Raw genomic sequence first — 144179 nt, forward strand, 5'->3', positions numbered from 1 at the left:
AACAATTTAAAAGAACTTCAGCCGGTCATAAGGGATAGGTATAGAAAGAGCTTGGGTGTTTTGGATCGTGTCACTCCCAGGTGACAGATCCATTGGGGCATCTCTCAGTCTTCCATAGACTGCCCGCTGCGAAGGGATCCTGTATCCTAGCAGCTGAAATCTAAGATGTAATAAGCTCTTCCTATAAACTCTGGGGCATCTGTCAGCCTGTTGACTGCCCTCCGCAACGGGACCCCGGTCCTAGTGGTAAAGTCACAGACGTTAAACCTTTTCCCAGTAACACACACATACACACACATTGCCCTGACCATCGGCTGACACAGTCGCTTCCCATTTTGCAACAGATTGTTCCCCCCTAAATGGAGTACTTTGCATTTGTCCTTACTGAATTTCATCCATGTAGCCCCTTCTCTGTGGTCCGTTCCAGGAGTACCCAGTTAGGTCTCAGGAGTCAACAGTGTGCCCTTGTAGCCAAGAAGGCTAATGGCATATTAGGTTGCATTAAGAGGAGCATTGCCAGCAGATCCAGAGATGTCATTATTCTCCTTTATTCGGCTCTGGTGAGGCCACATCTGGAGTATTGTGTCCAGTGCTGAGCCCCTCACTACAAAAAGGATGTGGACGCATTGGAGAGGGTCCAGCGGAGGGCAACCAAAATGATTAGGGGGCTGGAGCTTATGACTTATGAGGAAAGGCTGAGGGAGTTGGGTCTGTTTAGTCTACAGAAGCGAAGAGTGAGGGGGGATTTGATAGCAGCCTTCAACTTCCTGAAGGGAGCTTCCAAAGAGGATGGAGAAAGGCTGTTCTCAGAAGTGACAGATGGCAGAACAAAGAGCAATGGTCTCAAGTTGTGGTGAGAGAGGTTCAGGTTGGATATTAGGAAAAACTATTTCACTAGGAGGGTGGCGAAGCACTGGAATGGGTTACCTAAGGAAGTAGTGGAGTCTCCATCCCTAGAAGTGTTTAAGTCTTGGCTTGAAAAATCCCTGGCCAAGTTGATTTAGTTGGGATTGGTCCTGCCTAGAGCAGGGGGCTGGACTTGATGACCTTCTGAGGTCTCTTCCAGCTCTATGGTTCTATGATTCTATTAGTCTAGTTCTGACCTGTCTCAAGATTAATGAACATAATATTAAACAAGACTTAACACACAGCGTTGACAAGTTTAGTAGTGTGCTTTAATCTACTCCCATGTCAAACTAGGATACAGCAAAGTTCACCAGTGAACTGGGTCTGTGTGGATATCTATGCATGTCATGACAGGTTAATGCAAGTTACATTCACACCCCAACCTGCTGCAAGCTAAATGTTTGCATAGGCAAGACCTTGCATTTTTCCGTAATAAACCCAACAATTTTCCATTGTAGGTAAAGCCTGTTTGCCTTACCTTATTTCCACCCAAATAACGTAAATTTGCCCTCCATAGCTTAGGATCATAAAAACTGAGACCAGTTTTCCTGAGATTACTGTGATGCATAACTAGCTTTTCAAGAAACCTGGATTTACTTTCAGGCTTTTGCTCTGTGAGATAATCTATTATCAATAGATGGCTTATCATTTTGTCTGTCTATATGGAACACAGAAGTCATTCTTTGGCACAGATTGTATAGGAAGGGAATGAATATATGTTGGCCTGTGACCAGCACAAAAGTTATCACATATCCGCTGGTTTATTCTCCTTGTAAGAAAACAGTAATAGTGTCCTTCAAGAGTGCCAGCCAATATTTTCTCTTATACTTCTGTGTGCCGATTAAATAAAGCCAATAAGATTTTTTTTAAGTGTACAAAGAGAAAATGGAAGAAGCTGGATCTTCAAAGACATCACTTTTCCCTATGGACCTGGGATGTAGACTGTTTCCTTCTTTCACTATAACAAGGAAAAAAAAGAATGTCAGGTATTCTGCTGTAGCCAGACAAGAACCCCATCTTGTCGTCCGCCCCCACCCCCAGAGAGCAAGAGAAAGGCAGTCAGCCTTTGATGCCCTGGGAACGCAGGTGTGGTGCCTGTCCCTGACTCTAACATAAACAGAAACCAGACAGTAAATGGGCTAGCTGATGACTGGGAGGCCTCCCGTCGCTCTGATGGCTAGTATCAGTAATTGACACGCCTGCACTGTCTCAGGAGAGGAATCTTCGCCCATAACATACCAGAGGTGCCCATTGTCTGCATTTTCCCAGGTGTGAATTATGCTTTGCACCCTTTGTGGGAAACTTGGTGTTCAAAGCCATTTTTCCTAATTGGCCACTTGAGACCAGGAAGAAGCCTACGTGACCCAAGGGGTATAAAGAGGAGTTTAGTTGCCCACCCCATTTGAGCTCCAATCACCTACACCTGCTGGCAGGTATTGATTGTCTCCTGAGGTCCGTGGGACGCCCAACCTCGCCCTACTTCTTCCCGAGGGATTGAGAGAAAGACGCTGGCCACGCCAAGTCTGGAACGCAGGGGTGAGAATTGTACCTGCAATGTGTTTTTTTATGTGTACACTTTAATTGTCACTCTGTTATAAGTTTAGTTACTTTATTATAGTTTCTTAAGGCAAACTGCTTCATTTCTATTGTAAACTTCCTTTGGTAAGGTGATTTAGCTATAAACTTTGGGAATAAGTGGGGTGCCCTCATTCACTTATAAATAATCAATTATATATATATATATATATATATACACACACACACACACACACACACACACACACTGAACCAAGTTTCTTTATTTTATTTCTCTTTCTTTCTCCTATAAATAAGCCAGTGCATGTCAAGCTTCTGACTTGAACCCGTGCTGCTGTACCCGAACCGAACACAAACAAAAGAACTTCAGCCGGTCAAAAAGGGACAGGTATAGGAAGAGCTTGGGCGTTTGGATTTGTGTCACTCCCAGGTGACAGATCCATTGGGGCATCTCTCAGTCTTTCCCTAAGGCTGCCTGCTGCGAAGGTATCTTGGATTCTAGCAGCTAAAATCTGAGGTGTTATAAGCTCTCCCTGTAAACTTATTGGGGCGCCGTCAACCTCCTCCAGGTTGCCCACTGCAAGGGACCCCAGTCTCAGCAGTTAAAGTCTCAGGTGTATAACACACACACCACTCACTGCACTGACCGTCGGCTGACATCTGCATATAGAGTTCTACTTTAGCCCTGTCTCTGGCTCACCTCCTGGACATGACATCAGCCAATTTTTAAGCTGAAGTCTGTTTCATACTGACATTTCTCTTGAAAACTGAGGCCCAGATCTTGACTGCTGATTATTGACATAGCTCCCTTGTCTTCAATGACATTATGCTAATTCACAGCAGCAGAGAGTGTCAGACTCTCACAAAATGTTCCATCTGCTTGTTTGAGTGAGTCCTCCCTCTCCTCCCCCGCACCTGCCATCTTTATCAAGAGGGTGGGAGGAGCAAATTTATTACTTTTCTAGAAGAAAAGCCTCCTTTCTGCTATATTCCACGCATCTTCTCGTCTCTTTTTCTTTCTCTTTTCAACAGAAGTTGGTCCAAAAAAGATCTCATCTATCTCATTCCAATTTTAAAGCATATCATTTGAATTGCCTGAAGTCAGCAAAGCTGCCCTTCGTCCCCTCCCCACAACTGTTATATTACCTTTCAACAGTTCATAGAGGTGCATATTTTATAATGGAAATTGGTGATGAAAAAATAAAGAAAGAAAGAAAGAAAGAAAGCTAAAACTCATTTCCAAGCTATTACATTCTGAAATTTAATTTCTGGTAAAAACAACCAACATTCAACAATAATTATTCTTATTGTTGCAAATGTGTCTAAACAGCACTGTAATTGGGCTTTGATTTTTATTAGTATACATCAGTCACGCCATCATAAATGTCATTCTAGAGATACAAAACACCCCCCAAAAAGTATCCCTTTATAATGAACAAAATGTAAAGATTTGCCAAGTAAGAAAAAATGTTTATTGGGAACTTAGAGTTTGATTTAAAGATCTCTACTTGGTATATTTTGATAAGTGGTGAAAACAATTTGTGTTTTAAAGGTTATAAAGCTTTATTTTTTTTCAATCTGAATTTCTACTCACATTATTGCCTGACTCTCCCAATAATATCCTGAAACTTTACAATTTTAAATTTCCCCCTTTACCTTTCCCCTCCCCGGCTTTTGGCAGGCCTGGTCCTGATCCTAATCCAGTTCTAAGAGCCTGGTGTCCTGTGCTGTTTGTCTGCATGTAAACAAATTACTGGTTTCCTATTAGCTAGAAAGGCTTAGGATTTATCTAAAAGTAATATAGCACTATCACTGCTGCCTAGCACTTGTGATCCTATAGCATTTTAGGTGACTAAAAAAGGTTTTCCTCGCTCCACCTACCCCTGGTATTTGTTCTATAGATTAGATCTCAAGCATCACACCTTTTCTCCATTTATAATAAAGGGTCTTCATCTCTTTTTGTGTACTCAAGCTGAGAGTGATCCTTCAGTGTACAGAAATATAAATTTAGGAACAAATTCTGACCTCAGATATGTCCCTAAGTCTATTATTATTAAATGCACCGTATGCATCTGAGGGCAGAATTCCCCTTGCCAGGCTTCCCCCAAATAGTTACATGTGCAAACAGAAGCAGCAATAATTATATTTAATACAACTAAAAATAAAGTGAATCTCATTTGTCATTGATTGTAAGACTCATTGTAAATCATAACATTTTATGAAATGCTATAGGATCAACCAATTTTAACAAGGATAATTAGTGTGGAACGTATTGTTAAATAAATACAGAATGGACCTCCTTGATCCTGCACCCTTGGAACGTGACCCATCCTGGACAAGGGAGTTTGCTGGACCAGAGGAACCAAGGGGGGAGGAGGGGAAGAGGAGCAGGCAGCCTCATTCCTGGCCTCCTCAACCCACACACCGGGCTCCGCTGTCCCACCCATTCCAACAGTCCCGCCAGCTTTGCTGCCCTGTCATCTGTGGGCTCTGTTACTTCACAGGCTCAAGTGGCCCTGTCAGCTTTGCCACCCTGCATTTGCTAGCTGTGCTGGCTTGCGAGCTCTGGCAGTCCCAGAAGTCCTGCTAGCTCCATGGCCCTGTGAGCTCTGGCAGCCTGCCAGATTTCTGGCCTCATGGGCTCAGGTAGCCACAATGGCTCTGCAGGCTTCTCTGCTCCACCGTCTGTGGGCCCTGCCGCCCCACTAGCCCTGCCAGTCAGTTCAAAGCACTTATTCATTATCATTTATGTAGAATTGGTAATCTTGTCTAATGGATAAAATAATTGACAAGGATTTACGAGTATTGAGTTCTATTACCAGCACAGCCAATAGCCTGCTAGGTGATCTTTAGCAAGTCACTTTACCTTCATGAGATTCAGTTTCCCCTTTCTCTCGGATAAAGGTTCTTACTTTTGTGTAGTGTTTTGAAATCTACTGATGGAAAAAACATTTTATAAGAGCTAGGTATTATTAGTGCCATAATTTTGCATAGCCCTTTCTAGACAGAAAACATTTCATGAAATTTTGTCCTCATTGAGCTATGATTTTAACTCAGTCCCTCTTCCAAACACTTTACAATACAAGGCCTTGAATCTCCCCTTATGAACATATGCAAATACATGTTTAAGTGATGTTCTGAACTGAGGCCAAAACAAGCATGGGAGAAAGGGAATGATGTCAACATTATGATGAAAAATAATGTGCCCATTTTGATTAGTTATGTACACTTCTTGGTGTACACGTTTTACGTGTAATTGGAAAAGCTAATTTCTGTGAACTTCTTTCAAAGTTTCTTAAAAAATAAATGTCACAAATTCAAATTACAAAAATACTTTAAGTTTATTTTCATATGTAACAACAAACAGGTCACTTACACAGATGCTCTCTACTTGTTTGCCAAATATATAGAGACCATACTTTTACCTTAATCATGAATTGCCTAGGGCAAATGTTTTGAGCACAGATACTGCAGAATTTCAAAAGGTGAAATGGTAGCAACAAGATCATTACATTAGAAATAACCTATAGTCCCCTGGGGAACAAGTTCTCTCCTGGATGTCATTTGTAATATCATCTCAAGGCAATAAACAGTGAAATATTCATGTCATGTTTTAAATGAAAATTCAATCTGATTCATGAATAGAACCATGCAAATAAGTTATCATTATATTATGTGAAATCTCATATCCATATTGATGTTATCTAGATAAAAGCATTCATCTTACCTTTTTTTTTTTAAGGTGGTCTGTTCATGAGTGACAGTAAAAGACTGTTTATAGTGAGTAAAAAAAATCATTTTTGTGGCAAAATTCTTTATGAATCTGAAAGCTGCAAACATTTATGCATGGAAATATTGACATTTTACCCAGGTTAAATTTGTAAAAATCTATTATTTGCTGGAAACATGGCTTCTTAAAGGATTGAGGTTAGTTTGGATGAGCATTTGAATGTTAGTACGTGTGAGAGATGCCAGAACGATAGCAGGATACATTGAAATCTTGTATCCATGATCAATTCATGGAAAAATGAGGCTATTAAGAATGGTGTCAGTTATTATGGTGGTTTTTGTAATGTGATCACGTACTGTCAGTAACAATAGTGAATCCACCAACTCATTCAACAACATACAGACATAAGAATGGCTGTACTGGGTCAAAGATCCATATAGTCCAGTGTTTCTCAAAACGGCGAAACAGAGCCCATAGGAGCCATGAGGTTCTGTGCCTGTGGTGCCAGTAAGTAAACAAACCGGCACGGCCAGTTAAAAGGTTTCTCAAAATGGTTTCATGGACCACTTTGAAAAACATAGATCTAGCACAGGATTTTGACTTCCGACAGTGTCAAACATCAGATGCCTCAGAGGGAATAAACAGAACAGGTAATCAACAAGTCATCCCCTTTCACCAATTCCCAGCTTCAGACAAACAGAGGCTAGGGAGACCATCCTTGTCCATCATGGCTAATAGCCTTTGATGGACCTATTTTCCATGAATTTATCTGACTCTTTTTGAACCCTGTTATATTTTTGGCCTTGAATCCTATTACAGTCTGTGTAAATCCCATTCCTCATCCCTGTAATTCCACGGAAGTCAATGGTACACTTGTATTGGCAAGTCAACGGGATTTGGTGGATATGGTAATGATTTTAGATCTATAATGTCAAACCAGTGACAGACCAGCAAAAGGTTCTTATCTATTACCAATCTCCTGGATATCCTATTTCTGCTTTCGCTAATATCGCCTATTAGCTCCAAAATAAAACAAACACACAGATCTCAGATATGGGTTTGTAGTGGGCATTCTCCTAACTAGTCTTCAGGCATGGAGCCTTGGTAGCCACAGTTTGCCATTCATAGCCAATGGGAGCTGTGGGAAGTGGTGGCCCAGGCCCGTGCCACTTCCTGCAGCTCCCATTGGCCAGAAATGATGAACCATGGTGGGAGCTGCGGGGCTCCGTGACTACAGATGCTCAAGTAAATAAACTATTTAGTGGCCCACCAAGTGTCTAAAACTGACAAACTGCATGTGGCTCGCGTGCCAGTTTTCCCACCATAGGCTTAGATATTTATACATTCAGGCTATGTCTACACTGTAGGCTTTTGCTGGCAGAGAGTATGCTAATGAAGCACTCATTAGTATTTGTGGTGCTGTTATTTGCATATTCTCTGCTGATGCTTTTTGTGCAAGAGGTTTTTGCACAAGAACAAGCAGTGCAGACGGGCCTGTCTTGCACAAAAAAAACCCGTTTTGCGCAAGATCCTTATGCCTCAAAAAAGGAGGTATAAGGATCTTGCACAAAATGGACCCATCTACTCTGCTTGGTTTTGCGCAAAAACCATCAGAGAATATGCAAATGACAGCGCCACACATGCTAAAGAGCTCTTCATTAACATACTCTCTGCCAGCAAAAGCCTGCTGTGTAGACATAGCCTAACAGTTTTAGCCTAGAATTTTACCATTCACTTAATTGGGAGACCCTCTTGGTATGGCTATGCTGCAGCTGGGAGAAAACCTCCAAGCCCAGCTAAACTAATACATACCAACTCTGCTTCAGCTAGCGTGCCAAAAAACCCAGCATGGATACTGTAGTAAGCTTGTCAGCTTCGGCTAGCCACCTGAGCTAGCAAACAGACGGTCAGCCATCACCATATTGCTATTTTTAGCACACTAGCTTGAGCTAAGGTAAGTGTCTTTTCCTAACTGGTCTAGGAGGCACACTCCCAGCAACTGCACAGACATACCCTTTGACAAGTACTTACTGTGGTCATGTACTCATGTAACTTAGCTCACAAATCATTTAAAATTTAACAGCTCATCTATTTTAAATTAAAGGTAGCTGGAGCGTTGCCATGCCATCAGATTTCAGGCCTCCCACAGCTTATTTTACTTATAACTAGCTGTTAATTAAAAGATAATTTTCAAAGTATTGATTTCTTCAACTTAAAACAATAGATTGATGTACCCTATTATTTTTCCATCTTCTCATCTGTCCCTGGGCACAACAGAATGATTAAAAGATAGAGCCGCCATCAAAGCTTGGAAGTCTAATTTTGGAACATTTGCTCAAACAGTGGGCCAACTTCTGCTTTCACTTACGCCAATGCAACGTGACTATGTTTCAGCAGAGTTACAGAGAGGCAACAGAAGAGTCTGAGAGCCAAATGAATGTACATTGGAATTGTAGGGAGACTTATGGGTGCTGGAACTTTTCTCCCTCTTTTTGTCCAAATTTAGACAAAAATGTGTGCGTAGACAACTTTCATTTTTTTTATTAAAAACTTATTTATGTGATGAAAACAGACATTTTTGCATGAACATTTCCATTGTATTGAAGAGCTATTTTCAGTTAAACCAAAACTGTCTCCACCTGCCCCCCACCCCAACCAGCTCTAATTATATGTGTATCAGTTTCTAAAATGCTACCAAAAATCAATAAAGGTATGTAGGTGACATAGTAGCAATTTATAGATTTGATTACACTTTTGTCCCTGCAGTCTTTTCATTCACAGACCGCTCCATTTGAAGTTAATGGGTATTTATTTTATGGCAGCCAGCAGAATTGGTGAACCCACTAGACTATGGATACCTGATACATGAAAAAGTAAGTTTGAACAGGATCAGTATGAAGTTCTGGGACACTACTTTTTTTTAGTAATATTTTAATTTTATACAGACTAAAAAAATATAAAAATTCAAATCTGCTGTCCTGGGATTTCTGGATTCTTGCTTTAAAGTGTACTTTAGAAATTAAAACCTTGCATTTCTAAAGAGCCTCATTTGCTCTGATTTGCCTTCTTTTGTGAGCTTAACCCAGTCCCATAAGCTACTTTAGTCCTCTGTGGGTTTATTTGACATATGCTCTTTTCTTCCCAGCAAGTAGAAGTGTTCTGTATCATAGGGTTCTTTGTTAGCATTTTTGAAGGAAAAGCACCATGTGCTTAGTTTTTCTTAGAATATATAACAATATAGTGTTATTTTAAGTACCCATAATGCATACAATTAGAATTTTGAAACTCTATGACTATGACTTTCAATTACCTTCTCTGCATTCATGCTTTTTCCCCCTTTTTCTTTTTCTTTATTCTTTTAGTTTTGTGCTTTCGATAAAACTCTTTCAAAAAAATCTGGGAACAAAGAATATAATTCTCCCCAGTCTTACACCTAGTGGAGTCAATTACATCTGTACAAAAGTTTATAAAATATAACCAAACCTGAACAGTAGCACATTCTATTTGCTTTAACTCCAGAAGTGCAAGACAGTGTATAATTAGGCCCTAAATCTTGTACATGCCAGAACAGACGGTAGTATTGACATGTATTATCTTCCAAAAGGCATAAGATACCCATGTAGGCTGAAAGCCACAGAGACATCCTACAGGTCCGAGATTTCCTTTTCACCTCAGCCCCACAAAAAGAGCTGGTTTAAAATAGATTTGCAGCCTTTCATTTAGTACAATGAGGAATTTAGAGATTCTTTCTTACTTCCCCCAACACATAGCCAATCCAAAGTCTTATTTTGAGCAGTCCTAAAACAGATGCCAGGAGAAAGCCTTTCTTGTTGTTCTAATTCAAGATCATTAATCCTGGGAACAGTAAGCAAATGCTCGTACTATATCTGTCAGCTAAAAGCTATAGTGTTGGCAATAATGCAACACATTTACATATGACTGATAACAGTAGTGAGAGAAACTGAATTCAGAGAATGATCATCAAAATCCAAAATTTCACTGACATGTTAGTGTACATTAACACACTTTAATATTTCTCTTAACATGACATTCTACCTAGCCAGAGGTAAAATCTGGGAAAGAAGGGAAAAAGCAGATGCTACTCCCTATAATAATCAAAGGAAAGTGACAGCCAAGTTACAGTTAGTGAGACTGCAACATATCAACAGCTTTATCATGCTAGAGGCACATTTTGACATAATAATGAATGGCTGAGAAAAAGCCACTTTTATCTAGGTCAGAAGAAGAGATCACAAAATGGTGCAAAGGGTGCAGAAAATATGTATGTGGAGGGGGGAACAGGAAGAAAAAAAGGGAGTACATATGCAAGATGTGAGTATTAAATATCAGTAAGAGGATTGCAATCTGCGGAGAGAAACCCATTACATCCTGACATTGCCTAATGTTTGTCACCCAAATACATGGTAATTACTCCACTGTCATATTTCAATATAATAGCACAAATCTCTGATTCCAGCTCCTACAAACAAATCTAAACACATTTCATGACAACTTCATTAGTAATAATAGTTAAAAAAAACAGATGGCAAAGAAAACAGATGTCTCTGACATCATCTATGGCTTGATTTACACATCTGCAGACATTTACAGTGTGTATGCATTTCAAAAGAATGTTGAGTAAGATAAATTAGACATTCAATATTCTCTCTTTTTGTAACGAACGTTGCGAAAAGGAGGGAAAAAAAAGAAATATGGCTCAAGGGGAAAAAACCCAAGAGCAGCAACAGGAAGATATTACCAAAAGCAAATACCCACCATTTAAAAGGTGTTTATTTCCAAATCAATGTGGCATTTCAGTGCAGATTTAAAGAAAGAAGGGTCATATTATAAAATAATGAGATTGTCATCCTGGAGAAAATGAGAGAAACCTCTTTGAAGTGGCCCAACACAAAGAGCAAACTTGTCCTGCCAAAAGCTGTTGCTGGCAGATCTAGTATACAGAAAAAGCTAATCCTCCTCAATGAAACACAGGTCTGGAATTTATTTGGGCTCATCTAATCTATACAATCCCACCTGAACCAGATATTAAGATATTGCTACTGATGATGACATCAAAATGCTTGCACTCACAGGAACTCCTACACCTTTGCCACTTGCATTTGTGAGAGTTACAGACAACGGTCAGCCAAACAGAGTAGAGACTCCACAATATGTTGCAATAAACAAAGAAGAATGGAGGAGTCTTATTAAGGAAGAGGAAGTTCATTCAGCTTCTCTTAGACAAGAGGAGCTGCATAGAGCAGCAGCATCAGTAGTGAGGGCATTAGCAGCTTTAAAAATTGAGGGACATACTAGTATGGTGGAACAGTATCAGAATTTCATGGAATCCTTTAGAACTCTACCAGCTAATAGTTAATTGATAGATTTATGGAGCTTTGTGGATTTCTTGTGATGTTTCCCCTTCCCTCCCCACTCCCAAAGTTAATTTAGTACTCACAGGAGATGCCAGATTGATAGATCTGAGACCGAAATCTTCTCTTTATCCACAGAATAGTTAGAGCATGAACTCATCCTCATAAAACCCAACCAAGGTGCCTCAGTTTTGATGTGGATGAACCATACCACATAACGTCCTTGAGTTTCTGTGCCTAGTCAGTCCTTGGTCTGTCTGCTGTGATTGCTAATAAGGAGTCAGGTTTACGAATACATCACTCAGGTTATAAATAACAGATTTAACACTCCCCCTCCCAGTTTAACTGAGTTTATGGCTACTTTTCCCATTAGAGTAGCAAGTGGCTAGAATATATCTGCCAAACTGATCCCGAGCATGCTAATCACTGCCATTATGAACTAGGCTGACACCACCAATTTTTTTTATATAGGCCAGCAAACAGCTATCAGATGGTAACAACTCTGGGTACCTGGTTGGAACTCAAACTGTTAAACTCGAAGTGCGAGACTCCATAGTTTATACCAATCCCTCGATCTAAACAGTCCCCAGCTGGTAGACTTGTAAAGGTTCACACAGCTGTATTTGAAAGGCAGCAAAAGTAGTTTTTGTCTTTAAAAATCCTGATAGAACAAATACCTATTTTTAAATAAATCTCTCTCTGCATGTAAGACTATACATACATTTTACAAGAATAAACAAACTTCTTGAATTCTTATTCACAGAGGAGTTAGGGATCATAGTGCAAACTATTGCTGACCTGCAGCATTTAAACTGTAAACTTTGGGTATCCTAAGTGGCCCATCACAGTACAGCAGATGTCCTCAATCAGTCTAATATCTTCAACAGGCATGTCTTGTTCCCAGGCTTGAATACTAATGGGTGATATTTCACCCTCATAAGGAAGATAGAAAAGATTGGTGGAGGTGGCAAACAATATTTGGTTTAAGCTAGCAGGAGACAGAGGAATACCAAGAAAAGCATAAATTCTTTCCGCTGTCTTCTGGGGAGAGCTCACGATATCTTCAAACTTGACCAGCTGATAATTTGTCTGCAGTAGATACCCATTTACTCGCAGTGCTGCTGCTGTGTTTGCTAGCCACAAATGGGACAGCACAGAAACTGCATTTGACCTGGAATCCATGAGTTCTTCCCTTAGTGCTTCATATTCAAAGGCATAGCCTGAATTTAAACTGCATTTTTCTTTCCCGTCTTCCACTTTAAACATCATTGCTAAGTGCTGTGGAACGTTTTTCAAGGAGTAAAGGCTTGGCTTACTCTTATGCAACATTGAGTAGATCCATGCCCTAGGGTCCCTTACTACATACAATGCCCTCATTGAAGGCCCTATGATTTCTTGAAAAAAGGGAAGCTTTAATGTCCAGCTCCCACTACTTAAACTAAGCACAGGACGTGCATTTGGATAATAGGCAAGGTGTCTCCTCAGTTCCCTAACATATTCAGCATCTTTGTCTAATTTTCCTCTTGCTCTGCTTCTTTGTTCGGACAAAGATTCTCTCTTTCTGGCTCTTCTTTTTTTGTCCTTATTTACAATAGAATGCTGAGCAACTTTGCTTCTGCTGCCTTCATGTAAATGAATATTTTGTAAATGAAGTTTTGTGTCTTGGACTAGAGACTGGAGCCAGCCTTGAAGTACATGGAAATGGCCACTCTGGACATCAGACGCCTTCCATTCACACGCATCTACAAATGAGTCTATTTCAAATTCAGTTTCAGGGACATCAAGGTAAGTTGTAGGGATCCTGATGTATATGAAATCACTGCTGTTAAAAAAAAGCTGCTTTAAAATTTCTGCTCCAGAACTGGGAAGTGAGGTAATCACAACATCTGGCAAAACAACAGGGTTTCCTTCTGACTGTTTAGCTTTATTGCCTGCATCAGGGTCTACGTTTATGATGTCACTGTTCCATTTTGCACAGATAGGCTGAGTGCAAGTGCTCCAAACATCCATCAATTCAATAAACCACAGTGTGATAACCAATATTAGTATCCAGCGCAACAATTTGCTGAAGGAAATGTAAAACCGCCACTGAAAAGCCAGTATTACCAAACTAATGCTCAAAACTAATCCTACTATTATATTCACTTTAAATCCAAATGGGAAAACGATACTATTATTTGTTGTCTGTCTTTGTACAGTTTCAGTGCCTAGACCAAATTTGATAACTTTGTTTTGGTCAGCTACCTTTGCAAAGCCACCAAATCCCAAATAATTGAACCTTGTCCTCAGACTGTGATATTCAGTCACAACAGACACAATATTTTCAGTGTTGTTGACATTTAGAAAAATCTGAAATCCGTATTTGGAATCATCTATGAACCTGCAGTTAGAAACATTAACATATGGTCCATGGAACACATACGCAATTCTTGTTACAGTGGTTTTCATAGGAAAGGTAACGTTTATGAACTGAGTCCACCGCTTTTTGAACTCTGCTGCTTGCTCTGCCTCTTGTATCCTGGCAACAGGACTACTCCCGTGATGATCAAACCAAAACATCTTATAGTGAGCATCCCACACATCCATCATGGCTCCGTTATATTTGTTCATAAACATATAGGGTATATATTTAAAATCAATGTCAAGGTTATGAAAGAAGGCACTGACAGAGCTGAGGGGAGAGTCTTTCTCCTTCTCAATATGGTCTACTACTAGCAGTGTCTGAGCATTTAGGAGTAGCAAAGTACGATACACACTTTTTAATTTCATTGCAGAAGAATAGGCAGAAGCTGCCTCACCGCTTACAAACATCATCTCCCCATATTGAGATGCTGTTATTATCTCCCCAGCTGAGTCTCCAACCTCATCACCAGTCCACTTAAGCCACTGTGCGCACTCCCCAAGCTGTCCCTCCCAAGGCTGATTACACTGACTTGTAGGAGATGGAGCAAACACCAGTACGTTATTCAAGTGGCTGAACTTGGGTCCATATAGGGCCTCAGATACAAACACCTGTCCATTGGGAGCAAAAGTAAAGGAGTTCTGATCTGGATGTTCATGCCCTGGATTGAAACTCCTCCACCCATCAATCCAGGAATATGGCTGAAAGTGAACAATGTCATAGACTGCACGCCCGCCAAGCTTTCCAGATTTAAAAGACAGAAAGGTATTGGTCTGAGTATTCGGCAACCCAGCCCCATAAGTAACAACCCCCCAGTTAGGAAACACATGCATCTGAGCAGTGCCATAGTCCAGGGGAGGCTGAGGAGTTAGTTCTGCAGCATACCATATGTACTCCGTGTGAAGCGTGCTCCACCTTTGTGCAGTGGATGGTACCATTGGGCCATCTTTGGGCCTGTGCTTTCTAATCTGTTGTGCCAACCAGTTGCCAGCTCCATTCTTCAGGACAAACTTATCCAGGAAAACCAGCTGGCTTTCAGGGCCATAAAACCAGTTATAATTAGAATCTGCTATGCCCACAGTCCTCTGATAGCCGGGTAAAAGTGTGGCATAATAAAACCAAAAGTGCATTTTCAACCAATTGTTTTCTAGGTTATTAATACCAAAATGGCGCTGGGCCAGAAAAACATATTGGGTTACTGACTTAGCTGTGTAACTGCCATATGCGACTCCTTCATCCAAAGAGCCATCTACAATGTGGTTGAGGAGAAACATGGTTTTTTCCATCATATCGACGACAGCATGCTTCCAGACATTTGTCTGAGATTCTTTGTCCACACCAGTAACCAGGGCCCCCGTGAGCAGTGCTAGCATATTGGTGGCTTGGTGGTTATGGAGAAGTTGCTTTCCCCATGAGCGGACTTTTGAATATTCATACATTTCCTCACTCACAGCCCATATCTTCTTTAGATATTTTTGTCTTCTGATATTATCCAGTGAACTATATAAGAAGTCAAAAGCAGTGGCAAAACCTGTTAAGGAGTGGCCAAGTGGCACTTCATCTCCTGGAGCATTCTCAACCAGCCAGTCTTTGTAGCCACTCATTCTGTCCATGTACTCTAGAACAAAATCAAAGGCAGCTTTATCTTCCGGGCACAGCAAACAATAAAAAGCTAAGGGAGGCAGATTGTTACCATAAATCTCATTCCACTTTGCAGCAAAATCAGCATGCTTGGGTGGAGGTAGGTAGTATGATGGGTTGGACAGCATAACTGTCACTGCACCTCTGATAGCTCTGAAGAGATGTAAATGGCTTGTACGAGACTTCTGCCTCAGTGTTTGGACATCTTCAGCATCAAAATATAAGCTTGGATGAAGAACGACTTTTTTCAGCTTCTGATCAGCACTGAAATCTTGTAATTTCTGTTTCTCATATTGAGCCACATTTTCTGCAAAAGTCACCCAGTCAGAATAATTGCTTACAGATTCTTCAAAAGTGGAGAGCGCAAACATTGCTAATACTAGGAGTGTAAACATAAGAGCCATGATCCATTAGACAGTTCCTTCCCTTCAAGCATACATCTTTACCAAACAGCGTTGTTCAGATGTCAAATGTTGATCCAGTTAGTGTAACGGTGTACACATAAGGCATTTTTGCTTAACAAGAAAAGAAAAAAAATAGACTTACTTGTTAGCTTATTTGCAATCTGAGGTACAGGACTAAAAACAAAATCTAGGATTTCTGAAAAGTTGAACCACAGGTCTTTGTCTGTCCATACTTTGCACAGTTACAATGGTAAAGCGTAGCACGTAAAACTAAGGCAAGGGAGCGTCTCTTTGTTTTCTATGTGAAATGCAGGCTGACTATCCAAGTCAAGGGACTAGAAAACTTAATATCTTTTGAGCTGAAAAGCATTGGAAAAAGACCTCAAAATTTGTATTTAAAGTAAGTGAATTAACACATTTGATTAAAAAAAAATCTCTTCCCCCAACAGTCTGACAAAATGCCATTCCCAGTATAGGAAAAAATTGCACTGATGATGAAATCATATTATTTACTCAGAACAACATTTTGTTGTTGCTGAATTAGGAATCTCAGTCCTTACTACAATAGATTCAGATTTGAATTTATTCTCCTAGACTTTTTGTTCTCTCTGTTTACATTTTTTTCTTCGGCTTAGGCTTGAGAGAGTGAGAGTGGTGGAGAGAAACAACACAATTTCTCCATTGGCCTCTCTGAAGAAAAATATAGTATTTCTAATTCCTGGTCATGTCTATTTGTGGAAAATTTGTTTGAATGAATACTTGTAAAATACACAATATGCTGTCATGTTATCTTCTACTACCATCATTTCATCTTTAACTAGTGAAACCCAGCCTCTGCCTCAATGGTTTAGATAATTCTGCTCTTCCCTTCATGAATGAAAGGGGCACAAAGCTAATATTTTTCCACCAAAAGATTGGGTTTTTTTTTCAGTATTCTGTTGGCTTTGCATGTTGATCATTTCTGTGGAAACACAAGCAAAAAAAATCTCCAATGCTGTATAGATCTCAAAATATATTCTACAAACTTTTAAAATGCATTACAAAGAATTTCCAGGCTTCCATCAAAAGTAAATTCTATGGCTATAAAAATCAGTTAAAGAACCACCTTGTCAACGTTTGCTCATAATCAAAATAGAATTAACTCATTACCCGAGCTTCTAGTTTGTTTTATGTTTACTTTTTTCCAAGTTGCCTGAAATTGTAAGGTCTCAGAAATTATTTTATCTTATCACAGTTCACTTAAACTAATGCAACTGTAATACTCAGAAGTAAAGAATAGGCTTCCCTTCTAAACAACAGTATTTGTATACGGTATTCTCCTAATCATTTTTCAAATGAGTTCTCGTGTGGTACTTTAGAGACTAACAAAAATGCATAGGATCATGAGCTTTTGTGGGTAAAACCTGCTTTATCAGATGACTGGAGTTCATTTCCACTCCAACTTATATGATGAAGTGGGTTTTAGCCACAAAAGCTCATGATCCTATATAGTTTTGTTAGTCTCTAAATTGCCACAGGACTTCTCCTTGTTTTCAAACTATCCCTCTGAGATATTTTTAAAACATTAAAATAAGATATTAAAATGTGTCCAAATTTCTCAATCCTTCCTTACAAAACCTAAATCATGCAAGCAAATATAATGGATGCCCTGCTTATTAGGATAAAGCTTATCTTTCCTAGGGCTCTTCTCCTTAAAGAAACATTTATTAAAAGTTTGGTATTACTCCATGTGTATCCTTACCTGTGATCACCCAGTGTATATTTGACCGAAGCCATCAGAGGGCGCTATGAACCAATCAGTGCACAGGAGAATTTCTTCCTTTGCTTATGCTGGGATTGGAAAACTTAACAAGTTTCGGTTGCAAACTGTACATATGTTAAACTAATCAGCGCTAGTCTCATTTGGCCTCTCCTGCTACTTCCGTAACAAAACCCTCCCCAGCTCTCCCCTTTTGGGACTTATGAATGTTTTAATTGTAAAGCAATCAGCTTACCTTACTCTCTCGTGCGTGTCCCGAGTCATGCGGACAGAGCACCAAAGCTTGCGGCAGAAGAACTGAGAAAAGTGTGGAAAAGAAAACAGCTGGCTGCAGCGCAGCTCGCTCGCTCTCCGGCTCCCTTGGCGCGTCTCCTTTCGATCTCCACTTGAGACAGGATCAGTTGGACTTTCGCTATTTGTCACAAGGCTGTGCCCCGTAATACAGTCAAGCGGCACTTTGTTTTTAATTATCTCCACAAGTGCAGGCAGCTCTCTCTGTCTCGCTCTCTCTCCAGCACTGTTCAAGCTGCTTCCCAGAAGGACCAAGCGAGGAGGGGCTGGGGGAAGCCAAAACGACACACACACAAAACCGCCGGGGGGAGGAAAGATCCGGGCGGGAGAACACCCAACAGAGTTGGCCAAACAGCCGGCAGGCTGCTACTTGCCTGGGGCTGCGTTCAGAGCGGAGCCGCCTCTTCTGTCTCCAGCGCCGATCGCCCGGCCGCGCAGCTGGGGCTGGGAGGCGAGAGGCAGCTACGGAGAGAGAGGGGTGGGGAGGAGGGAGCGCAGCGGTGGCAGCATTGCTGAAGCGGGCGGGGCTAAGCCGGCAACCAGCCCGTCCTGTCCTTGCGGTGCTTCTCCAACTCCGCCAGCGGCCCTAAGGAGCATGTGCGAGGGGTGCGTGGAGCGCTCCTGCCTGGCCCTGAGAGCCCCAGGCCAGGCGCTGCTCGGGGCGTGGGAGAGGCGAGATGGGGATGCAGGAGCGCAAGACGGAGATGAGTGGGTGGAGGGGCAGATGACGATGGTGAGTGGCTGGTGGACAGGAGCCAGGGGCCTGGAGGAGGGAGGAATGGGTGACACTAAGGGATCCAGGCGGCCCATAAATAGCTGTTACTTGCAGCTTGAAAGGAGCCTCTCTGCGACTTGCAGCCTCCTGGCTACCTGCAATAAGACCAGAGGTTTTCCGTCTCGCTATCTAACTCCTTCGATCAATGACAGTACTCTGCAGTGAAGCTAGGATTTAACTCCCGCCTAGAGACGCCCTGGTGCCAGACCGGCAGAGGGGACTGGGGTGAATGGAGCCCAAGAGTGAAAGTAAGGGGGTGCTCTCTGGTGCTCAGCTCCAGCAAGATCTGGTTGAGAGGTGGCAAAAAGCAAGCAGGGAGCTATTTAAGGAGCTAGCAAGGACCCAGGTTGCCATAGGACAGTACCTGTAAGACATTTTAAGTTACTTTCACTGCTGATGGAGCCTTAGGTAGCCCCACTGACTTAGGCTATGTCTATACTTGTGGCTTCTTGGGCGAGTAATATGCAAATGAGGCTAAGGGTGGAATATCACCGAGCCTCATTTGCATACCCAATGAGCCACCATTTTTTTCAGAAGAGGCTCTTGCTCAAGAAGGAGCATCGATGCTGCCCCTTCTTGCGCAAGAAAAACCCTCTTGCACAATGCCGTTCTTCCTGTCAAGTAATAGGTGTAACGGCATTGCACAAGAGGATTTTTCTTGTGCAAGAAGGGGCAGTGTAGATGCTCCTTTTTGCAGCAAGAGCCTCTTCTGAAAAAATGGTGGCTCATTAGGTATGCAAATGAGGTTTGGTGATATTCCACACAGCCTCATTTGCATATTACTCGAGCAAGAAGCCGGGAGTGTACACATAGCCTTAGAGACCCGCCTAATAATTCTAACTGATAACATATGAAGGCTCTGATCAGAGCCAGTAGTAGCCCACTTGTCTTAATCATTATGAGAAGCACCTATGTACAATATTTAAGGAGTTTTGTGCCTAGGTCTGTGGTTCTGATCCAGGGGTGTGCATATCTCTAGGGGTACACGGAGGTCTCCCAGCAGGTTCATCAATTCATCTAGCTATTTGCCTAGTTTTACAACAGGCTACGTAAAAAAGCATTAGCAAAGTGAGTATAAACTAAAATGTCATGCAAATAATTACTTGTTTATATTAGTCTATATTCTACACTCTGAAATGTATCTACACTATAGTCCCTTTTTAAAATAATTATATGGTAAAAATTAGAAAGAAAGCAATTTTTCAGTAATTGTGTGCTGAGAGAGTTTTTATGTCCAATTTTCCATTTTTCCAGAAAAATTCTGCACTGTAGACACACCTTTGGAGGTACACACAAGGCTTCCTCATGCTACCCCCAGTAATTTTCAGATCACAGTCTCAAACTGCATTGAAAGTCCATAAGAGCTGCTTGCAAGTTCCAAAATAAAAGCAGAGTGAATAGTAAACAACAAAGAAAACTGCATTGTTTTACATTATCCTCAGAGTCAACGCTCTAAGGAGAAGATTGGGGAACATTCCATGTCTTTAAACCAGTGTGCCTTGTTTGCACCTCAGGAAGGCAAGTTCCCACCAATTCAGGTTATTGTTATTATTTGTATTAGTTTAGTACAGAGGCCAGGACCTTATTGTTTTAGATTCTGCACAAACACAGTACAACAGAGTGGTCCTTGCCCCAAAGAGTCTGCAAAGTATAAGACAAGAGATAAGAAGAGTAGGGTACAGGCAGAAGAGTACAAGGAAATGATAGAACAAATTTACCTCTTTATATTTATCAGTGAACATGCAAAAAAGCTAAGAGTCATCAGCAAATATTCAGGAATATTGTCACCTTGTGCTCCAAAAATCACTGATTTCCCTCCCTAACTCTGCCCCCCAGGAATGAAAGAGGAATCTCTCTCTCAGAAATAAAAGAACTTATGTTTTCCAGCTAGTCAACAGAGGGCAATGTAATTACAAAATGACACATTTCAGCATGCCATTTCAATGCAGGACAGAAATAAACATAAACTAGCATGTTACATACAGCCTGTATACAGTCTGCCTGTTCACCACCATACTCTATTGTTTTATAAATAATCTTATTTTCTTATTGGTTATATATGCGCTTGTGTTTTAATTCTTAACTTAAAATAGGTAATATTTTCATAGTATCTTATCTTTTATACCAGTGTTGCACATTATGTATCAACATTGATAAGCACAGTCAGTTAACTTTTAATTTGATACCCTCATTTTAGTATCGTTAACTATGCTTTCCACAAAAAAAAATGCTTTTTCACAGCCAAAAAGATCTAGAAATTTTGTCAACTTAAAAAATACATACAAGGTTATATGCTGCAGAAACTAAGGGATACAGAAAAGTACCAGCACACCACTAAGTACTGGACTAGTCCAACCCCTCTTGTTTCTATGATGTAATGGAATGGCTTCTGATCAGCTTGAGCTCTAGGGTCTTGTTCTTGAGTGTCTTACTGTCATGGGCTAAGAAGGAAGGTCCTCTAGTGGGAATGGCAACTAGTGAAAATGTAAGAAACAAAGTCTAGGAATAAATTATCAGTTTTCAGAATGGCGAAAGGTAACTAGTCGTGTCCCCAAGGGGCCTATGCTGCGACCAGAACTATTCAACATATTCTTAAATGATCTGGAAAAAGGGTAAACAGAGAGGTGCAATATTTGCAGATGACACAAATCTCCTCAAGATAGTTAAGTTCAAAGCAAACTGTGAAGAGCTTCAAAAGGGCAAGAAAATAGCAGATGAAATTCAATGTTCATAAATGCAAAGTAATGCATATTGATGAAATCATAATCCCAACGATACAAATAATATGATGGGACAGAAATTAGCTGTTACCTCTCAAGAGAGAGATCTTGGAGTCATTGTTGATAGTTCCCTAAAAAAAACCACGGGCAGCTGCTTTTGCCGAAAAACTTGCCAGCTGTTTACACTGGCCGCTTGAATTTCCGCAAGACCACTGATGATCTCATGTAAGAAATCAGTGCTTCTTGTGGAAATACTATGCTGTTCCCGTTCGGGCAGAAGTCCTTTTGCGCAAAAGCTTTTGCGCAAAAGGGCCAGTGTAGACAGCTCAGATTTGTTTTGCGCAAAAAAGCCCCAATAGCGAAAATGGTGATCGGGGCTTTTTTGCACAAAAGTGCATCTAGATTGGCCACAGATGCTTTTGCACAAAAGCGCTTTTGTGCAAAAGCATCCGTGCCAATCTAGATGCTCTTTTCCGCGAATACTTTTAACGGAAAAGCTTTTCCGTTAAAAGCATTTGCGGAAAATCATGTCAGTCTAGACGTAGCCTCAAAGTGCAGCAGCAGTCAAAGAAGCAAACAGCATTTTGATTAGGGAGGTTAAATTTAGATTAATCAGCTAATTGCATAGTCAACGGAATTTCCAACAAATACACAATTAGTTGGTAAGGGAGGTGCTCACTGTCCTGCTGTGCCACTCCCTTTGAAATGTTCTCTCTGTCTCTCTCCCTTTGAAATGTACAGGAGCCGCTTGCAGCTCCTGTATATTTCAAATGGAGAGAAACAGTGGGTTCCCTCTGCCTCTCTCCCTTTGAAATGCACAAGGGGTAGCTCCTGTATATTTCAAAAGAAGAGAGGTAGCGGCAACCCATGCCAGCTGGGACCAAAGCAGTCCCCACTGGCATGGGTTCCCCTCTGTGCCTCTTCCTGTGCGGCTCTTGCACATTTCAAAAGGAGAGGAGCAGCAGTGGGACCAGTGCGAGGGGACTGCTCATGCCATTTCTCTGTTTTCCTCTGTCTCCCCTATTCCCTGTGGAGATGTAGAGGGACTGTCTTTTAAGCTGACTCTCCCCAGCACCGGCTCGTGCTCCCCTACCCTTGCTGCCTCTCTCTGATAGAGGCAGCAAACAGGGGCGGGGAGAAGTGACTAGTCAAATTCCTACTTGACTACCTGATAAGCAAATGCTTATCGGGTAGCCAACTAGTTACTCACATCCCTAGTTGGGAATCATGCAGAAAGGGATAGAAAATAAGACAAACAATATCTTATTATCTCTGTATAAATCCATAGCACAAGAATTAGGGGTCACCAAATGAAATTAATATGTAGCAGGTTTTTAAAAAGGAAACACTTCTTCACACAATGCCAATCTGTGGAACAACTTTCCAGAGGCTGTTGTGAAGGCCAAGACTAAAATGGGATTCAAAAGAGAGTTAGATACATTCATGGAGGGTAGGTCCACCACTGGCTATTAGCCAGGATGGACATGAATGATGTCCCTAGACTCTGTTTGCTAGATGCTAGGAGTGGGCAACAGGGGTGGATCACTTGATGAATGCCTATTCCGTTCAGAAGACAGAATACGGGACTCATAGACCATTGGTCTGACCGAGTATGTGTTCTTATATTCTTACATGCTGAAGTGGAAAGTGTCTGCTCTGCAATTCATTCATGGTCTCTCATACATTAGAGGTAATGGATATTTCTGTGTGCCCAGCCTGAGCCTATTAATGTCTGAAAGAGACATTCTGACTCCCAGTAAAGTACTGTGGTCCATTGGGCAGTAACAGAATTATAATCAGGTCCCACAAAATGTTTGCACATAAGGTCTCACATAAGGTTTGGTTAAGTTAGAACACTAACGTGCATATTTATAATTGCATAGATTAATAAAAAGCTCTCCCTTTGATTTTAAGTGCTTAACAGGAAATTAAGAGGAGTGAGATTTTTTTGAAATGTTACTAATCACTATATTCATACACTGTATCTCAGAGGGTGAGTATTTTAATCAAATTGAGCACATGAGTCACCACCTTGTCCCAGGCATAGCCTAATTCCTCCTTCACTTTTCTATTACCCCTTGGTATTTTAGTCAATGCAGTTTTATGCATGAATATTTCTCAAGCATTACATTTTAAAACAAAGGGCACTTAATTGCATAACCATCTAATCTTGAGTAGAATAGATGAATAGATAATGTTACTTGGCCTGCATTCTGGAGAGAACATGAAATGAAGTACACTATTTTAAGGCTTCTGATTTCTGGTTTTAACCAATGTACACAGATAAAAGTGCCGGTTTTTTTGGGGGGTGGGGAGAAGGAGAAAGTATCCACTCAAAACTGAAATTGGTTACTTATAGCGAAGGGATTGTCTACATAAATCAGTAATGTGAACTATGATGGGGTGATCTCCAAAGAGCTCTAATGTGTTGTACATTGTTTGGTCTGTGTAGACGGGGGTGGGGAACCTTTTTTGGGTTGGGGGGACACTGACCCGTAGAAAAATCAGTCAGGGGCCACATACAAGAGAAAAGCAGAGGTACTGGAGCACCAGCACAGGCTGCCCAATGCTGGGGGGCACCCTGAGCCTCAGGGGCCAGAATCAGGCAAGCCAGGGTCTTAGGTTCCCCCCCTCCTCGGTGTAGACCCTACCAGCACATGGTAAAGGTTCCCCACAGCACTTTAATATTGTGCAATTTGGATCAACATTAAAACACACTGGGAACTTTAGAAAGACATTGTTCCTTAGCTATAATGAGCAATGTATTGAATATGCATTACTAATTACAGTATATATATCGAAAGAGAGCCCCCCAAAATCCCAATGTGGACATCAACCTAAAACTCAAAAAATGCACTTTTCATGCCATGATCTGGAGTCAGCCAATTCTCTAGGGTACACTGTCTTGACATGGCTTTAAAAGACAAGCAATCTGGTTATGGGTTGGATTGTGTCTTCCTCTCAGAAACATCTACACAATGGGCACAGATAGGCTGAAAGTTATGTAACCTCGATATTTTAGAATGTACTATTGGAGGAACATAAGTAGGGTCAGGCTTTGGCTCCATAGGAAGCAGGCATGAACCCTAGTCCTCCAATCCAGCAGATGTCTTCAGTGCTACAGGGAAATCCCACAGAATGTAGAGCTTTCTTGCAAGCTTGATCTTGTAAATTGAAGTCAAAACCCATTGGAATATTCCCCATATCCACTATTCCCATATAAGCATAGCTGTACCCACCTTCTTCCCTATTATACCTCTGCTCTCATTCAACAGGATTTTCAAGTCAGAGAAGTGCAGCTTCCATTAGTTAATGACAATTGGGCCAGTGTGATTTTATACAGGGGAGTCCCTGTCTGCATTAGAATGATGCTGTAAGGAATGTCTTTGCACCAGCTTCACACGCGTACCATCCCCTTCTAACAACCAGCTAAGCGCCTTGATATCCAAAAAGAGAAATCTTGCAGAAGTATGAGCACACTGGGGGCTGAGGAGGGGAGTGAACTTGCAGTAGGACAGAAGTTGAGGGGATCAATGGCCCAAATTCCCCTCCCTGTTACATACAGTTGGTTCAAGGGGATTTGTGGCCTGCTGATTACATACACATTGAACTATGCAACATGAGGTGTGTTCAGAAGCGTGATTTCTTAAAAGACATTGTTGACTGGCTAAACATGGTCATCAAGAGCTCATTTTTTCTTTTTAAACATAGCATATCTTGAAGTTGTTACAAAGCTGCACTACTGGAGGATCTATCTAGCTATCTAATTGAGGATTTTGCACTGGAAACTATTGTCCCAGTAGTGAAGACTGAATTCCTCAAGCACCTCATTCCACATGCCTAGTGCCACATGACACTTCATTGGCTACACTCCAAATCAGTATCCCCACCACTTTTGAGATGTTTGGATCCCATATGAGAAGAGCTGCTTTATGTCCCTGATTACCAGGACTAGCCAAACAGACAAGCAAGGTTCTTGAACTTTCTCACCAGGTACACTCATGTAAGCTGGTCAGGTTTCAAATTAGGTGTAGATATAACAATCTAAGTATATGTCTGAAGGTTAGTCCAGCTTTCACTGAAATAAATGGAAACATTATTGTTCTTGAGAGTCTAATCAGGCTCTTTGACAGCTCATGAATAAAGTTGAGTGAAGAATTTCCAGAAAGTGGTGACCACTTGGTGAAATATATATTTAAGAGGAAGAACTTTAAAAACTATCTGTTCTGAAACATCATAATAAATGAAGAATTGGCATCAGGTTACTTTCACATTAATAGTTTCCCATTTATATTAATGGGGGCAGGGAGGGTCAAATATATTGGTTGTGAATCAAATTTCAGAGGAGTCAGATTAAAGAATTCACCAAACTAGTCCTTAAACAATCTTAATAATGGTGAAGCCACTCTGTTGCTCTTAGTTGGGTCAGTAAAAGTACAGGTCATTTTCAGAATCAATAATTGTTAACAATCTTCCTTTCTGAGACCTATTTAAAGAAGAAGGCTGGAACTGTCAATGAATTGTGTTGTACTGTGGCATTTTAAATATTCCTCATGACTTGGTACAGGCTAAAAAGTGAGCTGCTTTATGGCTGCTAGCAGGAAATAGTTTGTAAAACACAATGTATCTCCTGAGAAAATGAGATTTGACTGAAACAGAAGATTGCCCTTGCCATCATTTTAGTGTTTTAACATAAGAAATAATGGGTGACCATTATAGATAGTGCACAGCACTGATACCAAAATCAACCACTGAAAAATCTTCAGTGTGCTAATGGTGTTATCCTGCACTAGTAAAGGCCAAATGCTAACATGTGGAAGTGAAGAGGAGGCTAAGAATCAGCTGGCAACAATGTTTTTGCCATTGTCAAAGACAGATTTAAAAATATGTTCATAAATTATGAAAAAGTATTGACTTCATATATGCTACATGCTTAGTACATGGGTATGGAAGACAAACAAAGCAATCAGACATTTTCTGATTTCTATAGGGGCAATAGAAGAACAACGTATAAAAGAAAGAAAAGAATTACCCTATTAACCATGATATGGCTTTTTTTTTGGTCAATTAATTATCAGTATTGCTGATAAATTCCAGCTCTCTCTAGTGTTTAACAAAAAAAAAGAAAGAAAGAAAAATATGCAGAATATAGAACATTGATGTCAGAGATAGATTTTTTTCTAGTGACAAGTACCAAGGAAAAGTATGGCCCAAGGAAAAGAAGGAAAAGTGTAATTACTGTGGAATATGTAGAACAGAGCAGAAAATCTGATGCCTTGTTTTAATTCTTTTTACTACCAAAGACCAACTAAATAACTCCAACGATTTTATTAATACTAGATTAATTTAATTGAACTTAACTGAAATACAAACAAACTAGAGAAGAAGAATTTTAATTCTTTCATTTCACAAAGATTTCACCCAAAGACACCCATAGGACAATTTGGGGATGGACTAGCTAAACTTGTAAGAAGTCCATTAATACCTGGAAGAAACTGCTCTGCTTTTCAGACAATGGAAGGGAAGATAACAAATCTCCTCTGTCCCAGTTTGAAATTCCTACCTGCATTGTTATTGGCTGACCACCCGATACCTCAACTAATGCTGAAGACATTAATTAACTCCTTAGTCCCCAGGTGCTGGTCAGCTCTCCTGGTTATGACAACTGCTCTTTAGTCTTGTGGGCTCATTGTGGCTGGCTGCCAGGAGTTTTGGTGGCCTTGGGTCAACATCAAGGGTGTGTCTAAACTACACCCCTCTGTCGACAGAGGGATGTAGATTAGGCACATCGCTATTGAAAATGAAGCGGGGATTTAAATATCCCGTGCTTCTATTCATTTTTAGTAGAAATGGCCACTGCTTTTTTTCCGATGAGGCACTTTGCTGGCAAAAAGTGGCAGTGTAGATGGGGATCGGTTGACAAGGAAAGCCTTTTCCGACTGATCCCGTATGCCTCATGCAACGAGGTTTACAGGATCAGTCGGAAAAGGCTTTCCTTGTCGACCGATCCCTGTCTAAACTGCTGCTTTTTGCTGGCAAAGTGCCACCTCGGCAAAAAGCGGTGGCCATTTCTATTCAAATGAAACACGGGATATTTAAATCCCTGCTTCATTTGCAATAGCGATGTGCCTAATCTACATCCCTTTGTCGGCAGAGGGATGTAGTTTAGACACACCCCAAGAGTTTAATCTACACTGCCCTTGTAGTGACACATTTCTCTGGGTTCATCCTACAAACTGAATTACTTGTGATTATGTTTCACAGATCCCCCAAAACATCCCCATGCTAGAGGGAAGAAACCATGCATCACCAGTACTCTCTAGGGAAAACTGGTGGTACATTTTAAAATTAATGATTCCTTTATGATTTCAAGGTTCTCTTTGCCAGGAAGACAACTAGAAACTTACTGTTGTCCCTGCCCAAAATGTAAATAGTGGCTAGCTGTGACATGCTAATCTGTTGAAAATCAAGGGGGGGGGGAGGGTTTACATGGCTTATAAGCCACAAAAGTAATCTCCAGTCATCTCTGCATTACGCTGAAGTTTATGTTTTTGAGGTTCCTCAAACTGTGGTATGCAAAACTCATATCTGTGTCTATAAATTTTATTATTGAAGTTCTAACAATCTGATGTCTATCTGCCAATGTGTGTTGGTATACAGACAAAATACAGCTCTTTTGAAAACATGGCCTTCAATGAATCATTGTATTGATTAGTCTCTACTTGATTTAGATGCATGATTTTGTCAAGAGACTTCAGGTCAACTCCAAGCATTAAAATAACCAGTTTATGAACAAATCAGAATTTGGATACAGTCAAGCTGTTCAGTAGAAAACAGACTGGAGCCGGTGACAATCCTATTTTTTAACAAATAGTCTGCCTTTTCTGTTTGATTTAAAAAGACTAAGAGTTTATAAGGTTTTCTGGAATGTTTAGAACTGCAGATTGCTTTTAATATCTATTCGGGAATCTTCTCTGTTTGTACTCTGTCCTGCAGAAGGGTACTAGCAACTTCTGTCTCCTTTGCCTTTCAAATACTGCCAGAGAATTCTTACCATCTGTTTGTTTTGTTTACAGTGATTAATATTTAAAAATGAAGGACTTGCGCTCTTAAAAACATGTCTTGCAATGGGCGACTGAAGGTGATTGATCTATTTAGGTTACTACAGAACATACCTAGTGTTGCTTGGGTTCTTCAGGGCAGTGGGCTGATGATGTGTGTGTGTGCAGGAGTTAGGGTTTGGGGATGTCTGAGAGGGCAGGACAGGCGTCTGGGGGCATGTGAAAGTGAGGTTTGGGGATGAGGAGGGACCGGGAGGGTGGTCCCGTCCAGCAGGGATTTCTCTCTCCTCAGTCCCCCTGGGCTGGCAGGGGCCTTTTCTTTTCCCTCATCCCCTCTAGGACAGCAGGGACCTTTTCTTTACCCTCCCCCCCCCCGTGCCTGTGCCCCCCCTCCACCCCCAATTTCTTCCCAATCAGCAGGGACCTCTTCTTTCCCTCCTGCTTTCTCCCCCCTCTCCCTCTGGCACTGCAGCCAAAGGCCAAGGTGGGGGAAGGGTTTGGGGCAGGAGGGCTACTTACCCAGTCTGGTGGCAGGCAAGATAGCAAGTTCCAGCCCCAACTTTCCACTGTTTTGGTGGAGAAGCTGCCCCGAGTGGTCACTCTGCCATATCATGTTCCTCTGAATAGCAGTCCTCTCCCTTTCCATGTTCTGGAAACAGTCCCATTCCCGCACTTCCTGTTTTCTGGAACAACCAAATCCTGACCTTGCTTTATGTAAGAGTAAGAGGAAACTGCATACCAAATTTGGTGGCCCTACTTCTTACCATTTAGGAGGGGCTCTTAAACAAACTGGCCTACAGATGCACTCTAAAATATATATAGGTGAAAGAGAAAGTTAGGAGGCAACTTGATCAGTGTGTAAGTATCTACAAAGAGAACATAACTGATTTTAGCTTGGTCTTTAAGCAAGAAAGGAAAGGTATAACAGGACCAAGATGAAGCTAAAACAATTCAAACTTGATATAAGGTGTAATTTTTTAATAATAAGAGCAATTAACTACTGTATCGGAAGATTGTATCACAAACATCTCTCAACAGAGTGCTTTTTAATTGAATGTCTTCCTAAAATATATGCTCTAGTTCTTCTATAAATTATTGTCCTAAATGAAGGAAATAATGGGAGAAATTCAAGGACCTTAAGATCTAATTTTTTATTAAAGTAGCAATCCTTTTATGGCATTCATTTGTTTTGAAACCTGGGAAAATGCAATAGCTGTTTATAAAGGTATGTAAACCGGGTTTTTTGTTTTGTTTTGTTCATGGTAATTGATACTGTAATCCTTGATACTAATATAACTGCATCAATTATTAATCATTCCTTTAAGGCAGTAATCCCGATTCCTACCTGTGCTATCCTATGACAAGGCCACCTGTAACAGTCCATGCTGCAGCAGTTCAGTGATTATGCCAGCAATACATGAATGAAACAAAAGGCTTTGTTTTCTTTTTGAAGGCTTTTAAAGTTAGTCATATGGTCACAGGATAAATACTATAGTGGAATAGCTTCAGCTGCTGTAAACATTATATTTCTAGTCATAGAGATGAAATGTTACAGTCATTCAAATGTGTGCTCTAACCAACAGAATTCAAAGACAACAGAAGTAGGAGGGATAATATGCATGCCCAGTATGGGATGGTATTATTCTATTGGTGAGAAATGCCTAGGATTAGCAGATGTCATCATGAGTGCTTCAAATAATTCTTAGAGTTTGCCTATTTTCAAACAATCATTTATAGGCCTCACTAAGCAACAGGCATGTACTATCAGTTTGAAATACCCATAATTTTACTCATTTTCAACAATAAAAACAATTTCTCCATAGGTATGTGTGACACTGCAAACTATATTCTTCCTAGTAATGTTATTATGATATGGTTATGGCATAATTACTCTGCATTATGTATAAGATGGGGCACTTAAATTGTCATTGGAAAAGTTATAACTTGCTGAATATGGCCCTTTTATTTGTATTCATGTTCATTTTGATATGAGAAGTTATGCATATTGACCAAGTATTTGTATTCAAATGTAATTACAGCAGGGCAACACCCAGTAGGCAAGATGCTGACAATCTAGATAGATAACTGAGAAGGGCCTACTCAAGGTAATGGACCATTAGGAAAAAACAATAGGACTTAGTAGGACTTTATTCCTCATCTGTAAGTAATGGCTCAGCAATGTATGCAAGGGCATGTGACCAGGCCACATGACTCAGGACTCCATTTTGGAATGTCAGTTGTTTCCTAACAAACTGGTCTAGGAACCAAGTTTAAAACAAAGGGTTCATGCCATATACTAAATCTGCATAAGGCAGGGAGTGACATCCTCTATTGTTCCTCACTCCTTCCACAACTGAACACCTCAGAGAAGGTCCTAAAGAAAAGGACTTGGAGTGCAGGCGGGGATTCCAAGTTGCACACAAATGCAGCTTTCTCCTTAAAAATCTGAAAGCTTGCTTTTATCATCATCAATCAGTGTGTGAGACTGCACATTTAAGTCCAATGTATCTACAGTAGTAAGTTATGGCTAGTTTGCTTCTGTGTTTATTTGCTAGGTAATCTGCTTTAATTTGTTTGCTCTCCCTTATAATGGCTTAACACCTATCTTTTACCATTAATATGCCTATTTTATGTTTTAATCAAAACCAATAAGTCTGAAATGAAATTTTGCTCAAGGGGTAAAGGCTGTAATATTTCCTCTCCACATTGAGGGGGAGTCAAACTGGATAATAAATTCAAACTGTTCAAGATTTTGACCAGGGCAAGACTGTATAGCTCTGAGGACCTAGACTAGGAAGCCCGTGATTATTTTAGCTATAGTTACCGTTGGTTCAGGTAACTGCAGGCAGGTGTGCCCCAGCTGTGTGACTGCTGGTGGAAGTGCAGGCCAGGGAGCAGATCTGCCGCTTGTCACAGCAGCACAGTGTAAGAGGGAGCTGAGACTGGTGGGTCAGAGGTCTCAGTGATACCCCAGCTTTAGGTGGCACTCTAGGGCAAACCTGCCACATATGGACCCCCTCAGAGTTACACTTACAATAAAAATGATGGTCACACACCAGTAATAAAATAATAATCAATAATCAATTAACTCAGCCAGCCAATATGGCAACAACATCACCTCTTTGTAGCCCTTCAGGAACTCATCGTCAGTTTTCTCTCAGAGCATTGTGGGGCTTTTGCAACATAAGAGGAAGAGCACCACCACCAAGCTATTTCAGATCAGTGCTTACTGCAGTTGTATCAAATATTTCATTGCTACTACAGGAAATTATGTGGTCAGAATTTTTTCAACAAAACAATTTTCCATCAGTGAACACACATTTGAGAGGATCAAACACACCATACATATGTGCCTTTCAGATTCCCATGACTTCCAGCTTCCTTACTCTGCAGCAGTCCACCTCACAGGATTCCAGAGGAACCGGGCTCTCAGGCACTGGCATCAGCCTGGCCTAAGCAGTTTGCCATAGAGCCAAGCTCCAGGTTTCCAGTTTCAGCAATTGGCCCAGTAGACACACACACAGCTCCTCAGCAGCCTGGAGAACAAGGAAATGAGACAGGATGCTCACTCAGTGCTAAATAGAAGCTGTTTTAAATTATTTTAAAAATAAAAATGAAATTGAAAAAAATACAAGCAGAATATAACATTTTAAAAAACATTTGTTTTTAATTAAAAGATCAAATTTGAAACGTTTCATGTTGAAAGCACAAACCATTTCCAAATTTTGGTGGTTTTTTTTTTAAAGAATACTGTCCAAGAAATTTGACATTTATAATTTTTGATGTAAATCAAAACTTATTGATATTATTTCAGAATTTCCCATGGAATAGGAATTTTGAATTTCACTCAGCTGTAATGATTCACAACAACTTGGGGAAGAAGCCAGTGCCCAAAATGATGCTTTCAGATGCAGCAGTCCACAAAGAATGTAGGGACTCCTGAAGAAAAGATAAAACCCAGGAGCTGCTGTTGGGCAGCAAGAACACAATGCTTGTTATATTTTTTAACCTTGGATATACTATGGAATTGCTTATATGCACAACTTAGCCTATATTCCTATTTATAGATCTGGATCTTTTGAGCCTGATCCAGTATCAATTGAAGTAATTAGGAATCTTTCCATTAACTTTAGAGGACAATGGATCACATCCTTTTTTAGTGAAACAACAACACACATGTAATTAAAATTAATAGACATATAATTAAAGTAATTTCACTAATACTACCATAATTTTATACAAATACTATATACACTTTAAAAATATCTGCATATTAGATGTGAAAATTTTACACTCTCCTAAACCAGCTCATATACTTGGTTATTCAGCTATTTATAGTAAAGTAAAGGTTGAACCCATGTAGTCTGACACTCCCTGGTCCGGCAACATCCAACATCCATAATGTTAGTTAGCTGAATGTCCGATTATCATGGATGTGACACAGTTTTCTGTGGTACCATAAAGTTTGTTTACAGTTGCCAGTTCTGGCTCTCAGGCTACGTCTACACTGGCATGATTTTGCGCAAGAACTCTTTTGCGGAAGAGTTCTTGTGCAAAAACTCTTCCAGAAGAGAGTGTCTACACTGGCATATGCCTTTGCGCAAGAGATGTGCTTTTGCACAAGAGCATCCATGGCAGCGTAGACGCTCTCTTGCACAAGAAAGCTCTGATGGCCATCTTAACCATAGGGCATTCGTGTGCAATAAGTTCATGTGGCCTGTCTACACTGGCCTCTTGCGCAAGAACAGTTGCGCAAGATGGCTTATTCCTGAGTGGGAGCATCATAGTTCTTGCGCAAGAAGCACTGATTTCATACATTAGAACGTCAGTGTTCTTGCGCAAGAGCTCCCCGCCAGTGTAGCCAGGTAGCAAGTTTTGGCACAAAATCAATTGCTTTTGCACAACATCGCACCAATGTAGACACAGCCTCAGTGTCCTGCACTGTTATGTAGCTTTAATTATTCTTAAGTGTCTTCTAAGAGCCCAGCAAGCAGTGGAAATATTGGCTATGACACTAAGTGAAAGCATGTTTTTTATGCTTTAGCTCATGGGTGGGAAACCTAAAGCCCAGGGGCCAGATGCAGCCTCTGGCTTGCCTGGATCCAGCCCCGGAGGCTTGGGCTCCCCCCAGCATTGGCGAGCCCAAACTGGTGAGGGGTGGGTTTATTGGTTTCTCACTTGTTTGGAGTCCCCAACTGATTTTTCTGTGGGTCAGTAGCCCCTGACCTTAAAAAGGTTCCCCATTCCTGCTTTAGCTACTTATTTCCTTGTGCTATAATACTTCACTACATTCACTGTCAAAAACAGTAACAGAGAACATTGGGGAATATTCAGTACTGAATATCTTTCCATAAGAGGTTCCAGTCCTCAGAAATTCTCACATGTCCTCTTTCTTTTATCCCTCCCCTTCCTCCCCAAAATGTGCCCTGTTGCTCTGGGGTCAGACACAGCACTGGTTTTAAAATGCAACTACCTCTCTTAGGGTCTTTTATTCTACATTTTTAAATATCATAGAAGCATAGGACTGGAAGGGACCTCGAGAGGTCATCAAGTCCAGTCCCCTGCCCTCATGGCAGGACCAAATACTGCCTAAACCATCCCTGATAGATATTTATCTAACCTACTCTTAAATATCTCCAGAGGTAGGGATTCCACAACCTCCCTGTGCAATTTATTCCAGTGTTTAACTACCCTGACAGTTAGGAACTTTTTCCTAATGTCCAACCTAAATCTCCCCTGCTGCAGTTTAAGCCCATTGCTTCTTGTTCTATCCTCAGAGGCCAAGATGAACAAGTTTTCTCCCTCCTCCTTATGACATCCTTTTAGATACCTGAAAATTGCTATCATGTCTCCCCTCAATCTTCTCTTTTCTAAAATAAACAAACCCAATTCTTTCAGCCTTCCTTCATAGGTCATGTTCTCTAGACCTTTAATCATTCTTGTAGCTCTTCTCTGGACCCTCTCCAATATCTCCACATTTTTCTTGAAATGTGGTGCCCAGAACTGGACACTATACTCCAATTAAGGCCTAACCAGCGCAGAGTAGAGCGGAAGAATGACTTCTCATGTTTTGCTCACAACACACCTGTTAATGCATCCTAGAATCATGTTTGCTTTGTTTACAACAGCATCACACTGCTGACTCATATTCAGCTCGTGGTCCACTATAACCCCTAGATCCCTTTCTGTCGTACTCCTTCCCAGACAGTCGCTTCCCATTCTGTATGTGTGAAACTGATTGTTCCTTCCTACGTTGAGCTCTTTGCATTTGTCTTTATTAAACTTCATCCTGTTTACCTCAGACCATTTCTCCAATTTGTCCAGATCATTTTGAATTATGACCCTATCCTCCAGAGCAGTTTTAAAATATTGTGTTTTAAAACTTTTTAAGACACCTCAAATATTTTAAATATAGAGGGGGGGATAAAAAAATTAAATAAATGAATAAATAAATAAACAACACCGTGGAACAAACAATTGTAGAAATGCAGTTAACGAAATATTGGAACACTCTAGGATCAGAAAATATAAAACACTGCAAAGAGGATTTGTGTATTTTTATTTTTGCAGATAGCTTTCAGTCTGATTCTCTACCCCCACCCCTTTAATATTATGCACTTGAGTAGAAATTTCCCAATCTATTTCAAAGATGCCAAGCTCTTTGTTCAACCTTTCTTTAAAAGACATTTGATTAGAGATACAGTGAACAGTTCTCCATAATACTAAACCCTTGGGAGAAAGCACCTCAGTGAATATACCAATTAAGTGCTGCACTCAAACAAAAACAAACATAAGAACAAACAATGGCATTAACAAGCAAAAAGGAAAAAAAAGTAGCAGAGAGTTAACTAAAATGCTGCATTTTAAAATATTATGCATTTAGATTCAAAGCCCATGGAAAGTGTGTGGTGTTTGCAATTTTTTTTGTTTGATTTGGATTTTTGAGAGTAGGTAAGGAAAGCCAGGGATCTAGCTTAGGTAAGTGATAAACATACAAGGCTAGTGGGTTGATGTGGAAAAAACCTGAGTTAAGATAACTCAAAGCTAAGATTGTTTGATGTTATGTCGTCTCCTTGCAGAAAATTGAGTTAAGTAAAATTCAAATGTCTGAAAACCAGGAAATACAAAGTTAAGGCTTCCCATGCAAGCTTTACTCTTCCCTCTTTTACTAATGTCCCAGTGTGGCCTGTGTACAAAAACATCTTTACTCTGCCAACTGCAAAGTTACTGAAATGTACATGCTCTTTATATTTCTTTACCTCTTTCAGAATTCATTCACAGGTTGCCATCTACTAATACAATTAAAGAACAAAAACATAAAAAAATGCTTTCCCTATCCAGTCTGTCCACCAGGGCTGGAGGATCTGGAAAGAGTTGATATGCTGGGCACCACATGGCTGAATGTCAAGTATTTCTTAATAAAAATATTTGTGGAAATAAGAGAAGGAACCCTCATGACTGTAAATCTAATGGTATAGCTGTCTGTTTCTTATCACAGCTTCTTTCATGGTGAGCTTGTGGGGTTCACTATCCACTCATGCAGAATGCCTGACCTTGATGAAAAGGAGAAAGTAGAGGGTTGGGAGGACATATTTTGTGAGGTCCTGAAATCTCTCCATGCATCAGACTATAACCAAAGGGTTTTGAGGGCTAATATGACAAGCAGCATGGAAAACGTCCAAGGAAGAGGTCTGGGAGGTGGTCCCAGCAAGACAAGGGGTATAAAATGCATAATGGATCTTCACAGGCAGCAAATCCAAATTCTGCAGACTCTGGTGTACCTAGAGGTAACTTCATCCTTTGCTATCCTTGAAGTCCCTTTGCAATCCACAGAGAACTCCACAGTCACTGCTCTGAACACAACATGCCATATCCTGGCATTGCTGCTCCATGCTTGGGGACATCAAGGAAATTCATTGCTTCATATATTTTTAAGAACCATAAATGGTATGTGTGTAGCCACAACTGATGTGTTTACACAAATAGACCTAGATGTTTACTTCATTTTTATATTTTCACTCCTTTAACTATGTTAATGTTATATGTGGAGGATTTTTTGCATATTGATTTTCTGCAGGTTCTCCCCTCCACCCACACACACACTCAAGAGCATTCTGTCTGTGGAGACTCAAGTTGTCTTTATTATTTCACAATAAATAAGGCACAAAGTATAGTGTCACAGTGTACCCAAGAAAACAAAGAGTACTTACAATGCATACCAAGCAGCATACAAATCATGACTTCAGGATAACTCCAAGCCATATGCAGAAATGTACCCTTACCAAGCCTCCTTCAAGCACATAGCTCCACACTGGGTTCTTCTAATAGCCCTGTGTCTGGCTGTTCAATATCAGTAGACAGCCATTCCTCCTCCTCTCTGGCAGCAGCTTTTAACTCCTCTTCCTGACAGACATTTATGCAAGAAACAACAAGCAGCTACAACCCTTGGGACGTTTTTTTTTTTCCCTCCTAAGATCCCAGCTAGTGAGTAAACACTGTCTGCATCCCTTCAATTGACCCAAAGCGCATTTGACTGTCATTCTGGACCTGGTGAGTTGCCTGTTGAATCTTTCCTTGGTAATGTTGCAGTGACCAGTATAAAGCTTCATGAGCCAGGAATAGATTGGATTCACCAGAATCATTGCTGGCATTTCAACATCACCAGTGATGACCTCATAGTCAATGTAGTCATCAGGCATCCTATTTACCTACCTAATCTCCTTCCCTGTCCCCCCCAAAAATGCCTATAAAGCATTCCTTCATGCCATAAGAATAGGACATAGATCCAGGTCTGATTAGCAGCCAGGTATCAGTGATGAAAACCTTAACTGCTTTTCAGCTTCATGGCATCAGTCACACAGAACTTTCACTGTTGCAAAGGCTATTAAGCTCTTACCCCTGTTCCTCTCTTTCCTGCTATCCCCCTTCTTTGGCTCCTGCTGCTGGTACCGTCTGCTTTTATCCTTCCCAGTCCTACCTTCATGATTCCTGCCCCTTCTACCTCTCTCCAGTCCTGTTCCAACTCATACCTCCTGGATCCTGCTCCTAGCCCCACATTCTGAATTATACAAAGTAGATGCAACATTTTTTAAATTCTTGTCTGCCATTGTCCCACCACTAGTTAGGTTATCGCTAAGCCTAAACAGTACACTGGACTTCATTTATCGCTTGTTTGTAAAACACCCTGGACACATGGTGATATACAAATTACAATAATAGAAACAATAATAAATAAAAAGTGACTGGCATTACCCTCAATCAGGATCCAACCAGGACCTTGTTGGTGGCAGGTGAACCTGCCACCAGTTCTACAGTGATCTGGCTGAAACATGCCAAGCCTTTTCCAATTTCTAGCACCATTTCCCCACAAAGTTTCCCTGGGGGGAACCCTTACCTAACAGAAAAGGGTTAACCCCTGGTGTACTAGTGTCGTGCTGATATTCTGCTATACCAAGGTTTTATCCTCACACACCTGTCAGGGATAATCCAGATCATGCTTGGCCCTGCTGTGAGGGTAGGGGACTGGACTTGATGACCTCTCAAGGTCCCTTCCAGTTCTATGATTCTATAAGTAAATAAATCTCTGCCAAAATAGCACTTTTAAGTATTTCCTCTCACCCACCCCCAATCTCCTTCAAAAAGAGGCCTAAAATGATAAAAGAGAAAGGAAGGAAAAGGAGTATGAATTGAACTCCTAGTCATGCTCAGTATACTCCAAAGCTTTTCCCCCTAGCATATTTGGGAATTATCTTGTAGTTTTGTACTTGATATGAATAGAATGAGCTAGGGCACAGAATTTATGCCCAGCGAGGTAAAGTCATTAATATTTTATGAAAAGGAGGCTCTTAGTTAATATTAATATGATATGGTGTAGATTATTCTATATTTAAGTGAAATATCACATCAATTTTTGAAGGTATGTGTTTACATATTGACAGGTAGATAGATGTTCTAACTGTAGACCCATTATTCAGTTTAAAACTTTAGACCGTTAAGTTATTTGGGGAGGTGGGAAGGGTAGATTAAGAATACTGATTTCATAACAGATGTACTAGCTCACCAGACTGATTAAATAAAAAGTCGAACCTGTTCACCTCTAAGTTGATGGGTTAAATCAAGCCTCAGGAAGAAATTTTCCAAAACCCGTTAAGGGATTTAGCCACATACCTCATTAAAACTTGTATGGCTGAATCCTTTAGTCACCTTTAAAAATCTCTGACTAACCTTGTACTTTCAATAAAGTTAACCATACATGATCATCTGATATGTTAAATATGTTAGCAACACTGACTACAAATACATATTTAACTTGGCTTGATTTAACATAACTCCCCGTAGTGAAGATGTCTGTTGACCTGTTACCCCCATGTAGATGATAAGGTAGATTGTTATGCAAGATTAACTATATATTCTAAAGCATGCTACAGTGGTTTTGAAAGTGGTAATCTATGCAGTTAAAGCTGTAATGATGCTAATGGGGGAAATAAAAATAAAGCATTTTTAAATAAGTGTTGCAATAAGTATGGGACTTAACCGCCTAGCATATAGCCTGCTGAATTAACAGAAAGTCTAAGGTGCCTGGCCCAGGTTTAACAATAGGCATCTAGCGTAAAAGAAATAAACCACAAAAGGAGAAGTTTAAATTTGAAATAATGGATTTGTAGGGAATTTTTGGCATAACTGGAAACATAATTGCATTTGCATAGTGAAGCCATTGTACAGTGTAGCAATTGGAACCTTTAATTATGGTGCCCTGGAATGACAAATATGGACAGGGGACAGAAACTTAAAGGGTATAAAAGATGGTCATATCAACTCCTAGTTGGGACATCAGAGACCACCATATGGCAGAAATCTGAGTACAAACAAGCCTTCTCCATGCTGCTCTCTAATTACCCTCTTTTCCATCTTTGCTGTTACCAGTCTCCACGAGGTTGTAAATATGCAAAGGGTTGGAAATACGTTAACATTGGGGCAGGTAACATATAAATAAATAGACAGGTGTTTTCGTATATAAATCTGTTTTTCCATAAATAGACTTGGATTTGGATTTTAAGTAAAGCTGTCAAGTTCTTATTGTTGATTCATCAGTGTAACTGTAATAATGTTACATATCTGCTGACTAAAGAATCTATTATCAGTGACTGGTGCAATTTTCACCCTCAATTTATCTAAATGTACAAGCTGAACCTCTCTAGTTCGGTACTCTCTGGTCTGGCAATTTCTGTGGTCCAGCATGATTTTAGGTACCCAGATGTCCACTTTTCATGAATGTGGCCAAGTTTCCTACAGTGCCACAAAGTTTGTTTATAGCCACTACTCCTGGCTCTCAGTGTTCTGTGTGGTTATTTTGCTCTAATTTATCCCTAAATGTCTTCTAAGAGTCCAGTAAGCAGTGGAAGTGTTGATAATGCTTCTAGACAATATTGACCTCCTGTGGTTTGGCACGTATCAGGTCCTGAGGATGCTGGACTAGAGAGGTTCAACCTTTACAAGTCCTTATGTAATCACCACCAAGGTGGATTTGAACCTAGGACCTAAAAGCCAGCTGGATCCTAGCCCATGCTGTAGAGGTCTCTTGATCTTAACTGTTGCAGTGGTCCAGGTGCCACTTGCATTACTCAGGAACCACACTAGGTGTGTGGGTTACACTTAGAATGCAAAAGTTGTTACCATCTGTTAGATAGATAATTAATTTACCTGTTTAATCTAAGTCAAGGTTCTAACAAACTTTTTTTCATGATCACCACATCCATTATCTTGCAGATATCTGACCATTCATGGTACATGAATGTTAAGGCCAGCAGTGACAATTAGCTCATTGAGTCTGGCCTAAAATACAGATTTATTCCCATCCCATTCACAAACACATAATTCAGTAGCATCACAGCAGCTACTTCCATGGGAAAATATTACAAAATATTTTAACATATTGATGATGAATTTTAATACAAATTAGCATCAAGAAACAAGGAGGTTAGATAGCTTTACATGAATGGCCAGCTCTTGACCACCTTTAAGTGTTAAGTAGACTACTATGCATATCGAAGTCTGGCAAACATCTGATTATGTTAATTGCATGTCCCATATCACTCCAGCATTTGAGTGCTATCCTGTATTCACACATAGCACAGCATTTTGTCTATTGCACCTTTATTCAATGAGTATTTCTATGATAATTCAATTGTATTCATGGCACTGCCCTTCATGTACAATCAACAGCTCTCAAATATTTGAAATGTGCAAATACATGAAATGCTTTCCATGGTTTATTATATTGTTTTGTTTAATCTAAATGAAACAAACAAAGCTGCATCTCTCTGACATTACATTCCTAAAGCTTGCTGCAAAGGTTGATAATACATACAAGTGAATGCAGTTTAGCATTTGCACATCATATGAGCACATTAATTAAGCAATAATGATCAAGACCCATGGCATTTCTTAGGGATTAATGACCAGCTGGGAGAGTTGATGGCCTAAGGCTTTTCCAAGTGCCATTTACCCCAGCTGGTTATTAATTCACTAGGAAATCTTCCTGAGCCAAGGTCATTCATAGCCCACTTGAACAAAAATAAATAATAATAATAAATCCCACCTTGTTATGCTTTTTCAGGAGCACAACATGATCTGTAAACAATACTGTTGGTGTGACAGACAATATTTTAAGAGTTAGAAAAGTGCTTATGCAAGAATTACATCTGTTATTAAATAGTTCCTCATGTTTGCCTTTCACATCCTACATTAGCAAAATTCCAGCTGCAGAAGTCTTAAAGCTGGTAATGATTTGTGAGCCAGGAAGTTTAACTTTTCTACAGGGACTGTTTTGCTTTGTATTTCATTTGTGGGAGAGAATAGTTAGTTTTAGTCTATAGTTCCATGTGGTTTCGGTCCCAGCTACCTTTGACACATTCTCCCTTTTCCTGTATTTTTGGGAACCTGCCTGGTCAGGAGATCTTTTGACGTTCATATTACTGGTTATATTCAATAATCAAATGGTAATTTTTACGAGAAACTAAAGTTTAGATTCATTTTCCAAATCAGGAAATTGATCAGCTAGTGGATATTCTCAGCCAAGGGGCTGAGACATAAAAGTAAAAAAGACTGAATTATTCCTTTCACCTACCAAAGTGATCACTTGAGGTCAATACTAAGGCACTCTGGTAAAGCACTGTAGTAAAGTTACCTTGTTTTATACCTACTTATATGTCTTTTAGAGATAAATAGGGTTAATTTTCTTTTTGTGCTTCCATAGCTTCCTTAAAATCTACAGCTAAAAAGAAAGAACAAGAGCATATTAAGATTTTGTAAAAGCTTCCACTAAGATAGAATTGTTCTGGCTTCCAAAAGTTACTTCTAATAAGCAAGTCAAGGCTCTTTGAAGTCAGAAGCTAAATTAAAGTAGCAATAGCATTGAGGCTTAAGGGTTTCACAGATTTGCTGATTCTCTCTTCACTTCTGTTTTCTATGTGAGTTTACCACCTCATGATTCAAAGTCTCTTTGGAGGAAAGGTCACATTTCTATATATTCCTGTTATACACTGATAAGCTGAGAGAAGCCGTCGAGATCTAAACAAATAATCTTTTAGGTGCAAACAGATCATTACAGTTTCCTTCCTGCATTTTGTCAGTGCTCAGTACATATTCTAGAGGAATTTTTAAAACCAGAATTTCAGAAAAAGCCTACAGATGTATTTCCTACTTAGCACTATAAACACAGATCTGTTTCTCCACTCTTTGTCTTCTTCTGGACCAGTTCTTAGGGTACTTTAAACTATCTCCAGAATGTTTCCCTCCTTCCTCCCTCAGGCTAAAGTGAAAAATACATCAAAATTTAATTTTAATTTATTTTTGTGGTTATAACAATGTGCTGAAGGAAACCAGCACTGGGTGAAATTCCAAACATTCAAGTTGTGATTAAGTGCAGTCAAAAATCTGAAAGCTAGTATGCGTCTTTTGAGCTTTTCAGAATTTTTAGAAGGGCTTCCTAAGAACTCCCATCATCACTCAGTTCTTGTCCTTAAGTAAATACCTCATCCCCGTGAACTGATACTGTCTTTTTGTGAATGTGGTCTAATTCTATGCCAGCTGTCCTTTTGACCCAGAAGACAAATTTCTCACTTCAGTAATTTCAAGGTCTGATGAGGTGGGACAGTTGCACTCAGTCCTCCCTGTTAGCGCTTTGAAGGCCCATCCACAGATCATCTGTGTAGGTGATGGGACAAAGGCCTCACTTTTTCCTTTCATGAGATGAAAGGCACTTCCTTTTGCTCTCTAGGAATATGTCTAAACTGCATGCTATTTTCAAAATAAGCTATTCTGGAATAGTTATTGTGAAATAGCTTATTTCAAATAGCACATCTAACACTGTGGGTAAGCCTAAAAATTAGTCCGAGGCAGGTTTCCCTATTGCAGACATGCTATCTCGATGTAGAGCTCCAGGAGGCACTGGGGAGAAAAAAAACTTAGAATGGCCTGGTGAAGGTTATTTCAAAATAGGAGAAGTGGAGTGTCTATACATACCTTATGTCAAAATAGCTATTTCAGAATAGGCATTAGTAGAATGGGGTTTACAGATTTCAGAATAAGTCATCCGTTATTTTGAAATTATTTCAAAATAATAGAATGGCTGTGTAGATGCTTGTACTGTTATTCCAATGATTTAGATATTGTCATAGGGTATGTCTACACTACCCCCCTAGTTCGAACTAGCGGGGGTAATGTAGTCATCCATAGTTGCAAATGAAGCCCGGGATTTGAATTTCCCGGGCTTCATTTGCATGAAGCCGGCCGGCGCCATTTTTAAATGCCGGTTAGTTCGAACCCCATGCCGCGCGGCTACACGCGGCACGGAGTAGCTAGTTCGGATTAGGCTTCTAATCCGAACTAGCTGTACTCCTCGTGGAAGCCTAATCCGAACTAGCTACTCCATGCCGCGTGTAGCCGTGCGGCACGGGGTTCGAACTAGCCGGCATTTAAAAATGGCGCCGGCCAGCTTCATGCAAATGAAGCCCGGGAAATTCAAATCCCGGGCTTCATTTGCAACTGCGGATGACCACATTACCCCTGCTAGTTCGAACTAGCGGGGTAGTGTAGACATACCCATAGAGAGTACGTTTGCAGATTATACCAAACTAGGAGGGGTTGCAACGGCTTTGGGAGATAGGGTAATAATTCAAATAGGATGAAGTTTAATAAGGACAAATGCAAAGTATTCCACTTAGGAAGGAACAATAAATTTCATACATACAGAATGGAAAGCGACTGTCTAGGAAGGAGTAATGCAGAAAGAGATGTACGGGTCATAGTGGACCACAAGCTAAATATGAGTCAACAGTGTGACGCTGTTGCAAAAAAAACAAACATGATTTTGGGATGCATTAACAGGAGTGTTGTGAGCAAGACACGAGAAATCATTCTTCCGCTCTACTCTGCGCTGACCAGGTCTCAACTGGAGTAGTGTGTCCAGCTCTGAGCACCATATTTCAAGAAAGTTGTGGAGAAATTGGAGAAGGTCCAGAGAAAAGCAACATGAATGATTAAAGGTCTAGAGAATATGACCTATGAAGGAAGACTGAAAGAACTGGGATTGTTTAGTTTGGAAAAGAGAAGATTGAGGAGGGACATGATAGTGGTTTTCAGGTATCTAAAAGGGCGTCAAAAGGAGGAGAGAAAAAAATTGTTCACCTTGGCCTCTGAGGATAGGACAAGAAGCAATGGGCTTAAACAGCAGCAACGGAGGTTTAGGTTAGACATCAGGAAAAACTTCCTAACTGTCAGGGTAGTTAAACACTGGAATAAGTTGCCTTGGAAGGTTGTGGAATCTCCAACTCTGGAGATATTTAGCAACAGGTTAGATTGACATCTATCAGGAATAGTCTAGACCAGGGGTGGCCAATCCATTTAACAAAGAGAGCCATAACAGCAGTGGAAAAAATGCTAAGAGCCACACCAGGATTGTCAATAAAAAAAAAAAAGGAGGCTGCCCTTTTACCAAACAAGCTTAGGCTTTTTGGCCATATCAGGCTTCCATCAACAGCCACCATCTTGGGCACCATTTTGAATAGCCACCTCAGTGAGCATAGGGGAGCCAGGGGCAGGAGCCATTTGGTGGGGTGCAGAAGTGGCTTCACCAGCTGCATTTTTGGGGAAGAAGAGTCATGGGTTGGCCACCCCTGGTCTAGATGGTACTGTGTCCTGCTCTGAGGGCAGGGGACTAGACTTGATGACCTCTTAAGGTCCCTTCCAGTTCTAGTGTTCTATGATTCAATTATTCAAAATAACACTAGTTATCTCGAAATAATGGTGCAGTGAAGATGCACCCTAGATCTCTTTATAGGGAGCCAGCTAGATCCCATTCCCACATCCAGCCTTCATAGGAAGTGACATACATCAACAGTATAAACTAGGGGCAAGATTGCCAGCTTATGTACACTTATTCGCACTCGCTCAATGTGAGCTAGCACAAGTGTCAATAGTAATGTTGTTGTGGTAGCAGGGGCAGCAGCATAGCGGAGCTGTTCTGAATACAGACCTTCACGCATCCCAGGGATAAGCACTCAGCACATCTAAGTCTTGCTGCTGCTGCTGCTCATGCTGCCACCGCTACCACAACAACATTACTATTGATACTTGTGCTAGCTCACATTGCTACAGTGTATAATCATGCTACCTCTCATCGAGCTTGCATGAGTACGAGTGTGTGAGATGGGTATCTCTACCCTAGCTTGTAGTATAGATGTAGCCCTTGTTTTCATGTCCCTTCTCCCTCACTCAGGATATTCTGAAGTAAGCTAAAAATACCATCATATATATTTTCTTCCCATCCCCCATTACCATATCAGGTCTTATTTAAGGATTTGAACTCATTCTTCCTTACAAGTACTCCATCGACTCCCTCTTGCTTAAAGTCCCTCATTAAACCTCACTTTCCCCCCAAATCTTCAGCTGCTCAATCTCCCTTAAAAATATAAAAAAGCAAAATGCACTGCTGAAAAAATCTCTCATAAAAATATTAGACACAAATTATGTACCTAAGAGAACATACACTTAATTTCCCTATGACAACTTTTTGCATCTCTTCCAGCCTTCATCTACTGAGGATATTTATAAATTAGGTAAAAACATAATTTAATTTGAAAAGGTAAACCATCAAAAGTCATGATACTCTAGAGTCTAGATTGCCAGTACAATTTTATTTGTGCCTCTTTATGCATCCACTTTGGGCACAAAGATGCAGGGGACTGTAGAAAAATAATATATAAGATGACTGTATCCTAGTGCATATGTATCAAGAAGGTGGAATTAAGTTCTTAGTTGCAACCTTAAATCTGATATTTTCTAATTTTTTGACTTTACAACCTAAATCCTGATCTTTTAACGTGGAGTTTAAAAAGTAATTTCCTATATTTTGTATTGCGGTTCCAAACTAGAACAATCATAAATCATGAGTAGGTTTTGAATTCCATTATAAATCATTGGTAGGTTTTGAATCTTGAACTTTCAACACAGATCTTTGCCATATAAACAATAGGACTAACCACATTAACTGCCATCAGAATAAGGCTGCGAGCCATCTGCGGGGTCCAGGAAAGCCCAGTCTGGCCCTCCGACACAGGAATTTCCAGATGTCTGCATTGTAGTGAGTATTAATGATATTCTAATTGCAGTGTGATCCTGGCCTTAGAACATGTACGTGCAGGCACTTTTCAATTTGCATTTCGTGAAATTTTGGGAAGCGAGAAGGGATGTGGCAGTTTCTCTCTCAGCAAAACCTGAACAGAATTTCATGGGACAAAGAAAAATCCCTTTGCTAACCCAAAGGGTTTCTTCCTACTGCATCTCAAGAGCTTATTGTAAACAAGAGCTGTATCTAGCTTCTCAGAAAAAAAAAGTTTTTAAAATAATCTTTTAAATAGGGAAGTGTTAGACAACCTTCATACAGAGGGTACTGTTCGTTCCCCCTAATGTTTAAATAGTAAGCACATTGAAGCAAATACATTGTTTTCATGTTTGCCTTGTGCTGTTGCCACTATATATAATTATATTAATCTATTAGCCCAGTACTGGGCAAGATATGATCTGTGGGTTGGATCTGGCCTGCAAGAGCCTCAACTGGCTCCCTGCATGCCCTGCCCCCGCTCAGCACTCAGCAAAGTCGGCTGCAGTACCACGTTTGTGTTTCTGAATGTTGAGAGCCTGGAGGAAGGGGAGAGGGGTTTTCAGCCAATAGTAGCTGCCTGTTTGCCCCTCCCACTTCATCCTCCATCTTACAATATTCAATTTAGAGCAGTAAAAATAGCTCCTGCAGCTCCCCTGAGCAGTAAAGGGGTGAGGAAGGCAGGAACCCTGGCTAAGGAACCTGCTGGCTGCTGGCTAGGAGCCACCCAGGTAAGGTCTCTCAGCCAGAGCCCGTCTCTGGCACCCAAGCCTCTCCCTCCCCCAAACCTCTGCCCCTTGCCCCATGTAACCTAAATCTTCTGTACCCCTGTCCCAGCCCCCATACACCTTCTTAGAGACTGCATCCCCTCCTACACCCTTCTTCAGGTCACAACCCTCTCTCAGACCTTGCACTCCATTCTGCTGTCCCTGGCATAACCCAAATTCCTGCACCCCCTCCTGCTCTTCTGCCCCACTCCCAGCCCTGCATTCCCTCCTCCTTCTCCCCTTCCCCCAGGCCAGAATCCTCTCCTGCATCCAGCCCCCTCCCAGACCCTGCATCCCAATCCCCTGTCCCAGGTCACAATCCAAACTCATGCATCCATATCTCAGGTTATACTTCCCTCCCAGACCCTGTACCCTCTCCTTACCCCAAATCACAATCCCTTCCTTCACTCAAACTCCCTCCCAGATCCCACACTCCAATCCCTTACCCCAAGCTCCCTTTTGCACTCAGCCACCTTCCCAAACCCCCACATATCCTCCATTAATATAATGGAAGAATGCAGCCCTTGATCATTTATCACATTCTTGGAGTGGCCCTCTATCAAAAGTTATTTCCTACCCCTCGATCAGCCTATAATTGTAAAATGGTATATTTTATTAAAATGAAAGCTAGTTCCAGTTAAAATAGATGTTATTGCTACTATGAGACAACTCACTGGGGCTGGGTTTTTGATGCATAAGAATAAGGGCTCCAAAGCGATACTTTAACAGCCAAAATGACTGACAAAAAATGAGGTCAAAAGTATTATGTTTATCTTAGTCTACAGTTTACTGTCAGTGAATATTCATAAACATTGCAACCAGGGTCAGAGCCCCTCATTAGGAAGCTGAGAAAAACATACTTCATCTCTATGAAGCTTATGGTTGCTGGCTTGGAAAAGTAGTTGAGAATCAGAATATTTCTTGCATAAGCTCTTGAGAGTAATTAGGCGAAAGTCCATATATGACAGCATTACTTAGCTATGCATAAAAGAAGAAACAGAAAATGATTTGACATATATAAATAAAATGAGGAGCACATGTCAAAAGAGACAGACATAATGTCTCTCCTATGTTTAGCTAATGTTTTAATATTGGGAGGGGGGGAATATAGACTCCAAATATATTAGAAACCACAGTTGTAGCAACATACTATTAAACAAAGGGGGAGGGTGGATGAGATAATGAAATCTACATACACACACATGCATGTGGCTGTAGGTAGCAGTAACAGAACACAAATCACCTGACTGCCAACACTTGGGAATCTGAGCTTGCAATTTAACTTCACAATTCCATACTCCACAGTAGTCTGTTTAAAAGAATAAACACGCTTGTACCAGATGTGCACAATAGCTGATTTTTCCTAATTGTTGAGAGGCTGGGGGAAAAGATTTGTGGCAGCTTCCTCACTCTAATCACTTAAAATCATAGAGTGCAGAGATGCTATATTAAATATACAGACTCCAGACAAAGCCATGTGTTTTTTCTGGTAAACGGCCAAATCGCTGACATTCGTAGTGCACTAATGAAAGATCTGTACCATGTTGAACATATGCTTCTCAACAGGCAACATAGTACTATTTAGAATACAGAGATGCTGTGCTGTATACACAAAACTGGGACTTTTTTTTCTTTTTCCCCAGAACAGAATTGCCATCAACTTCAATAGAATCTGTGGATGTCCTACACTTTTTAAAATCAGGCCATTTATATAGGCATCTTTATATAGATTTAGGAGCCTAATGGCATCCATACTGAAATATAGCTTGTGTCTGTCCTCACATGTGTTTTAAGCAATGAAACATCACAAGCTAGGCACTTATTTATAAATTTTTGTTTAATTTCCAATTTTTGTTGTAGCTGCAGAAATACATTTAAATACAATACATAGCCCTGCCTATTATATAGACCAACTAAACTTAGCCTAGTTATTTTCTCAAGTTTTAGTTTTCTCTTTCACCCTATCTTTTCTAGTTAAGCGTGGTGGCATAGTATAAGGATATTGAAGTTATTACCATAGTTCCTGGCAACACAGTCAGAACTACCACCATCATGGAACTCCCATAGAATCTTTTCTTTCCACACAACAACTTCAGTTTCCGTATATGTGTGTCACTGCTGAAGGATCCTGTCTTCCACATATCTGCACGCAGGAGAAACATTAGGGAAAGATGTGATCAACCACACAAAGCCCATATAAGGGCAAAAGAGTCATTTGTGGGAATTGACCATGGGATCTTTAAATCTAAATCATAAACCTTTATATATAGGCCATGAGAAAGGGGGCATACTTGAGCTCTACTTGAGAAGAGACTGATTAATACGTGTACTCATTGGTGAACAAACTGTTACAAAAAGGATGGGGAAGGTTAGCCAAGGCCACTTAATATTCTGTCTTAGGTAAAACTTCAGTGTACTGCCCTGCCTTCTCCACTACAAACACACACACTGCCCTTGAGTGTACTAGCTTGCAACACCGCTTGCTCAGATTTGGCCTAGTCATCCCCAGAAATCTAGCATCTAGAAATCTGGTGGCTGTCTAGTTTACCTATAGCTAGAATGGCTTCTAAGGGCATATCTACACAAGGAAATCATTTCAAAATAAGTAAAATCGAAATAACTCCCAAAATAACAAAATTGAAACAGTGTGTCCATGCTACAATGCAGCATTGAAATAGCTCAGAATTATTTCGAAATAGCGTGTCCACACTGATTGGACCCTGCCTCAGATTTAAAGCTTCCGAAAGCACTTTGGGGAGGGCAGCTCTTTAATTTTCATGTAGACCTGGTTGAGGGTCTGTGTGTGTCCCTTCTCAGCCAGGTTGGCAGCCATCTGGCTGTAGACATTTGCATTGTACCTTCTGGTACGAAGACCCTGGAGACTGGTCTTTTCACCCCAGACATTGATGAGATCCAGGATCTCTGCACCAGTCCAAGCCAATGTTCTTCTGCATCCCTGGCCAGGGGGCAGCCAAGGGTACTGCAGGAGTGCTGGCAGCTGTGAGGGGCTCAGAAGGAGCACTGGGGTTGGCCATGACTCCTGGTATTTTGTGGTGTAGCACGGGGCTGGCAGTGTGTGCCATATGCCTTTTTCCTTCAGCCGGTTGCTTTAAAGGCTCCGCAGAAGAAGGGGAGCAGTGGAGATATCAGATGTGGCCAAAGTGGCCACAGGAGGCCAATTATTTTGAAATAGAAGCAGCTGAGCATCCACACTCATACTATTTTGAAATAATTTTCAAATAAGCTTTATTCCTCATGGAAAGCAGGAGTTATTATTCTGAAATAACAGGCTTGGTAGTATGGATTCCCCTTTCGAAATAAGATCAGGGCTATGGGGTTAAAGAGAAAGCATAGCCATTATCCTCTCCCCTCCATCTAGACCCAGACAACATACCATGATAAAAGTTTGTACCATTCTAATGAAGGACACACACAGAATACACTCCATATGCAGCAAAAAACCACGAGAAATCATAGTTTCTGGAGAACCCTTTCTCTTGGTTCTCCTCCAGGGGTGGTGCACTTCTACACTGACTCCTTTGTAAGGCTCCATGGAATTTGCACAACCATGCTGTAAAGTATTAAAACAGCATATATTACACTATGTAGCGCACACTGTAAAAAAAGGAACTGCAGTGTCAAATGGCTAAAAGTTGTACTTCAGCCAATGACCACTCTACAGAAGTTTCAATGTGGGGAATGGCTTGAGCAATAGAGCACAATCTGCTTCCCATATGCTAGGTACATACTATGTGTGTAATTATACAGGTTATCACCCAATTTTTACCAGTGGATCCTCCTACATGAATCCTTGGGACCATTGACTGGCACCCAGTGGGCATGACATTGTACGAAGGTCTGACTATGGCCTATGTGTATTTTAAAAGAAAGGAAACATTTAAAGTAAATGAGCATTTTCATCACATTGATAACATCGTCAAAGTGTTCATTCTATTCTTATTGAAACCCATAATACACTCCTTTGTTAACAGAAACAAAGAAAATAAGCAAATTAAAATATTTCAGTCAAGACTGATTTTTTCTCTCTCTAATCTTTGTAGGAAAGCATGCGACAATGACAACTTTCCTCTTCCAATTTAACTATTTAAACTAATTTTCCAAGTAGGTCTGAGTGAAGCAAAAGAGTTGGGCTGTGTCTAGACTGGCCAGTTTTTCTGGAAAATCAGCCGCTTTTCCGGAAAAACTTGCCAGCTGTCTATACTGGCTGCTTGAATTTCCGCAAAAGCACTGACTTCCTACTGTAAGAAATCAGTGCTTCTTGTGGAAATACTATTCTGCTTCCATTCAGGCAAAAGTCCCTTTTGTGCAAAGCTTTTGCGCAAAAGGGCCAGTGTAAACAGCTCAGATTTGTTTTCCGCAAAAAAGCCCCAATCGCGAAAATGGCGATCGGGGCTTTTTTGCGGAAAAGCGCATCTAGATTGGCACAGAAGCTTTTCCGCAAAAAGTTCTTTTGCGGAAAAACGTCCGTGCCAATCTAGACGCTCTGTTCCAAAAATGCTTTTACCGGAAAACTTTTCCATTAAAAGCATTTCCAGAAAATCATGCCAATCTAGACGCAGCCTTGGTGTATTTAGAAAAAATATCATTGTATCATACCAAATATGTATAATTGCTGTATTACATATAAGCAGAAGAATTCTCTAAAAATGAATTACAACATATGTTCAGGAGAAGCTTCTGATTAAAGTCACCTTGTGCTTGTATGCTTTAAAAAATAATTTGAACTACATTATTGCAAATGAATGTTTGATAGCTCTGGCCATAATTCTTCTAAATAAGGGAGTTTACAACAGAAAAGTGAAAGCACAGAAAATAGACATTCAAATATCACCAGACTGGTGTCCTGATCTTATAGATACTTATGTGCCTAAGTAACATTTCCCCCATTGGCCAAAGAGATAAACTTTCATTTTATTGGAGGTGGGGGAGGCCGTATGATGTAAATAGAGCACTAGACTGCAGCTGAGGAGATATGAGTTTGATTCCCAGCTCTGCCTCTGGCATGGTGGGAGACCTTGGCCAAGTCCCCTCCCCTCTCTATAACTCAGCTTTGTAATCTGTAAACTGGGGACAACAGTAGTTGTAAAGTGCTTTACAGTCTATTGATGAAAAATCATTATAACAGCTAGATACTATTCTTAAGCATTGGAGACGGTTAGGGTGTGTACTCCCCACTGTGCCTCAGTTACCCACCGATTGCCTTCATCTAGCCCATCTCAGGGCAAGCTGCAGTCTGTACAGGCTGCTCATCACCAGCACTGGGTGTATCTCTGCTGCCCCACTTACATGGGCTGCATTGCTACCACCCTCCAAGCCTTGCCTCAGGCCCTACAGCCAAGGAGCACCTTAGCCAGCACTCCGCTAGCCCTTCCTGGCCACCCCATTACTGTTCTCCCTCCTGGGAGCCTCCTGCTTCCTCCGCTGCCAGCTCTTCACTGCTCTCCACCCTTCCCTCCCCTCCCCCAACCCAACTGTTCTTCTTTATATAGCCCCCAGCTGGGCTCTCATTAGCCCTAATGGCCTCAGCTGAGTCTTTACTTTCAGCCCCTGCTCTGAGCCTGAGTTTTGACCTTAAAGGGCCAGTGCAGGGCGGGTGCCCTGTCACAGAGACCTTCAATCCTACATTCTCCCCTCCCAGGGATAACCTTAAGCATCTATGTAGTCTACTGAGTTCATAAGTGTTTATAGACAGGCTTAAATATGTGGCCAGATTTTGAGAAGGGTTCAATATTCAGCAGCAATCACCAAGAACAATGGGAGCTAAAAATCTCCTGAAAATCTATCCATTTCAGTTAGGTGCCTAAATAGGAGCTGAACTCTTCTAAAAGTATCACCTTGGGTGGTTAAGACTTTGTATGATGAGGACCCAAACACCATGCCAGTCCATTCCTTTCTTTTGAGGCACACTGTGCTGTAGTTTATTTCCTCCTGGTAGTTCTGTTTTCATATTTGTTCAGTCCTTGGCCTTCCTGATAAGAAACTTACCAACACTACACACAAACCAGCTAATGTCGCAGTCTTTTTGTTATTCAGATACCGCCTGAATAAGAACTAGACTGAGACTGTCAAATAGAAAAATGAAATCTATTTTGTTCTTGCAATCAACAGCTGACCATATTTAGTTTCAAATGAAATGTAGGAGGACAGTGCATGCTGTGACAGGTGAGAGTGAATGTACCAAATGCATATGTAAACATTAATTCCAAAAGGTAATGTTCATGCAGTACACAAGTCAAAAGAGAATAGGCAGAGGCTCTTCCAGTCTCCTCTACTGTGTCTCTCACATCACAGCTATAGCCATCTGGTATTTGAGTATATTTTCTAAAAATTCACTAAATCTGTTTGGTTAAATTTTTATTTCTCTTCATGTTGGGGGAATTCCACTATATGCAGTTTTGGAAATCTGTTCTAGGCCTATTTATTTACTTGAAAGGGTGAAAGAAAAGATAGAAAAACCAGAGACTGAATAGGAAGAGAAAAATCAAGTATATTGGTTTGGCTGATTCCAAACTAAAGTTTTAAAAAAAGCATTCCATGGAGTACCCATTGCTGCTGTTAGAATGTTCCGCATACGCTTCAATTTTCATGTTCTTTTTTGAAAAAATATTCATCTGTTTTGTGATTTTTTTAAAAAACAACAACAGGAATTCCAGGTGCCTTAGGCTATCTACATTCAATATTTAAAAACCAGTTTGCAAAATACTGCCAACTGGCATTTGTTCAGAGCCTGTTAACGATGTCTATTGGCATTTGGATGGCATATTACAACAGCAAAACTCTTTGTGAATCATCTTTTGTGTTAAACTGGTTGCCTGACCATTATTGAAGAGGACAGTCTATCAGAGATTAGCACTGTTCAGTAAGTAAACTATTCCGCTTCACATTCTTTCCTGAAACATAAATCATACGTCAAAAGGAATCTTTTTTGTCACTGCTTTGGCTTTTGATCCTTCCTAGTCAAAGACTAATATGAAAGTACATTTCAAATGGCTGTATTAGTAAGATTAAAAAAAAAACAAATACACAATGAAATAAGAAATACAGGTTTGAAAAAAATACCCCTTTTTCCATATAGAACACAGTTGAAAAGAACCAGCTGATCCTCAAAGCTTGCCAGATGGGTCCCACCAATTATGTTTAAATTATGAGACAGAGATTCTCTAGAGAGTGATGCTACAGTAGAAATCCTTGCTACTTTTCCCTTCTCCTATTTTCCTCAGAGCAACAAGCTATTCCTGAACCAAGTCTGAAATAACTCCTTGGATGGGTGAATATATCACAACATAACACATCCATTCGCTGAATGTCTGAAGTTGGTCTGTTGACTCTAAACAGACTTTTTAAAATGTTAAGTGTGACTCATGCTTCAGTGCTAAAAAATGAGCAAGATAGCTGATCAATTTCAAGATAATTTTTTGATTCATTCTCTCTTCCTCTTCCACCTCCTCCTCCCACGCCACAACTCACAAAAGCTTCATTAGACCCTTACCAAACCACTGTAGGATGAAAGAAGATAGTCGTCTTTAGCTATGGTTGTAGAACGAGTCTTGCTTGGAGAAGTCTAATTAAATTTTATTCAGTCATTTGTGTCTGCTGGAAAGATCTCCCTTACCAATAGAAAGTGAAAATGAAATCCAGATGAAGTAAAAAAAAATAATTGGCTAAGATTAATGAAATGTTAAACATAGCTGAGAAAGTTATAATAGATTAGTATAATGGAAAATCTTAGTGTGTCAGCACTAATCTAACCTTTCTTTGGAAATATGTGAACAGTGTAATATTAAGAGGCTTCTCATCCTTTGTAACTTTTTATTCTTACAATATATGACTATAATTGAAAGAAAATAGAAATACTAAAAAGCTATGCTGATCTCAGGGTGATCTGCCTGCTAGAACTCTCTTGTACTAGGAGGAAAGAGAGGCAAGAACAAAGAAAAAAGCCTGCTTCCATCTAAAATTCAAGTTGAATGTTTGGAAATTGAGAAGAATTCCTTTTCAGCTGCAATGGTTAATTTCCAGTGGAATGGCAGAGAGTTTGGTGTGGAGAAGTGTGGGGGTGGAAGGAGAGAATTCAGGTGAGGGTGTACATAAGTAGTGATCTAGGACACTGAAAAAAAATTGGTATTAATTCCAGAGACTTGGCCATAGTCCACGCATTCCAGAATCCAGACTGCTGCTCTCTTTCCTCCCATACATAAGCCTTGGGATCTGGTTCTCAAACAGCTCCAGTTGTGGTTGAATAAGCTAGAATCAGCAGTAATTTGATTTCAGGGAAACCTCACAAGGAATAAAATACATCTCCTCTGTTATAAAGTGGAAATTATTAAACAAAATGGTATTTTCAATACAATGAGTTTGAACAAAGCAATGGGCTCAAACCCAAGACATAAAGCAGAGTTCCCTTAAAGCCAAAGGTCTGAATGGTAGGAATGCAAACCCATTTTACTAGGTAGTGTGTGTCTGTCTTTTCACACTGTGTCTTATTACTATCCCTCCCTTAAAAAACACATCAACATTTTTGTGGTTTGTTGAAGAGGAAATACCAATGGGAAAATATCTTAGTTACCACAAGAAGGAATGCTAGCAACTCTGGAAACACCATAACAATTTATTTCCTTTGCAATATATCCAGTGCAAAGGAAAGTACAGAAAAAATGTCTCTAACACTGAGTTTAATTATAAAAGGGTAATTGCTTTAATCCAACTGAAACTGAACATTGTCCATTTCTTCTGTGGTAAGAAATAGTCAAATCAGGCTCTGCTTGAAGCCTGCCCCAACAAATAAAGCAAAATCCTGTAAGAAAAGACCTCTGCTAAATGCTACAAAACTCAGTGCATATTTTTCACTACAAAAAATGATCTACAATCTACAACTGCAACCTACAAAGAATTCAGAAGCCCCCACTAGCGAATGCTTCCTCTAATGAGCGATGAGCTTTTTAAGAGGAAAAGGGTCTCTTACCTTCTACTAGCAATAAGAAGCTGACATTTCCAGCATCTTTCAAGCTTGGACTTAGTACAAACTTAATATGAGGGCCCATATCTGATGTTAAGCACTAAGAAACACTAGATTACACTAGTGGGTGAGGACCCTGATCCTGTGACGACCAAAATCAAATATGCCATGACCGGTAACGGTGCAATATGAAAGACTGTGTGAATCTCATGTAATTTATCATATTTTTCATGTGTGGTTTTTGGATGCAACTCCCTGAAAAATAATGGCCACAGATCCAAACTGATTCTTCTACTTCCCTCCAACAAGGAAACAATTTAGCCCATAATATTCTGACTATAGGTTAAGAGCAGTGAGGAGAAAACAGCTGGGAAAAGAAAAGGCAGGTAGAAATAAGTAAAAATGTGACAGAAAAAAAGGAGACTAAGGAAAGCTAGTAATACGGGAGAAAAGAAATAAATATTTACACTTTGTTTCAAAGTACCTCACATCCAGGGAACCTTGAAAAATGTTTTCTTGTACTGGGGTTTTATGGTGCATTGACTTGCTGCTAAGTACACCTTTCATTTAGTGCCTGGGACAGCTGCCCTCTTTCTCTGGAAATGTTTTGTTTCCCATGAGAAGCCCAAAGTCAAGTCTTGATCTGCTATTGCTTAGCCTAAGCTTTGATTATATAAGAAGAGATTTCACTTTCCCCTATACTATTATCAGCCTATCAATTCATATTTCGTATATTTTAAAAGTATAAAAATATCTCCTTATAATTGTTGACTGCTGCAGTCAAAAGTTAATGGTCACTTGTTTCAGTGCCATAATGTATTTTTAACAGAGTGAACTGTGCCAGGAATGGAACTATTTTCTTTTATCAATATTCAACTCTAGGACTGGCAGTCAAAAATACTAAATGTCTTTTATCATCTATGACTCATGAGCATGAGGCACAGCGGGGGGGGAGGGGGGGGGGGGAAGAGCACTACAGGCTCCACAGCTCCACAGACAGTTTTAGGTTATGTGTGCACATAACTGAATAGTGTTCACAGAGCGGAGGTTGCCATCATTTTCTCATTTAGGACCACACGTGGCTCTAGCATGGCAACAGTAGAGATCAGTTCTAATGCTAGCTCTTTTTCTCGGCATTTTAAAAAGGCTAGCTTTTAAGAATGCTAGACAAAGGACTGCAGGAAACACTGCTCTTGCACAAACTGAAAGTTTGATATTTTGTTGGACTAGGAACAATATACAGAAGGGTCATGTCTGTGAACAGCTAAAACACTAGGACCGCAGTCCCCATGATAAGCACTGTATTGCCATGCATGCAGAATGGAGGAAAACAAACTAAAAGGCTGTTTAAAGTTGATTCTTACTTCAAAATGAGAATTAATTAAAGGGGGAAGGAGCGAAACTACTCAGGTGAAAAATAACAACAACGAAAATGTACATGATGTCCCAGGAAGCCCATTTACCTGGATTGTGTGGATTAAGGGACAAACTTCAGTGTAATGAGCAGAAATGCTTTAATTAAGGCTGACATTACATTTTTTTCTTCCATATCCCTATTTTAGCTTTCTCATAATTTAAAATTTAAAAACTATATGATTTTGAAGTCTGGATGTGTATACTTGCCCTTCATTCACTAACTTTTAAAACAGAGTTTAACTAACATCGATCAGGCTGCTTGTGATTTGTCTAAACAAATCAAGCATAAATCCACCTCTACGCCATTGTATAATGAGAAGGAAAATGTGGATTTAAAATGAAATTGTTGTACTATTTTTCTCCCTACAGCTTTTTTAATATGGAAAATTCCTTCAGTACTAAATTTCCTGTGTGTGTGCGTGTGTGTGTGCGCGTTCATGTTTATTCTTTTCTTTTTTTAATCTTCAGAAATGACTGGCCAAATGTTGCAATGATGACAGAGTGAGGGGAATAGTTTTCACTGCCTCATCTATTACAGGAATCTTATCATTGAGGGAAGAGGTTTTGAAGCACATACAATTTTGTTTGTCAAAACAGAAGCACAACACACAACTAATTTCTATAAACAAAGGCTTGATATCGAGCACAGGAAGGCTACCAAATGAATTGTCACTCAAACTCAAAGCCTGGGTGGCTCTAATAAAAAGGCTTACAAATATTTTTAGCAGATACAATAAGAGTGCATGGAATAGTGCAACTTTTTAATTAATGAACTGTGAATGAATAAAAGCTCACCAGAAAAGCTTTTCATTTGCCAAGAAGGGGGAGGGAAGTGAACTGGATTTAGAGTTTTTATTGTTTCGATCAATGACCCAATACATTTGAAAAATAATGTTACCCAATTTTTGAGGGAACTAACATGATTTCCTGACTGGCTCTAATTATTATTCCATTTTATAGATGAGGAATTGACACACAAAATTAAGTGACTTCTCCATATTCTTACACAGGGAAGCTACAAGAGCATTGAATCCATATTGGCTAATGCCCAGTGTAGAACACTAATCTGAAGACCATCATGCCTGTCGATTTCATTTTAACATTGTGTGAATTGCCTGATACAATGAACTATTTAAATATCTCATCCTGAGTTACATTATTTTTAATTAGAATTAAGATTGGCTGGCCATTTTTAATTATAAAAGTTGATAATTATAGATTCTTTTGTGACTAGTTCTAAGAGTCAAATTCCCCTTAAAAATGAAATTTTGCAATAGTCCGTAATTGGTGTTTTTCACATAAGAATAGATTTATACAACCCTCAAGCAAAAGTAAAATCACCTACCACCATTGACCCTTTAAATCATCTGTGGGCATTAGTGTTGGGATTGTATTCTCAATAAATGTTGTGCTTAAACGAAGCACACAAGATCTTTTATAGGGGAAAAGGCAGTACGCCACATTTATTGAGAATACAACAGTTGCATATGCTTTTCAATCACTCACACACAAACACCATACACACATACAGTCCCACCAGACGATGTTATAGTTACTAGTCCAGAGTCTGTATCAATCTAGTGGCCAGTTATATCAATCACTGAGGGAAAGCAGGGACTTTCGGTCACGATCCGATTCTCATATGGAATTGGTGGCAAGATGAACCCAAAGTTCCTAAGCAAAGCACCGTGCTTTTATAATCCGTTTCTCTGTTGAAGTCTATGGATTCTGCTGTGTAAGTCTGTGTCTGGTGTGTTATCTTGTTGATGTCAATCATTCCCAAAACATCTCCAAAGCTCATCCTGTAATCAATCATCTTTTAGGGGTGCTTGCTTCACTTTAAAACCGTCAATCTGCCAATCCGATCACTCTTTGACCATGTGTTCACACTGGTGGTTACTGATGGTTTCTCTGATGCTGATCAGTCTGTTTTCACCCATGCTTTGTCCCTCCTTCCTCTGGACATCTGGTTCGCACCTTTATCTCGACACATACATACCACTTTCACACACAAACAATCTTTTACAAGGACTTTCAAAGAAAAGCATAATACAAGAGTATCCCACATGGGCAAAGCAAAAAGGCCTTGTAAATCAAACAATTAAGGTTTCAACCTTCAACATTTCTCTAGTCTTGTTAACAGACACAATACCAAAACTGTATTTCTTCACTTACTAAACTCACTAAATTTTAAAACAAAGGAATATATCTATATCTTACTAACGGGGTTAATTTAATAAAATATTAAATGATAATATGTTACCTTACATTGCTACATTATTAATCCAAAAATAAAAATAAAAACTTTAGCTCTCACACAGTGTGGCTCTTCTACCAGGCAGCAGCTTGCACTATGATCTGTCTTTGTTTGGGACTTGAGGTGCTCCCTCTTTGTGACTGGGTCTTCCACTCAAGTCACAGTTTAGTCCTCTGCTTCAGAGGTATCAAAATCCTATTGCACAAGCTGTCCATATGCCATGTCGAAGACCAGTCCAGTGTCATTTCCCCAATGACTGATAAGGGAACCTGGCCCTGCCCACTACTCAGGATTCCAGCCCAGGACTGGAAGCCAGAGTCTATTCAATTTTGGACCCTATTTTTGTTTCCCTGGGCTACTTCCTACCTCACTTATCTAACACCTGCCCCAACTCTTGGCCAAACTTAATTGACCCCAGATGCAATTTCACCCCTCTTGATTTCTCACCTGACTCTACCCAGGGAAAGAGTCCAGCACTACTAGAACTTCTCCTCATCCCTAGCCACCTCCATTTTGCTCTAGTGCAGAGGCCCCCAAATGGTGAGGTGTGCTTCCCAGAATATTGGGGGGTACATCAGGCCTGCATTAACCCCTATGGAGTGCTGTCCACCTCTGCACCAACCCCAGCTCTGCTCTGGCCTAGGGTTGTCAACTTTCTGCATGCATGGAAATCAACACCTTAGCCCTGATCTTTCCCTGAGGTCCCACCTTCTGCCCCACCCTCACAGAGGACCCACGTTCACTCCCTCAGTGGATCACTCCACCATACCCTCACTAATTTGGACAGGGTATAGGACAGGGATTCAGGCCAAGGCAAGGGATCAGGATTCAAACTGGGATGCAGACTCTGAGGGGGGGGTGGCTTGGAGGAAGGGTTTGGAGTGTAAAAGGGAGCTGTGGATTGGGGGGAAGACTCAGGGCTGGGATATGGGCTTACTTTAGGAAGCTCCCAGTCAGCAGTGCAGGACTAAGGCAGGCTCCTTGACTGTTCTGTCTCTGCACCATGCCCTGGAAGTGGCCAGCTGGTCCATCGCCTAGAATGAGGGGGACAAGGGAGTTCTGTGCACTGAATTTACTAGCAGGCACTGCCTCCATATCTTCCATTGGCCACAGTTCCTGGCCAATGGGAGATCAGAACTAGCGCTCAGAGTAGGAGCAATGTGTAGATTCCCTGACCCCATTGCCTGGAACCTGCTAGCTGTTTCTGGGCTACTGCACAGATTCAGTACAAGTAGGAACTAGCCAACTTTAGCCCCTCAGCACTGCTAAGCAAACTTTTAACTGCCCAGGGTGCTTTTTCAACCAAGTGTTCCAGTCATAACCCTAGTCTAGTTCTGCCTCCAGCTATGGTCCTGGCTTCTGGCCCCACATCTGGCTCCACTCCCAGCCTCAGTGCAGCTCCACACTTGGCCAGAGGACTGGATACCAGCCACCACCGTGGCCCAGCTGTGAGTTGGGTCCCAGCTCTATCCTTCCCTCAGCTTTGGCCCCCGCCTTGGACCTCTTGTTCTGTCAACTGTTCACCCCAACCATCATAGCCCTGGCCCCAGCCCTGGCTCCATGGTTTCTGTGGTTCAAACAGGGGCCATGGTTATAAGGGGTGTTTCAAAAGCTCCTCCCTGAAGCCTCCTCCTTTGTTGTTGTTTTTTTTTGGTACAGCAGGACATAATTGACACCAGTCTATAATTAAAGCCCTACCCAAATACAAAATGTGTATCTGCATCTGCAAAAATGATCTGTGGATATCCATATCCACATCTGTGGATGTGGATAGCCATGTAGATAAAGCAGGTATCTGCAAATATGCAGTGTTCCAGATACAAAATGTGTATCTGCATCTGTATCTGCAAAGATGAACTGCTGATATTAGCATTCATATTACAAAGGTGGATTCCCATAGATATAAAGCAGATCTCTGTGGATTTTCAGTATTCTAACTGTAATAACCTTCTTCATTCTATTTTCAATATATATATATATATAACACTTCATTTTAGTATCCTTAAGGAAACACAGGAAGGCTTCTTTTGCACTATTGCCCAGAGCACCAGGGAACATGATCAACAAGTTTTTCTTTTTTTTGGGGGGGGGGGGTGTCTACAAACATTATACCACCCATCTTTATTTACTTATAATTTACAGCACTATGTCCTGCTAACACTATAAAAATAGGCTATGTTGATTTTTGTATCATGAATATGGAGAATAGTATTATTTCTGAGCATACACCATACAACAATAGAATGTATTCCTATACATATGAGAATAATTGGAAATGAGAGGGCTGACAAGACAGCAGGGCATGCTCTAAATTTGAAGAGGTAGATATTAATCTTTACTTAAGTAGATAAGAATGTAAAAGTGTGGTCACAAAGGAGCTTGCAAAGGAATGGCAAATTTATGGATGCACAAATTAAAAGGACAATGGTTGAATGACTGTGGATTTGGGGGGCTTTAGCTGGAATTTCCTTCTTCATTCCATTTTAAACTTCTTGTATATGGTTTCCATATTCATGGAAGACGAGGATGGGACAGGCTGCTCAGATGTGCCTATCTTTAAGATGCAATATAGTACAGGATTTGCTTTTTTTTTTTTTTTTTTTTTTTTGCTCTGGTTACTTCTGGCCTGACATGATATCTGGTTGACCGATCAGTCCATAACTCTGGTGTCCATATCGTTGAGGTTCTACTGTAATGTAAACCTAGTCAGGGAAGAATAGAAAAGGTTTGTACTTGTGAAACAGGCAGATGCTCCCGTTTGGAAGGTTTGCTGTCCTAATTATATATTATTTGGTCCCAAAGTGCCCACAAGTCTGGTTTCAAGGTACTTTGGAACCCCTTCCTTACATTGAACAAACAATCCATCTATAACATTTTTTGTGAATTTATGTTTAGCCCAAATTACCTAAATTATTGTTCCTCCCATAATTTAACTATTTCAAACTATTTTAATTAAATGCTGTCATTGTCTAAACTGCCCTCGTTTCTGTTCTGAGGAATACAAGTTCTAATCTGTACCTTGAATTCTTTCACAATGTGAAAAGTATTAGATTTTAGGATTAATTGTCAATTTGTTACCAGGTGATGCTGTAACATATTCTCTTAAATTATTTTTAATGTGAAAACAAATGTTTAGTCTTGAAAAGACGTTCTGTGTTGGTCGTTTAGTTTATTAAAACTTAGTGTTCTTTTGAGAGGCAGCTGTATGAGCTGAAAGTTTCCCTCTTTCTGCTCTGATCTCTGAGGCTATGTCTAGACTGTAGGCTTCTTTTGGAAGAACCTTTTCTCAGAAGAGATCGTCCAAAAAAGTCTTCTGAAAGACAGTGTCCACACACAAAAGTGTAACGAAAACGTGATCTGCTTTTTCAAAAGATAGCGTCCGCACTGAATGGACTCTATCTCACATTTAAGCTGTGATTACTATGGATGGAGTGGCCACCAGGGCACCTATGCTTTTTCCTCTTCTTTCGAAAGAACTCCCTCTTCCCCGTCCACTCATGCCTTTTCTGAAAGAGCTCTTTTGGGAAAAGGCTTCTTCCTCATAGAAAGAGGATTACCAATGCTGGAAAAAACCCTCTGTTCTTTTGATTTACTTTTGGAAGACTATGATTGCAATGTGGATGTAACTAAGCTTTTGTTGGAAAAAAGGCCGTTTTCCAACAAAACTGTAGTATAGACATACCCTGATACAAGTCAACTCTTGAGGCAGAGTTGTTCTCTGGGAAATGTGTGTTACAGCTAGGCTGATATTCCTGAAGGGCAAAGTCTACTCTGTTTATCTAGCGTTAACTCTGAAACATAGTGATGGTAAATTGGGTCAACATGTTCCATGATGTTTATTTCACATTTTGTTTTCCATTATTATTGGATGGAATGGTGATTATGAATGCAGAAGTTTGCATAATTTTAAAATAAGTGCACTGTAATAGGTGGTGGAGCCCTTATGTGCTGTTCATTGTTGTGTGTGGTGGGTTTTTTTTGCCTCTCAGTTTCCTTAGTCTACTTACCAGCAGTGTTTCCCAACCTTTCTCACAAAAAGTAAGGTAGAAAAGTCTCTCTCAGGAACTGAGAAGATGGGGAAGGGAAAATATTTTTGCCCTGCACTTTTGATCTGCCACCTGTAAGTCTTATTCCTGTGACTATGGAGGAAGAGCTCACCAATATCTCTCCTTATTGACTTTCACTATTCTGCTAATGACTTCTCAGTTCAGAAAAAAAAGCTAAGTGAGAGTCAGGAGAGAAGAAAACAAACAAAGAATAGCCAAGGAATCAGCTTGATAGGGGTGCCAGGGCTTAGAGCAAGTAAAGGTGATAAAACAGAATTATTTGTTGCAATCTTTTCCCTAAACCCAAGCATGCTCTTTCTTGATGTTGTTCCCTTTTGCCCCAGGGCTTACTGGGCCACTGTTTCTATTTTTTTTTTTTTGAGGTCTTTGTTTGTTCAAGTAGGTTGGAGAATAATCCTTTTTATGGAATAATTTTTATTTATTTATTTAGCTTTACTTTGGCTTGCAATGACCATGCTGTTTTAGGGGAGATGTTAGGCCACTGTATGAACTATCTGAAAACATTGTGCTGGTGGCATTTAATGCACTTTGATATATTTTATGCTCTGTATATGTGAAAGATATTCTTTTATCTCTTACTTGAAATGGATTTTTCATTTTTATGATTGCTTTTGTTGCTTCTCCAGTATTCTGTGACGTGTATAGAAGTGCTCTAGTTAGGACAGGCTAAGACTTTGTTGATGTCTGTCATGTGCTGGCTTATTCTTATGGTTTCTTAAATTCCTTATAGGTTTCACAAAATAATTCAGTTGAATAGTCCCCAAAGGAAGTAAAATATGCTTACAAGTTTTGTTGTCTTTTAACTAACGTCCTAACTTAACAGTTATTTAAAATATGTATTTTTCCAATGATACATTGTGATCCAGATACAAGACGACTTTGTTATAAGCAGGAAAAGAGCAAGTTTTTTATAAAGCAATGTTTTCCCAGTACTGAAAAAAAGTCACAAAATCAATGCAGTGTTTTCATTTGAAAGCTTTTTGAGCAGGCAGGGGTAAGTTCATAAACAGCCATGATGTTTATACTCAGCTTTGACAGCTTGAATTTGTGAAGCTTGGAAACATTTAGAAACCGTTCATGTTGTGTGTGTTATTCTCCTTTGTTCTGTCTTGTTACAGCAAATACAAAAGAGTACATAAAAATACATTATTGAGCTGGCTAAAACGGAGAACAGGAAAGGTATTTCTGATATATTTTAAGATTATGAGGTAAGCAGGTATTTACTGTGGGTGCGCTTAGACTGGCAAGTTAATGCACAAAAGTGGCCGCTTTTGCGCAAAAACTTGCTAGCTGTCTACACTGGTCACTTGAATTTCCACAAGAATGCTGACAATCTAATGTATGATTGTCAGTGTTCTTGCGCAAATACACTGACGCTCCCGCTTGGGAAAAAGCCCTCTTGTGCAAATGGTTTTGTACAAGAGGGCCAGTGTAGACAGGTAAAAACTGTTTTGCGCAAAAAAGCCCGATGGCGAAAATGGCCACCGGAGCTTTCTTGCACAAAACCGCGTCTAGATTAGCATGGATGCTTTTGCGCAAAAGCACTTTTTCCACAAAAGCATCCATGCCAATCTAGACACTCTTTTCCGCAAATGCTTTTAATGGAAAAACTTTTCCGTTAAAAGCATTTGAGGAAAATCATGCCAGTCTAGACGCAGCCTATGTGTTTTCAGCCTACAGTTTTAATATCTGGGGGCAAGGTTGTTGTTTATTATTTGGGCTTGGTTTTTTTGTTGATTTTTTCCTTTGGTGTTTCCTTAGACATGTCATTAACATTTATTTATTTATTTTCCACCAGTTTGCTAAACAACACTTATCCCTTATGAACATGCACATGCTTTATACCACAGAAATTTGAGATTTCATTCATGTTGACCTATAGAATTGGAGAAGGTGCAGAGAAGAGCAACAAGAATGATTAAAGCTCTAGAGAACATGACCTATGAAGGAAGAATTGGGATTATTTAGTTTAGAAAAGAGAAGAATGAGAGGGGACATGATTGCAGTTTTCAGGTATCTAAAATGGTGTCACAATGAGGAGGGAGAAAAATTGTTCTCCTTGGGCTCTAAGGATAGGACAGGAAATAATGGGCTTAAACTGCAGCAAGGGAGGATTAAGTTGGACATTAGGAAAAACTTTCTAACTGTCAAGGTGGTTAAACACTGGAATAAATTGCCTAGGGAGGTTATGGAATCTCCACCTCTGGAGATATTTAAGAGCAGGTTAGATCAACATCTATCAGAGATGTTCTAAACACTATTGGGTCTTGTCGTGAGGGCAGGGGACTGGACTCGATGACATCTTGTGGTCCCTTCCGGTTCTAGTGTTCTATGATTCTATAAGAACCCTTATTACACCACCATCCTCATCCAAATGATCAGTCTGCTTCTTTTAACACTGACATAAGAGCCTGAGGCAAAGTTTGCAAAAGTAGATGGGACCTTGCAATTTGTTCTGAAGTTCAACAGATTAAAATGCTGTAAAATCACAGGGAAAGATCACAGGGAAGTGAAGCACATTCCAAAACTGAAGACCTTTCCTTGAAAGCTTCCTTCAGATAACCAAGAATCATGAATTTGAGTGCCTAGCCCAATCTTTATCACTAGGATATCTCACTGACACAGAGATAGGTAACTTGGCTACTTAGAAAATATTATAGTTGCTATGTTATTGTTACTTAGATTTCAATCTGCAGCTTTGATATAAAAGATCCAATCTTCCATGGATAATTAAAATTATATATTTGGGGTGCAAATCCATCCAGGATTCTGCATAAATTAGTGTAATTAGCAGCATTTTGTAACTGTATGTGCTGTAACACAGAATGAGAAGTTGAGACTTTAAAAGCAGATCTGTGTGCACAATTTAAGACGAAGGGATATTTTTTTATGTCTGTCACTCCATGTGATCAGACCTGTGTAGCTGAGAAGCTGAATACTTGGAGATATTCTGGACTTTCCTTGATAAAAGTGAAAAAAATAGGCCTACTGGTTAAAACCCTCCACAAACATCGGTGTAAATAATAAAGTATGTAACTTCCTCTGTATAATTTACTGCCTTTTACATGACCACAAAATTTCTTCACTATTTTTTCCATAGCACAATAGCATAGTTATACATCCTCTTTCTTTCTAATTCTTTCCTATATTCCTTACAATGTTCCCTGTCACTATCCAGAGCCCATCCTGGTATAATGTATATTTGTTTTGGCTTTTGCAGATGAAAATAGAAAAAAGAAAAAGAATAAACCAGCTTAATCAAAGTCAATGAAATATTATTTGGAAACCAAAACCACCTCTGGGCTTTGAACTCATAGGCCAAGTTTTATTTCAGTGAGAATTAAAACGTCTAAGCTTTGAATGTTTGAATGGAAACACTGCTAGGGCTCTAACAATGGTAGTGCCTAGAAGCTCTGCCCTAATAAGAAATCCTGTGCATTTGTATGGCCTGAAACTCCACTGAACAAAAGAAGTAACAGAAACAATAGTATGAAGTGAAATGAAAAAATCACGCGCACACACACATACACACAGAGCTAATGGAAAACTTATTTGAAAAAAATGGAGAATGGGCTTTGAGCCCACCAGGCTTTGTTCCCTCTTTGTTGAATTCTGAAACCTGCAAAAGGAAATAAATAAATAAATAAGAGCTACAAAGGGGTGGGGGAAGGGGAGAGTACTTCTTTCCTTAATCCATCAGGCAGTTTTCTCATTCATGCATATTAGTCTTGATTTAAAAGTGGCTAATGAATTGGGACCAGCTGTGTATGGGTGCGTGCACTAGGCTCTTTGTGCAGGTAGGCGGCTTAGAGTATATTTGATCCTTGGGTAATGGAGGTTAGACAGGAGGTAAGAGATGACACTTTCTCAGTGATTGATGTATTGTGGAACAGCCTCCTTAGGAGGATTAATTGCTTTGTTTATTTTCTCTATGCTAATGGGCAGCAACATGACTGAATCCGATTTGATTCAGGCTCCCTCAAGGTTAACCCCAGGGAACGTTTAAGCTATCAAGCATGATTGGTAGCACAACCAATGCAAGACTGAGGAACTTTGGTATTTAGATGCAGAGTGAGCTGTAGTTGTGCGAAAGGGAATAATTCCAGTTACAAATGACTTATTTCTCTACTGCCAACCAGTGTGCACCTAACCTGCCAAATTTCAGCCACCTCCTTGTTGCGAATCACAGAGAGTGATTTGTGGGGTCTTGGGAATTGGGGGTAGTACTGGAAATAGCTTTACCCTCCCCTCAACATCTGGGCACAGAAAGAAGGAGATCAGCATTCAGGACACGGGGCATTAACTGACACTGAGGAAGAGAATTGTCAGTTGACAAAGATAGTGGACAGTATCTCTGGGAGAATGCATTATTTATTATTTTCTTACTGTTGGACACATATGCTACTTGAAAATCTTTTAAAATGCTTCAATAACTGACAGGACAGAGAGTTTCTTTTGACATGCTAGTCATAGCAATATAACTTCTTTGAGCCCATTCCTCCTGTTTAAGAGATATTATGCCAAACATCATCATTCTGAGTGCCCAGAGTGGTAAAGGTTTAATGGAGAATTTGTTAGAGATCTACTGGAGTCCCTGCATGTCAAAACGGATAAGCTTCAGGCCTTGAATTAAAAGAAATTTTAGAATGACAAACACACCTTAAAAATTCAAGTCTATGACTGACTGCAATATGTCTCCATATATTGCAATATATCTCCTTGTCCCTCCGCCCCCACCTTCTGTTCTATGTAGCTGATTTGTTAGTTTGTAATTTGTTTACTTTTTTGATTGTATCCCTCTTTTATATAATGGTCATGCCAATTCACTTTCAGAATATGATCTGAAGAAGTGGGTCTGCCCCATGAAATCTCATCACCTAATAAAACATCTTGTTAGTCTTTAAAGTGCTACATGACTGCTTTTTTTGTTTTATCTCCATATGTGGCAGATGTATTTTTGTTTTATGCATACTTTAAATTAGGGCTATTCAACTTTGGAAGCCCCAGAGGCCACAATACCACCTCACAGCACATGCTGAGGGCCACAACTTAGGTGTGGTTGCATATACATGAAAATATATGCAAATAGCTTATTTCATACTGACAGACATGAATACAAAGATTAAGGCAAGACTACACAACACACAGGTCCCATTTAAGTCAGTCCTCTGATACTAATACAGTGCAATATTTACCCAAATCCTATCCATATGACAGCACTTTTAATGAGCAATGCTAGTCCAGGAATTTAACTACTAAAGCGCATATCAACAGAAGACGAAGTTACCTTGTGCAGCAACGATGTTTCTTCGAGGTGTATGTCCCCGTGGGTGCTCCACTTGAGGTGTCGGGCTCGTCCTGGTGCTGCAGGTTGGAGAGTTGTCAGCCATGGTCCAGCTGGACCGTGCAAGTGTGGAGCGCGTGCTGCTCGCGCTGATGGTTAGCTTGCGCCGAGTCCGGCTTCCTGCCAGTTCCTCCGAACTTGATCACTCCTGAAAAACATAAACTCCTATGAGGGGAGGAGGGTGGGTCGTGGAGCACCCATGGGGACATACACCTCGAAGAAACATCATTACTGTACAGGATGAGTAACTTCGTCTTCTTCTTTGGTGATGTCCCCGTGGGTGCACCACTTGAGGTGAGTACAGAGCAGTAGCCTCGTCTGCGGAGGGGGGATCGGAATTAAGATCTGTCTGCTGTGGACAGCACCGCAGAGGACAGTGCTGATTCTCGAGCAACTCTATTGATGGCATAGTGCTTAGCAAATGTCATGTCTGAAGACCATGTTGCCATACGGCAAATGTCTTGGATTGGGACTCCTTTGAGAAAAGGTAGAGAAGTAGACATTGCTCTAGTGGAATGAGCCGTAATAGGCGTTGATATGGACTTGTTCCATAAAGTATAGCACATTTCACAATTATTTTAGATATCCACTGTGAAGACAACTGTTGGCCCTTGGATTTCCCATCGACACACAGGAGGAGCTGTTGGGATTGTTGAAAGGGGCGAGTCTGATCCAGATAAAAGGCGAGTGCCCTGCAGACGTCTAAGGTATGTAGACGGGCTTCGTGAATCGTTGCATGTGGTTTGGGGTAAAAAATCGAGAGTATTATAGGTTCATTAATATGAAATTGTGAATTCACCTTCGGTAGAAATTTTGGGTGCGAGCGTAGTATTATCCCTTGGTTGGTGAAGAGAGTGTACGGAGGATCAGCTGAAAGAGCTGCCAATTCTCTGACTCATCTGGCCAATGTTATGGCTAGAAGGAATATCACCTTCATGGTGAGAGTCTGAATGTCACATGTGGCTAGAGACTCGAAGGGTGGATACGTGAGAGTGTCCAAAACGAACTCAAGATTCCAGAGAATAGAAGGTTTTCTGTGTGGAGGTTGTAAGTTCATTAATCCCTTAAGGAAACGTTTAGTCATAGGGTAAGACATAATTGAAAACCCTTCAACTGATTGTCTGAATGCGGAAATCGCTGAAAGATGGACTTTAATGGATTAAAGACCCAGTTTAGACAGGTGCAGTTGGAGGGCATAGTTCAGAATGCAGTGGAGTGGGGTGGACATCGCATCGAACCCGTTGTCTGTACACCAGGAATGGAACCGATGCCATTTATAAAGGTAAGTCTTTCATGTGGAGTCACGCCTGCTGTGAAGTAATATATGTTTCACCTCTTGTGAACAAAGTGCCTCTGCGCTATGGAACCAAGTAGGAACTATGCCGTGAGATGCATTTGGTCGATGAACATCCCTGGTTGCATGAGCAGATCTGGCCATTTGGGTAGCGGATAAGGTGGTCAGCGAGACATTTGCAGAAGAAGAGGGAGCCAGGTCTGTCTGAGCCAGAAGGGCGCTATTAGTATCACCGTGGCCCTGTCGTTGATTATCTTCTCCAGCACACTGGGGAGAAGTGGAATAGGAGGGAAGGCATTAAGAAGATAGTGGTGAGCCCAGCTGATCAGGAACGCATCCCCCAGAGATTCGGGGCTCAGACTGGCTCTGGAACAGTATCTGGGACATTTGGTGTTGTGATGTGTGGCAAACAAGTCTATACTGAGGTACCCCCAGCGCTGGAATATGGAAAGGACCACTTCGTGATTGAGTTACCACTCATGTTGAAGAAACAGGTGACTGTTCAAGGCATCTGCAATGGAATTGTCTTTGCCAGGTAGGTATGATGCCATGAGAGTGATCTTGTGGTTGATACACCTGTTCCATAACTTCTTGGTTTCTGCACACAAGGACCTTGATCAGGCCCCTCCTTGTCAATTGATGTAGTACACTGGGGTGGTGTTGTCGGAGAAGACCTGGACACTCTGACCACAGATATTGGGAAAGAATATCTTGCATTCATTGAATACCTCCCTGAGTTCCAGAAGATTGATGTGCTGCAGGGCTTCTTGAGCATTCCATTGGCCTTGAGCGAATTCACCCTCGCAGTGGGCTCCCCATCCTAGGAGAGAGGTGTCTGAAGTAACTTAGACAGTGGGATGCAGATGGTGGAAGGGAACCCCCAAGAGCATGTTGGTCGGAGAATTCCAGCTCGCGAGGGATCATTTCACTGTCAGTGACAGTGTTACTAGCCTGTGTATGTTGCAATTGCCCAGACGATAGATGGACAGCAGCCAATGTTACAGACACCTGAGGCGTAGTTTGGCATTGCACTACATATATTGTCACTGCCATGTGTCCCAAGAGTTGGAGACAAGTAAGTATCGACACTCTTGGGCTGATGGACAGTGACTTTGTGAGGTTTTGAATATTGTGAAACCTTTCTGTAGGAAGATAGGCCCTGGCGGTCGTAGAGGCTAATCGTGCCCCAATGAACACGAGGGATTTTTGTGGTATGAGAGAAGACTTTCAATACAAGGCCCAGATCTGTGAATAAGTGTTGTGAAACCTGAGTGGCCGAAAGTGCACTCTCAAACAAGTGAGCCTCGATCAGGCAGTCGTCCAGGTATGGGAAGATCATGATGCCTTGACGATGAAGGTATGCTGCCACCACCGCAAGTGTCTTTGAAAACACTCTGGGTGTGGAGAAAAGGCCAAACGAGAGGACTTTGTACTGAAAGTGTTGCGTGCCCACGATGAACCTCAGAAAACATCTGTGTGCTGTGTGTATTGTCACATGGAAATACACATCTTGTAGAATGAGGGACGTGAACCAATCATCTTTGTTCAGGGTTGGAAATATAGAAGTTAGAGTCACCATCCTGAATTTCTGCTTCCTGAAGTACCGATTGAGATTGTGCAGGTCCAGTATCCGTCTCCATCCTCCCAATTTCTTCTCGGTGAGAAAATAGCGGGAGTAGAATCCCCTGCCCCAAAACTGATCGGATACTGCCTCCACCGCACCAATCTCTATGAGACAGAAAACCTCCTGCATTAGGAGATTCACGTGAAATGGGTCCCTGAAAAGGGATGGAGTTGGAGGGATGTTGGGGGGATGGGAAAGAAAAGGGTTGGAATATCCTGATGTTACTCTCTCTCAGCCCCAACGGTCTGTGGTGATGATAAACCATCTGTGCTGGTACGGTCTCAGTCAATGATGGAATAACTTCTGTGTTTCTGGGTCGTACGTTAAAGGAATGGTTCTCAGTCCCTCAATCACACCATCAAACTTGCTGTATGTTGTTCTGGGAATTAGGGTTTCGTCCGGTTTGTGGTCTTCGCTTTTGTTGACGTGGTCTGGAGCATTGTTGTTGCTGTTGTTGTTGTTGTCCGAACCTCGGTACTTCATACGAGAAGTGTCTCTGTCCGAAGTAGGGAGTATATCGTCTGCGACGATATGGAGGTGTATACATCCCTAACGTTTTCAGGGTAGTCCTAGAGTCCTTGCCCAAATGCAGAACTTGGTCTGTTTTCTCTGCGAATAGACTTTGCCTTTCAAAAGGCAGGTCTTCTACCTTAGATTGCAAGTCTTTAGGTACGGAGGCCATTTGTAGCCACGAAGAGAGTATCATAACTACTGATGTTGCCATGGCACGTGCCGCTGCATCGGCAATATCCAGGGAAATTTGTAAGGCCATTGTTGAGGCCGTATAGCCTTCCTGAACAACTGATTTTAAGCACTGCTGTTTCTCGTCAGGCAAGTTCTCTAAAACTGCTACCATCTTTGAATAATTATTGAAGGTATGGTTAGAGAGATCGGCCATATAGTTTGCCATTCTCAGTATAAGTGCGGCTGAAGAATAAACTTTCTGTCCAAAAAGATCTAAGCGTTTAGATTCCTTATCAGCCACAGCATTCATATGTTGTGATGTCTTAGATTTTTGCTGGGGTGCGTCCACAACAAATGAGTTTGATTGAGGATGCATGAAGAGAAATTCCATCTCTTCCGTGGGAACGAAATATTTCTTGTCCGTCCTCTTATGAGTGGGCTGAGCAGACGCCGGTGCCTGCCATATGTCATTGGCAATTTCTAGGATCGCATCGTCAAAGACTAATGCCTTTTTGGATTTTTGAAGATTCTTCAACAACTTGTGTTGTTTCTGTTGGACTTCTGCTACATGCAGGTCCTGTGATTCTGCTACCTTTTTAAAGAGTCTTGAAACTGGTGATTGTCATCTACTGGAGAAGAATTTCTAGGGAACACCACATCATCTGAAGAGGATGAAGTAGCAGAATGGTCCATTGGGGATTGTTCCTGCTGATGCTGTTCCGGTGTTACTAGTTGTGCTGACTAAGTGCACTTGAGGGCGAGGCACATTTCCAGCCGGCGTCGAGGGTCGAGTGGAAGCAGCTGATGGAGTAGGAACCCTGGAGCTGTTGTGGAAATGATACCGATAACGTTGTGGGGATCGGGAAGAAGAATGCCCAGAAGAGTACCCTCGCTCCTTATGGTAATCTCTATGGTGACGATGATGATCACGATGATAACGAGAAGATGAATATGCAGGTGAGCATCTTCGTCTGAACTCATGATGGTATCGAGGTGAAGATGAGCGTGTGGGTGACCTAGGTGAACGAGATCTGCATCTGGTGTACGAAGGTGATCCAGAATGTCTGTGGTAGTGATGCAGTGATGGTGAGTATCGTTGGTAGCATCTTCTCGAGGTATTAACTTCATGAGTCTCATGCCTGTGTGGCTCAGAGAAGGCAGAAGAAGGTGATCTTTGTGGATGAGGAACTAACTGCTCAGGGCTTGGTGGAAACTGAAACCCTGTGCCTGCTGAATGATCAGCGTCTGCATGCAGCACTAATTGATGTGAGCTGTGGGGGAAGCCCTGTTGCTGCAGTGCCCATGAGTACTCTGGGAGCCGGCACAGTACAGCCCTAGGGGTTGAGACACTAGTGTTCTGGCACTTGTCAGTTTCAGGCACTGGAGCCGGCACCGGCGAAGAGCTTGCTGAGAAGGCACTCAGCACTGGTGACAGTGCTGGAGTGAAGGGGTACCGAGCCTGCCCCAAAACCGTCGGTGCTATGCTTGGCACCGTAGCAGCCAGCCTCGAGGTGACTGGTGCCATAGTCTCTGGAACCGGGATGGACGGTGCCACATTAGCCAGCATGGAAGTGGATGAAGCCACTAGGAAGTGCTAGGAGCCAACATTGAGATAGTCGGTGCCACTGCTGCTGGCACCGATGTCAGGACCGCTTGGGCTGAAGTACTCGGTGCCGAGGGAGCATGAAGGTTCTGATGCCGATTCAGATCTCAGAGGCACCATCGTCGCCCAATCCGTCCCCCTGCTAGAGGTGGGGCTGGGCTCGGAAATACTGCAGCTGTTTGCATGCCGCTGTCCCTGATGGAGGTGCCCGGATGATTTCTGGTCCCTGCTCTTAGAAGAGACAGTCGGGGTGGCCGGTTTAATTCATTGAGATTGTCCATCCTGCGGCTGAAGCGCGCTGGTGCAGAGGAGCAGCTTCAGCTGCATTTCGCGGTCCCGTCTGGCTCTGCCAGTCAGTTTTTGGCAATGTGGGCATTTGTGAGGTACATGACCCAGGCATTTGACACAAAGTGAGTGTCCATTAGATGCTGGCATGGAGTCATGGCACTCAGAGCATTTCTTGAAGGCAGAGGAAGCTGGCATTTTGAAACTGAAGATAAGCGATTTTTTGGTTGTTTTTTTTTAAATGGGAAACTATTCAGAGAACTGTAACTAACTAACTTAATACCTAATTACTAATGGCTGACTAACTATTTACAGAATTCTTGTTTTAGCAGTTGAGGAGAAGGGAGTTGCTCCACCTGCGACTGTTGAACAGTAAGGAGGAAATGGCGGGAAGCCGGACTCAAAGCAAGCTAACAATCAGCACGAGCAGTACACGCCCCACACATGCGTGGTCCAGCTGGACCACAGCTGACGACTCTCTGACCTGTGGCGCCAGGACGAGACCAACACTTCAAGTGGAGCACCCATGGGGACATCACCAAAGAAGACCAGCATATTGACTATTTTTTTTGTTTTTTCTCCCACCCGTGGGCTATGTGTTGAGTTCCATGTGCACCCAAACTGCACTGCGGGCTGCAAAGAAATGGGCCACGGGCCGCATGTGGCCCATGGGCCGTGTGTTGAGTAGCCTTTAATTTTTCTGTGTAGAGATTTTTTTTCAGGATAATTTAAAGACATTTAGAAAAACAGACTAGACTTGATTAAGTTTTTAAGATATTCTGCTACAGGTTGGACCTCCCTGGGGTACCCTCAGGAATTGACCCATCTCAGACAAGGGTGTTTGCTGGATCAGGGGAGGTGTGTGTGTGGGTGGGAAACAGCCTTATGGCTGGGCTCCTCTCCCTAGCCTCTGGGCTCTGCTGCCCCGTCAGCTCTGGCTCTGTGGGCTCTGTTTCCCTGCTGAGTGTGGTAGTCCTCCAACAGCTCCACTAGCTTCCCTATTCACTGCCCCATGGGCTCCAGCTTTGCTACTTTGTGGAGTCTGCGGCCCCACTGGCTCTGGCAGCCCTGCCAGCTTTGCTGCTGCATGGGCTCTGCTGTCTGCCAGTTGGTGAGCTCCACTCCCAACTGCTGCCAATGTCTGCTGCTGGGGCTTTTTGATCCATCAACATCTGTGGTCCTACTGGACCACAGATGTTGATGAATCAGTGTCTGGGACCACAGAGGTTCAACCTATATTTTCACTGCTAATAATTTGACAGTGGAAGTGGAGGGAAAGTGAGGGTGCATCTACACAGTGGAGCTAGCTCAAAATAAACAATTTGAGCTATGCAAATTCAATCAGTGCGAGCTAATTTTGAAATAGCTTGGTCTACACAGCACCAAATTTTCAAAAAAAACGCTATTCTAAAACATTCCTTAGCCATCGTTTAATGAGGGTTACAGGGATGTCAGAATAGCGAGTCCGTTATTCTGAAATCTATTTCAAAATAATGAGCTAGTTCAAAAGACATGGAATAGCTATTTTGAGTTACCTCCAGTATCCCAAAATAGTGCTGCAGTCTAGACGTACCCTTAGAGAGCTGTGACACGGAGGATTAGTCACAGAAGTCTGAATTTGCAAGTCTTGAAAAAAACACCCATTGTAGACTTGGGTAAGTTAAGTATGCTTTTCTCCCTCTTGCTCCTTGTGTGTATTTTGATAATATATTTAAAATCTTTGAGGCTGTTTTGAAGATTAATTACATAGTGTGTTAAGAACTTTTAATGATTAATAAAGAGTTTGGATTTCTAAGAAAGGATAATACTATATTTCTGACACTCTTCAATAGTGTGTTAGCTGATTTGAAGAAACTGTATTGACTCAACCTAACAATTATGAAGGCTCAAACAAAATGTAAGTTGGACCTCCCTGGACTGGCACTTTCAGGACCTAACCAGTCTCAAATTAAGGAGTTTTCTGGACCAGGGGAGTTCAATTCTGGCTCCTCTGCTGACAGACTCCGGGCTTTTTTGGGGTCCATCGGCAGATCTGGCTGGGCTTCTCTCTGGACTCCATGCCTTTTGCTCAGTTCTACTGCTGGTCTGTCTCCACTCCTGGCCTTTGTCTGGGTTCTGTTGCTGGCCCTGGCTCATTGTCTCCAGCCACCTGTCTCCCTAAACCTGGCCCAGTGACTAGCCAGGTTCCACTGACAGTCCCAGCTGTTGGGCTCCATGCACTAGGCTGGGTTCCACTGTCAGCCCCAGCCCTGACCACCAGGCTACAGGCCCTCAACTGGTTTCTCCTGCCAGATACCCTGTTTCCAGGCTGCTGGGCTCTGCTGCCAGTCCAGCCTGGCTGCAGGACTCCCTGTCCTAGGCCGGCTCCACTGCTAGCCCCAAGCTCCTGGCTCCCCTGACAACCACTGCCACCCCAGACCCGCTCTCAACTGTTCCCCCAACCCCCTCACAGCTACTGGACTCCCAGCCATCAGGACTCTCTGGTCCTACCAGACCATGGATGTTGCAAGACCGGAGGTTCAACTTGTAGACAACATCTACTTATTCTAACTGGTCATAATGAAGCTCTTTTTCCTCAATTCAGATTGCAATAGAAAATCCTTTAGTCAAGTACCAATTCACGCTTGAGTCAAGCGTCCATCTCCTCTCCCCACTTCATTAGTTCCTAGAGTTTTGAGATAGATACTCTTTACATCAGGAGTTTCATGTTATTTCTTTCTTAAGGGTGTGAAAAAACAGATCTGAGATACTGAATGGGGTAACCAGAAAAAAGGACAGTACATCAAATTGCACTCCCAGTCAAATCATTGAGGTCAATGGGATTATATCATTGTGTGTGTGAGAGAGAATGTATTTCTATGTACTCATCTGTCATCTAGTCCAGGAAAATGATGCATTGCTGACAATGGCTGTCAGCAATGTGTCTCCACCCTGGGGGGCGGGGGACACATTCTATGCATTATACTCTTGACAAAATCATTTTCTTCACTGTATCACAAAAACCATGATAGACATGACATTCTAACATATGTATCTCATTTTCAGCACTGTATTGTATTACAGCTATAAATTAAAACCTAACTAAAAACCAGAGTTTCACAATTAATATAGCCAATACATAATTTAAGTAAAAGAGCTTGTATAAAGGAAGATGTTTTAATCTTTTATTCTCAGTGGCCACTTAGGCTATGTATAGACATATGCAAGAGAATACGCAAATGAGGCAAAAAGGTGAATATTGCCACACTTTGTTTGCATACTTAATTAGCTGCCATTTTTGGCAACGGGCTTTTGCGCAAAAAGGAGCCATCTACACGGCTCCTTTTTGTGCAAAACACCCCTCTGGTGCAAGAGTTGTTCTTCCTGAAAAAAAGCGGCAGAACGGCTATTGCTCAAGAGGGGTTTTGCAGAAAAAGGAGCCGTGTAGATAGCTCCTTTTTGTGCAAAAGCCTCTTGCACAAAAAATGGTGGCTCATTAACTATGCAAATGAGGCATGGTGATATTCACCCCTTTGCCTCATTTGCATATTCTCTTGCATAAGAGGGGGAAGTCTAGACATAGCCTTAATGTTTGACACCCTCCATTTAATAGTAGGGTCTTCATTTGACCATCATCAGCTGAGAAAAATGAAAGCAGAATTTGGCCCTTCCCTGCATCCCTCCTCTGCAGGTTTAAGAGAACTTTTAATAAAAAGAATATCACAGCTATAAGAAAATTCCCCTTGCTGCCATTGTACCTTTCTAATCAGTAAATTGGATAGAGAAGGTGCTGTACAGATTCAAATACAATGACAAACAGCACGCACTGTGCTCTGAATGATAAAACCTTCTGCTAGGTGGAAGCTGAATCATTACTGCAGCCATCTCTGTGCTCACTGAGAAAGCATGAAGACCAAGCTTATCTTCCCTGTGAAAACCACCATGTTGGGGGATACTGTTTCAACATGCTTGTCATTTGTTTTGGAGCAGAGCTATGAGACTAACCAGTTTTTCCTACCATCTTATCCCCATGATAGAAAACCATTTCAGCTACAGTGGATAAGGATAACTGACCATGGCTATGTAATATGATACACACATTTTTGTTTGTTTCATAAAACAGTTTCAGTTAAAAAAGGAAAAATAGTTTCCCATGAATCTCATATATACTCAAAATGATCCCAGCAGGATATCCTAGAGTAGATCTAGACAGCGGCACTATTTCGGGATACATCCTGTATCCCGAAATAGTATTTTCCACATCTTAACAGCATGCCCATTATTCAAAATGCAATTAAAATAACTGGTTTGCTATTCCAACGTTCTGGTAAACCTCGTTCCATGAAGATTCAGGGACTTGTCGGAATATCGGTCTATTTTGAAATTTAGTGCTATGTAGACAGCACCAACTTTTGAAACAAGCTATTTCAAAATATACTCAAAATAAGCTACACAATTTGTGTAGCTCAAATTGCATAGCTTATTTTGCGCTACAGGCACAGTGTAGATGCCGCCTTAATGGCCTGATGGTGCTTCTCATAAATGGCAGCAATACAATTATCACTGACTTCAAAATACAAACACTAACCAACTACTCCTCCCCCCACCTGCTGCCAATACACACACACACACACACAATATTTTTGGAGTATCTCAACACCTCCTCGTTGGGAATGTGAATCAATTTCCATTTAATGTCCATAAACCCACGAAGCAAAAGTTAGATGTCTGCAAGTCCCCAGGGCCTAATGAAATGCATCCTAGAATACTCAAGCTGATAGAGGAGGTATCTGGACCTTTAACTATCATCTTTGAAAAATCATTGAAGTTGGGAGAGATTCCAGAAGACTGGAATAGGGCAAATACAGTGCACTTCTATAAAAAGGGATATAAGAACAACCGAGGAAACTACAGATCAGTCAGTTTAACTTCTGTACCAGGAAAGATAATGGAACAAGTAATTGAGGGATTCATCTGCAAACATCTGGAAGAAAATAAGGGGAGAGGTAACAGCCAGCATGGATTTGTAAAGAACAAATCATGTCAAACCAATCTGATATCCTTCTTTGATAAGATAATGTGTCTTGTGGAAAAGGAAGAAGCAGTGGACATGGTATGCCTAAACTTTAGTAAGGCATTTGATACAGTCTCATACGATCTTCTTATCAATAAACTAAGCAAATACAAATTAGATGGGGCCACTATAAAGTGGGTGCATAACTGGCTGGATAACCATTCTCAGAGAGTAGTTATTAACAGTGATAGAAAAGTAGCCGTGTTAGTCTGGTGTAGCTGAAGCAAAATACAGGACTATGTAGCACTTTAAAGACTAACAAGATGGTTTATTAGATGATGAGCTTTCGTGGGCCAGACGCACTTCCTCAGATCATATAGTGGAAGAAAATAGTCACAATCATATATACCAAAAGATACAATTAAAAAAAAACCACATATGAAAAGGACAAATCAAATTTCAGAACTGAAGGGGATGTGCGGGGGGAGAGTGGGGGGAGAGGAAGGTAAATGTCTGTGAGCTAATGATATTAGAGGTGATAATTGGGGAAGATATCTTTGTAATGGGTAAGATAACTAGAGTCTTTGTTGAGACCCCCGCGCAAAGTGTCGAATTTTAGCATGAATAACAGTTCAGAGGATTCCTTTTCAAGTGCAGTTTTAAAAGGCTTTTGAAGCAGGATGCAGGTAATTAAGTCATTGAGACAATGTCCTTTGTGGTTGAAATGGCAAGAAACTGTTTTTTCTTTGTGATCCTGTCTAATATCTGTTTTGTGGGCAAGAAAACCAACAATAGAACACCACTTATCATCACCTACAACCCCCAACTTAAACCTGTCCAACACATTATCAATAAACGACAGCCTATACTGGAACAGGATACCAAACTCCAAGAGGCTCTGGGAGACAGACCCATAGTCTCCTATAGACAACTACCTAACCTCAAGATGATTCTTACCATCAATCATAGGACATTCCACACTAATACCAACCCTGGTACCTTCCCTTGAAACAAACCCCGTTGCCAACTTTGTCCATATATTCACTCTGCTGATACCATTATTGGACCTAACCAAGTGAGTTATAAGATCAAGAACACATATTCCTGCGCATCCAGAAATATAATTTATGCTATCATGTGCCGAAAGTGTCTGTCTGCTATGTACATTGGACAAACGTCTCAGACACTTTGCCAAAGAATTAATGCACACAAAACAGACATCAGACAGTTTCACAAAGAAAAAATAGTTTCTTGCAATTTCAACCAGAAAGGACATTGTCTCAACGACTTAATTTCCTGCATCCTGCTTCAAAAGCCTTTTAAAACTGCACTTGAAAAGGAATCCTCTGAACTGTTATTCATGCTAAAATTCGACACTTTGCACGGGGGTCTCAACAAAGACTCTAGTTATCTTACCCATTACAAAGATAGCTTCCCCAATTATCACCTCTAATATCATTAGCTCACAGACATTTACCTTCCTCTCCCCCCCCCCCCCGCATCCCCCTTCAGTTCTGAAATTTGATTTGTCCTTTTCATATGTGTTCTTTTTTTTTTTAATTGTATCCTTTGGTATATATGGTTGTGACTATTTTCTTCCACTATTTGATCTGAGGAAGTGGGTCTGGCCCACGAAAGCTCATCATCTAATAAACCATCTTGTTAGTCTTTAAAGTGCTACATAGTCCTGTATTTTGCTTTAGTTATTAACAGTTCACAATCATGCTGGTAGGGCATAACAAATGGGGCTCCACTAGGGTCTGTTTTGGGACCAGTTCTGTTCAATATCTTCATCAATGATTTAGATATTGGTGTAGAGGGTACACTTATCAAGTTTGCAGATGATACCAAGCTGGGAGGGGTTGCAACTGCTTTGGAGGATAGGATCATAATTCAAAATTATCTGGACAAACCAGAGCAAAGCTGGAAGATGATGGGAGTAAGGCTGGAAGCAGGGTAGGATGTGGGCTGGAGCTGTGGAAGAACAACTCAGGAGAAGGGCTTGGAAAGACAAGCATGGGGTGCAAAGCACCTGTGAGCATATGCATTAAGCAGACAGTGAGCTCTTACTCCTGCTGCTTGGTTTAAGAAAAAGCCTGCTGGTTTCCTCAACTAATCAGACAGGGTGGTCCATCAGGCAGCCTAGCTGACTCATTTGGACATCAGATGTACTGTACAGGAACAGCTGAGGGCCTCTTCCCTGACATAATGTCCTTGCAACATGAAGCAAGGAAATCTGAAAGGTTGGAAAAGTTTGTGTTCTTTAAGTTTAAAAAAAATCGTAATATTAGCAAGTACAGCAACCAAATTCCTGTTCATTATATTAATTTTTCTTTCTTACTTTCTTTCTGTCCTGTGCTTTAACACCTGGACTTGTAACCTTTATAATTAAGTCTATCAGACTTTAATGTGTTTTGGTTGCTAATTAGCTAGATATATTACAATCTCTGAAAGAAACAGATATCTAGAATTAGATGTGAGGCTGCTGTCAGTGAATGCAACTATGATTTTAATTTAAATGGTGTAATTGTGGAGGGAGATACAATGTAAATTATGTGAGCTACCCAACTAAAAAGATGCTTTGGTGGATTTAAGTAATGCAGCAGAGAAATAAGGTTTTAAAAGGTTTAAAATGTCCTAAGTGGAAACATTAATTGTTATAACGTTATAGGAATAAAAGGAATGAGAGTTTGTATGGGGGTTGGTGTTGTTTGGAGAAAGAATGTGCTACATCTGCCTGAACAACAGAGATGTAAGGTGTCAGCTTGGAGTAAAAGTTTTTTTTTTTCATTTCATAGGTGTTTATGACATGAATACAATATAATGCTCCTCAAAGTGTGAAGAAAATTATACTGTGTTAAAGCTCCAGAAAAAAACATTTGTTTTTGAATCAATTGAGTTATATAGTAGGAGAAAAGGACTAGGTAAGTTGTTTCTGTTGTAAAACCCAAATAATCATCAATGCCTAGTTGGAATAAGTGACTGCTGTCAACTGGGGGAAACTATTTTGTAGGGTGAAATATGTGTACTCTCACATTAGGCATTTAACCTTCTTTTCAGAAGCCTGTGTGGATAGAAATGTCTACCCATGGTGCGGATATCTGCAGATAGACATTGGGATCCACAGAGCTCTAATTCCAAGAGCCACTGTGGCCAACGGAGAGGAGCCTAGTCCCATTGCTCCTGGGAGCCAGCACCCATTGCTGGCAGCTCCTCCTGCTGTCCCTAGCTCCTATCTGTTGGTTGCAGTGGCTCTTGGGAGTAGAGCTCTGTGGATCCCAAAGTCTGTCTATGGATATCTGCATCCACAGGTGGACATTTCTATCTGTGCGGGATTCTACTTCTTTTAGCTGGGATCTTAAAATAAAATAAGGTTATTTAAGGTCAATAGGCCCATTAAGATAATGGTAAGAGGTTGAGACACCTAACATGAAGCTGCCCCACCCCAGAGGATCTTGGGAATGCTGAATTGAACTTGCAATTCCTCAGGATGCATTGGCATCCCTCCTATCATCCCACCCTGCTAAAAAAATTATTAATAAATTTCCAGACTCCAAGGCGAGAAGGGAGTATTCTGGTCACGCCATCTCACTTCCTGCATAACACATAGAATTTCCCCAGAGTAGTTGCTGAGCAGATCTTTTAGAACTGTGGTTCTCAACCTATCCAAACTACTGTACACCTTTCAGGAGTCTCATTTGCCTTGCATGCCACCATGTTAACTTCCACTGAAAACCTACCTGCTTATAAAAATCATACATAAAAATAGAAATGTCACAACTACCCCCTGGAAGACTCTGTGTACTCTCAAGGTTATGTGTGCTTCTGATTAAGAGCTACTGGTTTAGGAAAACAATCACTCATGATTTAAAAGTTAAACTGAAAAACAAGACAAGTCATCTGAAGAAGTGGGCTGTGCCCAAGAAAGCTGATGGTACCATCTACATGTTTTTTAGTCTTTAAAGATCTACCATACTTTTTGTTGTTTTTTAAGTTTATCCTGTACAGACTAACTTGACTACCCCTCTGAAGATTTAAAAGTTGTCAGTTATGGAGAATTCCCCATGTTCCCTGTAAATTATCCAATGGTTAAGGTTACTCTTTCTATTAAAAATATCTTATCTACTGTCTGAATGTGATTAGTTTCAACTTTCAGTTACAAGATCTTGTTCTCTCTGTTAGATTGAATAGACCATTATCAAATATTTGTTCCCCATATAGGCAGTTTCAGAGGATAACTAAGTCATCTCTTAATCATCTCTTTGTTAAGCTAACTAAATTGGGCTCCTTGACTATAAGTGTAAGGCATATTTTCCAAACCTGCAATAATTCTTTATGGATCTTCTTTGAACCATTGCAGATTTTGTTAACATCCTTTCTGATTTTTGACATTAAAACTAGATGCAGTATTCCAGCAGCAGTCAGACCAGAGGTAAATACTCTTTCTACTCCTTCTTGAGATTTTTCTGTTTATGATTGTAGCCTTTTTGGCCACAGTGATCTTCCAGGAGTTCATGTGAGCTCCAAGGATGTGTCTAAACTACATGGCTCCATCGATGGAGCCATGTAGATGAGGCAGGGCGACAGAGGGAAATGAAGCAGCAATTTAAATAATTGCTGCTTCATTTAAATAAAAATGGCCACCACACTGCGCCAATCAGCTGTTTGTCGGCACAGTGCGGCAGTCTAGACAGAGATCTGCCGACCCCAGAACCCTTTGTTGGCAGATCCTTTATGCCTCGTGAAACGAGGCTTACAGGATCTACAGACAAAGGGTTCTGGGGTTGGCAGATCCCCATCTAGGCTGCTGTGCTGTGCCGACAAACAGTTGATCGGCGCAGCGCGGCTTCATTTCCCTTTGTCATCCTGCCTCATCTACATGGCTCTGTCGATGGAGCCATGTAATTTAGACATACTCCAAGTGTTTCTCAGAATCATGGCTTCCTTGGATGCAGTCCCCCATTCTATAGCATGGCCTACATTCTTAGTTCTAAATAGAATTAGAGCCTTGTCTTTATATATGTGGCACACATGTAAAGCTACATTCACTTACCCTCTAAACCTGGGGTCTTTTTTAAAAGTACAGCCTTCTTCCTTGATTATGAAATGAGACTATTTGGGTAGCTAGTAAAATTATCTTAAACAAGTCCCATTGAATTATGACTAACTTTTCTGATTCAGTTCTTCCTCCCAGATATGACTCATAACTGTTTTTAGATTGGTTAAATTGGTCCTTTGAAAGGACCAAGTATTATTGGTTTGGACTATATTATGTTTGTACATTATAAATATGATCAAGACATGATCACTGGAACCTAAGTTACAATGAACATTTCTTTTTGTGATCTTTACATTCAAGATGAGGTCAGCTATAAAATTCCTCCATATTGTATGCAATATGCTTGAATTAGAAAATTGTAATTATTACATTTAGCAATGTTGAGTGTATTTTTGTATTGGCAGCATGACATCTCTACTGGAAGCTGAGGCAGGGAATAGAGGGGCATGACTCTGCCTCCTCCAGTAGAGATGAGCCTGGCATCCCTGGGTTGCTAGCAGTAGTGGGAGATTGCCTTTTCAGGTAGAAACTCCAAGGATTTCTTGTAGTGTTGATCTCCCCATAGGGAGCTTAATAAATTGAGGAAGGATGGGTACCTTCTCCTTCCTCTATGTGCAAGTGTAGTGGGACTAATTACAGTTTAGCCCTAAAAGTACAGATACAGGGATGTATACATCTTGTATTTATCACACTGTATCTGTAACTGGTTTAAATTCATGGCAGGTTGTCTGGCTATTTCAGGAATCTCTGCTAATGTTCCGTGGCTGACAGAGTAGGGAATGGTCTCTCTGGTTCCTTTATTGCCAATTATTTTCAGAGCAAGACTTCTGTTAGGACTGAGTACATATCTGCTTTGATACAATAGCATATTTTTAAAAAGTTATTGTTATATTTTAAATTTTGTAATTAGATTTATATCTTTTGAGTGACTTCTCCCGACCTCCAATGTCAAAGTTAGGATACTGTGTGATGACATTTTTACACTTGTGAAGTTGTCTTATAAATGACAAAAGCCCACTTAACATTTTGGAGCTAGTGCCCAAACTCCTGACTCAACAATGTGTTTCATTGTCTTGAAGCATTTTTCCTCCTCTAACTGAACTGTTTGAATAAGTTTATCTTTAAGCACTAACACATATTTACACTGATTAAAAAACTTTGATAGTCTCTCCACTTACTACATCTCTCTCTACCACAAACACTGCTCATCATTCTGAATGCTTGTTTCACCAGAATCTATTAAATACAGAGTGAATTTTACATGACATACTAGTTTTCCTTCCGTAAACATTGTTCAGTTCTAAAGGAACTCAAATCTAATATTCTGATTGATTAAATAAACATCCAAGACATTTCAGATATTCTAAGAAAAAGTTCTAAAAAAGGTGGACAACACATGAAAAACCAGGACATTTGATCATTTTAGTAATAGTTTATATTTGTAATTTCAAACGTAATATCAAACTTTTTAAATTAAACTTATGATAAATATAGGACCAGATAATGAAATCCCTATTGAGGAAAAAAATCTCACATTCAATACAAGACTTTGTGATTGATGAGAGGGGCCCATTAAATAAAGCTCTTGACAGGAACAGAATTAATTTCTTGCAGAATGCATGAGATATAGACATTTATATAAAAAAAAACTATGTTGAATCAACAGTGATGACTTCTTGGAAGAAGTATCCAAAAAGTGCTTAGATTTTTTTAAAAAAAATCTCTTAGTAGGTCTACTCTTACTTCCCTACCCACATCTGCCACCCTAAGCAGAGAAACTGGTATGTGACATATCAAGAATTGTATCATCAGACATATTTATTTGAGTTTAGTGCTGCTGGATATTTAAATTATATACTTGTATCTATCAGACCTTTGATGTTAAGATTCACTGACATTCCAAGTTTTGAACTTATTTGGTGCAAGATCTATCTATATATTTTAGAAATGTGCATCTGTCTGTCTGTCTGTCCATCTTTCTGCCTATGAGTTCATTTCTTCAAGAACTCCTCCTAAATGGTAAGAAGTCAGCTCATCAAATTAGGTATGCAGTTTCTTCTTCTCCTAACTTAAAGCAAGGTTGGGGTTTGGTTGTGCCAGGAAAATAGGATCTGCCTGGAATGGAATTGTTTTCCATAACATGGAAAGGGAGGGGACTGATTGGAGGGACAGCGATACTGCAGAGTAACCACTGTGGCAGAAGGTGCTGAGGAGAGCTATACTGCAAAGTGACTACTTAGGGCAACCACACCACCAAGAAAGTGGCCAGCTGGGGCCAGAGATTGGCATCTTGCTGGCCACCAGACCAAGTAAGTAGTTCCCTAGTCCCAATCCCCCTCCCTCCGACCCATAGCTGCACCATAGCTGCGGCACTGGAGCGGGAGGGAAGAGAAAACATTACTGGCCAATATCTCCGCCACCCCCCAGAGTAGCCACATCCCATTTTCCCCCATACTGTTGGGCCACCCTGAGTACCTTTCTCCCAGCTGGCCTGCGTGCCGCACCACTTTCCCCCAGGTCGAGCCCAGAGAGCACCTCCAGAGATGATCTGCACAGCCCCCACCTCCTTCACTCTCCAAGCCAGGCCTGAAGAGTGCCACCAGAGCCAGTCTGTGTGCCCCCCCCCCCCCCCCCACCGTGAGATTCCTCCACTTTAGCTCTGCCCCAGGGAAGAACCTGCTGCCTTGGGCCTTCCTCACCTCCCCCAATTTTTACTCTTGCACCCTCCCTCCATGTCCCCAGTCCTGAGCCCCTCCTCAACCCCTTACTCTGATTCCTGAACCCCTAACTCCTCTACCCCCTGTCCTGAGCCCCAAAAACCTGCCCTGAATCCTGCATCCTCAGTTCCTTGCCCTGAAAGACCCAGGCAATGCCAGGTAAGTCTTGTAGTAGAATATATATATATATATATATATAGAATTTGTCTTGTTCTATAAATACTCTATTTTTCAACCTTACTAATATTAATCTTTCATAGATAGCCATAAGAAAAGTAATAATAGTTTCATTTTTTGCAGCTGGCTTTGAATTGCTATTGTATATGATTCTTTGTCCTTCTCCACAAGACATTCATTATCCAGACTGAAATATAATGAGGACAGGTCGTAGTACTTGTTGCAAATTCTTAATTTTTTATCTCAAACTTTTCAGTAGATGAGTAAGGTGGAGGAGTAGTACTATAATAATGGGGCATTATTGATGGTGATATTTTTCAGCAGTAGAATTCTCTTCTCCAGGCTGATTTTTAGCACTTGTATTATGTTGTTTTTTAAGATGCTTTTCTTTAACGGCACGGTTCCCTGTGGACCTTGGCAATTCCACAATAATAGAAGAGGTGATATAAGCCTCTTATACTTTCACTTCCTTAGCCTCTCAGAATTTTCACAATCTACACAATTAAAACCCATGCAACTGTGTTTTCAAAGCAGTGTGGGTTCTTTCATCTGCATGATTTTCCATTACTTTAATGGTAGTTGTCTTGCTTACTGCTTAAAAAAACCCACCAAGAAACATACATTGGGCCTAAATACCCAACTGCCTGTTGCGGCTTTCTCCTCTTTTCTTTCCTGGTTAATATTTTCATTACTGTCTTACCTTTACTGATTTCAGATGCAAAACCAAAAGTTTTCCCTGACAAAATGAAAAACTGTTCAAAAATATAAATCTAACTACAAAAAAGTGTGTATATTCACACATGTGCAATGGTTAATTACACAAGCAGACAGCTATTTGACTCAGCACTTACCCATATGAGTGATCAGGTAATAGATCTCCGCTTTTACAAAAAAAATTGCACATAGAAGAAATATGGAAATTACAGTAGACTTCTGATAATCTGGAAGCTATGGGACCTAGATGGTGCCGGATTATCAGATATGCCGGACTATCAGGAGGTACTATAAACTGGTTATATATATACTGTATACATTATATACTGTATATAAAGTGTTAGTAGCCCTTTTTATTGTACATACTGTATACAGTATACTGTAATGTTTTCGTTTTTTTAAACCTTTTTTACCCTTTTTGCTGCTGTTACCTTGTGACTCATTTTTTGCCGAAGCTCACTCACTAGGCTCTTGACATTTTGATGCCGGACTATCAGGAGTGCCGGACTATTGGATCCCGGACTATTGGAGTTTTACTGTATGTTGCTTGGAAGGAGGTGGAAATAGGAATTCTCTACCACCATGGTAGTCTATAGTAGGGGAGCCAACAGCCATGCTTGGCCCCTGAGATGAGTGTAAGTGGGGTTAGAGTCTCCACACTCCCACAAGGGGAAGGTCCTCAAGTGGAAGGGGCAGTGCTGCCTGTAGTGCACCATGCCACACCCCAGTCCTTTTTGCTGACCAGAGCATACTGTGAAGCTTTCAAGTGGTGATTTAAAGGGCCTGGAGCTCCAGCCACTTCTGTAGCAATGGCAGCAGTTGGGAGCCCCGGGTCTTTTAGACTAATCGGGCCCTGGAGCAGTTGCCTCTTTTGCCTCCCCCTGACGACAGGTCTGGTCTATAGTATCTACTACTACTCAGGAAGCAGTTGTTTGTCCGTGAGTTTGATCCCTCCTGAATCTTCACAAGTTCTGCAGCCCAGTATCACTCTCAATGAGGATCAATCACTGAAGATGACAGTCTGGTCCTAAATATGCTATTTTTAGCACTGTGGTTTTATTTACTTATTCCTTAGAATTCTTTATTTTGCAACCAGCCACAAAAAAAAAGTGGTTCTTCACAGAGACTAATGTGGGTTGATATGATTAATTCTGGTGTTACTACCCATGACATTTCTGAGCACTGATACTTTAACTAATTCCCCCCAAGTTGTGTAATGTAATGTAATGATTTTCCACAACAGTGCCTCCTGCAAATCAATAACTACAACATTAGCAGACGATCCAGAGTTAATAGAATATTCAGTCCAGTAGCCCATTTCAGACAAGAGGCTTTTGTGACAGAGTCCAAATCACTGGACTACAATATAAAATAAAGACAGTTGAGTGTGAAAACTCTTTTTCCTCATAATTAAGATGCAGTAATTATAACTGCACATCAGTCTCCTTGATCAAGAAGAGGGGAAAAAAGGGACCTGATTAAATAGCATTATGCAGTACCCAGTAAAAGATTAAAAATTATCTTGGGCCCAACAAAGCTGGAAAAGGCACAAAGTATAACTCCTCAGTCATAAATTAAGTGGCCATCTACTAAGTTTCTCTCAGAATTCTGAAGGGGAGCCTCATTAATTAAAAGCAGGGGTAGTTACATGGCTTGGAATGCAAACTACTTCAATAAGCTCTACAACATTTTTTTGGTGTCTAGTTTGATATCACAACATAACTGTATAGTAACTGCATTGGGCATTGAAGTTCCTTATAAACTATGGCCCAAATTAAGTCTGCTCTGCAGGTATGTTAGGGGGAACAAACCCCAGGTCGTACTTTCCATTAGTCAACACGGATCTGAAGAATTCAAAGGGAGTCAAGGACAATCAGCTATGTGGGCAGCAGCCCATTCCTCAGACGAAGTACATAATGAGAGGGACATGGACATAGTTATGACAATATCTTCACTTTTCTAAAACTCACGAGTCTTCCCTCTCAAACTCCTCAAATACCCAGGAAGCATCCTGCCTTCCTCCATTGTTCTTATATGTAGTACTGCTCCTGCAGCTCTCAGACATCTCAGTTTATTCCTGTGTGCATTCATTTTATTCTCTACATTTCTGAAATACAATTTTAAGTGCTAGGCTGCTCCTCCTCTGAGTAAACAAAGAGTTTCCTACAAATATATCCACTTCCTCTCATCTAGGACTGTTGAGGAACAAATTCTGGCTCAGTGGGGGACACTGAGCTCTCAAAATGAGGGCCCTGGAAAAAGGATGTCCTGCCAACAGCTCTTTTATGTACATTAAAGAAGTCCTACCTGAGCACCAGTGCAGATCTCCACTGTAGTGATATTATGAGACTTCATTAGAGCAAAACTATATAGAGAAGTAAAGCTCTAAGTCTCACTGAGCAAAGGGAAATAGCAGTTAACACATGGAGTTCAGGATTGAGCTGGTCAGAATTGTTTTGCTGAAACTTCCCTGCTGAAAATGCTGGTTTTGTTAAAAACAAAGTTTCAAAAAATGACAATTCTGAGGAATAGTTTCAAAGAGTAAATAAATCACAAAAATGCTGGTGGATAGTGCATTATAAATCAGATTTCTCCTCCATGAATGTAATTTGTTTGGTCCTGAATTAAGACCAAAATACTAGAGATAAATGAGTTTTACAGATAGATAGATAGATAGATAGATAGATAGATAGATAGATAGATAGATAGATAGATAGATAGATAGATAGATAGATAGATAGATAGATAGATAATCTTAATGCAAAATGTCCCTTTCACCACTTACTAGTTAACACTTATTATTGTAACACGTAATATAGATGAAGGGATGCCAGAGGAAGAGAGAAAATATTATGATACCAACAATCCTAACAAACAATTAGATCTATGCTATATTACACTGTTAGGTCCATTACTTACTCTTCCTTTTCACGTACATAGACAAAAACTTAGAACAACTGAGCAAAATTGAGTGGGAGGAAATATTTAAATATATACACATGCATAATAACTCAAAATTTCAGAAGCATATACACAATTTTGTAGTCTCAAAAGAAGGCTTCTTTGCTTAAAAATCCTGGTTAAAGAAGAAGATGAAAAAATATAAAATATAAATATTACACAACACACACACAAATGAAAAAGGTCAAGCAAATATCAAAGAGTACAAATTAGCATTTAGGACAGATATAGACAATTGATGGGAGACATTAAAGGTTATAGTGAAAAATATCTTTGGCCAGTTGGGTTAAGAAAATAAGAAGGATTTAAAAAAATATATCAGGTACAAACAAAATCCTAGCAAAGGTAGAAATGCAATGCTATGTAGGTCTGGTAAAAATTATCAATCATGATTCAGAAAAAAAATATTCAATACATATTTCTGTTCTGTTTTCAGAAAGAAACGGAGTGGCATATTCATATTTTACAGCAATAATAAAATAGTTTTGATTCTATTAATAACTAGGGAGGATAAATAGGATGTATTAAACTTAAATAGTTTTAAATTCACAAGACTAGATAATTTTCTTTTAATAATATTAAAAGAATTTGACAAAGAGCTGTGATAAATGTGATGGATAATACCTTTTTCTGGATATTTCAGCCATTCAGTTAACTAAATTGCCTGTAAGGGTTAAAACCATAAACAGTGGGACATAGAGAGTCTTTAGTAATGCTAGGGGGTTAGGAAGTGAGTTGGCAGGAAACTGGGAGAGCCAATAAAAAGAGAGTATGGGTTTTGAACTTGAAGCAGTGATCTTCCTGTGCTAATCCTTGTGCAACCAGAGGAGAACTGGAAGATAATTAATTGAACCAAGGATCAGGGCATGGAGGATCCAGCAACATCCATGCCTAGAGGAGGACTAAACCTTGGAACAACAGATATGTGAGTAGAACAGGAATTTTTTAAGTTATGTGTAATCAGGTTATTTTCTTTATTTTGAGGTTTGTTGGACTTTTCTGTAATGAGCACATGGAACTACCCTGATACACCGTAACTTTCCAAACTGGATCCCAGGGAAGCAATTATCTGTATTTTAATCTTTATTTTTTCAGTTGCTCTGTAACACCTAGCAACTGAATAATACTTCACCAAGTATGCTTTTTTTTGTTACTAAGAAATCATCATTTTAAGACAAAAAATCCTGTAATTTTTTCTTAATAAATGATCCTGCAGTTTTAGACATGTGTACACAGCAGGTCCTGGCTTCTAGGACAGAGGATTAAGATAATGGTCTTAAAAAGGTGAGAGAAATAAAAGGCTGGGTTGACTGTAAAGTTCATAAAAGATACAGCAGAGACTCTGACTACATTTTGAAAATGTGTCTCATCATAAAAATGAAGAGTCAAACAATACTAACAATGAAAATAATATTTACCACAGGCGATCCAGTAAGCGTACTTACCCAGCATGTTCTTGAGGTTCTGTTTAAAACGGCTTCCAACACTCTTTCAGAATATGTGTAAACAGTATAAATGAAATCAAAACAAACAAAACAATTCATTGTAAATTTTGAGAGAGAGTTTAAAACATCATTTGGAAGATTCTATTAACTGTCTGACAGAAACAATGCAATGATTCACAAGGATCGAGGAGAAGAGGGAAAAAAGACGCATTTAATTCAATTCAGACTTATGATACCCATATGGAGCATCTTCTGCTCCCCATAATTCCTTCTTCACTCCCGCTTCCCTCCCTCACCCTCCACCAAGCAATCCATGCTTCCAGTTATCTGGAGAAGAAAAATTAAGGATTAATTTGGATCTATGCATAGTGATTTATTTACTTTAATTTGAGTGCATCATACGTAAGAGATACTGTAGACTGCTAATTAAGTTATAAAAACAATAAGAATTAGTAGGAAATCTTGGCTGCATTTCTATGAGTTCTTAATTAGAACCATGGAATTTCCCTATGTGAGGGAAATATCTATACATTCTACTATAAGCACCAGACAACGTTGCAAGGATGAACAAGAGTCATTCCAAAACCAAGAGATCCAGAGATAATCCTATTTAGGACTTGTCAGGGCTGCTCCCCACTCTGGCACTCCAAGTGCAGAAGATGGGGGCCTGCAAGAGACTTTAAATACCTTGCCTCTATAGATTCTGCGTACAAAACTCCCCAGAATCACAGATTCACTGGCTCTGAGAAAAAAACCTTCTGTTCTTTCGATTTACTTTCAGAAGAACACGACTGCATTGTGGACATAACTCAGGTTTTGTTGGAAAAACAACCATTTTTCTGACAAAATTCTGTAGTTTAGACATACTCTCTGATAATGAATGGGAGGAGAAAGGCATGGATTCACAAGGTGCATCTATATTTCACAATTATTTCAGTATAAGCTATTCCAGAATAGTTAATCCAAAATAGCTTATTTTGAAATAGCACATCTACACTACAGGGAAGCCTCAAAATGAGTCCAAGGCAAGTTTCCCTAATGTATACATACTATCTCAATTTAGAGCCCCAGGAGGTATAACTTAGAATGACCCTGGTGAGGGGCTATTTCAAAATAGCAGAAGTGGAGCTTCTACACATGCCTTATTTCAAAATAGCTATTTCGGAATAGGCATTATTCTTTGTAGAATGACATTTACAGAAGTCAGAATAAGCTATCCATTATTTAGAAATTAGTTCAAAATAACGGAATGGCTGTGTAGATGCTCGCATAGGTATTTCAGAATAACAGCTGCTATTCCGAAATAGCTTTGCTGTACAGATACATCCTCACTGAGAAGTTTAAATGAAACAACCAAAATAAAAAGAAATTTGCCCATTGCGACTAGATACAGTTTTCCCTGTACTCATGATCCATGACGATCTGTACTTCAAGACCCAGTACACTCCCACGTCCAGTATTTCTTGTAGGCATGGTAATTTTGATTACTGCATCTGCTCCCTCCAGCCTTTAATTTAGGATCTCCTTCAAAGAGAGTAAGCAAGGTATCTAAATACAATTCAGATTTCAACACTGAATCCTCGTTGGTTCTTCTGGCCACCTGCTAACACCCTTGCTAATTACATGAGTTTAGCCCCTTAAGAGGGCTGCATCTAGATGGCAAGCCTCTTTCGAAAGAGGGTCTAGACGACAATCAGAACTTTCTAAAAAGCAAGCTGCTTTTTCGAAAGAGAGCACCCAGGCAGTTGATTTACTTTTGAAAGAACACAGCAACAGTCTAGATGCAGGGGAAGTTTTTTGAAAAAAGGCCACTTTTTTAAAAAAAACCTGTAGTCTAGACACACCCGAGGAACGCTGGCCAGCACATGGTGACTGTCCATCACAGGACTATTTAGATTCACCATGAAAAGGGAACCCTCTGCATATAGATCTTCCTTTTCCCAACTATAGTGCAATCATCAACCTCTGCAATAATATATAGATGCTAATCAATTCTGCACCACATTTGATGTGGCTGGCGCAATAGATTGAATCACTGAATCTGCAGATGATAATGGCGCTTGAATGATGGCTAGATGTCTAAATTTAACTGATGCAGTGCTAGCAAGATTGAGAAAAGCAACCAACGATTTCAGAGTTTATATTTCAGCGTCTTTTCCAAAGGAACGTGTCCAACATTTGTTACATCACTTCACAATTTGGGAGGTTTAGAGCTGAATGAAAAATGTATTGTTTAGTTTATTGACAATTTTAAAAATATATAAGTCTTCAGGACTGAAGCAAACAGCCTAAAACAACAACAACAAAATGAAAAAATTCAGGCCAGGTTAAATGTAACATTTCATCTGACACAATTCTCTTTTGTTTCTTTGTTTGTTTTGATTACAGGAATTACAACACACACAAAGAAGCACTGGATTTACAAAATATCTGGAGGAGGTGTGTAAGATTTGTAGTCCTTTAGGTTGGGTATTCACCTGGGTTTGGCAAACCCAAGTTCAAGTCCTTGCTCCAATTACTATTTAATTTCTTAAAAGATGAAACAGTTTCAGTAGTCAAGATTGAAAGAGCCTCACACCAGAATGCGCAGGGGATTCTCCTGAAACATAGGAGGCCTAAATTTAAATCCCTTCAGATAGAAACCAGATCTTTCATTCCCCAAGTGAGTGCCCTAACCACTGAGCAAAAAGTCATCAGATGGCAACACTATCCGTCCTCTGTCTGTTCCGTGATTTCAGTCCCACTCAAATAGAAATATTTTGCCAATGTAGAAAGAAACTGGTTCATTTAATTGAAAAATATTTCAATTTTCTGTTTGGAATTATTTGGCAAACCCAATTCAAATTCACAAACAAGTATGGATTCACTAAAACAGCATTTTTCAACAAATAGTATTTTACTTTTTTTTTTCTGAAGAGATTTCACCCAGCTCTAGTCACATTAGAATTCTGGTTGTTCTATGATGCCCAATTAACAGTTGTGATAGTTTTATAATGAGGTCATACAAAAATCATATATACATAATGATTAAAGCATTTTAGTGTTTGCAGTTTCATATATTTAATGAAATTTTAAAGATTTTTGCCCCCCTCTCACAGCACCACCTTAGGGCAGAATTAATGTTGTTACCTATCACTATGCATTTTCATATTTTAAAGTGTTTGGCTAACTTTTAAATTCAACCTCAATTTTAAATTACCTGGATTTATAATTGCTTTGGAGATAATTAGCGAAGTCTTGTAATACTCTTTACACTTAATTTATGATCTTCACTTCACTTCTGGCTTAATAAATTGGGATATTTTTAGTTGTTTGGGTTTTTTTAAATATAGAAAGGCATGTAAAAAAACAGGTGAGAATACAGACTAAAATACTAGCCTTTCCTCACAGGAGATCGGAGTGTCAGTCCTAAACCATTTCCCAGGAGAAAATTAGTTGTATGGTCTCATCCTAGTCACTGCTTTATGTATGTTATTAAATCACAATATGCTCCATCCACATCAGTACATTTTTCAGATTTTGCTCAAGACTGGAAAGATGGGGGTACTGAAGGTCAAGGCAGGAAGTGCATTGGAAGAGCGGTATGAGGAAGCTTATACAACATTTGCTCACATTAAGGCTGTGTGAGGCTAGTGCTATTTAGGTCCATCATAAGCACTAACATTCACTTACGGATTTTTTTTAAATCTTTTTTAAATCTTGCCTCAATAGCTTGGGTAGTGTTGATTTAAAAAAAAAAAGTTAGCTTAAAAAGATGCTAACCATGGCCACCTCAGCAACTCAAGCCATTAAGGATTTAACCAATTTACAATTGATGTGGACAACTGACTGACCGTGCCTAAGGTCTTAACTTAATTGGGGATGTTGATAACATATTTCTATCAACAGCCATTTATCAACATATTCCCTGATTATGAAGATAATAGTGTGGGGAAAATTAGAGTTGTAGAGTTTTTAATAAACTTCCAGGTGTAATATTAGCCCACATTTTGGAGGCAATACAAAGCATTAATGGTTTGTATTTATTAAACAGGACCTCCATGCTGTAATTTCATGATCATGTGTGCATACTGAAATATAATATATGACCATGCCATAGCCCAGGTTAGGGGTTTTATACCCTTTTCTTTAGAGGCCCTTCCAAAATTCTATAGAAACTCTACCGCCCACAATTGTATCACAACTTTTTGTGATATTCATTTAAACTCACACATAATATAGAAAAAAGAAAAGGATACTATATGTACCAAAAATTAAAAAGAATAGCCAGAATATTATAGTTTTTCTATCTCAGGCTACATCTATACTGCACAGTTATTTGGAATAATCTATTCAAGAACAGTTCTTCCGAAATAGCTTATTTCAAAATAGCACGTCTACACTGCAGGGAAACCTCAAAATTAGTCTGAGGCAGGCTTCCCTAATGTAGACATGCTATCTCGATTTAGAGGAACAACTTAGAATGGCTTTGATGACGGGCTATTTCAAAATAGAAGTAGTGGAGCATCTCCACACCTTATTTAGAAATAGCTATTTTGGAGTAGGTGTTCTTCATAAAATGAGATTTACGGAATTTGGAAAAAGCCATCTGTTATTTCTAAAATATTTCAAAATAACGGAATGGCTGTGTAGATGCTCGCATAATTATTTCGGAATAAAGGCCGTTATTCCAAAATAACTTAGCTGTGTAGACACACCCTCAGTGTGAAACTTGTTGCTGGGCTAAGATGAATAGATCACAAATGTGAATAATTGGGATGGGGATGAGACATAAGTTATCTACATAAGAACAAATCCCTGAATTTTATGATTGCCCCTATAAAACCGATACATCTGGTCAGCTCATGTGGGCCTGAAGCCAAAGCCTGAGCCTTGCTGCCTGGGGCTGATGCTCAGCTTATTTCAGCAGACTCCATGAAACCTGCTCATGGTGCCCCAGACGCCTGTGTGCCCTGTATTGAGAACCACTCCCCGAGTGCTAGTCACTGAAAAAACAGGTTCTGATGTGTATAGATAGGTTTCTATACACAAAATATGATGTCTCAAACAGGAAGCCATTTTTAAGATTAGTGACTGATGTGACCCAGAAGTCCTGCTAGCTATTCTCACTCTCTGCATGCTGCACACTCCCCCTGCTTGTCATGCTTGGCCCAATCACATGACTACTGATTTAATTTATTAGTTCATTGTGGACTTGTTTAGCAACTTAGCATTTGTCCTGCTGAATTGAGTCACTACTCAGTTGATTGTCTGTTTATTGATTTCATTTGCTCAGCTAATTTTTAATCTTTAAACTTTATCCGCTAACTTCTATTCCATTGCTTGCATAATGAGTTTCACTATCTAATTGACTCTCCACCTATCTAACTGATTATACCTCACTCCATTGTCTGTTCAGTAAATTGCTTTACTTATCTACCCCTTATTAATTGATTACTGCCTAATCTTGCTACTGTCTGGTATCTTGTCAGCTGATTCAGTAGCACTAGCTCCATTTTGCCAATACTGGTCTTTGATTTACCATTCCTCCTTTCTTTTCCCCTACTCCTTTTCTCCATTCATCCACATTTCCTGTATTTTCTACTTCCCCTATACATAATGGCTGTGTCTAGGCTGGCCAGCTTTTCTGGAAAAACTTGCCAGCTGTCTAGACTGGCCGCTAGAATTTCTGCAAAAGCACTGACTTCCTACTGTAAGAAATCAGTGCTTCTTGCGGAAATACTATTCTGCTCCCATTCAGGCAAAAGTCCCTTTTGCGCAAAGCTTTTGTGCAAAAGGGCCAGTGTAGACAGCTCAGATTTGTTTTGTGCAAAATAGCCCCGATCGCAAAAATGGCGATCGGGGCTTTTTTGCAGAAAAGCGCATCTAGATTGGCACGGACGCTTTTCCACAAAAAGTGCTTCTGTGGAAAAGCGTCCATGCCAATCTAGACACTCTGTTCCGAAAATGCTTTTAACGGAAAACTTTTCTGTTAAAAGCATTTCTGGAAAATCATGCCAATCTAGACGCAGCCAATATCTCTTGACTCCAGACCATATTCTCATTGGACCTTCAACTTTAGATCAGTTTGACTATTCACCAAAATGAACGCTTGTTTAACTGTATTTTCACTCATTACTGCTTCTTTGCAATTTCTGCTGATTTCCTTCAATGTGGCCAGTTTGATTCTTGCCAATCATCATCATCATTTCTATCATTCCCCAAATTTTACTAACAGTGAAATTCTAGTTTTCAGTTTATAATTATTTGCTTTAATAAAATAGTGTGAAAAGCTCTAGTTGTGCTCAGTTTCCAATCAAGTCATGCCAGCTGAAAATGTGGTTTTTTTTCATCCCTGAAAATAACACTGACAAAATAACCCCCCAAAAAGAAATAGCCTTTGGACAATTGGGATATGATAGGCATGCAGACCATAACAGTTGCCATGGTTTATTTTATTTTGTGTGGTCTGGATAAGAGTGTTATTGTAATATTGTGTTAACCTTGTTGGTGATCTTTTCCTTTCTTTTGTTCAAAAATATGACACTGAAGAGTAGCTAGATAGTCAAGTTCCATAGATGTTGAGGTGTGAAGTCTGCAGATGCTATAGCTTTGAGCTAGAGAAAAAAATCAAAGGATTAAAAGAGATAGAACAATTAAGTAAAAAATAGTAATAATGCATTTGAATAGTGCAATTCCTCCCAAAGGATCTCATTACATTTAAGTAGTTTATTTCATTGAATTCAGGTAATCCATCAATGAAATGCAGTTGAATTGAAACATAACTTTCTGAACACTATATATTCAACACTGCACAGCAATTTAGGAGAGAAAGTAGGACAGATTACTGATCACTTTAGGACAGGAATAATATCACAAACATGGGGATAAGTGTAATCATCCAATTGACATTTAGCAAGGCTAATGTCCGTATCCTTATGAAAAGTGTGATGGGGATATTAATGTCTGCAATTGATTAGAACCTAAGTTTTTCGTATAACTGAAAAACTGCATTGAGCTCCACATATTTTGCAATCTTGTCTCTTACATCCCCACAAAACATTTAGCCAACTTGAACTTTCACAATGAACTCTATTTGTTTCACTGTAAACAAAGCATAAATTAATCATCACAGGAAACTTAGGAGTATTTGTCCCATATTCATGGTCCTAAAGCTTTAATTAAGACTGAGAAAGCACAATACTAAAATGTATCAACATTGGACCTGGTGGCCAACCAATGTTCATGATTTATCTATGAAGCTATAGTGAAAAGTTCTGAGCAAGTCAGCTGTAACCCAATGTAACATGCTTGACTGGACCACAACAAAATAAGTAAAAATCACTGAGGGATGAATATTGGTGTCTAAGAAAAGAGGTTACGTGTAAAAGAGTTCCTTAGGGTTTTCTGGATAGAAGGGATCATACAGAAACTTGGGGGAGTGGTGGAGCTATTCTAATGTAGCTACTACTACACAATAGTTGCGGTAAGTGTGTCCATAGAATCATAGAATATTGGAAATGGAAAGGACCCCAAGAGATCAAGTCCAATCCCCTGCCCTCATGGCAGGACCAAGCACTGTCTGTTACTCCCCTTGGGCTAGCCAATGAATAAATTTAGACAAAGGGTGAACTCGGGCAGCACTGAACTTTGTTTGTTAGTACAGATTCTTAATAGTAAGACAGCACTCATACACACACTGCATTCGTTCTGGTAGGTTAGAGGCAGGCTGTAGGCATAGATCGCTTTCAATCTCACAGGTAGCTGGAACACTGGCCAGGTGACAGCTCTTCAGAGGCAGGCCATGAAGGTGATGAAAGTCCTTGGAGAACCCTTCAGATCTGTGGGAGGGCTTTACTTCTTCAGGGCCATCCCCAGGGTTGGCATGATGTTACATCTTGCCCAAGACAAAAGATTTTTCATCTGGCAACTTGTCACGCTAATTTATGCACTTCTGAGCCACTCAGCCAGGCTGCCAGGTGGGAGCAAGTAGCCATTTTGGGTCTGTACTCCCCATGCAGCACAGAGGTGCTGCATGGGGAGCACGGGGCCCAAACGGCCACTTGTGCCGCTTGCTCCCACGTGGCCGCCCAGCTGAGCAGCGCAGAAGTCAGCCAAGTGCCACGGAGGGAGGCAACAGCACCACCCAGAGGGAACATCCAGGGGGTGGGGCTTGGATGAGCATGCATCTCTGACATCAGGAAAGGGCGCCGGATTTAAAAGGAGGAGAGCAGAGCAGACACAGAGGACATGGAGGAGACAGAGAGGAGAATGGGGGAGGCAAAGGACAGTGAAAGAGAGAGAGTGAGAGAGACACAACAGGAAGAGGAGAAGAGAAACACAGAGTGAGAGGCAGGAAGGGGAGAAGAGAAAGAGAGAGAGACGGAGAGAGAGGCAGGAGACGGACAAGAGCTAAGAGAGAGAGAGGGCAAGGCAGTATGAGGAGGAGAGAGAGGCCATTTGCGCTGCTTACTCTTACGCGGCAGCCTGGCTGAGCGGCACAGAAGTCAGCCGAGCACCATGGCAGGAGGCGAAGGGAGGCGGGGAGGTGATGTACACACCCAGGGCGTGGGGCCTGGACAAGAGTGCATACCCAACGGAGACAGAGGAAAGAGAGCGAGAGACCGGAAGCTCAGGAGAGAAGACCAACATGGAAGAGAGACCTGAAAATCCCGTCTTATGACAGGCTAATTGGCTAGTTTCTTAGAAAGCACGGAGCTATAGTATTCCTCTAATGATTTAAGGAAAACAACATCTAATATTTTAATGTTTGTTATTGTTGGAGTTAATGGTTTTTCTCCACTCTGCAGCATTCTCATTCTCTACCCATTATGTTACGGATACACATTTTTGCACTGTAAGTCTTGCTGGAGCACTAGGCATGACTAGCAGAGTGAACCAAAGGCTGTGAAGCAGTGTAGGCCTGGTCTCAGCAAAATAAAAACACATTAGGTATTGGTTAACCTAATTGGCCAAGTAAGCACATTACTGACTAGAGAGGATGATGTAGGAAAAATGCAGAATTCTCAAGTAACTACATAAACGCATCTTAAGAGCTACCTGAAGAAAAGAATGAGATGACTGGATAATAACCAGGGATGTTTTGTTTGAACTAGCAGTTACAAGGGCAAAGGTAGTAACTGATTACGTCTGGAGTGTAATATGTTACTTGTCTGTATCAGTGTACACAAGGAGAAGTCATAGCAGGGGCATCTTTGTCCAGAGGAGAGGACAGCATCCCGGCGTTCTGTCTGAGCTGGCAACATTGTCACGGGCATACAGGTGTTAGTGTGTCTGTATCTCTGATGAGGCACTAGTACCGTGGTTTGTCATCAATAAAACAGGTTGAGTGCTTGACCACCAAACCGAATCTGTGGTTTCTCTTATGAGTAACACTGTGGTTATCTGCTACATTAACATGCTGCACTTTGTGCTAATGAAGCTGACATCAGAGCTCCAAGAACAGTAACTCAGCTATAGCCGCAACCATGTTCTACAGCACTTACAACATGTACCACTTTACTACTATTTTAAACTGATATTTAAGGTACCTAACTATTGTTGTGCATGTTTTCACAGTAATTAAATATATTTTACCCCAAAAACATATACCTGCAAACAGTATGTACTGTTGCCACAATTCTTAATAATGTTCATGAACATCACTTACCACATATTGTCAAGCAATTGATCTAAATATTTATCACTATTTTTATTCTCTGCATTGCAGTTTTCTGTCAATTTCATGTATTATAATTTCAGAAAAATGTAATGGTCTATATTTCTAATGCTACAATAATAGGTTAACGTTTGATCTAGGGAAAATAATAAGCAGGGAAAAGCATTCACCATCACCACTCAGAAAACTGGGTAGAGGATTAATGGACATTACTTGATAAGCATGCATAATGCACAAAGTACATTTAACTCTCAAAGGAATGTCAGTCATGTTTTAGTTTGGATCTCATTCATCTCTTTTCTCTGTTCACTTTAATGAAATAATAAATGATTGGTTTTCACCTCCATTTACAACATGAATATTTGCCCTAAACAGCTCCAAGGAAGGATGAAATGTATGCTCTTGGGAATGTTTCCAGCTGAAACACTGAAGACTAAAATGTATAGTTTTCCATCTAACAAATAGAGAATTCTAATTTAATACTGTATTGGAAACTCGTATTTACACACCATTATCATCCTTTTTATCTTATTATCTAAGTTTAAATACAGGTTAATACTAGAGCTGGGCAATACATTTGTTGAAAACTTTTGTTTTGGCAAATACTGATGAGTTTTAGGGTTTGCAATATTCTTAGGAAAACTAGATAACATTAAATATCATGGCACATGTTTGTGCAAAATTATTAATTGTATATTCGCGAAGAAGCAATAAAAGATTTGATCATGGTTTTGCATTTGAAAGTGACTTTCTTAGGATTGACTCCAAATGGTATTCCATATCTATCTCTTTTTAGAAATTTATCTTCAGTGCTGCTATTTGTCATGCCTCTCCAGACTCAAAGGATATGCTGACACAGCTAAAGCAATGCATGGGGTAATGTACCTGAGCTAGCCTAAATCTATCTAGTTCAAGCAACAATAGCAGTGAAACAATGCAACATGGGCTTCAGAGCACGTTAGTTGAATACATGTCCTAGGTCTGTGCTGAAGTTTCTGCTGTGCTGTCTTTGGTTCCATGGTTAACAGCATTAGCTAGATTTAAGCTAGCTCAAGTAGGTTAACCCATGCACAGGCCTAGCCATGTAGATTACCCTTTGTATGGTCAGTGGGTCTCCATTAGTGTTTACTGCACAGCCTGCAATGAATTTCAGGCCTGAGCCCTAGAATGTAAACTCTGGGAAAGACTTTTTCTACATGTTGGCACAGTATCTAGTACATCAAAGCTACAATCCCTAATCTAAAAACGAATGTGGGTAGACACAAAATACCAAACCAAAAAGAGTATAAAAAAGTTCATTTTCAAAACAATTTTAACTAATTCAGCTGAATTTTCATTAATTTGTGTTTACAAGGAGCATATCTCCAACTATTATCAAACTCTTTCTGGACAAAAAACAGAACAAAAATGCAGGTATTCCTGCATAACCACTAAAAGCATGTTAGATAGTTGGGATCTGCAGTGTACATCAGTGCAAGCACCAATGGAGCTTTGGTTCTTTGTAGATCAGCAAGACAATGTTGTTAGATCGCCAGATGGAAACAACCTAGAGCACTCTGAGTACACAGATCCAGACACAAAGCCAAAATACAATATTGTCACTTTATAACAGGCTTAATCACACACAACAGTTTGTCCTAATGAATATTCATGAGATACTGATGAACATGAATGATTGATATCCGTGATTCAAAAATGGAGAAGCTTATCTATATGCAAATGTAGTAGCTAGTAGAAAACTACTCATTTTTTTTCTCTTCTTGGCAAAGTTTCTAAACATATCAATGTCAAAACTTAGATCTTTCCTGCAATAACAATTCTGCACTCATAAAAACTGATTATCACTTTTCTCTTTAAACATTTAAATTAGAAACTCCTTAAGATAATTACATGGAGTATATAAAATCTACCATAAATAAAATAAAATCTACCATAAATAAATAATTTAAAAATATTTAGAAAATATGCCACATAAGAGGAAAAACAACTTTTATTACATTATCTTTCATATAGTTTAATTTAATAAAGGAAATATAGGATAATAGAACTTTAATTTACAAATAAAAATGCCATGAATTCATTGTATCAATTGTTTTGTGCATTCGTGAAGATAGTCAGCATACAGAAAAATGAATTTAGTTGGTTTCATGTCCAAAATTCTTCTATGGATCAAAGCACACAAATAAATCTACAGAGCTCTGAACATTTTGCATTAGGATAGATGCCTCATGGTTTTGAAAAATATTTAATAAGTATAATAGAGCAAAATTTTTCAGTGCTTTGCATCTTCATTACTTAATCATTCAAATAGCATTTTTTTAAAAAGTACACATATGTATGGCCATACGATCCCTCTAACTAGAAGAGAAAATGAAAGATGCTTGAAGTGTAATGGAAAAATAATAGAGTGCTGGTTTAGTTACATCACCATTTCCTATTTAATAAAAATAGCTTCTGACTTCTCCTGACAATGTGGTCTCCCTAATCAATACTATAAAATGTTGCTGAATAAGACACAATGAAGTACTAATTGGGGAAATAATGCCCACTTATTCCATTTTTGAAATACATTTCTATAAATATTCACAAGCATATTTATATGAGGTGAGGAAGCTTATGGTAGAAAAGTCAATAAAATAAAGAACATCAGGATTAATTTAAAAAAACCTCTTTTTAAGCACAGTATTAGACCAAACTCGTATATACTAATATTACTGATTGGAACCTTAGTTCATTGAATGTAGAGTGCACCACCTCAGAATGTTGGAAGGGGTATGTTTATTTGGGTATTACCTTCAAATCTAAGGTTTGGGTTACACTAGTAGTTTAGATCAAATTTAGTGATATAAGGTCGATTTTCTAAATAGTCCACACTATCAAGGCTGTTCCATCAGCTGTAAGAGCCTCTGAAATAGATTTTGGTACTACAGATTTTCATAGGGAATAATGAAAAATCCAGTTTTTCTTAGTTGAATTTATGGTAATATAGACCCAGTATTGAGAAAGTTGAGGTTCTTGGCCTCTGAGAGGCATCCCACAGTGCCCTGTTCTGACCAGAACTTGCCCCTCTACTGCTCTCCAGATTATTAGGAGACGCCCCGAAAAAATTTGTGCCAGCATAAAGGAAATGTTGTGCTCGCTGAGGTCTAATCTTGTTAGTAAACTCCTCAACCTTCCTTTTAAATACCCAAAAGTGCATCATTCTCAAAGTCGACAACAATCTCCTTAATGGGGACACGCGACTTCTGACGACATTGAATTCTTGTGCACAGTGGGGACATGGACCTTCGACTTTGCAAAATCGGGTGACAAGAAATCAACCTTAATATATTTGACCTTATCTTGTAATGAAGGTAAGGCTTAACAAATCTAAACCCATGTACCCCATTTAATCTTCTGTTATCTCCAACCTGAAGTTCTCAGTCCTTCCCAAATTGGGCCCTGACAACAGCATGCATGTTGAAATAAACAGCTAAAGTAAATCAGTGTATCAGTGAAGTTAATTTGATGGTACTTTATATCAGCTAATGGTCTGGTCTAAAGAGCAGAGAACTGGAGAAGATGAACCCCTCCTCATTCATGAAGTAGGTGCTGAAGGAATTGACAGCATATTTCAATTCCAAGCCTATGCAAAGGTTCTTTCTTCTTGATTTATATAGTCAGTTACTTGACCCTTCTGGATAATTATAAAATACATTCAAGAGACCAAGTAACCAATGTCAGTCAGGTTTATTGCTCTGAGCCAGCAATAAATAGATCCTGTAAAATACTACTTTCTGGGAAGCCTTTCATGTATCATTCTTAAATTCATGTTACATACAAGATATTCTCCCAGAGTTATACCTTTTAAAGCTGCATTTTGAAGCCCTACCTCTTTACAAATGAATTTTACTGTGTACATCATCTGAAACTAGATTTAACCAATTAGCTTTCTAATTTGTTTTTCTGGTACCATGGTCTATCCCTTATCTCCTTGTTGTAAACACATGTATTCCAGGCCCCAAAGGCATTTCCTATGTTTGTATTAGGGTAGAACAATCATCTGTCTTGTCCTTTTCTATGGGTCATTCCTACTGGCCTATGAGAGTAACTTTTTATTTACTGCTATGGTAATGCAGTCACCTGTGCTGTTTTTGACAGCTCCATCAGTGAATGCAAGGAGTTATAAGACAATTAGCATAAGTGAGCAGGATTATATAAAAAAACCCATAGACTATCTTAGGCTATATAACTGCTATAATATTTATGGTTATTGCAATTTGTCATTAATATATAGCACAGATAATACACATTATTAATATATGTATATATGCCAGACAGTGTGTATTTGTCAATTTATCCTTCACAAATATAGGCAAACCTCTGATGTTGTAAAGGAGGAAATCAACCCTCTTTCACTCTGAGGTCTGGAAGAGGGATGATGAATAGAAGCATATATGATTATTGGTTAAGCTTCTGTGTTTGCAACCCACATGCCAACTGATGGTCAGAATAGTGGTATGAATAAAAAATACCTACATCAATTTGATGTCCAAAATTTTTTGCAAAGATAGGTCTTTGAGGCTAAAACTATTTAAGAATCTTTCTAGTAAAAAGCAGATCTATGCAAACCTTTCCTTTCTGTCTCCATGCAAGAAAGTCACAAAAGAAATTTTAAGATTCTCCCAGAGAAGAGTTTTATATCTATCAGATGAATGGCATTTACTGTGTGCAGTGCTCCAAGGGTCTTTACCAGAGTAATGACAGCACTTGTTCAACTCCGAAGGTCTCTAGGAATAAAATTGCTTATTTATTTAGAGGAGACTGCAGCAGAGGCAGGGAAATCCATAAGACATGCCTCAGCCACATTATTTAATGAAAGCACTGGCATTTCTAAGCAAACATTAAAAATAATCTATTTTGATGCCTTCTCCCTATTTAGACTCATTGGGGCTTAGATTACTAGTTCTATATTGTCTTTTCCTAAATTGTGGATTAACAACAGGTATAACGTCAATCCTTTCTGTTACTCTAACTTCTTTAGAACAAAACTTCTGAAAAAAAATTTCTAGTCTGATTTTTTAAGTGCTGTTCCTAGGAGTTCCCACAGGAAACTCCATCATTAAATCTAGCCTCATGCCTTGTGAAGGTTTTACATTAGCTTCCCAGATGAGTGAGCATTGTTGTCTTTGCAGCCCCTGTGACAAAGGTAGACTGAGATATTAGATACTAGAGATCCCAGCAGTCTTATCAGGAAGGATAGGTTAGGGTATCTTGCAGACAGCAGCTCCCCAACTACTATACTAAAGTGTCTTTCTAGAGCAAGTTATAGGGGAAACAATTCAAATGCACAATAAACTCGTGTATAAGAATATGGAAGTTCTGTCAGAGCAAGAAATTCATCAAACAGTCCATAATATAAATAGGATGAAAAATATGATAACTCATGCCTGATCTTAGTAAAAAATCTGTGGAAGGAAGCGTTGCTGGTCACAACATGCATCTCAAACTGTGTCAGTGGTAGCAAGAGATATGTTCATTAGCCTTTGCAGATGCAAAACTCGCTCAGAGTTCCACATATTTCCATGCTAAAAGTCACCAAAAAGCTGAGAAATAATTCTAATCCTGTTGTCTGTTCCCCAGATTCTGTATTTACTTAATTCTTCCTAATATATTTAAAGCATGCTGTCAAAATTACAAAGGACAGACCTGAGAGATGCTTCTCAAGTCATCCCTGCTAACCATTGAACATGACTTTACTCAACACTGCAGCTCTTAAAATGCTTTCTATAAAGGCCTGGGAATGTTGGGCAAAATAACCCACTTTTAAGGACAGAGACAGGTTGGCAGTGAAAGAGTCTCTGATGACTATTATTAAGGTGATCCACAGCTAGGGAATTGTTTCAGATAGCAGTTTTTCAGTATTGGATTATTGAATCTCTGCTTTCTAATAAAAGCAGGCTGGGGGAAGAAATCTGTTCACTAACAACAATAGCTGGCAAGCCCTACTGTAGCATACAAAGTTTTGCTGCAAAATCAACCTGTAGACTATATGTAAAATGGTCATGCAGAGGTTCAAAGAAATTTATTTGAGAGCCAATGACCCATGGAGGAATAACGCTAATGACTATTAATTCCTCTGCCAAGGTCAACTAAAATTCAGAGTAAATATCATCTCATTCCATCTTACACATAGAAGATAGGTGCTACCATAGAACATAAATTGAATATGAATTAATCATATGATGAACTGGTGAAAAAGACTGATGTCCTAATAATTAATAAGAGTTGAATGTTTGAGATGAAAGATAATAGTTTTATTCTAATTGGCCCTGGTGAGGCCTCACCAGTGCCAATTGGAGTATGTCACATTTGAAGAAAGATGCAGACAAATTGCAGGGAGTCCAGAGTGAAGAATGAAAAAGGATTAAAGAAATTAGAAAACTTGACCCGTGAGGAAAAGTTAAAATTACTGGTCTTGAGAAAAGACTGGGGTTAGGATGGACCTGAAAGCAACCTTCAAATATGCTATAGGCTGTTATCAATACACTGAAGGTAGGGGAACCAGTAATAGCCTTAATCTGCAGCATGGGAGCTTTAGGTTAACTACATGGGCACCAGGTGAAAGCCCAGCTAGGGAAGGCCAAGTCCCACATCTTCCACCGGAGGCCCCACTCCTGAAGTCAAGCCCCACCCACTCTCAGCCTGATCCTACCTGGCCACGTGAAGAGCCAGGACAGTGTGATGTGTCCCTGTCCTGGCCCTCACCAGTGGCAGATGAAAGCCAGGCTGCCACCTTGTGGCCCCAACACCCCTGGTGACTGAACTTCTGAGCTGGGCCTTCCCAGGGGCCAGGCAGAGCTGGGTTGCCATGCCATGGTCCCAGCATTCCCTGGGGACTGGGTGGAGCTGGGCTGCCACACCGCGGTTCCAGCCTTCCCTGGTGATGGCCCCAGGCTTAGGCAGTCGGGCATGTAAGCAGTTTTGGGAAGGCTGTGCTTTCCTTTGCCTACATTACCAACCACCCATGGTTAAATACAAGGGAAAAATATTCTAGCTGTAAGGGCAGTTAACTACTGTAATAAGCTACCAATGGATGGCATGGAATTCCAATCATGGGAAGTTTTTAATATCATGCTAGACATACACCTATGATGCATAGCCTAGGTCTATTTGGTCCCGCCTCAGTGCCAGGGGGCTGAATTTGATTAATTCCCAGAGTCCCTTCCAGACCTGCATTTCTATTTATGAAAATCCAGCAATACTGTCCCCAAAAGTGATTTTGTTCAGTGATAAAAGGGTTGGTGTACACACATAGGTGTGAAACGTGTAGATCCTTTCAAGGCCGTCATGCCTAAGCATGACAGCATCAGCTGAGATAGCCACAGTTCTTACTTCAGCGCCTTGATCATGAGACAAAGCCATCAAATATTACTGGCAATACTCCTGAGACTCATAGGAGATATCTCCCACTAAAAAAAGTCTTTGCCTTTGAAATTAGAAAATACTATCCTTGGTTTTCGCAACAAATTATTCTGTGTTTCTCCACCTATTGTAATTCTCATATACATATATAATGTCAGATTTTCCCTTCCTGTATGTGTGTGTATGTGTGTGTTGAGAGAGCCTATGAAAATCTTACTTGTTTGAAATTAAGGGAGAGAGGGTAAGTTACAACTGGAAAAAAAAGAATAGGTTCAGGGTTCTTTGTTTGACAATATGCCCAAAGAAGAAAACTTAGCATATAGAAATCATGTGGCAGAGACCCATTCCTATAGATAGAAGATTGTAAAAGAAACTATGCTTCTCCTTTGTACGTCTCACATATTGACTGAAACAAATAATCAATTGTTTGACTATGCTTCTTTTTTGTTCCTAAAAATGTTCAAGAGACCCAATAAACTAAGCAAATTTATTGTTGTAAGATAAAATAGTATACTAAGAAAAAGAGACAGGGAGAACTCCCCCTTCTGAGTAGCCTATCCCAGCACATTTACCTAGCATAGAAAGGTGAATTTTGAAGATATGCATGTCAGATAGAAGTATTTATAATATTGTTTTACAGATTACTAAAATCCAACTATCAGTTTGTAACAGCTCCATAGCTTCTTGTTTTGTTCTGTATTTTTCTTATCTCTGCTTGGGCACTACCGAGTTGGGCATAGAGATACATCCCAACCTTTACTAGGGTACATCATTTACCTGTCTTGTCTTGGATGGGTGTCGCAATTTCTATTGTGAGATACTTGACATGGGTGAATGGAATGTAGCGAGAGCATAATACATTCAATCACAGTAAAACTCCATTGGTCTGGCATCCAATGCTTTGGCACTTCTGATGGTCTGGCACCATCGGGAACCCAGAAGTGCTCCGGGCAGCCAGACAATTGGAGCTGCTCTGCATCCAGCTTCCCCAATTCAGCAGCTGAATCGGGGAAGCCGGGGGCAGAGAAGCTGGGGTGCTACCGGGTTGGTACCGTAGCGCTGCCCCTCAGGGCTGTGGGACCAACCCGGCAGCACCTCAGCTGCTCTTGGGGACACCTAGGGCAGAGCACCTGGAGTGCTGCTGGGTTGGTCCCGCAGCACCGAGGGGTGGCGCTACGGGACCAACCTGGGACCAACCCAGCTGCTCTGCCCTGGGCTTCCTGGAGTCAGCTGCTGATCAGTTTCAGCAGCGGCTGACTTGGGGATGCCTGGGACAGAGCAGCTGGGGTGCTGCCAGGTTGGTCCCTTAGCACCGAGGAGCAGCACTACAGGACCAACCTGGCAGCACCCCAGATGCTCTGCCCAGGGGTCCCGATTCAGCCGCTGCTGAAACTGACCAGCAGCGGCTGAATCGGGGACGCCTGGGGCAGAGCCAGACTGTCGGAAGGGGGGCTATGAGGGGTCTGGGATGGCATTCCCTCCCCCCACCCCAGACCCCTCATAGCCCCCCCTTCTGATAGTCCGGCATATCTGATAAACTGGCACCCCCGGATCCTAAAGGTGCTGGATTATCGGAAGTTTACTGTAATATAACTTCCTAATGTGTGTACATATGCACACTCACATGCTATCTCTCTAAATTCTCTGCACACAATGCCTATTAGTGTGGTATGTACTGCACCTAAAATATGTATTGGCTAAAACCCGGAATTCTGTACCTCTTGTTATTATCAAAAGCTATTTTAGTTTTTTCCTCAATGGAGCTCAATCTCTCCCATTCTTCAATATATACAGGCAGTCCCCAGGTTACGTACACGATAGGGACTGTAGGTTTGTTCTTAAGTTGAATTTGTATGAAAGTCGGAACTGGTACATATTATAGGGGAAACTCTAGCCAAACATTTCTCCAGAGCTCAGTTTTATTCTCCCACACCTCACTTCCCTCAGTCCTTTATTCTCAAGCTGAGGTGTCTGCTGAGAAAAGCCGCTCCATGTCTCCCTGGTCTGCTGGGGGGAAGCAGCAAGTGTGGGGTTGCCTCACCCCATTTGTAAGTAGGGATCCGATGTAAGTTGGATCCACGTAACCCGGGGACTGCCTGTACTCAGCTTCACTGAATAATTGAGATATAAAGGTAAGAGCTAGTTATTAAGGAGATCACATGCAGATGACTTTGCTTGACTAATGTGAATCTCAGATGTGCAACAGTGTGTGACAAAAGAATGCTCTGTCCTCAAAGGATATATCTAGCATAAAATATGTAATAAAGTTCAACTAATAGCTTACACTAATTTGCGTGACCAGTTATACTATCAACCAGGCATTTTAGATCCACATACTGGCCTTAATCCATGCATGAAATTCCTCATTTATATAAATGGGAATTATACTCACAGAAGGAGGCCCTTTATGGCTTTTATTTTTTATGAAAATCATTAAAGATTTCTTCAAATGCACCATTACAGACTTGCCTTCTATTGCATGAAGAAAATTTGTGTCCTAAGTGATCTGTTATCCAAGTGAACTTCTTAACTGCTGCCTGAACCACATAACTTTTTCCAACACTGTATTGTCCGTGCAAGCTGAACATTCATAAAACAGCCACTATGCTTCCTTCTCCAGAGAACTTTCCATCTAGTTTAGACGTGTGTATGCAACATCAGGAGTTAGCATAAGAAAGAAGTCTTGAAGAGGTTATCAAGGAACGATGTTGAAGTTTGAAGAATAAGTGATCTGAAAAAGAAGGAGGTCACTTATTGCACAAGAAGAAAAAAAGATTCTTGCACATAAATATAAAAAGATGAAAGGAAATGGCACAGTTATGAAGGAGGTAATGCAGGAGCAAAGGGAAGAGGGAAAGTAGGAAAAAGTAAGAAAAGAGATGATCTTTTGCAGAGTAAGATACTCATCCTGGTACAAATCCCCTAAACCATTCAGGCTACTTGATTGAAATTAATTTCCAAATTTTTGAAAATATTAATCAACATATTAATCAATTAAGCTGATTAATCAATTTATTAATACATGCATCTACTAGAACATAAGGATTCTAAGGTAAAATTTACCCCAGGAACAAGGTCAACACAAGCCCCAAATATACATCTTCAGTCCTGCTTATGATTGATTTTGGAGGACTTATGTAGAGCACACTTGTATTCACCTTTTGCACACGTGTATTTCCCTATTAGTGACCATAAAATGTGAGATCTATTTTGCCATTATTTTATTTAAAAATTCTGATGTTTTTCAGGGGGAGGAATTATTGTAAGTTGTAATATGTTCCCCATTTTAACTTTGTTAAAATACTGCATTTAATTAGTCTACATCATGAAATAATGATTTTTAAAGTGTATTACTATAAGTTGCTTCTGAGATACAAATGCATTAAGAAGCACTAGGAAGGAATAAATAAGAATTTGTGAATATAGGTAACTTAAAAGATTTCAGAAAATGACTATCTTGATTTTTCTTTTATATTTATTTGATGCTTCACATACTGTAGACACTAAGTTTTATTCTGAGAAATGTTTTGCAATTGGCTTAGAAACTAGTAAAAGATGTGCTAAGAAACCATCACCCTAACTGTTCTAAACTGGTCTGCAGAAGAAAAAGACTGATAGGTGGCAGAGGAATGAGATAACCAAATATACTTGCCAATTACCCATAAAAGCTGCTTTTATTCCTATTTTTATTATGGTCAAAAGGTTGAAACTCATCATTTCTAAGAGGTAATTTGGGCTGTACAGTGTAAATGGCTTTTCAAGGTACATATGCTATCACACAATTAATGACTCGAATATGTTGTATGCATGGAATATTTGACAGGCTTATTTTCAATTTTGAAACAGAATTAAAAATTATATCCTTTATAAGACACTGAAAATGCCCCCTTTTTTCCCCCCGTAAAGGTACCAGGGCAAACGGACTTGCAATAGAAAGGGCAAAGATTTATAATTTAATGAAGTAGCATGAGAAGGAAATAATGTTGATTACCATTATCTTGTTTTTTTAATTTTTAAACTTTTATTTCTGCTTTTTATTATTGCTACAAGTGCATATAGTTATGACTGGATAAATTTACTTTAAGGCACTGTACAGGCAGTCCCTGAGTTACGCGGATCCGACTTATGTTGGATCCACACTTACGAATGGGGCTTTCTCGCCCCAGAGCTCGCAGGCAGCGGGACTGCCCAGAGCGCAGCGGTCCCGCCACCTCGACCTCTGGGGCGAGAAAAACTGCTCCGGGTGCCCCTGGTCTACTGGAGACCGTCTCCAGCAGACCAGGGACACCTGGAGCAAAGCTGGGGAGGCGGAGGGGTCCCACGCCTCTGAGGCTTTGCTGCGGCTTTGCTCCCGGTGTCCCCGGTGTGCTGGAGATGGTCCCCAGCAGACCAGAGGCACCGGGAGCAAAGCCGCAGCGGCGGCGGGTCCCGCACCTCTGAGGCTTTGCACACTAGCTGCGCCCCCCCCTCCCCCCAGCAGACCAGGCTTTTGTTGTGGACCCTGGGGTAGAGCAGCTGGGGTGCTGCTGGGTTGGTCCTGCAGGGAACTACCTGGCAGCCCAGCTGTTCTGTCCCAGGCTCGAGATTCAGCCGCTGTTGAAACCGATCAGTGGCTGATTCCAGGACCAATTCTGCCTCCAGCTTCCTGTAGTCAGCTCCTGGTCAGTTTCAGCAGCAGCGGCTGAATCTGGAGCCAGTTCCGACTTACATACAAATTCAACTTAAGAACAAACCTATAGTCCCTATCTTGTACGTAACCCGGGGACTGCCTGTAATCTATATAAAAGCAAAACTAAATTCTGTTTAAGTTTAGATAGCTACATTTAGAATTTAACTATATTGTTTTTTTAAAATCGGTGTACAACATAATGTCTCAGTGATACAGTGAATAAGCATCCATAGAAAAGCTAATCAGCAAAAGGCTTCTGGCAAGCAGGCAGGTATAAAAGGCAGCATACAACTTGAGTAAATCACTGATTTAACACCTCTTCTTTCCTTGTGTTTGCCCTGGTATATTAGTCTGCCATGGGCCTGTCTTTAAATAGAGCTATGAATCCTTTAAAAGGAATGTCAGAATAATATGATTTTAATTTTTTAAATGTTGGCTTGATCCTCTTCTCATTTAATAAAATGGAGACTCTCTTGTTGACACGAATGAAGCAGGAGTAGCACTTAGGGCCTAAATCATCTTGGTTTTGTACCCAGAAACTCTTACTGAACCATCAGGGATTGTAAATGAAAAAGCAGTGGAAGATCAAATTGTCAGTTACCTTCTTTATTTAATACTGAAATTCAGTAAATAGTTTAGTACTAGTTATCACATCTGTGCATTTATATTAAAATAGCACTTCAGAATTACTTAAGCACAAAAACTTTAATTCTTCAAGTGCTGGTCCCTCCGTGCAGTCCATTGCAGCTACAAATCCAATCCATGCACCTGAGGAAGAAATTCTTGCAAGTAGTGTACAATTACCCTGCTCTTCTCCTTTGCCATACCAAAAATGTGTGTATGGGGAAGAGGAGGAGAATGACTGATTGCTTCTCCAGTTCTCTCTTACCTCTGCATGGCTTGAGCTGAAATACCTGTGGTCAGAGCTGATCCTTTCTCTTCTTTCTGAATATATTCCAATGTATATATTATTTTAGTTTTTTTTCCCCCTTGTGTTTCTAATGAGTGTTTTGATCATTTCAATTAGTTGATCTTAGGGTTCCCACAACTGGGAACCTCCCTGTCTTTGGACTTATATTATGCCCAGGATAATGGGCTTCAAAAAACTGCCTTGACTCCTTTTTGGTCAGCAATGATTCCAGTGCTGCCTCTGCTACTTTGGAGAGGCTGATGGCTGTGCTAAGATCAGTGGCACTGCTTCCCCCTTCATCCCCCCCCAGCAGAACATGGCAGATTTGAGAGCTTCAGCATTGCAAGCACCTTATGGAGTGGGCAATGAGGTCCAAGTCAGAGGAGAATCCCTCCTGTACATAGATCAGAGTCAGCAAAGAGAGTGACCCCAGGAAGAAGTCTGACTCTGGAGTGAAGAGGGGCAGAGGGCCCCATCATGAGAGTAGGGGACACACTCACAAACATCAATGGATCCCTTGCAGGACACTCTAAAACAGGGGTTGGCAATAATTTTTGACAGGGGGCCACTCCAAGATTTTGGAGTCGTCAAGGGCAGTACTCTCCCATGGTATTAATGGAGGAGATGAGGGGTCTGTAATGGAGGTTGGGGGCAGAAGGGAACTTGAGATAAGGGACTAGGGTGCAGGAGGGAGACTGGAGTCTGAGAGGGAATTGGGATGAAGCAGGCGATTGTGACCTAGGGCAGGGGACTAGCATGCAGGGGTTTGGGATGTGATGTAGGGTAGGAGGATATTATGATCTGGGACAGGAAATTGGGGTGCCAAATCTGGGAGGGAATGTTGGTGTAAGAGGAGGACAGAGAGTTTGGGTATGTTGAGTGTGTGTGTGGGGGGGAGAACGGAGGGTTGGGGCAGGAAAGGGCTGGGGTGCAAGAAGCAGGCTGTGGCCAAGAGACTGACTTGTCAGCTGCCAAACTAACCTGCCTGCCTGCAGAGCTTAAAATGTTTCCCAGCCTGCCTGCCTGCTTGCCAGGCCATGTGCTTAATGAATAACTGATCCCAAGAGAGGGGGTGTGATTCTACTTGGCTGGACTTTTACTCCAACAAGCCAGAATTTCTGCCAGAACCCGGCCAATGGGAATGTGCTGGAGGTGGGGCGGCTCCTGAAACGTCTCCCCTCCCCTCCAGTTTTAAAACAGAAATGGAGCCCTGCAGCCATGCTTCTGTATGGCATGTGGGGCTGTGGGGCAAGCTGGGGAGCCTGCCTAGGGCTCTCCCCTCCTCCGTGGGCCAGATCCGGTGGCTTGACGGGCTGTATTCGGCCCGCAGATGGTATTTTGCCTAGGCCTGCTCTAAGAGAAGAGATTCCTCCCCAAACCAGTCCAAGTTAGGTGAGCCTTTACCCCTAAAGCACAAGATTTATGCTCTCCTAAGTCTAATGGGTACATTCAAAAGACTCATAGGACACTTTGATACCAGCAACTTCAGTGGCACCTAAAATGAAACACTCCAGCTTCCCCTTTAGCAAGGGAATTCAGCCCAGACCAGGGAATCAAGAATCTGCTAGAAATAGCCTTGGCCACATAGACAGGAACTTCCTCATCAGGACCAGTTGCATCCAACGCCTTGAGGACCATCACACCCCAACTTCATATTCTCTGTACTGGGGCCTTTAGGCATATTACCTCAAATCTGTTCATTTATCAGGGATGCTTTTTTCCTCTACCCTCCAAAGGGTCAGTTTGAACCACCTAAGTCCATGAAGTAAGGGGAAGATAGTATTGCTGATTACAATAGAAAGTCTGCAACTCAATGGGATGCTTATGCCAGATACTCCATCTTTCATGATCATAAACAATTCCAGGAGCTGTTACAAACTGTGACAGAAGAACTGCAAACCTCCTTGAAGGGTGTCCAGGATTCTTAGCATGCTGCAACTTATGTGCAGTACTCTGGTTAGACCTCAAGTAAACTAGATCTGGCAAGGGCTGTGTGATACTCACCAGTAACCTGCATCTCTACACGTCCTTAGTTGGAATTAATGTTTGAGTGCTGTGTGTAGTCGCGGACAGTTAGTTTAAATCCCGGGCTTCATTTGCAACTTCGAATGCCTACATTAGCCTCCCTAGTTCGAAGTAGGGAGCTAGTGTAAACATACCTGAAGGGAGCAGAGAAGTGAGAATTTGTCCTGGCTATGGAAGTAAAGTTCACCTTTAAAGTAAAGACCTTGTTGGTCTAAGTGCTCCACATCCTCCATTAGTTATCTCTTTTTAAAGCTATACAGTCTCAATCTTTGTAATTTCTCCTTGTATAGAAGTTTCCCTTCTTCCTTGCCATCAAATGAATAAATGAATGTGAGGTCTTTGTGGTCAATTCACCATGAACAATATTCCATAAGGATAAAGTCTTTATACAACTACACCCAAAAGTCATTCCTAATTTCATATAAACCAGTCAATTCACTTACCTGGTCAAAGCCCCACACATGTAGTGAGGAGTAAAGATTTCATTCCCTTTTCTCTCAGGGTACAACTACATAGTAGCATGCATCTCAAAATAAGCTACACAATTTCAGCTACACAGCACTAATTTTGAAATAAATCGCTATGCCAGCATGCAACGAGGTTTATAGGAAGCCAGAATAAGAAGCCCATTAGTCTGAATTTATTTCAAAATAACAGGCGTGCTATTAAGATATGCAGAATGCTATTTTGGGATAACAGACATTATCCTGAAATAGCACTGGGGTGTAGACGTACCATCAGTGAACTTCAGCACTCCACCCAAAGAAAACGAAACCAAGCAGGATGTCATCCAGACCATCCATTGCCATAAGAAAACAAGTATCTAAGTTGATCTGTTGCTGTATCCTAATCTGCTATCAGTTGACATAGATCCCATCTCTACACAGGGAAAGGGCTGACTTTGCAAGGGTCCAAACAACCTCACTTTTAAGAGATACCTCAGTTACCCATTTGCAGTGCAGGTATGTGGAACTTCAGATGCACCTTAACAAGGCATTATGCCGTGGTCCAGGACTCCACCAGTCTTGGAGCCATCTGCACCGTTACATGCTCTTGCTCTCTGAATATTTCCATGCACCCACAATGGAATGCAGATTAGGACCAGCATTTGAAGAAGAAAAGTTGCTCACCTAATTGCAATTGAAGATGAGTACTCTCTATCTGTACTCTACCACCCACGCACTTCCCCTCTGCTTTGTATCAGGACTAGATTCACAGTAGAGAAAGAACTGGAGAGAACCTCTGTCTGTCCCACTCCTTGCATCCTAGTTAGTGCGAAGCAAGAGGAGAACAGGGATGGGACACAAGCAAACAAGGATGTCACTTGCAAAGATTCTCTGGTCTTAGGCATATGGAACACTTGTGTATTCAGACTGCAATACAGACAGGGCCCACCCATGTCAAAGAACGCCAGTTACAATACAGTAGCTTTCCTTTACAACTTAAAAAAAAATACTTAGCATTTAAACAGAAATTTTCACTTGAAGATTTCATAATGCTTTGCAAAAATTAATGTTTACGCCTAGAACCCTCCTGTGAGATAGGAGGTGCTCAATATATTTTGAAAATGAATACATTGAGATACAAAGAGACTTAAGTTACCTACCTGAAGTCTCACAGGCAAAATTCAGGCCTGTTTTGGAGACCAAGACCTGACTAGTATACCATCTAATTTTTTTCCATCTAAATGCAGAATAAATTTTGTTCAGTTCACTAGAGCATGTGTGAACGTGCACCATCAGTAGAAACACATGATGCTGGCTACTGCCAGCTTTGGGTATTCTGCTAATCTGAGCCACATGTGAATCCCTCCTGTGTGATAAGAAAACTACACCTGATCTTTTAGCCCCATTTAGCCTTGATGTGATACTTAGAATTTCTTGCTAGCCCTTACTCACAATATGAAAGTGGTAGAAGAGAAAAAGGGATCCTGGCTAGACTGTAAACACCATTAGATCCATTCTTTAGATTAATCTAAATTTATTTCGCAACTACAGTACTTTTTTAATGACTAATTTTCTCATAAATATTGGAAGACATATAAATTACATGTTCATTCTAATAAGTTCAGCCAACCTGCACATTTATGGGTTATACTCTTTGTAACTTTACCAAGGATCTATGATATACATCCAGTAAGATGGCATATAACATAATATGAATTTTTCCATTTAGTTAAGACCAATGGTATTGAATTTATGAGTTGCACCCTCAGAATTCTCTCAATGTTCAATACCCAGAAGATAGAAGTACATGTATTTAAATGCTTCTTGGACATCATCATTTCTACTGTTGATCATGAAAAGGAAATGCATGCACACAATAAAGCTAATGTCTGCATTAAATCAATAAAAAAGAAAATGAATATATCTAAACAATTATTTAAAAAAACTAAGCTAGTGTAATAATAAGTATGTCATATCTTCATAACAATAATCTATAGTCAACTTCTCTGGGAAAATTATCTTGGGAATTAGTAGGATAAGTATCAAAATGTCAGGCAGATATCGCCTCTGGTGGTAATAAAACTTGTATGTCTTCTAGTTAACTGTCCTTGATGTGCTTCATTGAACATATTTCATTTTACTGTCAGCATTAAATTTGTCTCTAAGCACATCTCATTCCAATAAAATGGTTATAAACCAATTTGTATAATAGAACAGTAATTTCAATGCACATTCAGAATTATAATACATATTTTAATACTATTATACCTGTTGCTCTAAAACTTACCAGTTAATTTTCTCTTCACAGTTCAAGCAAGTTCACAGGATTCATCGGGGAAAACATAGAAGAGCCTGGTGATTTATGACCTAACCTATACCCAGAAGGATCACTAAAGGACTTCAACTAGGATTTGAGTTGAGCTAGTTGAAGTAGAATATTTAATATTTGAGTTTGATGGATTAAAATATAATATTAAACATAAGGATAATGTAATTTTATACTTTACAATAATGTAAAAGATTTAGTAAGTAGAAGAGAGACCGTGCATTTCCCTCATCTTAGCAAAGCTATTCAAATACTGCTTTGAAACACAGTCTTTAGAGCTCATATCTAGGTCGCTCACTAAGTCCAAGATGGTTACTGTAGCCTATAGATGGATGAACTCCACACATTCTGCAGTACAATTCCCCATATTATCCAAAATACCATTTTCACTTTATAGTGTAAGTTGGTACTTAGGTTGATAGAATCATAATGAAAAGTCTCAGAGGGGTAGCCATGTTAGTCTGTAACTTTAAAAACAACTTAAAAAAAACCAAGTAGTACTGTGGCACTTTAGCCCTGGTCTACACTAGGACTTTATTTCAAAATAACCATGCCAAGGTCAAATTTGTAAGCAGAGTTTCTACACTACCAAGCCCGTTATTTCAAAACAATGGGATGTGGAATTTAAAATCCATACTCCTGCTTTTCATCAGTAGTAATGCTAATTCCAAAATAGTTATTTTGATATAATGGTAGTGTGGATGCTCCTGTGCTGTTATTTCAAAATAATTACTCCCCAGAGTCATTTGAACTAATTACTCCCCAGAGTTTCCTAGGGATCTAAGTACAAGGTAGTATATCCACATTAACAAAGCCTGCCTCGGACTAATTTCAAATTGCTAGTTCGAATTTTTAAGTCAAATTTAGTAATTTTGTAATACTTTCCTGTGTACATATGGCCTTAGAGACTAACAAAAATATATGTATAGTATCATGAGCTGTCATGGGAAAAACCTACCTCTTCAGATGAGATGATCCAGATGATTCTGGATCTGTAGGTAATTTTTTCAATTGTGAACAAGTTTCTTTGTCTCATGTACTTACCATTTAGAAAAAAAGAGTCTTTATTTTTTTAATGTCATATAATTTCATGCAGGTTATTGTACTTCTTGCTAAACATTGACATAATTTAAACACTTGTAAAAAATTAACCAAAACATATAAAATATATCCTAAACCATATTATACATGTAGGAATAAAATACATTATGCATGCTGTACTTGACTACCCACTCTTGCACTTCAGACTCCAAACTCATCAAAAAAAGTTCCCATTGTGGTCATTATGCTATGTTTACACAGAAGTATTATTTCAGAATAAGCTATTCTGGAAGAGATATTCTGGAATAGTTTATTTCAAAATAACACGTCTATACATAAAATGCATTTTGAAATAGCACTTAGCTATTTTGAAATAGCATGTCCATGCTAATTGGATGCTGAATCACATCCCCCTTAAAGGGACCCCCCTGGGACAGCTATTTCTCAGGTTTTCCTGCTTGCTTGCCTGCCTCTTGGAGGGACAGCAAAGCATTTTCTCTTCTTGATCTGGTTGCCCTGACTCAGGACACCACAGCGCACTCTGCTATGGAGCAGAAGCTGCCTCCAGGCAATCTTCAGCTCTTGGAGCTTTTGCTGAAAGTCATGCTCTGCAGCAACCCAAACCCCAGGGCTTCTTGGAATCCCTCCTCATGTATGTGGGGGAGCAGCTACAGGATCTGGACGCTGCCCGCCATGGTCTGGATGCTGTGCCCCACCGCATCTGGCTTCTGGACACCAGTGCAGACTGATGGGACCACAACGTTCTGGAGTGCTGGAGAGACCAACAATGATTCCAGAATTTTCAAATTAAGAAGGGCACCTTCCTCGAGCTGTGTGAGTGGCTTGCCCCTACCCTGAGATGACATGCACATGAGGCCCGCCATTGCCCTCCAGAAGCATGCCACCATTGCCTCTGGAAACTCTTCATGCTAGACAGCTACTGATCTGTGAGGAACCAGTTCGGCATGGGGAAGATCGACTGTTGAGGCCCTGCTAATGCAGATATGGCATTCTCAGTCTATTGTCCCAGGAGAGAGGTGTGGAATGAGGGATTGGGCTTCCTGGGGTAAACAGGTAGGGGTTGTTCTGTCCTGCCTGCACAAAGCCCTGCCTGGGATGGCCATGATTGCAGGGGTTTGTTCCTGGTGCGTCAAGGGGAGGGGACTAAAAGGAGGGAGGAGAGTGAACTCTCAGGTGCCCTGCCACCCCTGTGATTCTCAGTTTGTCTCCTTCTGCAGGTGGTCAGGATGATCAACAGCACCCTGATGCACAGAGTCATCCACCTGGCAGATGTGGATGCCATCATCGAGGGGTTTGGCACCCTGGGCTTCCCCAACTGAGGGGGAGGTGGGGTGCTATCGACGGGACACACATCCCTATCCATGCCCCAGACCACTGGATCTCAATGTACATTAACTGCAAGAGATACTTTTTGATTGTCCTGTGACTGACCAAGGGGGCCAGTTTATGGACATAAATGTTGGGTGGTCAGGGAAAGCACACGATGCACATGAGTTCAGGAACTCTAGTATCTGCCAGAAGCTACAAGTTGGGACTTTCTTCCCTGACTGTCACATCAGGGTCAGGGACATGGACATGCCTGTGTGCCTGGTTAGGGATGCGGCCTATCTCCTGCAGCCATGGCTCATGAAGCCATACACCGGCCACCTCAACTTCTCATGAAAGGCATTTAATGCCAGGCTGAGCGGAGCTTCCATGTTGGCCAAGGGTGCCTTTGGCCACCTGAAGGCACATTTTAGATGCTTCCTCACCTGCCTGGACCTCAGAGAGCACAACATCTAACGTGGTGGCTGCATGCTGTGTCTTGTACAACATGTATGAAAGGAAGGGGGAGGCCTTCCTGCCAGAATGGAGGGTGGAGACAGATCGCTTAGGCAGTGCCTACAAGCAGCTGTGCATGGATGCCATTCGGCAAGCTCATCAGGGGGCTGTGCACATCTTGGAATCCCCGAGGGAGAGCTTCTCCCCAAAGAAGCAGTGACACTGTTCCCTGGTCTGCCACAGTCGGGGCTTGTGCTTCACTCCTCACTGCTGTCCCTCCACTTTCCCCTCCCTTCCCCCTATTCCTGATGAAAAAATAAACACACCTTTTTTTTGGCAAAACTTAACTTTCTTTATTTTATATAACTGGGGACAGAGAGGGGAAAGAGCCTGGGAAAGGGGAAGAGAGAAGGTAGAAGAAGAGTGTGTGGAGAATCTGAGAGGAGGGAAGAGGAAACTGGGAGGGGGGAGGAGAGACTCAGGGCTTGGGCTGGGAGTGGCACTAGCCTCTCTGGACCCCACCACCAAAGGTGCAAGGGCCTTGGCATCCATGGAGAGGTGTGTGGGGGGGTGTGGTGACGGAGAAGCAGGGAAAGGAAGTGGGAGGAGCAGCAATAGCTGGAGAGGGAGCAGAGGCTAGAGTGGGAGGAGGCAGCACGCTCTGCAGCAGGTTGTGCACATCACTGCACAGGGAGCAACCCTGAGTAAGCAGCTCCTGTGAGCTCTCCCGCTGTAGCTGCCAGTCCTCCTCCACCCAGCAGTTGATGGTACTATCCAAGGATTGCAGTGCCGCTAGGTGCTGTCACTGGTATTCATCCACTGGATGTGCATGCCTGTGGAAGCCTCCGGTGTGGGAGGATGTTCTGGCTGCCCTCCACTTGCAGCTGGTCTGGTTGTAGAGAACAAAGATGGCCACATGCCCATGAGTGGTGTTAGGCCCTAGAAAAAAAATAGGCTTAGTGCAGTTATGCTAAAACAAATGTAACAAAGGTTTCTGGGTAGTCCCTGGGCAGAACTGGAGATAGGTTCAAGCAGGGACGCACCCTACACGCTTGCTCAAGTTGGCAAAATGAGATAAGCAAGAAGCTGCATTTTTGTACCTGCTGTGATGAGGAACAGTTTGTTTTGAGAACTGATAAGGAGACTCCCTGTTTCTGCTCTCCCCGTTTGTTCCAAACTCCCTGTTTATGTTCTCCTTTGGCCATAACGAACTGTCTCCTTATTGCCCAGTACCTGTCTTTTGGGCTGATAAGAAATTGCTGATGCATTATGAATTGCTTAAGGCCATGATGTATAGTTGGCCAGGTATGCATGGGTATTAGAGGTTTCTAACTAATAAAGGGGGGTTGGTTGCTTGGGCGAATAGTCTATGACGCGACGGAACTGTCTATATAAGCCTACCTGTTAATGAAATCGGGGCTGGTTCTCTTTGGAGACGGGCCGCTCTCTATTGTTGTGTGCACCATTCAATAAAGAGCTTGTGATTGGATCTTGCTGGTGTTGCCTGTCTCTTTGCGGTCAGACAACGAACAGAGGCCGTCCGGGTTCGAGTCCCCGACAGTGGCATGACACATGCTCCCACGTGCACAGGTGGCTGTGTGATCTGTGCCCCCGGTGAGGACAATGGTGGGCATCTCCACTCCAGAGTTTATAACTACTGGGAGGAAAGGACTGCCCCACCCCCTAGGATGTGGTCCAGCTCCGGGGCTCTGCCTTGTATCGGGAGCTGCCTTCCTTGGCCCTGGCCAGAGCCTGGCAGAGCTCCTTGACCTCAATCTGTACATGTTCCTGGGTGCGGATGTGGCCTTTGCACCCAAGGCTATCTGCCATGCAGCCATAGACATCCGCATTCCTGTGTCTGGTGCAGAGATCCTGGAGGTTTGTCTTATCCCTGCAAACCTCAATAAAGTCCAGGACCTCTGCACCAGATCAGGAAGGTGCATGTTGCTTGCAGCCCCTGGCAGGCTCCTGGGAGCTGGCTGAATGCTCCAAGGGAGCAGTGAAGGGCTGGCTAACACCATCTGTCTGGCTCATCTCAGGCCGAAATGCAGTCAGCGACAGTTGCAGGTGGCTCAGGAATGTCAGGCCTGCTGCGAGCCACAAACCCTGCCTGCAGAGGCTGAAGCTTTAAGGGCTCCAGAGGAGGGCAGGGGATAGAATTTTCCAGTGTGTAGCCAGAGCGGCCACTGGGCACCCTGGGAAGGGCTGGAGGCCCCTATTTTGATTTAGTCCCTATTCCCTGTGCACACAGCGCCTATTCCGAAATAGCTATTCCTTGTAGAATGAGGTTTACAGAACTCAAAATAAGCTGTACACTATTTCAAAATAATTTCAAAATAGCGGTTTGACTGTGTAGATGCTCGCAAAGTTATTTTGGAATAGCGGTCATTATTGTGAAATAACTTTGCTGTGTAGACATACCCTAACTCATTTGGCAGTTGTTTCTTTTTCACTGTTCTATTCCCCGAGGCTATATAAACAATTTTTGCTTCTCTGCTCCCCACCAGAAATCCACATAACATCGGTATAAAAATGTATCCATGCTTTGTATAAAGGACTTAGCAAGGTTCCAAACTTTTAAATTGCTTATTTCTTGCATTCATCCAACAGAGTCAATAGTATCTGTCTCATTGGCATAGACAAAGCTATGTCTCTAGTGCCTAAATGTACTATTTCAAAGAAAGTATGCTCAGACACGAATAAAATTAATTTTTTCAGGGCTGGGACTTGAAGGAGAAACAACAATAAAAATAATTAACACCATAGTTTGTTTATGTACTTCTGTCCCCCGATGTGCTTTATAATAAACAAATACAGGGCTTGTCTATATAGAAACACTAAGGAAAATTAATCCAATTAACTAAAGGTGTCCGTTTAACGTGAATTAGATAAACTGTATTAAATTCCTGAGTAGACATTCTCATTTATAATTACAGTGGCCTTGATTTGATTTATCTTAATCTGAATTAAGGCAATTTTAATTCTGAATGAGAATGTCCATACAGGGATTTAATGCAGTTTAACTAATCCACTTTAAATCCAAATATTGTATTTAGTTAATTGAGTTTTTTCTGTGTAGTCAAGTTCATATTAACCTTCCTGTCCTGGTAGAACAACACAACCCCTTAAATACTGGCTGACACAATCCATATGAAGTGGGGTACTCAGAAAAGTTGTCAAAAATATAGGCTACATTCAGACAGTGTAAATCAGCATGGCTCCTTTGTCTGATATGGAACCATTCTTATTTATATCAGTTAAGAATGGCTCACAATGCATTATTGGCAAAGGCTAGATAGTGAGTGATGAAATACCTGTAGTAAATTTCTCCACCTCCTGGTAAGTTTGAATCCCCTTGTGTTTAGCTGCATTTGATTATCAGTTTGTATTTACATTTTTATCTTCTACAGAACATTTAAATAAGCAAATAAATTATATAAGTACAAAGCAAAGATAATTTATTTCAGTAGTGCAATATTACAGAATACAGGCATCTATTTATATTTTTCCACACTATTTGAATGCATCTTCTGTTTACATTTACTATGATATTTGTTAGAAGATGACTTTACTGTTCTGACTTCAAGTTGGCAGAAGATGAACTTTAGTAGCTAAGAGACACAGAGTGCTGTAGGCAAAGTAAATACAAATATTTGAGATATTAACAATATAAGAAACAATTATCAAGTCCTATTTTCTTTTCATCCAAACTGAATTCCTCTCTAGGGTGGTCTTTAATTAGGTCTTTACTGACCATACTGTTTTAGCTCTGAAATTTTGCCTCATAGGAATTCTGCACCTTAATGATTGTTAGAGGGTGAAAAAGAAAAACCATAATAAAAATGAACAAACAAAACTCCCACATTTCCACCAGCTATCTTAAATATGTTCATATTTTCTTCAACTCAATGTTAATGATCATTTTAAGATGTTTATTTTATAAAATTATGTTTAGACATTTCATAGATAAAGAATAATTATATTATCTCTCATGTTATGACATTGTTTATTTGCTTCCAATTTCTGAAGAACAGTTTAATGAGATGTCTGCACTTGTCATAAGCTCACAGATTGCTAAGCTTCTGTCTTGCCCTTCAAACCTGATGGTTTCAATTCCTGGCTTGTCTAAAAATATGCTTCGCATCAGGGTAGTGATTGAACAAGATCCTTATTATCTAAAAGCTGCTCTTCCGACGACTATGACTCTGGTTCAAACCTTATTAATATTGATTAGAGTTTTCCATTATCTCCAATGGGCTGTGGATAAGTCCTAATATTAATTGGAATTGTCTTATCTAGAACTGGGATATAATGTAGCAAGAATGGTTTTAAATGAAAACCCAGTTTTCCATCAAAATATTTTTTCTGTGGAAAAATATACATTTTCCACAGAAGAGTTACATATATCATCACAATATTCATTCTGCCTATGTGGAAGGCAGCGTCCAGACTATCACACTGAGCCGACAAACAGCTGATCAGCTGTTTGTCGGCTCAGTGTGGCAGCCATGTAAATTTAAATGAAGCGGCGATTATTTAAATCGCCGCTTCATTTTACTATGTCCGGTAGCCTAATCTACATGCCTCTGTCACCAGAGGCATGTAGTCTAGACGTACCCAAAGAAAACATTGTCCTCACTCTGAGTTTGTAAGCAACAAGTAGCCAGAGGCAGTTTTATTACGAGCTGCAGCAAGGGAAAAACTGGTTCGGACGGGGGGGATCTTCGAATACAAGCAATTATGAAGCAGTTTATATACTGTCTATTAGATATAATAACAACAATTAGTCTCCTTCCCATTACAAACACCAATGACTAACAGTTATTTAGTTCCACCCAGATGCTCCTTATCTCAAGGTCTCTGCCAGAGTCCTCATTCTATCCTTATCTCCGTATAGAGGCAAGAGGCAAAGACAGCGTCTAATTACAGATCTCGCATTGTCAGGCCACAGACTTAGCCTGACTCTTGCTCTCTTGTTAACAAGACCAAGACGGCTGCACACAAATTCCCTTATTCCCTTTTCCTGCTTCCACACTAGCCTCCAAAATATTTGGCCTGAAAACCAAAACATTCTGACTCAAAAATGGTGTCATAACATATACTCCCATTCTCTTCAGTGCACACAGAGATGGATTTTGTAAGATACTCTCTCATCAATGGGTTACACGTGCACTCTTGAGCCCCAGTAGTACTGTTCCAGCAGCTCACTTTATTTCAGCTGTATAGAGATACTGTGGCAATCTATATCCAGACACCCCAGGGGGAGAACAAAATACTCTGAGGGAATTCTGTGCCAAAAATTAAAAATTCTGTGCAAATTATTTTAAAATTCTGCAAAATTCTGCATATTTTTACCAAAATAATGCAATATAAATAAACTGTTTGCAATTATTTGGTAATTTGTATAAAGCTACAATACAATGGATGGAGAATGGAAGTGGGGAGCATTGGAGGACATCAGTAAACCCCTCTAGAATGTAATAGAAATGTAGCTAGTATTGACTCTCGATTTAATCAACAAATGCATGCAAATATATACATCATAGGCAACAGAAGAGCAAGTATGGGCTGCGGACTCAAACTCACAATTTATACTGACTACTGAACATCTCTAAAATGTGCACATGGAGCCCATTTTGATAGAAAATTTTTTTAGTCCAAAAATTTAGACCACTTCTAATCTCTAAAACACCACACGCCTTTAGAAGGCGATGTCTGGCAATCTAAAGAAGCTTTAAAATGTTTTCATCTTTTTTATATTCCAGTGGGAATTCACTAAAAACAATCAGAACAATTCAGTAAGCAAGCACGATGCTATATTCTGCTCTGCCTGAGGGAACAGAGCCAGTCTCACACTTACTAGGGATGTAAGTGACTAGTCAGGAGTACCTCACAACATGTCTTCATATATTCAAGGCAGGGAAAAGGACTATCTCCACAAACTAGATATTCTTCAAGCATCACAGCATTGTCCAGCCCAGGAAATAATGATGAGGCATCATCAAAACAAATGGGAACATCTAGAAACTAAAAAGACATTTAATCTTTTTAAACTGACAAAGGAGGGAGCTTCTTGCTCCCACTTCTATCATCTGTAGAGACTGAAAAACAAAACAAAACCCTGCAAACCGTATTAAAATGGGAGGGCTTTGAAGTGAATTCCATTCAGAATTTATTTTACAAAAGGTGGGAGACTGAATAATGGAACCTCCCTAAAGTTCAGGGTGTGAACTGAGAAACCATGCAAAGGCAATAAGTAACTTGTATTGCAAAAGGAATGATCTAATATGGAAGTGGAAAGACTGGAATTGCATTTTTGTATTTATTTTCTGTGTAACTTGTATGTGTTTGCTCTCTCCTACTATGAGATCTCAGAGTCTTTTCTTTCAAATAAACCTTTTGTTTGTTTTTATGCCAATCAAGTCTCTGCTGGGTGAAATGTGTGCCAGCATGAACAGTTAACTAAGAGGAGAGTTTTACACTTTGTGGGGTAACAAAAATAGAGGGGAATAATCTTGTCAGGTATTTAACAACTCAGGGATGATGGTTTTGGGAGACTCAAAACTGGAAGGACTGTTGAGATGAGCCTGCGAGGAGTAAAGAGGCTGGTGAAAGACAGGGTTAGACCTCATGCTTGTGAGCAGGCTACTATTATCAGGCATCTGGGCCATTGCAGCACTAAATTAAGATAGGAGAGGTTGTGGTACAACCCCTTACTGGCCTGAGGTATTTTTTTTTCTGTGCTTGGGTCCTATCACTACATGAGGGCCTGAATTGCTCTCCTGTAGCAAGTATCAAAACCATATCTAACACATTCAAAAAGCCATATTAAAGTTATATATTAACCGCCATTAATTTCTGAACATGCATTTTATTTTATTCCTAACTGGTCATGTGAAATTATATCATTTTTGACAGCAAGTGCCTCTCATAAGTTCTCATAATTATACAGGTACAGTACTGTGAGATAAAAAATAATTTGTCTGTGTCTGCTGGTACAAGAAGCGTAAATTAAATTTACCCACCAGGTTTTATAGTGCTAGAGAAGCTATTGTTCAAAAATCTATAGTTTTCAGTCTCCCACATATTAAGGTATTCCTAGAACATGTTATTTCTAAACTAATAACACTGATGGGAACTTCCTTTTCAACTCTCAAGGGGGCCAAAAAGCAGATTTCAGAACTGCAGAGAAAACATAAAAACAAAAATCAAACCAAAAAGTCCAGCTAAAAAAAAAAAAAGGTCCTACTCTCCTGTTCTCCACACTAGAGACTATACCTTAAATTGAGATCTTCCACTGATGTAGGTTGATATAACTCCACTAAAGCCAATGGATCTATGCCAATTTATACTACTTGAGGCTCCTCAAATTCTATTTCTTTTTGGTCTGCTGCAGACTTGGGGATGTCTACATTTCACAGTTTTTAGCAATATGGATCTGTCAACACTGTTGCTAAAAGTTAGGCAGTGTAAATACTACAAATGGTCTGTAGCACTTTATAAACTAACAAAATATGTAGATGGTATCATGAGCTTTCGTGGGCACAGCTCACTTCCTCAGATGACCGGAGTTATGAGTAGGGGATTTGAAAATTCAAAATAAATAGGAGAATAAATACTGTTTGTCCAGACTTTTGCTGACAAAAAAACCTTTCACCCCCTATAAAGTGTTTGTACTCCTGCTGAAAAAACACTGTTTACACTAGTGATAGAAATGTAGCCATGTTAGATTGGGACTTTTCAGCTTAGAAAAGAGGAGATGGAGGGGGGATATGATAGAGGTCTATAAAAGCATGAGTGGGGTGGAGAGGGTGCATACAGAAAAGTTCTTCATTAGTTCCCACAATAGAAGGACTAGGGGACACCAAAGGAAAGGAATGGGTAGCAGGCTTCAAACTAGTAACAGAAAGTTCTTCTTCACAAAGCAAATAGTCAACCTGTGGAACTCCTTGCTGAAGGAGGCTGTGAAGGCTAGAACTAGAACAGAGTTTAAAGAGAAGTGAGATAAAGTGATGGAGGTTGGGTCCATGGAGTGGTATTAGCCAGGGGGTAGGAGTTGTGTCCCTGCCCGAAGTTTGTGGAAGGCTGGAGAGGGATGGCACGAGACAAATGGCTTGGTCACGGTCTTCGGTCCATCCCCTCCAGGGTACCCTAGGGTTGGCCGCTGTTGGCAGACAGGCTACTGGGCTGGATGGACCTTTGGTCTGACCCAGTACGGTCATTCTAAGCTCAGGATCGGGGGTCTCAGTGGACCACCTTGATTTTCACGCAAACCTGCTCCTGGGTGGCCAGGCTGGCAGATCTCCTGCCCTAGACGGCCGCTTTACTGTGCCTAGTGTGGAGGTCGTGGACGAGGTCCACAATGTCTGCACTGGACCAGGCGGGTGCCCACCTCTTGCAGTCCTGGGCAAGCTCCCGGGAGCCGCCAGCCTGGTCCCGGGAAGAGGGGGAGGGCTAGGGGGCATCGGGTGGCTGGCTCGAGCCGTGGACCGTAGCTGCCAGGACCGTAGCCAGCCCGTGCCCCTTTAAGGGGTCCGGGGCCGGGGAGGGGGGCAATAGAGTTTCCCTGGTGTTGGCCAGAGTGGCCACCAGGGAAAGCTGGGGAGGGCTTGCCTCCCACTAGTTCGAATTAAGGGGGTACACACCCCTTAATTCGAACTAGTAAGTTCGAACTAGGCTTAGTCCTCGTAAAATGAGGTTTACCTTGTTAGAACTAAGCGCTCCGCTAGTTCGAATTAAATTCGAACTAGCAGAGCGCTAGTGTAGCGCCTATCAAAGTTAATTCGAACTAACGTCCGTTAGTTCGAATTAACTTCGTAGTTTAGACATACCATTATTGGATCTAACCGAGGGTATCAGCAGAGTGAATATGTGGACAAAGCTGGCAATGGGGTTTGTTGCAAGGGAAGGTTCCAGGGTTGGTATTAGTTTTTGTGGTATGTCCTGTGGTTGTTGGTAAGAATCATCTTGAGGTTAGGTGGTTGTCTACAGGAGACTATGGGTCCATCTCCCAGAGCCTCTAGGAGTTTAGTATCCTGTTCCAGTATAGGTTGTACTTTATTGACAATGTGTTGGACAGGTTTAAGTTGGGGGCTGTAGGTGATGGCAAGTGGTGTTCTATTGTTGGTTTTCTTGGGTGTGTCTTGAAGTAGATGGTTTTTAGGTATTCGTCTGGCTCTTTCAATTGTTTTTTTTATTTCTCCAGGTGGGTAGTTGAGGTTTATAAATTCTTGGTAGAGATCCTGAAGTTTCTGGTCTCTGTCAGTGGGATTAGAGCAGATGAGGTTGTATCGAAGGGCTTGGCTATAGATGATGGATCGTATGGTGTTTTCTGGATGGGAGCTGGAGGCATGTAGTAACTGTATGAGTCGGTGGGTTTTCTGCAGAGAGTGGTGTCTAATTTTCCATTGCTGATTTGTACTGTGGTGTCCAGGAAATGGCTCTCTCGTGTAGAATGGTCCAGGCTGAGATTGATGGTGGGGTGTAGGTTGTTAAAATCTCTGTGGAATGTCTCCAATGTTTCTTGGCCATGCGTCCAGATCATAAATATGTCATCAATGTAGCGTAAGTAGAGAAGCGGTAAATGGGGACGGGAGCTGAGGAACGTAAATGGGGACGTTGTTCTAAGTCAGCCATAAAGATGTTAGCGTACTGTGGGGCCATCCGTGTACCCATGGCTGTGCCGCTGATCTGGAGGTATAAGTTGTTCTCAAACTGGAAATAATTGTGGGTGAGAACAAAGTTACATAGGTCTACTGTCAGACTGGCAGTGGTGTCCTCTGGGATAGTGTTTCTAATTGCTTGTAATCTGTCTTCATGTGGGATATTGGTCCTGTTTACAGTTTACACTAGTACTTGCCACAGCAAAGCTTTTGCCATTTTGGGGTGGAGAGTTAAACATGTGTGAATAACAAAAGCATTCTCACTCAATTACCAGTGTCACAAAACCTGAAAGTGGGAAGATAAAGTTTAAGGACCCTAACAGGTAATTGCTTAAATTAATTTAACTAATCTGCAGTCCCTATCCATAGCTATTAACATTAAAAGAAAGGAAAGAGCAGATTTCTGAGGCGTCCAACCATTTAGACAAACAAGTTCACTCTATATTTTCACTTTGCAAGTAATGTATAAACATCTCAGTTTTATTTTACAATTATGCATAAAGATATAGAATCAATTTTCAAAGGGCTTTTCTTGTCTTTCGAACCTTGATTATGGCAGAAGATATCTGACCAAAATCACAGCCTAATGTTGTATTCCATATCCCAAAGTCCCGCAGACAGAGTTGGTAAATTCACACAAGCAAACCAATCAAAAGATAAAAATAATCCTGTATCTGTTATCTCAAACAGATCTTCACAACAATTGTAAATAAAGCTGAGGGAAATGACAGAATGAAGAAAGCATTTCAAATACTGCAGAAATGCACTATGAACCTAGCAAACTCTAATGTGTGATTTCATCATAATTAGAATTACATAAAACTTTGCACTAACCTTCCCACATAGGGAAAGAATGAAGACATTTCTTCTGAATGGTTGTGAACAGTTTGCAGAACCTTATATCTGAATTTAATTCATATCAAGTCAGTGTGGGTCTCCAATGACCCTTCTTCTACAAGCCTATCTGAATTTAAATCCTTGTTGAAATTCAACAACATACAAGCTTATACTGCCACCATACAACCTCACCATACTCTTGTTCAAATCACTCCCAAGATTTTTCTCTCTTCTTCTTTATTCTGTGCAAGTGCTTCACTATATAATAATCAAAATCACACTTCTACAAATGTTTAATAAATAACATGTGTGGGGTGTGTGTGTTGGGAGCGGGGGGGGGGGGGGGAGGAGAAATCCACTAGTGAAGAAATTCAGATACGGAGAGAAAAAAGCTTCAAAACAGCTGCCACATGGAAACCAAATGAACATCAGGTTGACTTTACTAACTCTCCTTTCCATTTAAGTCTTTAATTCTTATTTCCATGGGAATGAAATCAATTCATGCCTTTGCACTAGTTCACAAAAAACTTACCATATCTTGAAAAATTAAAAAATATCAAATCATTTTCTATCCATGCGCCTAATTAAAATTAAAGATTTAACAATACCTTATCCTCCAGTCATTTAAAAGTTGTTTGAGAGATTCAAAAACATAACACAGTTTCAACTTAATTCCATTCTGTATCACTTTCGAACATTAATTATAATTCACAAAAACAGAAAATTTCTGTGAAGAAGGAATACTGATGAGTTCTTTTCTGATTCATTGATGACTAATGATACAGAGAGTACAGATATATTCAGTCAGACTGATAGGAATGGAAATTATCCCATTTTATTGTCCTTGCAAAACCTTAGCATTTGGGGCTTTTCATATTTAAACTCATTTTATTTGTCTGATTTGTCCTGATGCCAGAAGTGGCATAGAGAGACAGACTAATGACAATGGCTGGATTTATTATATCTGCAAGACACAGATAATTCTGTCTGTGTATGTGTTAATGACAGCGGTGTTTCTGAGTGCACAGAGAATAAAAAACATGGGTTTTTAGCATTACTATGTGTTTTCAAGGTTTGGGAGATTTTTTTTCCTGCAGAAGTTTAAACATTTCAATGTTGTCAATTTAATCTGATTACAGTTTCTATAATCTGAATGGGTCTAGAGCATTCATTTAAATTTGACTAGAGAGAGCAGCTGACTGGCAGTGGAGTCTGATGAGCATTTGCTAGCAGAGCTAGTTTAAGTAGCTGAATGAGAAATTGGAGTTGGTAATTCAGAACTGAAATTATATCCCATTTGAGCCACGTCAAATCTACCATTGGCAGCTATGCAGTTTGTTAAATCTCATAAGCCATTTCTTGTAAAAGAAATATTCATAGAGACTGAGATTTCAGTTCAGCTAATACCAACAAATTAAAGAACAAGAACGTCATAGCATTTATTGGCAAGGATGCTCATGCTCCACCAAGTAAGGGTTGTGACATTTGCCACTGCTTCAGACCACTCCTCTGTCAGAAAGTCACCTTATGCTGAAGCAAATTAAAATAAAAAATTCTCAAACATCCAAACTTGGCAAGGAAATAAGCTCTTCCAGTCCCTGTATCGATAATGCTCAATTTCTCAGCAGGTTCTCCCCCATGGCCCACCCTTCTCCTGGGCAGTAGAATTTACAGATGAGGGTATTACTCCATTTCAACAGAGCTGGGTTCAGCAACCTGTCTCCAAACTATTTAAAGAAAAGCAGTGGGAAAGGGCATACATTTTCCAGATATGCTCCAGAGCACAGCTGCCATATGTAATATTAAAGGGGTATTGAGATTATCTTTCAGGCTATGTCTGCACTACAGGGCTATGTCTACACTGCAGGCTTCTTGAGCAAGAACCTTTTTGCAGAAGAGATCTTCCGCAAAAAGTTCTTGCACAAGATAGCATCCACACCAGTGTTTTTTAAACTTTTTAAGACCGAGGGACATCAAACAATTTTTTTTATGAGGAACACGGAGGATTTTTTTTGAGCCCCCTCCTCCCGCAAAGAAAAGGTTGGGGGGAAAGTTATTGAGGAAAAAAAGGGTTAGAGTAAAGTTATTGAGGAGGAAAAAAAGGTCGCCTGCCCGTTTAAAGGTGGCCATTTTGAATTCTGCTGTTCTCTATGGCGCATCTCTGACTGCCTCGTGGCACACCCCAGTATGCTACGGAACACAATTTAAGAAATACTGGTCCACACTGTATAGACGCTCTTCAGCAAGAAAGCTCTGATTGATGGCCATTCTGTTAATGGCAGAGTACCCGTACTTTTTTCCAATAGTCTATTTTTGTTCAAGAAAACCCTACTTACCTTCCACACTCACCTTTTTGCACAAGATCTCTTACTCAAAAAGGCTTATTCCTCATAGAAAGAGGAATAATTCTTGCACAAAAAGCCCTTTCTTCTTATGATGCATTTACTTGCCCAAAAACATGCTTGTAGAGTGGACACCCCGTGAGCTTTGTGCAAAAATGGCTGTTTTTGTGCAAAAAACCTCTGCAGTATAGACATAGCTCAGACTTCTTGCACAAGAAACTTTTCATGGAAGAAATCTTCCACAAAAACTTCTTGCACAAGAGTGCACCAGCACTGAAAAAGCATATCAAAAAACGATGCGCTTTTGCGCAAGAGAGTATCCAGACTGCATGGATGCTCTCTTGAAAGGAAACTCTGATTGCTATTTACAGAATGGCCACCAGGGCACCTGTGCTTTTTTCGATTGCCTCTTTTTGCACAAAAAAACCCAGTTGCACGTCCATACACACCTTTTTGTGCAAGAGTTCTTGCACTAAAAGGAGTTATTCCTCATAGGAGGAGGAATACCTACATTGCAAAAACCCCTCTGTTCTTTTGATTTTACTTATGCAAAAAAGCACTTGAGGTGTGAACACTCCACGAGTTTTTGTGGAAAAACTGAAGTGTAGACCTAGCCTCAGAGATAAACAACTGAGACATATTTCTATTGGCCAGAGGTGCAAAAGTAAAGGTAGGGTTTTTTTTTTTAATTGAAGAGTGTGACAGGGAGCTTGCCCTGCACTGGCCCTTTAAGAGAAAAAACCCAGCCCTGAGTAAGAGCTTGGAGCCCTCACTCACAGGAAGACATCAGCTAGAGGGAGGAGTTTAGTGAGTCAACAAGCTAATTCCCAGAGCAACCAGCTGGAGGCGCCATGGTGGTGAGCCCTTTGTCCTTCACAGATTCACTAACTCTGAGTACCTCCATTATACAAATTATTACTGGATCTCTGGGTCATATCATTACTGAGCCTTCTGTCAAAAGGGATGCTAAATATTTTCATTTTCACGTGATTCAAGAGATATTTACCATTAGTGAAAAGCAGGGCCTCTGCATGCCCCAGATGAATGCCCATAATCTTTCTTCGCACACAAAAAGGCCCTTATATAACCCATAGATTAAAGTCTTCAATCTCATTGCCCATTAAGCATAAAACATCTTGACGGCATTTCAGGTTAGTTTTCACATCTGTTTCATTCAACAAAAGCTTTTTAAAAAAATCAGGTTGCTGTGCAGATGACCCAATCCTTCCATCCTTCTGTTCTGGGTCATCAGATTTGCCTACCTCATAGGAACTATTGATTCTACCCATCTCGCTATTATTCTTTGTGTTGTCAGGGAGTGTCATCGTAAAACAGGCCAACAGAAAATTGTGTGGTGAGGTTATCTTCACCGTCACTGAGCACCAATTCTATAATAGCCCTGTAAGGGTAACAATTGTTGCTTTGCCAGCTTACATCCAGCTGACTAACAATAAAAGTCAGAGTAATTCACCTAGCTTTCTTCTTACCCCCACTGAGAGTGATTCTGGCTTCTTTTATAATCTTACAACAAAGTTACAGATTTTTTTTAAAGCCACATAATCTCTGTAATTTCCTGCTACAAAAAATTGGTGGTGGGGGGGAGGACGTGCCTCTGTAATGACACATCATGATGGTATCTTCCTGCAGATGCTTTTCTTGACACAGGTTTGTGTAGGGGTGATTTGGCATACGTTTAGTTCAGACTTGCTGCACTCTTCAGATCCACAGTGAACAAAAGCCAAGTTGATGGGAATATTTTTCCTTAAGAGGTAGAGATAGTTTCCTTTTTCTCCCAAGCTTCCTTTTGGTCTTTTGGTTATGAGTAACCTTGCATGAAAAAACCCTTTCTTTTAAAGGGTTTTGGGGAACCCATGTGCCAAATTCTCATTGACCTTCTTTTAATAAACGTCAGCCCCAATCCATCCTGTCTTGCTGAATTACCCAGCTTCTCTAGTACAGTTTGGGAGACATAGTTTATGTCTCTGGCTATACCAGCTGCTTTTATGGGGGGAAGGAGTGTTAATAATCTCTAACCTCTTCCTTAAAAGTGGTACAGCTTTTTGAAAGAGGCTATGGAATATTTTGCCCATGCCAGCCCTGTATATCAGAGGGCCTCTTGATACACTGCAAGAGCACATCCAGCCTGTACAGGGTGGGGTCCCTGTAATTTTTTTAGGGTCACCATAGCACTTTGCTTTTTAAAAACCCCTGCTCTCTTCAGGAGTGCAGATGCAGTTTGAGGGTAACCTTGCCAATGAGAGATTTCTGATCTGGGCCATCTTTATTTCAGTTCAGATGGCGTCAATTTAGTGTTTATTGACAGGGAAGTAATGTGGCTTATCATATGTGGCTTATCATATGTGATGGTGACAAACTTGTTCTTCCTTCCATGGATGGGGCTGCAGTACAACTGTGGTATTGAAGAGTCCCCCACAAACTGCTTTCGACAACATCTGTGTATAGCTACAAGGAACTGAACTCCCCCCATAGCGTATATCAGGGGTGGGGAATCTTTTTTGAGTCAGGGGCCACTAACCCACAGAAAAATCATTCCGGGGATGCATAAGTGAGAAGAAAAACAAACAAAAGCCCTCACTGATGTAGCCTTCGACCGAGAAGGAGAAAGACACTCCCCACATTTCCCTTGCACTCCAGACCCTAGGAGGGCCCAGACTAGTAGATTTTGTGTGTGCTCTGGGGGCAGTGGGTGGCCTGAGTGCCAGCACAGGATTCGTAATGTCGGGAGAGGACCTTAAGCCTTGGGGGCCAGATCCAGGCAAGGCAGGGGGCCACATCCATCCTTTTGATGTATACCAAAAAGGAAACTTTGTGGACACTTTGACAGGGTCCAAACTCAAAACATATCTAGCTCCACACTGGTAAGAAACATATAAGCAACATTAGAGGATTTATGTCCAAATTTTCTATCTATAGGGTTATAGTTTATGACCACTAGGATTATCTCATTGGCAAATATTTGTTCATATTTTTTTTCAAAAGTTCCTTTTAGGTAACAAATAGCTTTATTTTAAAATGGCCTTGATACAGAAAATGTGAAGGATTTATATCAACAGGTCTGATATGTATAATTCTGTAAAATCTTTGATTGTGACTTTATAAATTCAGGTAAAACATTGATATAGTGAAAGGTACCATAGTATGTAAAATATTCTGCCTCTAATAACTTGCCGAAAGGTTTGTTGAAAATTTCTTTTCCAGAATTCATTTGCAACATTTGAGACATGAGACTTACACTAAAAATAGTTTTAAGGGCTTTGGATAGTTCACCACCACTCTTGTCTTTTAGGCCCAAAGCCAAAGGCATATTTTTTTTCCATTATTGTTAAGATGTACTTCAACTCCTGTTGTTCCTGGTGAACTGCTGCAAATTCACATTTGGTGTAAAGTATAAGCATCCTGGTCTGAAAGCCAACATGTTACCTATCGTCTATTCAAAACTGTACTGTTTTTCAGAGCTTTAAAAGCAGATTGTTCACCTTGGTAAAGCCCCCAAGTTCCCCAGTTAATATTTTCTTTAACCGAGCTACTTGAGCAGATATGACAATTAGTTATTTCTTTTACAAATATGAGCATGGAGGAGATACATTCACAGAAACAAATTTAAACAAAAAAGAGTTGTATTAAATCACATGGTTTAACACACTGTTTTGCATCTGCCTGTGAAAAATGGGTGCTGTGATCCTAACTATTATAGGGTTTCAGCAAGTTTGTTCTTGCGTTTAGTCCTTATCCAGGGTCTCTTTTTTGAGATCTGTCCCTCAGGCATGTTAAGATGTACTTCAAACTACTGTTATTCCTGGTGAACTGAGTTTGAAAAAAATAAACTGATGCATGAGAGATTTACCCCCACATCGCTAATGATATGTAGGGTCTCAAAAGCCTCCAGAAACGTGGTGGTGAACAGAAAAGAAACAGTGATAAGTCCCATTTTTAGATTTACACAACCCCGAGTTGGTACCTATCCCATTATACCTCCATCCTTCTTATAGATTATTTACCTGAGCAAAGTCTTCTATGTTCATCTTTGCAGATGGGATTCCAGTTAACTCTGGCAATCTTCTTCCATGGGGGTGGATAAGGAGTGGCAGTATCAGTCCTGCACTGGCACAACAGAGATTAACTAGTCTCTTTTGGCCAAGGGGGACCCTATTCCGCATCTCTGCTGCACACGGTCCAGTTGGAGCCAGGTGTAAAAGGCAGCAGAATAGTTCAGTCTGGGCTGACCACTTGAGGGAAAGGAGTGCCTTGCTAGCTCCTTAGAGAGGATTGCCTACAAGATATGGAGGTCAGTCCATCAGACCTGTACCCTGACACACAAGCAGAGGACAGACTGAAGAGACTAAAGAGTCCCATAAACAAGACTCCAGAGGCTCAGGTGGGAAGTGACCTAGGGGAACTTTGTAGAGAAACAATGAAAGAACTGGACCAAAGCATGACATTTTTCAGCTGGAACCCTACTGAACTAGTGGTGGGTAAACCCACTACTGACAGGGCCCTGGGGTGGGACCCACTGGAGAGAGAGCATCCAGATCCCCCTACTCTAATCACCACCCATTCTGCTTTGGTGGTCCAGCCCACCTATTGTATCAGTTCTGGCCATTGGGACATACAGACCTGACAGCAAAGACTGTGGTATTGACTTTGGCCTATTATCAAGGACCATATTAAAGGATGTGATCCTGGATGCCCTTAGATGTGAGGCATCTCCTGAGATGTGAGGCGTCTCCTCAAATGTGGCCACAGAGCTTTGGCACACCTCTTCCCCATTTCAAAGAGCGACAGGTTATCAGCCCTACAACGGTGGCCATCACACTTGTCAGTCTGCCTCACAAACCCTTGGATCTCAGTTCCAATGTATCCATCAACGGCTGGCTAAAAGGCTTCCCTTAGCAACTCTCTTCCTCTTCCTCAAAGGTATTGCTGAGGTAGCACTTTTTTCATAGGTGACCAAGTAGAGAGAGCAAAAGAAATTTCTGAAAAACATTGTCTTGAAACAAGATGGCCTTTTCAGAACAGCAATGAGTTTCCAGCAGTTGTGAAACCAACTAGCAAGGCACTGAGGTCCAGAGATCACAGGTGCCAGTCTAATGCCTTGTGCTATATATGTTCTGAGTGGTACTTGTTTCTCTTCTGGGAGGGCCAATTGGGAGTTGTTAGAAATGCCACACAACTGCCTTTTTGATTTTCCTAGCCTGGAACTTGTCCTGATTGGTCAAACCCCATTCTTGAGAAGTTCCTAAGGGACTGAACCTCACTCCAATTGATAGAGGCAAGTGAAAGGAGATTCCCAAAGGGGTCATATGCGAACCGTTGAGTCTGGTTTCAGCCTTGGAATTCATATCCCCAAGGGGAAGTGCCATACAATGAGAGATAGGAAGGGCCTTAGTGGTCAAGGTCAGTATTTGACTGATCCTATGCCCATGGACTACTGCCATCTGTGCTCCTTTAGAGAAAACGACCACATAGCATTGCTGCATGATAAACATACGCTGCAAGTTCTACCCAAGAAACCTCTCCATGCCCTTCTCCTCCTGTGTAATTGATTCTTAGCAGTTTAATTGCTTCTCAGAGCTAAATGTTTCCTTAAGCATGTTGAGTGGTGTGTATTTTTCAGCATCAACTTTTATTTCAGGAGTCCAAGTCATTCAGAAGATTTTTATACCTGTACTATAAATATAGGAATTTTTTTAATGGACTCCATGAATCCATCTAAGGCACTGTGCCTATTTCCCAGTATTCTGTAGTTGGTAGCCTTCACTGACTCCTCGTAGAAAATATCCTCAGTGGCCTTTTTGATCTGGCCTTCTCTTTGCGAACAGCTGCCATGGTAACCTATTCTCTAGTTTACAAGACCAGTCACAGTCTCCATGGAAGCTTTTTCCTGAATTACAGAAAAAAAAGTCACTGAAGAAGAAAACCACTTTCCCGTTTTATGACGTCATTTCATCATCCATGATTAAAGATATTACATTCTCTGCATATCACCCACATTTTTCAGACTGCTGCATCCCTGTATTACTTTGGATACAATAAATGTTATTCCAGCTTTATGTACGAAAGCAGCCCATCCTGAGTCTGGCCTCCTGCTTAAACAGTTCATAATCATTTGCCATGTCACCTGGCAGGTCCGCGGCTACCCCCAGTAAGGGACCAGTGATTTGGGATCTTATCTCTCTCATGTACTGATCAGGAGGAATGTTGTACCCCTGGCAGGCCCTGAAAAAGTCCTCAACATTATCCCCTACTTGGTACATGGGGAGCTTTCTGGGGGGCTCAATGATGATGGAGGTGGGAGTGTTGGGTGGGATACCTGAGGTGTCCAGCTACCTGGCTTTCTCCAGCGCAACTTGGGCCTCTAGTTCTGCTCACCTCGTCCCTGCTGCTATCTCTGCCAGTTTCACCTCCTGTTGTATATGCCTGGTCTCGGCCTCTCGTTGTGCACGCCTGTCTTCGGCCTCGGCCTCTCGTTGTGCACGCCTGTCTTCAGCCTCTCGTTGTGCACGCCTGTCTTCGGCCTCGGCCTCTCGTTGTGCATGCCTGTCTTTGGCCTCTCGTTGTGCACGCCTGTCTTCGGCCTCGGCTTCTCGTTGTCCACGCCTGTCTTCGGCCTCGGCTTCTCGTTGTGCATGCCTGTCCTCCAGCTGTAGGAAAAACTCCATCTCCTTGTCAGTTAGAGGCCTGCCAGTCCTTATGGCATAATAGCACACAGAAGGCGCAGGTGTGGGGGAGGGAGAGCGGCAGCCGGCTGCTCCTGCCTCCTCAAGATCCCTTCCCCCAGGGATCACAGAGGTATGCTCTTGTTTCCCCTCTTTGGGGTTGGAATCTTTCCCGTTACTTAACATCATGCCTGGCTCTGAGGCTGTTTCTGCCTCAGGGTGTTGCTTAGGAAGGATTGGGTTCTCTAGGGTTACCTTGCCCGATCGTAAGAGCATGTACTGGGCTCCTTCCTGCCCTATTCTAGCCTAGCTATCCAGTTGTCCCGAAAGCTAACAAAAAAACAAACTGTTTGGGTAGGTCTGTGTCTGGCTAAAGGTCTGCCCCTCCCTGAGGCAGCCCAAAAACAAAAAGGAAAAACTGCAAAGCTTGCAACTCAAAAGAAAACTTGTGCCCTTTTAAAAATCCTGGGTTCTCAAAATAATCCCACCGCTATGCCACCATGTCATGGCTCCTTCCCCACTCTGGCATGATAAATGCAGAAGTGGGGGCCAGCAAGTGTACCCCAAAGCCTTATCTACCAGGCTTTGGTATAAAACTTCCCCCAAAATCTTAAAAACCTAGATCTTGGGAATAAAACTTCCGCTGCCACCACCCAAATGTTGATAAAGAAATCAGGGGGAAGATCATTTGGGAAATCTCACCCTTAAGATAAAAATCAAGGCACACAATTAACCACTGCCAGGTTAATAAAAAGAAAAGAAAGAACTTATTATTACAACAATATTCCTGTTGCAAACATAATGACTAGATGGGGAGGTTACAAAACTCCATGGGCCTAGAACTTAGTTACAAAGAAAAGCCAAAACATTATTTAAGCAGTGCCAGATCTCAGATCCCATACCCAATCCTTAAAACAATAAAACCTAACAAAACTACCTAAACTTTACCCTACTTACAGAAAATGAAGAATGGTGTCTTGGAGAGAGAGAGAAAGAGAGAGAGACATGCTTGTCCCTCTCTGTAGCTGCAGAGAACTCTCTCAGAGACACAAAAGGAGAAATGACAAAAAGACCCAGTTTGAAAGTCTCACCTACATTCCTACTGGTCACTCCACCTGGCTAGGTGTAGTTAACCCCTTAATTCCCAGTCTGCTGGCCTACCCTCATAATCATGACAATGACATCATTTCATCATCCATGATCAAAGATATTGCATTCTCTGCATATCACCCATATTTTTCAGACTGCTGCATCCCTGTATTACTTTGGATACAATAAATGTTATTCCAGCTTTATGTACTAAAGCAGCTCTCTATTTATGGTAATGTTTGGTCCACCTTGGTTTATTTTATGGACCTAGAGAGAATTGGAAGAGGAACATTTGTCACTAGAAGCTACTCAGACCACATGATTTCTATTTAGCCATCAGTTAAACTGGGATCCTGTCTCATTTGAAGAGAGAATAGGACCAGAGCTGAGTGAACTGAGAATTTGTACATTCTCACTTGATTTAGATGGGTCTATGTGCAGTCACTAAAATATTATGTTGCATGTTACATTCGTAACAGAATCAAAATAGAGAAGTTTGTATGAGACTTTACAAACACCATTTGTTGGGGGTGAGGGAGAATGCTATTTGCATGTTTTCCGTGTGCATTCAATATTTGTGTACTCAGAAATTGTATGGTATTCTTTTTTAACTTTCCTAAAGTCTGCTCACTAGATTTCCATGTAAGGCCCTCTAGGTTAATTCTGTAATGC

At 40.8% G+C, this 144179-nt stretch overlaps 1 protein-coding gene and 2 long non-coding RNA genes across 4 annotated transcripts; 1 reads left to right on the plus strand and 2 right to left on the minus strand.

Annotated features, from left to right (window-relative positions):
* Window positions 1-3667: 3667 nt before the first annotated feature.
* DSEL (dermatan sulfate epimerase like) lies at window positions 3668-18551 on the minus strand. 2 transcript variants are annotated; one of them, XM_075921033.1, is made up of 2 exons: window positions 17985-18551; window positions 3668-16101 (listed from the first exon to the last, which is right to left on the minus strand). In XM_075921033.1, the coding sequence occupies exon 2, from the start codon at window positions 15988-15990 to the stop codon at window positions 12352-12354; it is 3639 nt and encodes a 1212-aa protein (XP_075777148.1). In that variant the 5' UTR covers window positions 15991-16101; window positions 17985-18551; the 3' UTR covers window positions 3668-12351. The 2 variants fall into 2 exon arrangements, with proteins under 2 accessions (XP_075777148.1, XP_006118186.2); XM_006118124.4 differs by having other exon boundaries at window positions 3668-16951.
* Window positions 18552-18605: 54 nt separating this feature from the next.
* Window positions 18606-77666, plus strand: LOC142827130 (uncharacterized). The gene is made up of 3 exons (XR_012901573.1): window positions 18606-18773; window positions 69666-69790; window positions 74903-77666. It is a non-coding gene; the product is annotated as an uncharacterized LOC142827130 (long non-coding RNA).
* LOC142827131 (uncharacterized) lies at window positions 31937-49167 on the minus strand. Its single transcript, XR_012901575.1, has 2 exons — window positions 49038-49167; window positions 31937-32132 (listed from the first exon to the last, which is right to left on the minus strand). It is a non-coding gene; the product is annotated as an uncharacterized LOC142827131 (long non-coding RNA).
* Window positions 77667-144179: the final 66513 nt, after the last annotated feature.

The sequence above is a fragment of the Pelodiscus sinensis genome, chromosome 2 (assembly GCF_049634645.1).
Source record: "Pelodiscus sinensis isolate JC-2024 chromosome 2, ASM4963464v1, whole genome shotgun sequence".
Lineage (NCBI taxonomy): Eukaryota > Metazoa > Chordata > Testudines > Trionychidae > Pelodiscus > Pelodiscus sinensis.

Bases quoted from the DNA above. Each gene is read 5' to 3' on its own strand.
- DSEL (XM_075921033.1), bottom strand. From the start codon at position 15,990: ATGGCTCTTATGTTTACACTCCTAGTATTAGCAATGTTTGCGCTCTCC.